General features: G+C 39.7%; 2 protein-coding genes across 3 annotated transcripts; one reads left to right on the plus strand and one right to left on the minus strand.

Moving 5' to 3' along the window:
* Positions 1-3878: 3878 nt before the first annotated feature.
* Positions 3879-69310, plus strand: NUP153 (nucleoporin 153). 2 transcript variants are annotated; one of them, XM_055405841.2, is made up of 22 exons: positions 3879-4440; positions 19342-19561; positions 25258-25506; positions 25658-25797; positions 25877-26005; positions 28221-28337; positions 28428-28472; positions 28574-28630; positions 31260-31406; positions 34193-34245; positions 34537-34663; positions 39985-40122; positions 40741-40839; positions 42010-42097; positions 46642-46767; positions 49925-50545; positions 53315-53512; positions 55896-56783; positions 59069-59425; positions 60072-60344; positions 67701-67872; positions 68187-69310. In XM_055405841.2, exons 1-22 carry the CDS (start codon positions 4327-4329, stop codon positions 68269-68271), a joined length of 4443 nt encoding a protein of 1480 aa, XP_055261816.2. In that variant the 5' UTR covers positions 3879-4326; the 3' UTR covers positions 68272-69310. The 2 variants fall into 2 exon arrangements, with proteins under 2 accessions (XP_055261816.2, XP_088687442.1); XM_088831316.1 differs by having other exon boundaries at positions 34561-34663.
* Positions 69311-71766: 2456 nt separating this feature from the next.
* On the minus strand, positions 71767-81228 carry FAM8A1 (family with sequence similarity 8 member A1). Its single transcript, XM_055405842.2, has 5 exons — positions 80444-81228; positions 79303-79423; positions 77184-77307; positions 76582-76721; positions 71767-75118 (listed from the first exon to the last, which is right to left on the minus strand). The coding sequence occupies exons 1-5, from the start codon at positions 81135-81137 to the stop codon at positions 74974-74976; spliced, it is 1224 nt and encodes a 407-aa protein (XP_055261817.2). The 5' UTR covers positions 81138-81228; the 3' UTR covers positions 71767-74973.
* Positions 81229-108759: the final 27531 nt, after the last annotated feature.

The raw sequence follows: 108759 nt of genomic DNA on the forward strand, positions 1-108759 counted from the left end.
GCAAAGGTTCAGAGGATAATAATTCCTGCATAACTTTTTCATAGGGATCTGTTCATAATGTTCATGAATGCTTTACCATGAGTAAATGAATGGATTTGAGAAATATTAATGTGTTATGGTGTACTGAAAAAGAATGTATGCAAGCTAGGGAAGGTTAGAGAAAGTAGTTTAACTGTATTCATCGTTGTATTTATTACAAGACGATGGAGACAGTTGGCATTGGTCATAATCGGATTTTGGGCAAATGAGCCATAGTATACGTAGAGTTGCTGGTATGTGTCAACACTGTTCTGTGTGTTCAGATTATAGCAGTGAGGGGAAAAACCTGAAGTCTAAAACCTAGTAGGGGAGAAATTAGTTTCCATTAAAATACACCCAGTGAAACAACCCAAAACATAAGATCGCTTCTCAGAGCCATTTCAGTTTTGTCTAGCCCCCAAAGACTGATGAGAACAGAACTGATGAATAAAGGATGATTAAAGAAGATAGCTACTTTAAAACAGAAAATCTACAAGTGATAGCTTCCAATTCTGTGAACTATGGAATATCATAGGTTTTATAGAGATTAAATTTTATCATTTCTAGAAATTGCTTAATTGAAAGTATGAAATAATAATTATTCCCTTCCCCCTAAACTTAACTCCTAATACAGTTAGAAGGAATTCAGGAATCCCTATTATTATTCCATGACATTTGATATTTTCCCCACAGAGTACCTCTTAGAGAAGTGTTCAATGATTATTTGTATATTTGAAGGTGGACAGTTTTTTGTTTCATAATCAGAATAGTTTGTTATAACTCATTCTACTTCTAGTAATTCCTAACTGAACAATGAGTTCTGTACCAAAAATATGTGAAGAATTCTAGATTTGTTGATTTGTGACTCCAAACTGAATTTCAGCACAGAAACAATGTTAGTTTAGAATCTCAAATTACATATAAGAAATTATTTCATCCCATAGTTGAGGCTGATACTATTTCAGGGTAAAATCAGGCAGTGGGAAGTTTAAAATGCAGGTTTCTTTTTCTTATCCCTTCTCAAGCTTGGAAAAGTTGCCAATAACTCAGTTACCTGAATCTGGGACTAATGCATTATCGTTCCCTCACATTTGCTTAACTTCAAAAAATTATGATAAAATGAGGTAAACAATTAAGATCAAGGCTAAAGAGGAATGTGGATTTATGTCCCTAAATCCTGCTAATCTTAAATTCTGAAGTTTTACCTGAATTTATCCCCATTCTTTGCATGTCCTTTTCTTTCAGAGCTGGGATAGGAATGCTGTGTGCACATGTGTGTCTGTTCGCTCAGTCAAGTCTGACTCTTTGGGATCCGGTGAAGTGTAGCCTGCCCGGTTCCTCTGCCCAGGAATTTTCCAGGTAAGAATACTGGAGCGAGTTGCCATTTCCTACTCCAGGGGATCTTCCCAACTCAGGGATCAAACCCATGTCACTCGTGTCTCCTGCATTAGCAGGCAGATTCTTTACCACTTCACCATTTGGGAAAACCCAGGAATGCTGTCCCATACACCAAACAACAAGCCTCGAACAAAGGAATGATTGTTGAGTCCCAGCCAATCTCCTGTGCTAGAAATCTTGAGTTTGGTAGGGTGAAAAGGGTAAATGGGATGTGGCTACGTTCAATATCTTATATGTGTAGTGCCATTAAAGGTTCAGGTACGTATCTTTCATTGGAAGGACTGATGTAGAAGCTGAAACTCCAATACTTTGGCCACCTGATGCGAAGAACTGACTCATTTGAAAAGACCCTGATGCTGGGAAAGATTGAGGGCAGGAGGAGAAGGGGACGACAGAGGATGATATGGTTGGATGGCAACACCGACTCAATGGATAAGAATTTGAATAAACTCCGGGGGTTGGTGATGGACAGGGAGGCCTGGTGTGCTGCAGTCCATGGGGTCGCAAAGAGTCGGACACGACTGAACAACTGAACTGAACACATCTTTCCATGAAGTTAGCTTATTATGAATTACTTTATTCTGCTTGTCACATTCCTAGCTAAGAATCTTGAAGACAATTGTATTGAAGAAAGATGAAGTGCTTTAGGAGGAAGAAATTTAGGGGGAAGAGTGCTTTAGGGGGAAGATGCTGAAGCACAAAAAGGAGGTAGATTAATTTTGTCCATCATATTTGGGAAATTTTTATAGTCTTGGTGGTTTTAGTCAGAGATGCCATTTGTTCTGTAAACCTATGCTTGATATGGCATGGTTCCTGAGGTTCTGGAGGGTACTACAAATTTCAAGGTACTGTAGGTTCAGCTTCACATTTTGACTTACATGATTTATATAGTGATTGGACTCATGCAGTTTGGTGGCAGAGATGGTTTAACAGTCTTACAGTTAATTATTTGTATCTGATAACTGGATGCTATTAGATGCTTTCTAAGCAGTTATTATGAACTATATATATAAACCCTTTCATCAGAACCACCAACCTGTTGAGGTTAATACTCATTCTATTTGCAGATGAGGAAAGGGAAACTTAGGAGACTGATAACTTCCCCAAGGCTACATAGCTACTAAGGGATAGATTTAAAATTAAGTGTGTGTCTGTCTGCATAGTCATGTATGGCTCTTGGAGACCCCTTGGACTGTAGCCCTCCCAGTCCTGTCCGTGAAATTCTTCAGGCAAGAATACTGAAGTGGGTAGCCATTTCCTTCTCCAGGGGATCTTCCCCACCCATGGATTGAACCCTGAGCCACCAGGGAAGCCAAATGGACCATTAAGCCTATGTTTTCACAGTGGTAGATTTTCTTCCTAATCTTTTGCTTACTTTGTTTGAACTCTTACAGAAAAGCTGAGTTATAGTCTTGGCTTTGTCTGACCAGCTAAGGGTCCTCCAGTATGCCACCTGAATTCTCTGGACCCCTGTCTTGTCCGTTGAATGAGGTCTAGACCACCTGATCACCAAGATCTTTTTAACGGTCAACTCTTAAAATATCTATACTTCGTGGATTCAGTGTTTGAGCCTAGCTCACTTACTCACTTTCCTAAATACGTCTTCTATTTGGGGCAAATATATGTACAGTTTTGTTACTGCTAATATACTCTTTACCTCTCATGTGGGCTGACGGTCATTGTACCCATTTACTGCATTTCCCATACACCAGGAAATATACTAAGTGCTCCACTCGGATGATCACAACAGCTCTATAAGGTGGTTATTAAAGTTCCCGTTTTATAGGGAGGAGGAAGGTTTTGACTTCTCCAAGGTCAAGCTTGAGTGGTGGAACCAGAATTCGCGTTCTTTGACAACCGCTCTTATGTAACAATGGAACATTAACGACACTGTATGTTTTTCTAATTCTGCTTTGGGCTTAAAGATCATGAACACTGTTTTTTTCAACCAGTTTTTTTCTTTTTATAAGATAATCTTCGCTCCTGTGTAATTTAACTACTTGCTCACTTTCTGTTCTCTTTACCACGAGGAAGGAGGAGAGTAAGAAGGAGGTTACTGCTTCTGTGTTAAATGCGTCTTTCAAAGTCTACGTTTATAGCCGAGCTCAGGAAAAGGAACGGAACCTCCTGGCTTTGTGCCTCTGCGGCAAACCGTGCGTCTCTCCTTCCGCGCGTCCTTTCCGAGAATTCGCCTTTTCTCCCCCGCCCCCCGAACTACATTTCCCAGCGGCCCGCGCGTCCGAGAGCGCGGGCTCGACCAGCCCTTCCTTCCTGGCCTATCAGCCGGTCGCAGCGCGATGACGCAGGCTCGCCGGGCGCTGACGAATGACGGCGTTCTGGCTCGCGACCGCAGCGGCGGCCTTAGCAGCGGCAATAGACGCAACAGCGGCGACTGCAGGGACGACGGCGACGACGACGACGGCGGCGGCGGCGGCGGGGCGGGCGCTGTGCGCAGAGGGGAGGGGTAGGCGGGCGGCGCCGGCGGCTTCAACTGCGGCAGCTCCACGGCTGGGGCGTGCGGAAGAAGAATCCCCATCGGCCGGCGGCCGCGTTAGGCCCGAGCAGCGCCGCGGGCCGCTCGCGTCGTCTCCTGCGGGGGGAATCTCCATAGAGACGGTGACACACACAGCGGCGGGGGTCCGCGGGAGCCGGCGGGGCCGGAGAGCCAGCTCCTCGGCCTGTGCGGCCGCCCCGCCCCGGCCGCCCCACCTCGCTGCCGCCGGCGCGCGTGCTCCGCTCCGCTCCTGCTCGCCGCCCCGCGGTGCCCGGTGGGCCCGGGCCCCCGCAGTGAGGGCAGCGCGGGCGGACTCTCGGGGGCCGGGGCCGGGCGCGGCGAGGCGGGGGGCGGGGGTCCTCTGAGGCCGCCTCTGCCTCTCCCGCCGCGGAGGGGGAAGCCGCGGAGGCTCCGCCATGGCCTCGGGAGCCGGAGGCAGAGGCGGCGGCGGCGGCGGCGGCAAGATCCGGACGCGGCGTTGCCACCAGGGCCCGCTGAAGCCGTACCAGCAGGGGCGACCGCAGCACCAGGTGAGGGAGCCCGGCGCCGCGTGTGAGGCGGGGGGCCCTTTGCGGCGGCGGGGGCGGCCCTGGCGCCCCACGTGGAGCGGCCGGGAGGCCCCGGGCGCGGCGGCGGGAGCCGAGGCCGCCGGGGCGGCGACGGGAAGTGGGCTTGAGGCCGGCCAGCCCTGCGGCGCACACGTGTGGCTCGGCCGCCTCTCCCCGCCCCCGGCCCGCTCCGCCCCGGGGCTTTTCCCGGGCCGGGGCGCAGGGCGGGAACACGAGTCCGAGGCCCACGGATTCTGCCCTTTTTTTTTTTTTTTGGCGGGGATTAGGAGCTTGGAGGAGGGGGGAGTAATTACTCATGTCCCTCAAGGGAAAAGGGAAAATGCTGTGGCTGGAAGGCCCCCCCCAACGCCTGCAGATTTCTAGTCTCCTGCGTTTCCGCGCGTGCGGGGAGGGGGGCTGCCCCAAGGACTCTGATCCTCACCCCGCCAGCGTACCTACCTGGGGTTGGCGGGGGTGCTGTTACAGGGAAAGTGGAATAACTTATTCTCCATCCTTTAAATTCTCTATCTCCTCGTGGCCCTCCCCGATCTAAGAGCCCTGGCTTATTTTTTATTTTTTTCTTCGGCCGGGATATGGTTAGTGGCACTGGGGCATTTTGAAAGTCCCTCTCCGTACTTACGTCTTTTTTTCCGTCGCGAGACTCTTCCCTCCCCACTTTTGTCCAACCTTTCTTCCCCCGCCTCCCCAAACACACCCGCGCGTTTTATTTTGGAGACTAGAATTGGCCATTATGCACAGTTGACCGGGACTCCAGTTCTGATCTCATGCACAAAATATTTTAATATTGTAATGGGTATTCTAGAAGTTTTAGGTACTTTAGACCCTACAGGAATGTTGGTGGTCTTGAAATTTAACCACCTTATGCACTCGTGGGTGTTTGAAATTATAAAATTGTGAGTTTTTCCTCAGACATTTGATTCTGAGAAAGTTCAGTATTTTAAGTTTTGCTTGTTTGTAATGGGGGATTGAATGGGAAAATGTTGAAAACCTTCTAATAAAAGTCAGTTGTAAAACTTTTCACTGATACTAAGGTAGGAAGTAAGTGTGGGCCTTAAACCTAAAGAGTATAGCAAAAGGGTCTGATAACTTGTTGCATACTGTTAAAGGTAGACTTCTAGGTTGCTTTATCCCGGATGATGATAAATATTTAACGTTAAACATGTTTGGTGCTGTTGTTAAATTGTATCATTAAAAACAGAATTTTAAAAGTAAACTCTTGGGAGAACTTTCTTAGTAGTGAAGTTTGTAGTTTATAATATTAGGTAGCTCTCTATTAATGGTTCCAAGTCTTGGCATTGCTATTACCTCCCACCAGTGTTCCCCTAGATAGGCTTGGTTTTCAGATTTTCTTTGTGAGGAGCAAGATTAGAATTCAGGTCACAAGCCTGGCCCTTTCTAATCCTTCTGTTGCGAGGAAGTTTGACACATGTGCTTTCTGGTTTTTCTGAAAAGTGTCTGAGGGCTTTCCTTAGGAGAAAGTTACTACATAAAGATCATTGGATGGTATGGACAGAATTTAGAAAGGAGCTTGTATATTCCAGGTGGCAAAAGCCAAAGTCACACCTTATATTTAAATATACTTGGATAAAAATCTAATTTGAGGGAGAAGATGCCTTAATAGCATAACACTTGTGATCCAAATTGTCTTAGAGCTGATATGATTTCAGACTGCAGTTTTATTTTAAAGTTTGGTAGTTTATCATTTCCCCCTGTCTAAAGCATTCAGCTTTTTGCCACAGCCATTTAATTGAAAAAGTACATTTGTAGCTTTTGAATTGGGATTAAAGGTGTTTGGGAGTTTCTTAATCAACTCTGTGGTATTATTAGCATTGGCTAATACGGTTGGATAGCATGATTCACTGACTCAATGGACTTGAGTTTGTGCAAACTCTGGGAGGTAGTGAAGGACAGGGGAGCCTGGCGTGCTGCAGTCCATGGGGTTGCAGAGTTGGACACGACTTGCCACTGAACAACACAATTAGTGTTGGCAATTACTACCAAAGAAAAGTATCCAGGCATATACAAAAGAATATTTAATTTGAGGATATTTTTAAATCTTAAAATAAGGATGTTCTTTAGTCCTTACCAAAACTTCTGTGAACTTGTAGACTACCTGCTTACTGTCAGCTATCCTAGGCTGTCACCTCTGTGTTTAGCAGCAGCTGCTGAGTCATCATGAATAGCATGGAGCTTCATGACATGGCATGTTTTATACTAATGTATTTTGATTAAACATCCACTGGTTTCTGGGCATAAACAAAGTTTTTTGGTTGTGCAGTTGAAGACTGAAAGAAGAATGAGAGATCTGGCTCAGTTAGTGGGTCTTTGCCATTGCTTGTCAGGATAACTGACTTGTGTATCACGCAGTACCTGTGACTTTTGCATGTGTTCCACTGACTTGCAATTTCCTATTTTGACTTCTGGTTTAGCTCTGCTGAGGTATATCTAAAGTTTACATTTTTTCCTTTTAATTTCTAATCTTTAAAATGGCATCTTGCTTGAAGTTGTGGAGAGAAAAATTCATTGTCAGTCACCTAACTGAAGGGTGGTAATTTAAGCGAATGTGAAGACCAGCACTGAATGGTCAAGTTGATTATTTTCACCTGCTTTCTTCCCTACTCTTTAACTCTTAGCCCAGATGCATTTAGGAAATGGTGTCATTTTTCTAGTGGGAGTGAACAGGTCCCTAAAGAGTGTGTGGTTAGTTCTTGTTGCCTGTTCAGTCTCCTTTCCCATTTCCTTTTTGTGCAGATTGTCAGGTCCAGAAAGTGAGCTTTGGAGAGGTCAAGCTGCTTTTCTTAATAACCGCCACAAAAAGCTTGAGCCGGTGGGCAAATCAGAACCTTGCCTCTTGAAGAATCTACTGCCACCTCCTGGTGAGAGGGGAACTACTTATTTTTGCCCTTTTTGGGGGGTGTGCTTCAGAGGTTTTGCCTTCTGGTTTGGAGCTAAGGGAACCCACTCGTTTTATCTGTCTAGAGGCAGTTTCTCCTTCAAGTCAGTTTCTGCATTTAGGTATTTTTTGGAGGGAGGGGGCAGCGAAAGCTCCTTTAATCTATTCAGTAGCTTAGATCAGGAGTCTATAAACTTCTGTAAAGGGCCAGATAGTAAATATTTTAGGTTTTGTTCCTGCACGTGCTTTGTTTTTATAACTCTAAAAAATGTAAAAATCATTCTTAGCTTGAGGCCTGTATGAAAACAGACTGAGGGCTGAATTTGGGCCACAGACTATGGTTTGCGTAATATTGGTTTATAAGATTGTATGGTTTTTTGCTGTTTTTGGTAGCTTCTGTATGATATTCTGTCCCAGAGAATTATGTCTTGCTTGGTATTGGATGGCTGAAGAGCATTCTCAGTTTTGAAAAGGAGGGATGTTTAAAGATTGAATACATAACTCATCCCAGAAATCTGAGTTGTTTTGACTTTTATCTTTATTTGCTTTATTCTAGATGTTTAATTAATACTGTTAGCAAAACAAATGGACATAGATGTTAGAAAAAAGTGCTATAATCCACTCAGAGCATCTGGGTTTGAATCCTTGTTCTGCCCGGACTTGGAAAGTTCTCTGCTTAATTTACTCATCTGTGAAGTGAAACTGTTGTGGGGTGTTGAGTGAGATAATGTAGGTAAAGCTCTTAGAGAACTGGGCCTGGAATATATAGTAAGGACTCATTGGAAACTGTTATGGTTAAATAGAACCTTTTGATTTAAATGTTTTAATCTCTGGTTAGTAGAGAGATATCTTTCTTTTATATACCCAAATTCAATCTTTTATAGGCTTGTATTGGATTTTACGACTTGTTTTCTGAGTGATGAGGCCAAACCTTTAAACAGCCTTAAACTATTCAAAAATATGTTATTTTTAACATTTTCCTCATAGATGCCAGTCATTTAAGTGTATAGGAAAATAAATCCACATACCGTTTAATGAATAGTAGAAAATTTTGTTAGCGATGAGAAGCCCTTGTGTAATAGTTATCAATTTACTCACCAATTTTTCTCATGACAAAAAAAGCCCAGATGTCTCCATTTCCTGGAAAGCCCTTGGAGGCAATTACCTATTAGTTTGAAATAAAATGGTCTGATGTTACTAATTAAAACTATTTCATTAGGCACAGAATATTATTGGAAAGATGTAATGTTAATGACCTTGTATTTTCAAAAACGTCTTACTTGTAGCTGCTTAGCTTATGATCATGGTTGTAATATATTTTTGAATGATTCTTCTGTGTCAGGAAGCCCAGTTGAAAAGTCTTGGCCCGAGATACAATTAACTGTATGTACTGCTTCCCTGGTGGCTCAGAGGTTAATGCGTCTGCCTCCAATGCGGGAGACCCGGGTTCGATCCCTGGGTCGGGAAGATCCCCTGGAGAAGGAAATGGTAACCCACTCCAGTATTCTTGCCTGGAGAATCCCATGGATGGAGAAGCCTGGTAGGCTACAGTCCACGGGGTCGCAAAGAGTCGGACACGACTGAGTGACAGAACAGAACAGAACTGTCTGAAACAGAGTGATAGAATGCCTCATCTGTCTGTAAAGATATTGCAGTTTCCCTGCCCATTTGCTTGTGACTTAATCCTCTTTTATATCCAGTTTCCAAATAGGTTGTGAAAGGAAAGTGACAATATTTTTTTGGATAACTTTCAGTGGGTTAAATTGCCTTAGGCTTTTATTGGGTCTCCTGTTGCTAGTTTGGAAGGTCTTGTAGGGAATCCTTTTCTTGCCCTTGTTGTTAGATTACTGTTAATTATCTATTAATTCTACTTCTGTAATATGAATCTCTAAAAATAAGAAATTAAGCCAGGTCATGTTTCTTCTACCTGAATTAGTGTTAAAGAGCCTTAAAGGAGGTTGAAAATTTTGGCCAGTTATAGTTTTAAATTTTTTTTAGCTAGAATAACTTGTATGCTCATGATTTTTGACTTAATCTCTTGACACCTGATGCGAAGAGCTGACTCATTGGAAAAGACCCTGCTTGAGGGCAGGAGGAGAAGGGGACGACAGAGGATAAGGTGGTTGGGTGGCATCATCGACTTGATGGACATGGGTTTGGGTGGACTCCGGGAGTTGGTGATGGATAGGGAGGTCTGGCGTGCTGGGGTTCATGGGGTCGTAAAGAGTCGACACGACTGAGCAACTGAACTGAACTTGACATTGAAAAGAGAAACGAAACGTATAAAGAACGGATGGAAGTCTGTTTACGTGGCTGGAAAGATTTAGACTTGTTGGATAGGGAAAGCTTAACTATAGGTTGTAAAATGTGGCAAATAACAGCTTGGGTTAAATTCAGATTATTGAAATCAGATTCAATATTACTGCATTAGAATTTGAGTACTTTCTAATAGATACATTTTTAAAGTAAGTAATGTAAGAATGGATGTATTAAAAACTGGAAATAACTGAAAGATTTAGAGTAGCATCTAGGTTTTTACTATTTAGTGTTAAAGATATTTTATAATTAGATATTCAAGTCTCACATGAAGTCTTTGGTTCTTAGCCCTTTTTCTTCACTTGGGGTTGGATGGAGCAAGGGGAAAACTGATTAGGGAGTCTATTTGAAATGAGACTTCCAAAAAGAGTGGAAAGGGAAGACTAGTGACATGGGAGCTGAGGGAGTGAGGATAGAGTTCACAGACCCCTGGAAGAAAACTAAGGGTCATTGACAAACTTCAGCAAAATCTAGCCCACAGAGCAGATAAAAATCAAAATAACAGTGTTTTCTGGGAGAAAAGGGCCGCAGAACCTTCAAACTGAAGATTATGTTTGATGTTTATAGTGAGAGATCCAGTAAAGTTATGTGAGAAAAGAGATTTTATAATCTGAGTACTAGTTTAATAGAGGATAATGTGAAGAAAAGAGTTGAGTAGAACTGAAATCAAGAAAACTAATAGGAACAGAGCGAGATGTAAGAAAAAGGAAGGCTATGTAGCGCTGATGTGGAGAGTGTCTCTGCTTATTCTGGGATTGATGAGAAGGTGGATGAGAAGATGTATAGGCAAAGAATTTCATTACAAATGAGTTCTGCGTTTGGATTGTAAAAGAGCCTTCCCCTACCTCAGCCTTCTTTCATTAACCCTTGAACTCAGGTTCAATGTAATTGCAAAAGCTAATGTCACAGTACCTTACAAATTGAATGTACTTAATGTAAGTGCATAGTATTGAATTTAATTTACTTCTGGCCCCCAAATTGAGTAGTTGTTCTAAATCTCAGTGGCATCTTGATAAGGTTTTTGTTGTGGTTTGTTTTGCCAAATGAAGAATCTTTAGTTCTTGGGGAGAAATCCAGTCGTTTTAACCCATCTAAGTTTAAAGTTTTGCTCCTGTAATCCTTGAATTCAGCTTCATTACTTAGGATCATCTAGCGTAGACTTTGCTTTGGGGCTACGAGAAGTATTTTTAAGATTTTAATACTCTGCCTTGTTGCTTTTTCTAAGCCATTCAGTAATTTTTTTCTTTGACTTTTCCGCTTCTCCTCATTTAGTTGGCTTTGTGTTATTGATCATTCCAAAGGATGGTTTGATTTATCCCATGCTTTCGGATAGTTTCACAAATTGTTTTTTGGAGGAAGGGCTATTTATTAGTGTGTCAACGAAAATGTTTACACTTAAATTGTTATACCAAGCAAATGTATTATTTATTTTTTTAATTCTAGGATTACTGGTGCCCCATTTTTTTTTTTTTTTTTTGGAAACTTGCCAGAGTGTATCACATGTGGGAATAAGAAGTTGGTTGAGTATTGCATCTGCAGATAAACTAAAATCATGCAGCAGCTAATCTGCACTATACAGACCTGTTGCTGCCTTCACAGAGCTGATCCTCTAGCGGAGGTGAGAGATTGTCATTACGATCCCACGTGACAGATCACCTCCCGTAGGAAGTACAAGGCACTGCTGCTGCATGTAAGTGAGTGACGGTCCTAGATTTGGAGGATCAGAGAAGCTTTTCTTTAGGAAAGCTACATCAAGTTATAATGAAGCCTCTGAAAGTGGAGAGAAAGCTGCTCTGGTAAAGTTGGGCTTGAGTATTTGCTGCTTATCAGACGTTTACTCCATGTACGTCTGTTTCCCCCTCAAGGTTAGGTTGTTTGTATTTAATATCACAAGACAGGGATTTCCATGGCTGTCCAGTGGTTAGGATTCTGAGCTTTCACTTGAGAGGTCATGGATTTGGTCCCTGGTCAGGCAGCTAAGAACCCAGGCTGCATGGCCAAAAAAAAAAAGAGAGAATGTATCACAAAACGTTCTTTCTCCTGGGTCCATACAGGAAGCTGACTTGCCCCATTCCTGAAAGACCAGAAACGTCTTATCTAAAGAACTCTTGAAAAGGTTATTGAAATAATAGTCTTTATCTCAATGAAAAGGCCCTTATTTGGTAATAAGTCAAAGGAATCTTTGGTAAGAAAACGATTTTTCCCCTTTTCTAGCTCTTTTTCTTCCTGCTTTCCATTAGTGGCTGAAATTCATAAAAATTGCCAGCCAAGGAAGTGCTTCTCCACATCTGTATGGTAGATAGGGTTTCTTACTCTCTGTCTGCCTTGTTCTCTGCGCGATCAGGAGGTTTCTTTTCCCCTAGCTGTTCTTTAGGGCTTCTTTGGTGGCTCAGATGGTGAAGAATCTACCAGCAATGCAGGAGCTGTTCTTTAAACTTCTAGTATCTGGTAGTTGATTATTTACTATAAATAAATGTGTTAAGTCTTTCAGTTCAGTTGCTCAGTCGTGTCCGACTCTTTGCAGCCCCATGGACTGCAGCACGCCAGGCTTCCCTGTCCATCACTAACTCCCGGAGCTTGCTCAAACTCATGTCCATTGAGTCGGTGATGCCATCCAACCATTTCATCCTCTGTCATCCCCTTCTTCTGCCTTCAGTCTTTCCCAGCATCAGGGACTTTTCCAGTGAGTCAGTTCTTCTCATCAGTTGGCCAAAGTGTTGAAGCTTCAGCATCAGTCCTTCCAATGAATATTCAGGACTGATTTCCTTTAGGATTGACTGGTTTGCTCTCCTTGCATTCCAAGGGACTCTTAAGAGTCTTTTCTAGCACCACAGTTCAAAAGCATCAATTCTTCAGCGCTTAGCCTTCTTTATGGTCCAGCTCTTACATCTGTATGTGACTACTGGAAAAATCATAGTTTTGACTAGATGGACCTTTGTTGGCAAAGTAATGTCTCTGCTTTTTAATATGATGTCTGGATTGATGATAGCTTTTCTTTCAAGGAACAGGCATCTTTTGATTTCATGGCTGCAGTCACCACCTGCATTGATTTTGGAGCCCCCAAAAATAAAGTCTCTCACTGTTTCCACATCTATTTGCCATGAAGTGATGGGACCGGATGCCATAATCTTCGTTTTTTGCATGTTGAGTTTTAAGCCAGCTTTTTCACTCTCTTCTTTCATTTTCATCAAGAGGCTCTTCAGTTCCTCCTTGCTTTCTGCTATAAGGGTGGTATCATCTGCATATCTGAGGTTATTGATATTTCTCCTGGTAATCTTGATTCCAGCTTGTGCTTCATCCAGCCTGTCATTTCTCATGATGAACTCTGCATATAAGTTAAATAAGTAGGATAGGATGACAATATACAGCTTTGACATAGTCCTTTACCGATTTGGAACCAGTCCGTTGTTCCATCTCTGGTTCTAACTGTTGCGTCTTGACCTGCTTACAGATTTCTCAGGAGGCAACTCAGGTGGTCTGGTATTCCCATCTCTTTAAGAATTTTCTGCAGTTTGTCATGATCCACACAGTCAAAGGCTTTGGCATAGTCAATAAAGCAGAAGTTATCTTTAACTGGGAATAAAATAGATTCACAAGTATGCTTTTTTATGTTTTACTTGTCCTCTGTGTTTGATTTTCAGAATTCATACTATAAAGTAGATTCAGTTCAGTTCAGTTCAGTCGCTCAGTCGTGTCCGACTCTCTGCGACCCCATGAATCACAGCACGCCAGGCCTCCCTATCCATCACCAACTCCCTGAGTTCACTCAAACTCATGTCCACAGAGTCGGTGATACCATCCAGCCATCTCATTCTCAGTCGTCCCCTTCTCCTCCCGCCCCCAACCTTTCCCAGCATCAGAGTCTTTTCCAGTGAGTCAACTCGTCGCATGAGGTGGCCAAAGTATAAAGTAGATAGTTTTGAAAATTGGTATAAGTGGCATGGCATTTGAGATAATGTCAGAAATAGTTAATTTTGTTGTTAAGCTTATTCTCACGGTTATGTTTATCATGGCCTTAGCTGGGAAACCTGTAATTGACTCCCCCCCCCCACTGTTGTGGTGGTTTATTTTATTTTATTTTTTTACTAAAACATACTTACAGGAAGTTCCACATAACGTAAGTGTATGAATAAGTTCACAAACTGAACATAACAGTGTATCGAAGTCAGGTGGAGGAAAACAAAAAAAAATCCAGAACATTGCCAGCCCTTTAGAAGCCCTTTCTCTTTTCTAGTGGTTACAACTTCTTTCTGTTAACTCTTTTGCATACTTTGGGGGTCGGGGGTTGCCGTGAATTCTAGGAGGTTCACTGGGGCCCATACATTAAGATGGAAAAGTGGAGACTGCATTTTAAAAATACAGCATCAGGGAAAATGTCTGGGAGCATAAGGTCAGCTCTGCTGCTGCTGCTAAGTCACTTCAGTCGTGTCCGACTCTGTGTGACCCCATAGACAGCAGCCCACCAGGCTCCCCCGTCCCTGGGATTCTCCAGGCAAGAACACTGGAGTGGGTTGCCATTTCCTTCTCCAATATGTGAAAGTGAAAAGTGAAAGTGAAGTCGCTCAGTCATGTCCGACCCTTAGCGACCCCACGGACTGTAGCCTACCAAGCTCCTCCATCCATGGGATTTTCTAGGCAAGAGTACTGGAGTGGCTTGCCATTGCCTTCTCTGTGTAATTGAGTTTTTAGATGATTTTAGTACAGTGTTCTTCAAACTTTAATTTGCATAAGAATCACCTCGAGAGCTTGTTAAAATAGATTTCCATTTCTAACATGATCTTAGATGACACCAAGGCTGCTGGTCTGAAGCCTTCCAGTTTGAGGACCACTGTTTTAGGTTTTGGAACAAAAGCTTTGCACATGGATTCTCTCTCACACTCACACACCCGAATGATCAAAGGGGAATTTTGAAGGATTTAAGTAGTTATTTCAAGTCTATTAGATTAAGCATTTATTAACAAGGTTACTGGAAGCTTGGACAGCATGTGCCAAGGACACGTCTACATTTGAGTCTTTGCACTTTTTGTTTCCTCAGTCTATAATACTTACTAGGAATGTGCAAGGCGCCTTCCTCACTTTTTAGCAAGTCTTTGCCTGTGTAAAACAGCTGCCCCGTTTTGCTTTTCTGCTTTATTGTTGTCCATAGCACCAAATCACCGTATCGTGTGCATTACATGTTACATTTGTTTGTCTCCCTAACTTAGAATCTAAGTTCCAGGAGGGCAGAGACTTGTTCCCTGCTTTATCTCCAGTGTTATTGCTTGACATGTGGTGTATGATCAATAAGTATTGATTAAATTAATTGAATGAAGTAAAACAATGTTTGCTTTTACCTGTGTGAGTTAGATAAGATTTTAAAATACTCATCAGGATAAGCCTCCTTCCTGGTCCATTTATGTACTGTTTTACAGAGATAAAAAATTGGATGTAACTTTTGGGTAATAAGTGCTTCCAGGGGAATTCCCTGGTGGCCTACTGGCTAGGACTTGGCGCTTTCACTGCTGGTGCTCCAGGTTTGATCCCTGATCTGGGATCTAAGGGCTTCCCTTGTGGCTTAGTTGGTAAAGCATCTGCCTGCAATGTGGGAGACCTGGGTTCAATCCCTGGGTTGGGAAGATTCCCCTGGAGAAGGGAAAGGCCACCCGTTCCAGTATTCTGGCCTGGAGAATTCCATGGACTGTATAGTCCATGTGGTCACAAAGAGTTGGATAGGACTGAGCGACTTTCACTGGGAACTAAGATACCAACATATGGCCAAAAATATGTATTTCCCTGAAGGTGGTACATGTGTTCCATTGTTGCTAAAGATGAATCCAGTGAAGGGGCTGACTTTAATTTTCATGTTAATTAGAAAACAAATTTAACAAAAGTACACTGCTGTATCAGTTAGGGACCCAGCAAGAAACAGTTAACTCCAGCTGAAATTTAAGAGTCTGCTCAGAGATAAATGCTAGTGGTTAAAGGAGTACTCAGAGACTAGCAGTAGTGGGAAGCTGCCGCCACCGCTAGGACTGGACAGATAAAGGGAAGAAACCGTGTAACCGACGTGGAGCAAGGGCTGGCTGGCTGGAGCTGTAGTTTTAAAGATGGGGTGTTTGAGCAGGGAGAGCCTAGGAAGAGAGACTTCACTTTCCTTCCATCCTCTGATAGCTAATGACCTCCAGAATCTCTCATGAGCCGCTTTGTTGAGACAGTCATCGGAGATGGTGTCAGGGAAGTGCAAGTGAGGACTGGTACAGAATCAAATCTGTGATTTGGTAGATTTTATTGTGTAGAAAGAGCTGTTTATTAAGAGAAATAAGCTTCCTTGTGGCTTTCCTGGTGGCTCAGAGAGTTAAATAATTTGCCTGCAATGCTGGAGACCCGGGTTCGATCCCTGGGTTGGGAAGATCCCTTGGAGGAGGAAATGGCAACCCACTCCGGGAGAATTCCATGGACAGAGGAGCTTGGCAGGCTGCAGTCCATGGGGTTGCAAAGAGTTGGATGTGACTGAGTGACTAACACACACAGATACACACAAACAACCCCCACATCCCCCCGGTTAAGTAACAGTACAGGTAAAAATCATGGCTAAAGTTGGGAAATGCTCAGGAAATAGTTATGTAAGCCACACTGTATTCAGCACTGTCTAAGCTTTGTTTTTCTGATTGTTTACATAGTATTTTGATATATTTTAATTAGTGTCTGACTAGTGCTCCACATATACATTTTCCAGGTAACTGAATATTAAGATTTAAGTATATATAATTTTCAGAGAAGGCAATGGCAACCCACTCCAGTACTCTTGCCTGGAAAATCCCATGGGCGGAGGAGCCTGGTGGGCTGCAGTCCATTGGGTCTCTAGGAGTCGGACACGATTGAGCGACTTCACTTTCACGCATTGGAGAAGGAAATGGCAACCCCCTCCAGGGTTCTCGTCTGGAGAATCCCAGGGATGGGGGAGACTGGTGGGCTGCCGTCTATGGGGTCACACAGAGTCGGACGCGACTGAAGCGACTTAGCAGCAGCATACATAATTTTATTCACCTCTTGTAGACATAATTGTATTGTGATTTCCTGAAATGTGTTTTTCCTAATCTCTTTAACTAGATTGGTGGTTCTCAGAAATACAGCGTACATTAGAATCACTTTTGAGGGTTTGTTAAAACAGGTGAGTCCTACTGCCTGGATTTCGTCGGGCTGGAATGCGGCCTGAGCAGATGCTGATATAAATGGTGAAGGGACCACATCTTGGTTGCCATGAGAATTGGGGTTTCCTGAGCTTCCTGACGACTTGGGGTCGTTGACCCTGTCGAGGGTGTTGAGGTGTGGGGAGTCTCTCTCTAAAGGTGGTTCCAGTCAGGTTTTGCAGCTTTGTTTCTTTATCTCTGTCGGGCGCATCCTGCTTTCTTCATTGTGCTGCTGGTATTTCCTCCCGCTGCAGTCTCTTATGCAGCTGCTCTGCGCTGTGGTTAAATGAATTGGGTACGTTTTAGTTTAGAAAAGAGAGGGTCTGCAAGCAAAATTCATGAGTTTCTGTGAATGAGCTTTTCATATCTATTTTGACTGTTGAATTTTTACTGATTTATTCTCAACAATACCTACGCATGTGTGCATGTTAAGTCTCTTCATTTGTGTCCCACTCTTTGTGACCCTATGGACTGTATAGGCCTCTGTGAGATCTCCACGAAAAATTCTGGAGTGGATTGCCATGCCCTCTTCCGGGGGATCTTCCCCGCCTCTCTTAGGTCTCTTGCATTGGCAGGCGGGTTCCCTAGTGCTGCCACATAAGTGACCTTTGGTTAAAGATGGTTTTAATTTAATTTGTGATGTACTTGCCTCCTTAGGTGAGTAGAGATCACAGGAATGTCTTAATAGTTTTACTAGCTAAACACCTTAGAGGAAGTCTACGCAAGACTTATTTTACATATGATACAAATTTTTCCTATAGTACTTCATATCAGGTATGCCTCTTGGGTACTTCCCTGGTGGTCCAGTGGCTAAAGACTCTACCAGTGCAGGGGGCACAGGTTCAATCCCTGGTTAGGTTACTAGATCCTGCATGCCACAGCTAAGACCCAGTGCAGCCAAATAAATAAATAGATATATATAAATATGCCTTTTTGAAAATTTATGTCTTGAAAGCACTTTCAAGTATTTTGGAATATGGGGGAGTAAATAAATATTTAAATATAAATAGCAAAATAATAAATGTGTGTTTTTATAAATACTAAATCTTGGACTAGGTATAGTACTTTGTAATACAAGCATAGAAAAGGGGAACAGTGAATTTGTGTTTTTCAGTAGTATTTCATGGCTGTTGGTTTCAGGTGTTGCTAGAGAGTTTACACTACAAATCTGTTCAAAATGTCTGTTTGGAGCAAAAATAATTGCTTATTTCCTAGTTGTTACCTGCACCTTTTCAGATAATCAGAAGATACTGTCCAAGCGCCTGTATCAGAAGTGTCTTCCATCTTTCCTATTGACAGGATTTTTCAGGTCCTCTTTCTCTTGGGTTTTCTTTCAGGCTCTATGTATACTACCTTAACTTTATTGTTTTTTTGTACCTGCTGACTCATTTTTTTTCCCTTTTGTGACTTTCTGATCCTTTTCTGTGAAAGAAATTGTTGCCTGAAACTGGTTACCTCACCCCAGGTCGTTTCTGCTAACCTTTTTTCTCATTATCACCCCAGGTCGTTTCTGCTAACCTTTTTTCTCATTACTGATGAAATTATCAGTGTATGTTTCTGTTAATGTTTAGTAAATCATGAAGTGCTTTCACATTAGTTCATTTGATCTTCATTATAATTCCTATCAAGTAATAGTAGGAAAGGGTGTTATTCTTACTTTACCTAGAGTAAATCAGAGTACAGCCTACTAACCCCAAAGTCCATGCTAGATACTCTGTAGCAGCTGTGTTTGTACCTTAGGCACATTACTTCATTATTCCTCTTCATTCGTCAAGTGGCATGGTTAAAAGCAGTTTTATAAAATTGTTGTGAGGAGTAAGTTGAATAATGTGTATAAACTGAGAACAGTGTCTGACGTGTGGCAAAGCTATAACGAACGTTAATAATGCTGATGGTTGTTGTACCACATCTTTTTCTGCCTTTAAAAGTTACTGTAATAAAATTCGTGGTTTTTAGGCAGCATTTAATATAACAAAATTTTACCATCAGTGAAAGTCTTAGATTTTTTAATGTTGCATTTGTTGTCTTACTGCCTTTTTGTCTAAATTTTTGTTGTTAAAGAATGTACAGTAAAATATTTACTTGAGGAAGCTGTTGAACGTATTTATATTGCTTTAATATGCTGTGATCAAGATGGCTCCCTTTTGTCTGGGATTATAGCATTTTAGTGCATATCTTACTACTAAATCTAAAATTTATATTGTTGAAAACCTGTTGGGGTTTTTTAAGGATCAGAGTCATGTGACCATTTGGGGCAGTTATTGACTCATGGGACACGTGCATGTAGAAGAAAGAAAAAAGCAGGAATTTCATAAAGTCTATAGAATTTGTAAAGTGCATTGTGTCAGCGTTAACTCAAGTAACTAAATTTAGGAAACTTTGTTGGAAATAGTTAATGTTTTGCTCGGTATGGCTTTCTGTACATAGGTACTTATTTAAAAAGATAAATTTCTAAACTGCCTTCCATGTTTTCCTCTTCAACAGGGCATTCTTAGCAGGGTTACAGAATCTGTTAAGAATATTGTCCCTGGATGGCTACAGAGATATTTCAGCAAGAACGAAGATGTATGTAGTTGCTCAGCAGACACAAGAGAGGTGCCGCAGTGGTCAGAAAACAGGGAAGATGACCATATGTACTCTGAGGAGAGCACGAGCATTCATGATGGGAGAATCACTCCTGAGCCAACAGGCAGTAACACAGAAGGTAAGTAGAATGTGGATATTTTGTTTTGAATGATAGGTTTTCATGCCTTAATCTAAAGTATTTTATATTGCCTAGCTATGGTAAATCTAATTGTGTAGTACAAAAACTGTGTTGGAGGAGGGTGATGATCACCGTCACATTGGTATCTTTTTAACTTAGCAGCTTTTTGTTTATTAAAGGAGGTTGAAATACTGTATCAGTTGAGCGCCAGCTCTGCTGTTAGACATTGGGTTTGAATTTTCACACCACCAATTGTTAGTCGTGTGATTCTGATCAAGATAATCTGTTCTCTGTACTCTCATAAGTGGTTTTGAAGAGAGAGAATGTGAATGGGTCCTGGATCTAAGGGAGCAGTGTGGTAAGCCCACCACAGCACGTGGATTTGGGTGTGGTGTCACTGCAGTTGGCTTCCGTCCTTTGCAGCCCACTCAGCTGGGCTGTTTCCTTAATCTTAGACTGAGCGGCCCTGTTATAAATGCGTTTTGGATTTACTTAAGGCGTTTTTGTGGGGTTTGCAAATATTTAATAGCTTCAGGTAACCCACGAATGTGACATATTCGGAAATATTACTCTGTCATCGCACTTCATGTATTTTTTATAGCTTTAGTGAGATGTACTTCACGTAACAAACAGTTCACCCATTTAAAGTGTATAGTTCAGTGATATTTTTTTTTAGTTCAGTGATTTTTAGTATATAGTGTTTCACAGTCGATTTTAGAACATTTCAATTACCACCCTTCCCCACCCCATTCCCCTAAAATCCTATACCCATTAGTAGTCACTACCCATCCCTACCCCTCCAGCCCCAGGCGACCACCAGTCCAATCTGTATCTATAAATTTGTCTAGACTGAAATTTGATATAGATGGAATCATAAAATATGTGATCTATTGTAACTGGCTTCTTGGACTTAACATGATGGTTTCAAGGTTCATCCATGTCAGCATGTATCAGAACTTGTTATTGCCAGATAATATTTCATGGCTTGGATAAACTACATTTTATTTATCCATTTACCAGCTGATGAACATTTGTGTGGTTTCTACTTTTGCAGTATTGAGAGCACTGCTTTTTTGAGTATTTCTGTGCAAGTTGTTTTGTGGATGTGTTTTCTCCTGGGTAGGTACCTAGGAAGAGAATTGCTGGATCAGGTTATCTGATAATTTAACATTTTGAGGAAAAAACTGTTTTTCTAAAATGACTACACCATCTTACCTTCCCACCGGTGGTGTGTGAGGAATGCAATTTCTTTACCCTGGCAGTGTGTGAAGAGTGCAATATCTTTTTTACTTCTTTCTTTTTTTTAAATATAAAAAAAATATATATAGCTCTTCTGGTAGATGTGAAGTGGTATCTCATCATGATTTTGATTTGCATCTCCCTGATCACTAATAATGAGCATCTTTTCATGTGCTTACTGACCATTTATATATCCTTGGAGAAATGGGCTATTCAAATCCCCATTTTTCACCGGGTTATTTTTCTTTTTATAATTGAATTGAAAGAGGTCTTGACATATTCTAGATATAAGTTTCTTATCTCTATATGATTTGCGAACGTTTTTCTCCCATTTTAGCTTCTTGATGGTGTCCTTTGAAGCACAAAAGTTTTAAATTTTGAGCTCCACTTTATAAAGTATATGTTTCTTTTCAGTCTATATGTTTTTTTCTTTCACTGCATGTTTTGACTTCCAGTTACAGCAATTTTTTTGATAACTTAAGTCTTGTCTTGCCTCAATAATTGATGTGAACATGTGCCTATTAATTGCCTGGAGAATCCCAGGGACGGGGAGCCTAGTGGGCTGCCCTCTATGGGGTCGCACAGAGTCGGACATGACTGAAGTGACTTAGCAGCAGCAGTAACTTATTTTCCTGCCTGATTTGCTTTCAGTGAGAACTAGTGAGAGTGAAATGGGCTGAAAGAGGGATTCTTATTTTGAAGAAATGGCAAATCTAAGTTTTCTTAGTGATACTCAATTTGGTTTAGTCTTTTTTATTAGAGTAACTTAGCGAGTTTTACTATCTGTACTTTTCAAGATCTCTTTCTAGTATATTAGCAGGAACCATCTGGAGGTTTTACTTGGTAGGTCTCTAGGGTGACTGCTTCTGTGTCATTCTCTTTTCTGACATCAAATGGGACCCCAACTTTTCTCTTTTGACCAGAGACTTGTAGTGTGCACCAGCATATATCTACCGTGACTGAAGCTTTTTCCATCCTAATGCTTGTGGGAAATTCAGTATAGGTATGAGATAAATGGAGTGTCTCATTGTACAGCTGTGAGGTTCCTTTTTTGCGTGTTTGTACTTTTGTTGAAATGATGGCAGTGGTCTGCCAAGGTTCATTCCCACTTGGATTTTATTCATTATATTATTAAGTTTACACAGCAGCTTTCTATTACATGTATACATAGTACACACACTTTTGTGAATAATTTCTAAGTTTAAATTATTATGGAAATTTTCAAACTGCAAAAGGAAGGAGGAGGACAGCACAGTAAACCCCTCGGACCTGTTGGCCAGTTTCAGGGACAGCCCGCTCACAGCGGACTTTGTTTTCCCTGTTCCCACTTCTGTTCACCCACCTTCTCACTTGAACTCCTCTGATTTAGAAGCAAATTGTGAGCAGCTTTTGATACTACCTTCAACAACTTGGTGCCATTTTCCCTCTGTCTTGTCTTAGAGCTGACTCGCTCCTGTCTTAAAATCTGTAAGTTCTAGGCAGTTCTCTTCTGACAATCTGCCTCCATCTTTCTCAGAATATTTGGTACTTACAGTCACATAATGTGTGGCTACAGTATCAATTGATAACTCTCCTATGTGATGAATGTAGATCTTATTAGATAATGATATAAATCACTTTGTTTACTCTTTGAAGCATTATTCTTAAATTTGACAGTGTGTTCTCAAAACAACTTACATACTTGCTCTTAAAGTAGTGTAAAATTATTGAAAGCTTAAAATAATTTAGATGTAACAGTCTTGCATGTTGCTTACTAATTGCCAGTGTAACTCATGTATTAATAGTAACTGGAGCAGAATATTGTGCATCCTTCAAATAGCACAGTGCAGTATGAACAGTTATAGAATCTGCAGCCTCTTTCATATCTGTTGTCTGCAGCTTTCTGCTTTTATGTACCTCCTTGTATTGCGTGTTTTAATGATGGTGAGCCATTAGGTATCTAGATTGCTTTTACTTGGTTAATGGCATTAATCAGTGAGGAGAACCTCAAATAATGTACACGATAGATTTTTATTGATTCAGTAAGAGCTCAAACCTCTGAGAGGGATGCCCACAATGGTGCATCTAACAAGCTGGTCAGCCGTGCATTGAAGTTGTAGACTATACTGGCTGATTAATACTGTGATATCATAGGTATACTCTTAGAAACTGAGCATTTGTGGCTGATGTGAATCTATAGATGACATGACTTAATTTAATTTAGTCTTACTGTCCCCAAATGTGTCTTTTATTGGGCCTGGTTTAGGGGGTAAGGAAGCTATATAAACCTAAAAAGCTGGCATTGCTCTTAGCAGCATACCTTCCAGTAGAAGTGTATCATACTAGTTTGCTTTTTCTCTGTGGCTTCTGTATATACTAGATTGAGTAGATGTCTGCCAACATCTACAAAATATCCTATGGGATAAACTGCTGTGGGGGTGAGAGAATGGGTCAGTAAAAAGCACTGTTAGGATCTACTACACAGTTAGAATATTTTATGCTATAAGAAACATTTCAGCCTATGTGTATATGAATCCTGACTGTGGAGAAATCGAAATATGATCATCTTTAGATACTAATAGGTGTAAGTGCCAATACCAGTAGATTTTGAAGCTCCTGCCAGTTTCTTCCTTAACTTGAGCAAACTTGGTAAGAAATTATTACATTAAACACTAATTTCTCATTCCCTTCCCCTCAGCCCCTGGCAAACACCGTACTTTTGCTCTGACTTTGACTACATACTTCAAATGAGTAGAATCATAAATATTTCTTCTTCAGTGACTGACTCACTTCACTTAGCAGAATGTCTTCAGAGTTCATTCACATCATTGTATGTATCAGAATTTATTTCCTTTTTACGACAATAATATTCATTGTATGTATTTACCACATTATTCATTCATCTGTTGTTGAACACTTAGGTTTCTTCCAACTTTGGCTCTTGTGAATAATGCTGTTAGGAACATGGATATACAGATCTCTTTTGAGACTCTGCTTTCAGTTCTTTTGGATATATACCCGGAAGTGGAGTTGTTGGGTCATGTGGTAATTCTGTTTTTAATTTTTTCTGATAGTAGCTGTCCTTAGGAGTGTGAGGTGGTATCTCACTGGTTTTGATACACATTTCTCTGTTTAGAAATGTTGAGAATCTTTCCATATGTTTGTTGACTGTGTATCATCTTTGGACAAGAGTCTGTTCAAGTCCTTTGCCCAATTTTTAATCAGATAATTTGATTTATTGTTGTAGGAGTCCTTTATATGTTCTGGATATTAACACCTTATCATATATATGATTTTCAAACATTTTCTATTTTTATTTCATTTCTATTTTTATTTCTATTTCTATTTTCTATTATTCCTTAAGTTGCCTTTTCACTCTTGATTATCATGTCTTAGTACACAAAAGTTTTTTAGTTTGATACAGTCCCACATGTCTTTTTTCTCTTGTTGCCTGTCATATCTGAGAAATCATTGCCAAGATCAGCATCTTAAAGCTTTTCTGTTTTTTCTATAAACTTTTTATTTTGGAGTCTTATGTTTAGATCTTTAATCCATTTAGTGTTTATTTTTGTGTATGGTATAGGAAAGGGTCCAGTTTCCTCCTTTTGCCTGTGGATATCCAGTTTTCCCAAAATTATTTATTGAAGAAACGATTCTTTCCATTGATTGGTGTTAGCGCTCTGTCAGGGATCATTTGACCATGTGTGCAAGGGTTTATTTCTTGGCTCTCTGTTCTGTCCTGTTGGTCTACATGTCTGTCTTTATGCCAGCACCATGCCTTTGATTGCTGTTTTGTAATAATTTTTTGAAATCAGGAAGTGTGACATCTCCATTCTTGTTCTTTTTCAGGATTATTTTGGTTATTAGGGGTCCATTGAGATTCGATAGGAATTTTAGGACAAATTTTTCTATTTCATCCAAAAAGGGTCATTGGGTTTTTTAAAGGAATTGCATTGACTCTGCAGATCACTTTGGGTAATACTGACATTTTAACAATTTTAGGTCTTTAGTCTAACAACATGGGATTTTTTTCCATTTATTTACATCTTAAATTTCTTTCAGCCATGTTTTGTTGTTTTCATCATGCAAGTTCTTTCAGTTCCTTAGTCAATTCCTAAGTGTTTTATTCTTTTTGATGCTACTGTTAATGGAATAATTTTCTTATTTTTCATTGTTAGTGTAAAGAATGAAACTGATTTTTGCATGTTGATTTTGTATTTTGCTACTTTGCCAAATTTGTTTACAAGTATATTTGCTCACTAATATATTTTGGCAGTAGGTTAGGCAAGTTAATTTCAGTTAGTTGAAAACCTTGTTTGGCCTAAGAGTATCTTAAATTGGACTTATCACAAGAGGCTTCAGTGTTTTGAATGGAAGTTATTTTTATCCTATAGTATATTTTCTTGAAACACACTTTTATTTTGATAGTATATTGCTTTTTCTAAACTGAGTGTTAATGTTATTGCTGTTCTCTTTAGAACCCTCAACAACTAGTACTGCTTCAAATTATCCAGATGTATTAACAAGGCCTTCTCTTCATCGGAGCCATCTGAATTTCTCCATGTTGGACTCTCCTGCGTTACACTGTCAGCCCTCCACATCTTCGGCTTTCCCCATTGGCAGTTCTGGATTTTCCCTCGTAAAAGAAATTAAAGATTCTACCTCTCAGCATGATGATGATAACATCTCAACTACCAGTGGTTTTTCTTCAAGAGCTTCTGATAAAGGTATTCTTGGCATTTGGTAGTAAATAATTTTGGTAGTTGAAAATAAATTTCATGGGATAATGTTTTTCTAACTTGGCTGTCATTTTCTACTTATAAAAACATAGGCCTTGTTATTAGTCTTATGACTGTGCATTGCATATTTTTATTTCAGATATAGCTGTTTCAAAGAACACTTCGGTGCCACCTCTGTGGTCCCCAGAGGCTGAACGTTCTCATTCATTCTCACAGCACACTGCCACCAGCTCAAAAAAACCAGCATTCAACTTGTCTGCCTTTGGAGCACTTTCTCCTGTGAGTCCTAATTTGATTTGATTTAACCAAATTAGTTTTGAGTGCTTGTCTTATAATTTATCGTTACGTTTCTGTGCAGTCACTTGGGAACTCTTCAATTTTTAAAACAAGTCAGCTTGGAGATTCTCCTTTTTACCCTGGAAAAACAACATATGGTGGGGCAGCAGCTGCTGTAAGACAGTCTAAACTACGAAACACACCTTATCAGGTTGGTTTGAATAGAAAGGCTTATACCTTTTTTTCTTTTAAATAATAAGCAACTACTGTTACTCAAAAAAAGTTTTGGTCCATTTATTCTTTGGCGAAATGATAAAACTGTGGATTACATTCTTTTCATTTAGGAACTATATTAATATTATTTTGGACCAAAGTGAACATTTTATCCATTATTTGTGTGTGTGTGTTTTAGAAAGTATGATAGTTAATTCCTTTTTTAAAAAATTGAGGTGTGTGTAGCATGTAGTAGAATTTACCCTTATCACAGTGTTTGTATTTTAACTAAACACATACAGTTGAATAACTACTTCTGCACTCAAAATACTAAATAAACATTTCCATCATACAAAAACATTACCTTGTGTAACTCTGTAGTCAACCCTTCATTGTACTTCCACCTCTTGGCAACCAGTATCTGTTTTCTTTTCTTGTAGTTTTGTTTTTTCCCCCAAGGATATCATAAATTTAATCATATACTGTCTATTTTTTTGAATGTGGCTTATTCTACATAATTATTGCACTTAATACTGAAGTGCATTATGCAGATCAGTCTGTATTTGCATATATCAGTAGTTAATTCCTTTTTATTGCAGTTACAATACAGTTTGCTTATCTACTCATGAGTAAAAGGATGCTTGCTGCTGCTGTTGCTAAGTTGCTTCAGTCGTGTCTGACTCTGTGCACCCCCATAGATTAGATTATTTCTAGTTTTTGTCCATTGTAAATAAAACTGATATGAACATTAATTTTCATTTATCTTGGGTATATTCCTAGAAGTTGGACTGCTGAGTCACATGGTATATACGTTAATTTTATAATAAACCACAGAACTGTTTTCCAAAGTGGGTGCTACCTCTTTGCGTTCTCACCATACGGTCAGCACTTGTTGTCAGTTTTTTATAGGCATGTAGTGATGATTCCACCTTACTGTGGTTTTGCATTTCCCTAATGACCATAATGGTTCTTCTTGACCATCAGTATATCTGGGGTGAAGTACGTGTACAAATGTTATTGCCCATTGCTGCTGCTGCTAAGTCGCTTCAGTCGTGTCCGACTCTGTGCGACCCCATAGACGGCAGCCCACCAGGCTCTTCCGTCCCTGGGATTCTCCAGGCAGGAATACTGGAGTGGGTTGCCATTTCCTTCTCCTATTGCCCTTTAAGAAAAACTAAATTTTTTTTTTGAGTTACAATATGAAATATTAGTTTTAGGTATGCAACATAGTGGCTTGATATTTTTATGCATTGTGAAATAACCACAAGACCAGTTACTATCCATTGCCATACAAAGTTGTTAAAATATTGTTGACTATATTCCCTATGTGTACATTACATCCTTGTGACTTATTTTGTATCTGGAAGTGTACACCTGTTAATCCCCTTTGGCAATTTAGTCTGTCCCTTTTGCTCATTTTTAAATAAGATTTTTTTTCTTAGTCATGAGTTTTGAGAATTCATGATTCAGGGTGTGTGTTTTGCAGATATTTTCTCCCATTCTCTGGCTTGTCTTAATACCTTGTCAAGAGAAGTTTTTACTTTTGATGACATTCAGCATATCAGGTTCTTTTTTTTTTCCCTTTCATGGTTCATGCCTTTGGTGTCATGTTTAGAAGTTTTTACCCAATCCAAGGTCACAGAGATTTTCTTCTGTTTTCTTTTAAAAGCTTTATAATTTTAGGTTTTAATTTAGACCTTTGATCATTTTGAGTTAAAATTACATGTAGTATGAAGTGTAGATCAAGATTCGTTTTTTTAAACAAATGAATGCCCATTTTTTCTAGTATGTACTATTTGTTGATAAGATTGTACTTTATCCATTGAATTGTCTTTGCACCCTTTTTGATAATGAATTGACCACATATGTGGCTCTATTTCCGGACTTTCTGTTCTTTTGATGTGTGTGTGTGTGTATCCTTTTGTCAACACTGTGCTTTTGTCTTGCTTACTATATCTTTATAGTAAGTCCTGAAATCAGGTACTCTGAGTCCTCCAAACCTCCCTCACCCCTCACAGGATTCAGAGAATTGAAATTTTCAATTAAGGCATAAAGAAAAAAAGTTCAACATGAGCTTAATGACACCACCCAAAGACAGGTTGCTGTTAACAGTTAATTCTTTTTCACTTTGCACATAAAATTCTGTTTCACTCTCTGAAATTTGTGCTTTAGAGTATAAAGTTCCAGCAAATAACTCAAGGTTTACATTATAGGCACCAGTCAGAAGACAAATGAAAGCTAAACAACCTAACGCACAGTCCTATGGTGTGACTAGTTCAACAGCTCGGAGGATATTGCAGTCCTTAGAGAAGATGTCAAGTCCACTAGCAGTAAGTTTTTTAAATCACAATTAAATTCAGGAGTATAGCAAAATTTAAGCTTAGTGAGAAATCTTAATTTCGCTATTTCAACATTAACAGGATGCAAAAAGAATTCCATCCGTTTTTTCTTCTCCTCTGAATTCTGTAAGTTGACTTTTAAATCTTTAAAGAGGTACATTTTCACATGTTGGTGATGTCATATTTTTCAGTTTCCTGTCCATTCTAATGGTATTTTATTTCTTTAGCCTCTTGATAGGAGTGGGATGGATACCACCACAGACTTTCAGGCCAAAAGGGAAAAGGTAAGCCTTCTTTAGCATTTATCTAAAGTACTAGCAGTTTTGTATTTATTTTTAAGTTGGCAAATACACAAATTGGCTTTTGTTAATGGTCATTAGGGAACATGTTCGAAAAAATGGATTATTTTTTTTAAACTTGGATTTTGCAGTTTCTTGTGAGGGCCTTAGCACATGCTATATATATAGTAGATGGTATATATTGGTTATGTCTTGACGTTTCCATTTTCAGTATCCTGGCAGTCTTTTTTTTTTTATAGTTGATTTACAATATTGTGTTAGTTTCAGGTATACAGCAAAGTGAATCATTTACGCGTATGCATGTATCCACTCTTTTTTTAGGTTCTTTTCCCATGTAGGTTGTTAGAGAGTCTTGAGTTCCCTGTGCTGTAAAGTAGGTTCTTAATAGTTACCTGTTTTGTATATTTCTGGCAGTCTTTATATGAGTAACTCTTCCCTTTTGATAAATGAAGATAGGTGTGAGCAGAGCTTGACAAGTTTAGTTAGCAGTTCAGGGAGCTAAAGTTCTCATTGAACACAGTTACTTTGTAAATTTTCCTCATAAACATTATGTCAAATCAGTTATGTGTGATAGGATTTCCAGTTTGCATATCTTCTTCCATCAGTCAGCCAAGACAGCAGAGCTAATGAAGAATATAATACAGTTATATCTTGATAACCCTTTTTATCACATTCTATTTGGTTAAAATTAGTTTGGGTTTTTACTTTGGGAAATAAAAATGCTTGATAGTTAAGGTTGCTGCTGTTGCTAAGTCACTTCAGTCGTGTCCGACTCTGTGCGACCCCATAGACAGCAGTCCTCCCTGGGATTCTCCAGGCAGGAACACTGGAGTGGGTTGCCATTTCCTTCTCCAATGCATGAAAGTGAAAAGTGAAAGTGAAGTCGGTCAGTCGTGTCCGACTCGTAGAGACCCCATGGACTGCAGCCTACCAGGTTCCTCCGTCCATGGGATTTTCCAGGCAAGAGTACTGGAGTGGGGTGCCATTGCCTTCTCTGGATAGTTAAGGTTAAAGAGGTATAATTTTTGTCAGTTATATTTATGGCTAAGTGCCCTTAAGGGAAAGCAGATTCCCACATCATTCCTTGTAAACAATTTATTACACCACCAGGTTCCCTCAGAAGTAATTGATTAAAATTATCATAAATCTCTGAATTAACTGTAGAAACTGTGTTCGAGATATTGGTAAATGACAATTATTTTACTGCAATTCTGATGCAGAAAAGAAAAGATCAATTGAGTTTTTTCTTGGGATAGCATTGTTTCTCAATTTTTAGTATTACCTTATGGCTCAGCTGGTAAAGAATTATCTTGCAATGTGGGAGATCTGGGTTCGATCCCTAGGTTGGGAAGATCCCCTGGAGAAGGGAAAGGCTACCCATTCCAGTGTTCTGCCCTGGAGAATTCCATAGACTGTATAGTCCATCGGGTCACAAAGAGTTGGACATGACTGAGACTTTCCCTTTCAGACATTTGTAATAAGGCAAGAGGGAATTCATTATTGGCTGCTGTGATGGGATTAAGTTAAGCCATTATCTGCTTTTCTGTGACTCGTTTATATCAGATTGTTTAAAAAGAAGTAAAATTTTAAAATTGTGTCATAAGAGAAGTTCTCATCAACAAAAATTTTGTTAGTGATGGAGTATAGTATTAGTTGGTAGGGTTGCAAGAGTCTGACACAAGTGAACAACAACAATAGTTTCAGTAAAATTTTGGTAGTGAATGCTAGGATATATCAAGGCCAGGATACAGTATTGTTGTTCAGGTTTCACAGTTGCAATCAAAATAGACTTTCTCATTGAATTATAGGATCACATTTGTGATGAAGATTTAGGGAAGAGCTAGTGACTAGTTGGAGGCTTTGCCCTAGAAACCAACGTTGTTAACAGCTGCTGCTGGGTGAAAGGACTGTATTCATAGTATTATAATCTTTGGACAAAGTAGAAGCTCTTGGCTTTATAGTCATCTCACACCAACTGGAGTTTTGCTGTGTTTCAGTGTACCAAAAGACGTTGACCTAACACTTGTGTTCTTTGATAACAAAGCCAGTTCATCTTAAGATTTGGAATTCTTCACTGTGCTTTACTAATTAGACTTAAATTGTAAAGACTTGGTTTTTAAATAACAATGGAGAAAAGTTTACTTGGAGAGATTTGCTCACATTTTAAGCAGTTAAAGTTTTCATAGCTAGTTAAATATTTATAGCTGAAGAAAATATAGATAGTAATTTGGGGAAAATGTGCCTAAATCAATTTTGGTTCATATATTTGAAATTCATCCTGTAAAAGCTTAGATTATTCAAAATGTTCTGCAGAAGTTTCCTTGTGTGTGTCACATGTGTGTGAAAAGTTATTAAGTTTAGAATGGTCTGTGAAACCATTTTGAAAGTACATGTATATAATTCGTACTTACATAAATTAATAATGTAAATGTTAACACACATTCGTTTACTTTTAGTTTTTCCTCTTAGTGTTTGTTTGCACCCACTGTATATTTCTCTCGAACTGGGTACTCATAGTCTCCTGGTTATATTAGTTATTGTCAAATAATTTTTAGATGTGCATGGCTGGTATATGAAGATAAAAGTTTGTCTTTGATTTCTGCCTTTCTGTAAGGTGGACTCTCAGTACCCCCCTGTTCAGAGACTCATGATCCCAAAGCCAGTTTCCATAGCAGCAAATCGAACTGTTTATTTTAAACCATCTTTGACTCCATCTGGTGAATTAAGGAAGACTAATCAAAGAATAGATAAAAAGTACAGTGTGAGTATGTGTTTATTTTCACTAGTCTTTGAGTATTGATTAAAATGAATGAGAATACATAATGTAAAGTACAAATAATTTACTGTTGCAGTCTAGCAACTAGATAATACGTAAAGTTTGTGAATTAGTGATTATGAATTGGTATGGCTTTTAATGGTTGGCACCTTGGTCATATCCTGAATTAGTGTTTACTAGCAAGCATTATTTATATTAAATAATTTTGCCACACTACCTTTGTGTGTTTTATCTGTGTTTTTGAGCTGTTTGAAAATTTCAAATATCATGACTGTTCACCCAGAGTACTTTGGTATACTATATGATACCAATACTAATATCTCCTATGTTACCATGTTTAAGAAAGTTAATGTCCGTTCCTTCCTAATATTACCTATAATCTAGTTCATATGTTGTTTATAGCTGCTGCTTTTTTGCCACTGCTCAGCTTGTGTAATCTTAATTCCCTAACCAGGGATTGAACCCTGGGGCTCTGGCAGTAAAAGTACCGAGTCCTAACCACTGGACAGCCAGGGAATTCCCTAGAGCTGCCTTTTTGAGCCGGTATCCAGACAAGTGTATTACTTTTGGTTTTGTCTTTCTAGACCTCAAATCTTTACCCTCACCACACTGTTTTTATTTTTATATAACTGCTTTATTGAGATACAATTCTCATACCTTGCCATTCACCTTGAAGTTTATAGCTCAGGGGATTCAGTGTATTAACAGTTGCTCATCCGTGTCACTAGTCAGTCTTAGAGCATCCTCATTGTCCCCTCCCTCACACCTCATAGCCTTCGGTAGTCACTTCCCACCCCTCCACCTCCAGCCCAAGGCAGCACTTTCTCTTTAGATTTACCTATCTGGACTTCTTCATATACATGAAATCTTAAAATAAGTAGTTCTTAGTGTTTGGCTTATTTCATATTTTCTTCATTAGCATAATTTTTTTAGGTTCACCTCATACCAGAACACCAGTCCTTTTTATTGCTGAATAATATTTCATTGTTTAGATGTAGCAGTTTTGTTTATCCATTCATCAGTTGAGGGGCATTTGGGTTCTTTTCACTTTTTCACTGTAATGAATAATACTGCAGTGAACTTTTATACAAGTGCCAGTTTTTTTGTGGACATTGATATTCATTTCTCTTGGGTCTTATACCTTGGAGTAGAATCGCTAGGCACATTGGTATTTGAAAAGGCCAGATCATTTGTCTTCTATTTTGTCTCATATCCTGGGTCTGTCTGTTTTCCTGTGTCATTTAACTAAAGTGTGTTCTTTTTCCATTTATAAAACATCTTCCTATTTGTGCCTTTATTGGTTTAAGTTCATTGAATCTTCATGACAACTCAATTTCTTGAAAAATTTCAAACTGAAATTGAGAGACTAGTACAGTATTTACCCATTTCCTTTAGCTTGACTCACCAGTCTTTAACATTTTGTCATATTTGGTTTATCAGACTTTAAAAAAATAATTTGAACATAATTTTGGACTTGGAGGAAAAATCTTAAGAATTCCACATTTTACTACATTTCCTTTATCTTTTTCTGTGTTTCTACAAACAAGAAATTCCCTCACATACCTGAAGAAAGTTAACCCAAACCAGAAAGAAACTTATAATCAGTACAGTACTGTTAATTGCAAATTTTGTTAAGATACCAGTTGTTCCAAAAGAACAAAAATGGATGATCATGTCTTACGTTTGTCAAATCTCTTTATCTCCTTTAGTCTAGAACAGGTTTTTTGGTTTTGGGGGGTTTGTTTTTTGGTATTTCATAACACTGATATTTCTGAAGGAGTACAAAGATGTTTGTTTGCTCACGATTAGTTCTGGTTAGGCACTTTGGGTAGTAATACCGCAGAACAAATTCTGAACTCTTCTCGTATCATATTACAGGGACTTTGTGCCAGTTTGTCCCTCACTGATGCTGTGATCAGCATTTTAGGTGGTGTCAATGGGATTGCTTCACTGTGAAGTTGCTAGTATTGTATCTTTTATAACTAATAAGATTACTTTGAGAGTATAAATATCCTTTATACCCACCACTGTTAGCAGTTTTGATGATACTTGCCTGAATCTTTTATTTGTAGATGCCAAATGCTGGTTTTCTAATTCTACTATTCTACCTTTATGAAGTTGGTTTTCTACTGTAGGAAGTTTTCTCTATGTATGTATTTCTCTATGTATTTGTTTGTTTAAGTCAGTGTGAATTCTTAAATTTGATAAGATTGTAATCTTTTACTAGCATTATTTATTTTGATGCTCACTGTCCCGTATTTGGCCTTTGAACTGGCTCATGTCCTTTTAATATTTTTACATCATTTTTCAAGTACTTAGTTGCTTTTTGATATTATAAAACAACCTAGGCTCATCTTGTGAGTTTTCAGCCCCAGCCCTGAAATCAGCCATTTCTCCAAGGAACCCTGATTCCTTTAGATGGAAGAACTCTTTAAGTTGCAGAGAATCATTTCAGAAGGACCATCAGTGTAAATTTGATTGCACATTTAATAGGCTATAAGTAAAAGTATTTGTGTGGTTGATAACGTGTATTAAATGTGTATGCTGTAGTTTTGTTTAAAAGACAGTTGGTGCTTATTATCAGTTTGTATATAATCACACTGTAACTCTTGGTCATCATTCAGGTGACAGGGTATAAGTTGCAGATTTTAAAACTCATTAACTAAACAACTGTCAGATTCCTGAATCCAAATATTAAAGTTCACAGATAGAAGGGTGGTGTTAAAATTAAATAAGCAGCTATGTAAATATGTTATGTTCTTTTTTTTTAGACTGATTACGAAAAAAATACAACACCAGGACAAAATAGAGGGCAACAAGAAAGGTAATGTCATCTTTATAGTGAAGCTTCTTTATATTTTTTGTGAGGCCTATGTTTGATTTGTATCAGCCTTCTTGAAGATTAAGAAGTTTAAAGAAATAGAAACTACACATAGAAATCTACACACGTAGAAAACTACACATAGAATAGAAATGTGTGAGCTTTTAAAATCACATTCAGCTGAACATTTATTTTCTTAATTATTGGCAGATCTTTTTTTTTTTTTGTATTAATTAACAAGTTATGGACCAGAGTAATGTGTCATTTGTTTTAATTTTCTTTTTCTTTGCCTAGTGGCTTTTCTTATCCAAATTTCAGTATGTCTGCAGCCAATGGTTTATCTCCTGGAGTAGGTGGTGGAGGTGGCAAGATGAGGCGAGAGAGAACACGTGTTGTGGCATCTAAACCTCAAGAGAAGGAGGTAAGGTTATACTCTTTAACATGTATTTTGAAGTATCTTAGTACCTTGAAGTTTATTATTAAAAGTTTCGATGTGGTGATGAGGGGACACCTGGAGGTCCCTTGGAAGGATGAGGTTAGGGGAGACCCAGTATAGGAATTATCTGACATTGAAACAGTTCCTTAAAAGTGTGTGTGTGTTTTAAACTATCAGGCTTTTTAAGCCATCTTCACTGTGACCTAATCTAATACCTTAAATTTCATGGGTATCACTAGTCTAAAGCTGTAATTTTTCAAATAGAACTATTGCAATTGAAATTTTTTGACCCTTGAAATACTATTATGTAGTTAGGTTTTGCCCATTCCTGAAACATGATGTGTTTGTCTCATGAGCCTTTTCCTTATTATTTGTGAAATTTATCAGTCTTGAGAAAATTAGCAGGTTTTCCCTGTTACATATTTATCTAGTATGAAGACTCAGCACAGCCCATCCTGCAGGGTGCATTTGGGTTGATTGCTATACCCGCCAGTGTGAGCATATATGCACATCTCCCCCAGCACAGACGCAGTGCTTTCTCCAGGCTACTTGTCTAGGAATGGAGTTGTTGGATTGTAGGGGATGATACACATCTTGCCTTATTGCTCTTCAGGGTAGTTTTATAGTTTAATGCTTCCACATAACAGTAGGTAGATCTGGTTTTCCTTTATTTTTACTAGTACTTGATTTTTTTCTTCTTTTTAATATTAATGTTACGAATGTGAAGTGGTATGCCGTTGGATTTTTAATTTGCATTTCCTTCTTTACTAGGGTGACGAGACACCTTTTTGTGAGTTTCTTGGCCATTTTGTGTTTTCTCTTGATCCATTTTTTTCCCCCTTTGGGTTATTTCATTTACTGAGAATTCTTTATGTATTCTGAACATGAAAGTTTGAAAACGATAAGGACTAACTGAAGATTGGTTAAATTACCTTTTCTGTCTAGGTTGCAGTGTATATTTTCTAACTACATTGAGTTGCATCTGGGCCCATTTCAGTCTTCTGTAAATCAGTGTCAGCTTAGCTGAGTCTTGGAAGTTATTTACATCGTACTTTCATTTATACTTTTTTTCTAATTGAAATTGTATTTGTGACTTTCTCATTGACCCATGAGGAATTAGGAGTATGTTTTTAAGTAGGAGGTCTTCTGTAACAGATTCTGTTGACTGTGAAATTAATGTTTTGATTGAAATTGCTCTGTGTGTGTGTGTGTGTGTGTGTTTTCCTTCGTATTTATTGGTATTTTGTTTTGCAGCCTTGCTTAGAGTGAGAGGTCTGTGTTTTTTATGATTTTTTTTTTAATCTCCCCTTTTCCAGTATAAGAGTCCTACGCTTGTGCCTCTCTGACTTATCAGAAGCTTGACTTTGGCAGTTTGGGCTTTCTGCCATATGCCTGTTGGGTTCTGATATTTGAGACCATGCTGGGGACCTTGGCTCAGTTACCGGTCTTGAGACTCTTTGCCCTTAGGTTCTACTTGTTGCTCCACTAGAGTGTGGGGAAGGGAGGGAATGTATTACTGCATTACAACATCTTAAAAATAAAGTTGATCATGCGGCATATAAAATTTTGTACTTAGCAAATTTTTTTCTGCTTAAAACTCTTTATATAGATTTGATTCATTCCATTTAGAAAATGAGTTATTTGCCTTGCCATGTATACATAACAAAGTGAGTATCTGATTAATAAAGGATTAGGTAGTTCTTTAGAAAAGCTTTTATATTTCTTAGTAAAATGTGTGGCCCCACCTAAAAGTTTACCCTGATAAGAGGAAAGCATTAGCTTGGTTTAGTGTTTACCAGGTGACAGATTGTGAGTTTTATTTCCCTTTAGTTTCTGTTTTTAAAGATATGGTCTCTAAGATCTGCAGCTGTAGCTTAGACTGATCTGTATAGCTCAGTTTTAGCTGTCTTGCAAACTTTGCTGTTTTGAGACATTTGGAGGGGGGTTAAAAATTTGTTGACTTTTACTATCTGGTTTACTAACTGTGAGGAGCTTTATGAAAATCAAACCCCCTTTATCACCTTCTCCCTTCTCTGGTCCCCTCTCTCCATCCCTGCCAACTGCTAGTTTTGCACCCCAGGATGCCTCCCCTAACCTGTCTGTCCCTGCTTTGTTCCACTCTCAAGTTAGAGTCTCCACATTTTTCAGGAAAGAGATACTAATAATGAGTGGCTGCCCAAATTGGTTGCCTAGCCTGTGGGTTTTTTTTCCCCCAAAACTTTTCATTTTATATTGGAATACTGCTGATTTACATAATGTTGGGATAGTCTCATGTAGACAGCAAAGGTAGACATGAAGTTCTGAGGTTATAAATGTGTTAAACTTTTAAAGTAACTGACAAACTGTTTTCCCCAAAGTAATTGTAACAGCAGTGGATGGGGCTTTTGTTACTTTACATTTTTATCAATAGTTGATTGTCATCTTTTAAATTTTAGCCATTCTGCTTTGTGTATGACGATGTCTCATTGTAATTTTAATTTGCCTTTCCCTCTTGCTTAATATTTTGTTATTGTTTAATATTTTGTTCTTGTTTATGTGTTTTTTGGCCATATTATCATCCTTTGAGAAGTGTTAGTTTAGATCTTTTGCTCTTTTAAAAATTGGGTTGTCTTACTATTGTTGAGTTGTAGGAACTCTATGAATTCTAGATCCAAGTACTTTGTCAAGATACGTGTCTTACAAATATTTTCTCTCAGTCTGACTTGCCTATTCCTTTTCCTAACAGTATCTTCTGATTAGCAGATGTTCTAACTTGTATGAAGTCTGAACTTAAACATTTTTCCCATTGTATTTACTGTTTGTATCCTAAGAAACCTGTCCCTGTCTACAAAAAAAGTCTTCCGGTGTTTTCTTCTAGAAGATTTATAGTGGTGCTTCTATTGAGAAGATTTTCCTAGTTTTCTTTTTGATTTCGTATATGATCCATAGATTATTTAGAAGTGGATTTAGTCATGATTTTAATGTTTTGAAATGTATTAAGACTTGTTCTGTAGCGCAGCACGTGGTCTGCTTGTTGAGTCTTGACCATTGTGTATTCTATGGTTGTTGAGTGTCAGATAAGATGACTGATAATAATTCTAACATCATCTTTGTTCTTACTGAATTTTGCAGGGAGTGGGGAAGGGAGGTATGTGTTTAGAGAATTGCTGAGATATGAGTTAAAAGTTGTCAGCTTTTACTTGGTGAATTTGTCTTAATTATATCAGTTTTTGCTTGTGTATCTTGAGGCCCTCATTGGTGTGTACACCTTATCTATGGTGGCCTCTCAATAATTTGCCCCTTTTAATATTACTCAATGTCCTTTTAAAAAGTCTTCAGAAATATTCTTTGTCTTGAAATCTACTTTATCTGGTATTTAATATAACCTGCCACTCTGATACTAAAATATGCCTTCTTAGGATTATTATTTGCAAGTTAAATTTTTGTCCATCCATTAACTTCCAATCTATTTATCTGTTTATATGTTTAAGTAAATCTCTTATAGACAGTATGTAATTGAGTCTTGCTTGCCCTTTTTTAAATTTTCTAATTGGCATATTTACTTATAAATAACATAATTACTGGTATGGTTGGATTAAGGTCTACCTTTTTTTATTTTCTGTTTTCCCCATTTTTATTTCTCTCTTGTTCTTTTTGAAAGCTTCCTTCTTTTGTGTTAATTGGATATTTCTTAGCATTCCATTTTAATTATTTGTTGGTTTTATATCTCTGACCTTTCTCATAATTTACACAGTCCTCTTGGGATTATAGTGCCTTTAACATTTTAAATTCTACTTTGTGTTAATATTGTATCGTTTCCTGTAAGATTTAAGAATCTTGTAACTTTATAGTTTGATTTACCACCACCTTTTCCTTGGTATTTTATGCTGCATATCATTTATATTACATTTAGATATACTGTAAATGCACAATACATTTTTGCTTTACATACCTAATATATGTATTTTAAAGAAACTAAGAGGAAGAGATGTTTACTCACATATTCTCCACTTCTTCCAGAAATCTGAATTTCCATTTGGTGTCATTTCCCTTCACCTTGAAGAACCTGTCGAGCAGGTTTTGGTTTTATTTTAGTCAAGTGCCTTTATTATACACCTGTAGTTTACACAGATTTGCTCTGCCAGAGATTTGGAGAGTTTATATGCAGACTTAGGACTCCCCTTCTGTGGCACTTCATCTCCCCTTATTTTCTAGCTACTGTGGTCACCCTTGTCTGTCCTTTGAATGCCTTGATCAACAGATTTGCAGTTTTCTCTGAATTTCAACTGTCTAACTGGCGCCAACTCAGAGAGGACAAGAAGCTCCTCCCTTCTTCTTAGTATCTTCTTCCCTCCAATATCTACTTGCTTTTGGTTGGTTTCTAATGTTTTCAGATGGTTTTTTTAAATATATTGTCCAGCATCTATAATGTCAGAGCGTTGGTTAAATACAAGGTCTTCCACCATTAGCAGAAGTGGAACTCAATTTTTGTCTGTTCTAATATGGGTCATTTGAGACTAGTGGAGATCATTGCTTACATTGAATTAAAAACCGAAGCAGTTCACCAAACTCGTCAGTACTGATGTTTATCGAATGCTTATTTTACATGCTAAGACCAAAAGTGACTTTGATTCGTATTTAAACCACAACCCACTCCAGTATCTTGCCTGGAAAATCCCATGGATGGAAGATCCTGGTAGGCTACAGTCCGAGGGGGTCACAAAGAGTCGGACACGACTGAGTGACTTCATCTTACCTTACCTTACCTGATATGTTAATTTTTTTTTTTTTTCATTTTCACCAGCTAGGAAATTGGAGAAGGCAGTGGCAAGCCACTCCAGTATTCTTGCTTAGAAAATCGCTTGGACAGAGGAGCCTGGTAGGCTGCAGTCCATGGGGTCGCTACTAGTCAGACACGACTGAGCAACTTCACTTTCACTTTTCACTTTCACACATTGGAGAAGGAAAAGGCAACCCACTCCAGTGTTCTTGCCTGGAGAATCCCATGGACGACGGAGCCTGGTCAACTGCCGTCTATAGGGTCGCACAGAGTCGGACACGACTGAAGCGACTTAGCAGCAGCAGCAGGAAATTGGTACTGAGAACAGATAGGTTCACAAAGTCACATTTCTGGCTGGTGGCGCAGCTAGGATTCAAATCTTGTTTTTTCTTATTCAGGAGCCTACATTGTTAACTGCATAGTGCTACCTCATCCCTGTTTATTCTGAATTTACATGTAACTATATCCGTTCTACCTGAAAATATGTTGATACAACAGAATGACACAAAAGATGAAATTTGTCATTAAAAAATATGTTGTGTTTTAGGAAGTGGAAGTACGAATATTACCGAAAATCTCTCTTCCCATCACCAGTTCTTCACTGCCTACCTTCAATTTTAGTTCTTCCGTGATCACAACTTCCTCTGCATCACCCATTAGTCCTTCACAATCATTAACAAATAAGGTAAAAAAACCCATTGTACCATAGAGGTGCTTTTTGTTTTTTCTTTATTTTAAAAAAGCTAATCTGATTAAATCAGTGATTAATTTTCACTATGGGAATTAACAACTCAGAAATTTGAGAAAAACGGAAATAGTGTTTGGTTTTTAAAAAATGTACATCATAATGGGAACATTCTTCAATTCTTATGAATGTATTAGAGGAAGAGTGTATTGTAAGTGTTTTCAAAAAATATTTCCATTTAAAATACTTTATTTTTGATAATGAATTTATGCTTTTTTTTAAAAAAAATTTCTCAAGTAGGATTAACATCTTTAATCTGCTCCTAAAATTTGTATGCTTTTTTTTTCCTGACTTTTACTTTTTCTGAACATTTTCTTATAGATGTTATTTTTCTCCCTTAAGTAATTGTCTGCCTCCGAGATCATGTATATTCCTCTTCAAAGAGGAAGGCAAATCTTATAACAGTTACATGTTGAGTAGTTTTCAGAAGTTAAAAGTGATTTTTTTAATTTAAAAGGAAAAAAAATGCTTTTGGCTTCTTTGTAAGGTCTATTTCATTGCCGGTTTCTTTTTCTAAAAAGTTTTTTGTGTTGTTTCTTTAATAATTTGAAAAACCAGGTACAAGTGACCTCTCCAAACAGCACTGGGAGCCCCTTGTTTAGATTTTCATCTCCAATTGTAAAATCTACTGAGTCAGATGTACTACCTCCGTCATCTGTAAGTAGCAAGCAAAGAGTATTTCATATTGATTGATTCCAAAGGCATACTGTATTTTTAAGCTCTAAGATAGCACTGGTGGTAAGAAATGCCGTTTTTCTTAACCAAAAAAATTCCAAAGTATAGAAAACTTTGAACACCTATACACAAAATACATGTGTGTGTATGTATGTATGCGTCTTCTCATGTACCATTTGAAAGTTAGGATGGAGATATTTTGGTACCCTTAATTTTCTTTGTATCCCCTAAGAAAAAAGATACTTCTTTGCATACCCATAATACAGTTGTCATACCCCAAAAATGTAACATGATGTTAATAGTGACAGAGTGTGCATGTTCAGATTTACCCATCAGCCTCAGACTCTCATTTAATTGCTGTTTTGTTTCTCTTGGTACCGGATCCAGTTACAATTAAGACTTAGCAACTAAGTCACGTTGCATTTAGTTAGCATGTCTCTTGGATTGGCTTTAATCTAGAAAAGTTGGAACGTTTTATGTGCCACTATATATTTGTTTCTTCATAATAAATATTTTGAGTAAGAATGGTATGTAAGTTGGAGACTTCCCTGGTGGTCAGTGGCTGGGACTCTGCCTGCCAGCCTGCGGCCCCTCCACCCAGTGCAGAGGGCCCGGGTTCGGTCCCTGGTTGGAGAACTGGATCCCACGTAGCACAACTGACATAAATATTAAAAAAAAATAGTACATAAGTTTAATGTTCTAGTTACCCTGTCTCTATTTGGCATGTGTATCATTTTAACATGTTACCTTCTGTTTTTTACTGTGTCCTTGTTTTCTGTTACAACTAGATGTTCCAGATCATTTTGTAATTTCCCTGCCTAATGCCTGAAATCTACTGGATGTCCGTGAAGTCTCATACTTTTTATTAGGAAATGACATTTAGAAACCCAAAAGTGGGCATCAGGAACACATTATTATTTTATGTAATGCTTTGAATGAAAAAATGCTTTAGAAATTTAAAATGTTCTTGTTAAAAACTAGGACACATCATTCATTATAAGAAGCACAATGATTTTAGAAATTTAAAATAGGAAAATCTTAGAATATGTGAAATCCAGTATACTTTTTTGACTTGAAATAAAATAGAGCTTTATATTTGATGGATTGTTTAAAGCTAAATGGACAGTTAAAGGACACCTTCTCTCTCTGCAGATTGGATTTACATTTAGTGTGCCTGTGGCAAAAACAACAGAACTTTCTGGCTCTAGTAGTGTTTCAGAACCAATTACAAGTAGTTCAGGTAAGAAACTTTTTCTCATAATATTTTACATAAAAATAGGTTAATATTTCAAATTACTTCTTTTACCTTTGGCCATTCTTGTAAATGCTTTTATGTGAATATAATTAGCTCCCTAAATGTGAATAAGTTGCAGCTTGTGAAGGGGATAGTCACAATAGCAAATTTATCCAGTCTTTGTTTAATCCAAAAAAAGTGATGGTTTATTATAAATGAAATCTCAATATAGGAAATTCAAGGGTGTTCCACATTGTAATTACAGTGGATTCCATCTTTGGGTTTCTCTTGAGATCATGAGCATTTTTATGCATAAGGATTATACCAGCCTCTGCAGACAGTAGTAGTACATAATTTCTCAAAAAATGGGCAGTTTCTCAAAAAATTATCAGAATTTGCTCTGGTGGTCATGATGTGTGCTCTCAAGTATTGGGTACTTGGGGAATGAAGAATCATCTGGGCTAAACTACTCAGGTCAAGAATTGAGAGGAAGGGCTTTTCCCCCAACAAACAGCAAATACAAGAGAACAAGAGGAAAAGCCTGATGCACTTTGACAATAGCAGATAATTTGTCATGAGATTGAGAGGTAGCTTTAAGTTCTAAAGATTCTTGAGTGCTCCGCTAAATAATTGACTTTTAATTTGAATGATAGGAATACACTGCATGCTTTTTTTTACTGTGGGGGGTGTGTGTGAGATGGTTCCTGGGAGTAACAGCAGTATGCTGAAGGGGGTGTGGGGGGGAGAGGTATTATGGACGGAGAGGTCAGTCATGGGGCTGTTAGCTTACTCAGAAGTGTTTCTGTGACTATCTGCTGAGTTTGGGAGTCTTAAAAAACTCGGTCTTCCCTCATAGATAGATTTTTTTTTTTTTTTTTAAATCAGACTAGCAAAGAACCAGGACCCATAAGCTGAGAAGGTCTTTGGTTTTGTATGGTCTGGAAGACAAGAGTATAGGTTTTGCAAGTAGCACAGAATAAGAATTTGACTGATATGTTTGCAGCCCTAACTTCTGTTGAATAAAACAGCCCTGTGTAAGAGAAAGTAACAAGTATATTTCAGGTGTACTTAACATACGACTTTTTTTCTTTAATGTTACTGTAAATTCAGGAAAGAATAAACCTATTCAAATTTCATTTTCATGCCTGGTTGTGAGGGAAAGGCATTAAAATGCTTCCAGTTTTACTAATGCTTTACTAATGGTCCCTGAATGAGTAACAATTTGTTAAAACAACTTTTGTGTTTCATTACATGTGGGGAAATTACTCAAGAGTTTTTAAGATGTGTATTCAGTTCAGTTCAGTCCAGTCGCTCAGTCATGTCCGACTCTCCGCGACCCCATGAATCACAGCACGCCAGGCCTCCCTGTCCATCACCAACTCCCGGAGTTCACTCAAACTCATGTCCACAGAGTCGGTGATGCCATCCAGCCATCTCATTCTCCGTCGTCCCCTTCTCCTCCCGCCCCCAGCCTTTCCCAGCATCAGAGTCTTTTCCAGTGAGTCAACTCGTCGCATGAGGTGGCCAAAGTATTGCAGTTTCAGCTTTAGCATCAGTCCCTCCAATGAACATCCAGGATTGATCTCCTTTAGAATGGACTGGTTGGATCTCCTTGCAGTATAAGGGACTCTCAAGAGAAGTATATATATAGAATTGTTCTTACATTGACACCTCTCTTTCTTACCACTTTGGTAATCGAAAAGCTGATTGAAAATGTGGAAGTCATGGTTAATTACTGTATGATAGGAGCTAATTTTCACATTATCATCTTTTTCCATCTCTGAGTACACTTGAAGGAATCCTTAAAATTTACCTTAAATTCTAAAAGCAATTCAATTTTGACTGTAAAGAAATACAGAATGTGATAATAAAAGCCGATTTTTCTTTGTTTTGACAGAGTTGTAAGAGGTAGGTATGGTGTTTTGGTTTTTGCACATTTTTATTATTGAGGTGAAAATTGAGATAAGATGTAATCATAGGTTTCTCTAGTGGCTCAGTGGTAAAGAACCCGCCTGCCAATGGAGCAGACACAGATTCGATCCTTGAGTTGAGAAGATTGCCTGGAGGAGGAAATGGCAACCCGCTCCAGTATGCTTGCCTGGGAAACCCCATGGACACAGGAGCCTGGTGGGCTAGAGTCCATGGGGTTGCAGAGTCAGATGTGACTTAGTGACTAAATAATGACAGAAACAAAGTTGATCATTTAAAGGGAAAAATTCAGTGGTGTTTGCTACATGCACAGCATTGTGCAGTCACCGCCTTTAACTGGTACAAAACATGTTTATCACTCCTGAAAGGAAGTCTGTGCCCACTAACCAGTTTTTCTCCATTTCCCGTTCCCCCTAACTGCTGGCAGCTAGTAATCCTTGTTCTATTTCTGTGTATTCGCCTATTCTGGAATCATACAGTGTGACTTTTTGCATTGGCTTCTCTCACATTTTCAAGGTTTGTCTGTGTCATAATGTATACTGTTAACATCATTCCTTTTGTGGTTGAACGATGCTCCGCTCTTTTGATAGGCCATAACTTATCTGTTTATTTGTTGGTGGACATCTGGGTCATTCTATCTTTTGACTATTGTGAATAGTGTAGCTAATAAATGTACATGTATTTGTTTCAGTACTGGCTCAAGTACTTCAGAGGATATACCTAGGAATGGAGTTGATAGGTCAGATGGTAGTCCTACATTTAACTTTTTGAGGAGTTAATAAAACTTCTCAGCAGCCAGCCTATTTCACATTCCCACTAGCAGGATTCTCCATGTTCTCACCATGCTTATTCTTTTCCATTTTTTGATGATAGCCGTCCTAGTGGGTATGAAGCGATGCTTCACTGTGGTTTTGATTTGCATTTATTTCCCTGAGGACTATGTTTAGCTTTGTTTTTTCTTTTTAATGGAGAAATTTGAACTCATGTTTAGCATCTTCTCATGTGCTTTTGGCCTTTTACATGTCTTCTTGGGAGAAATGTTTAAGTCCTTTGTTCATTTTTTAAATTGGTTTCGCTTTGTGTTGCTGAGTTACTTGCCTTTGTGTATAGTCTGGGTACTAGATCTTTTTCAGATATGTGATTTACAAGTATTTTTTCCTGTTCAGTTGATTGTCTTGTCACTTTCTTGATTATGTCCTTGGATGCACAGAGATTTCTAATTTTAGTGAAGTTTAGTTTTTCTTCTTGTGCTTTTGGTGTTCTAAGAATTCATTGTCATGGTCATGAAGATGTACCTCCTAGGTTTTCTTTTGAAGAGTTTCATGGTTTTCATTTTCTTGTTCAGATCATCAATCCATTTTGAATTAATTTTTGCTCATGATGTGAAGTAAGGGTAGATAGGTTTTCTTGAACTGCTTTACCCACTACTACTAAATTGGTGAAAATTTAAAAAACCTGGTTATGTATACTTTTGAAAATTTCAAGCATTCTCAGAAATAGAATAGTGGACTGAACCCCCAGATACGCTTTACTGAGCTCCAGTCTTTGCATTTTGTGACCAGTCTTGTTTCTCCCACCTTCACTCCTCTCTCACACAGATGCAACTGTCAGGTAATTTTCAAACAGCACTTCATCTGTAAACAGAAACACTCCCCCTTAAAAATGTGTTGACAAAATGCTTATCGTACTAAAAATGTAGAGTATTTTAAGTTCATTTTAGCAAGTTTGGGAAACATAAAAAGTAACAGCATTACTCTTGATATAAACAGGCACAATCTTCTGGACTTTCTAACCTACTCTTTCCTGTAACTGTTCTTCTGAGAATGATTTTTGTGGCTGCATAGCATTCCATCATGTCAGTGTTCTGTAATTTATGTAGCTAGACCCTTTTATTGAGTATTTGTCATCCAGGTTTTCAGCATAATAAATGACAAGTATTTTCAATCATAGGGCGAATTTTTAGAAGAAATATCTGACTTAAACAATCATTTTAAAAACTTCTGAAAACTTCATTTGTGACTGCGCTGGGTCTTCTTTGCTGCACATGGACTTTCTGTAGTTCCGGCAAGCCGGGGCTGCTCTCTGCTTCTCGTCTTGATGGCTTCTCTCTTGGGGGAGCACAGGCTCAAGGGGGCGCAGGCTTCAGTAATTGTGGTTCGTGGGCTTGCTTACCCCAGGGCATGTGGAATCTTCCTGGACCAAGGAATCGAACCCATGTTCCCTGCAATAGGCTGTTTCCTAACCACTAGACCACCAAGAAAGTCTGAATGTTGTTTTTAAATCAGTTGTTAAAAGCTTCTGTATAAGCAAGGCATATTTCATACAGTGTTTGAGCTTGTCCCAGTTGCTATATTCTCTGTAAGATTTGTTTTGATTTTCTTGATTACTGGTGAACTCATTGACTCTTATCATTATAGTGATGTATAACTGACTCATTTATAGGTTATATATAGTTTATATATTATTTTTTTTACTCTTTTGGAGGAGAGATGTACAGTCCTTTGTTGTTCATTATCTTTGGGTTATAGTAATTTTTTTTTTTAGAAGTTGATTGAAAGATCTTTCTAAAGCATGTAACTTGCTTTTTCTTGTCGTAATATCTTTTACAATTAAAATTACAGCTCAAGATACCACTGCAGTGAACAGTACAAGCTGTAAGAAGAAACAAGATGAAGATTGCGAGAGCCCTTTCAGAACGGCGAAAACCCTGAAAGAAGGAAGTGTCTTAGATGTTCTGAAGAGCCCTGGTGAGATGCCCTTGAAATAGTCGGAAATCCTAATTATAAAATCATGATCTCATCTCAGTATCATTTGTCACAATTTGTTGTACTTTAGGCTTTTAAAAAGTGGTGTCTAGTTTGATTGGAGATTGTCTTTTGAATGTAGCGATAGTTCAGGTGTAAATTTTTTAGGCGAAAGACCTTAGAAACTATTCCTTTAGAATTCAAGGACTGCACTAAAATGGAATCTCTAAGAGGCAGGTATAGAAGAAAAAAATGTGAATTGCATGTTAGTAGAGATGGGCCAATAATTAGAAAAGTAGATAAACTTGATGATATCCCTGGACACGTCTCTCTGAGAGCACTGAACTGCCTTGTCCTCAGATTACTCCCCAGTTATGGTGTATATATAACAAAGCTAAGTGGAAACAAAACATTCGCTAATTGTCACACACACAGGGTGTGTGGGGGCGGGGGGAGGGTAGTACTGGAAAGGAAATAAGATATGAATGCTGGTGGGTAATATTTGAAGGTGAGGAATAGAAGTAAGTGCTCAAATAGCAATGGGTTTTCAGTTTGAAAAGCAGAGAATAGCATAATTCCAACTGGGATGTATACGATAAGAATATAAAAGGATTTATAAGATAATGTAGTAGCTCCGAAAGAGTTTAGCTGTATCCAGAACGTGTGTTCATGTATAGGTGAATAGGAGTTTCAGTAATAAGGTTGGCTGCTACAAGATACAGAGAGATTGGGGAGAGGGGTTGGTGTAGCTCCCATTTTATAGATTAGCATACTGCTTACTGGAGTCTCGGTATAGACGATTTTATGCAGTTATGGGCAGAGCTCCAGAATCCTGTGCTCAGATGAACCAAGTGGTTCAGTTCAGTTCAGTTCAGTCGCTCAGTCGTGTCCGACTCTCCGCGACCCCATGAATCACAGCACGCCAGGCCTCCCTGTCCATCACCAACTCCCGGAGTACACTCAAACTCATGTCCACAGAGTCGGTGATGCCATCCAGCCATCTCATTCTCCGTCGTCCCCTTCTCCTCCCGCCCCCAACCTTTCCCAGCATCAGAGTCTTCTCCAGTGAGTCAACTGGTCGCATGAGGTGGCCAAAGTATTGCAGTTTCAGCTTTAGCATCAGTCCCTCCATTGAACCATCCAGGATTGATCTCCTTAGAATGGACTGGTTGGATCTCCTTGCAGTATAAGGGACTCTCAAGAGTCTTCTCCAACACCACAGTTCAAAAGCATCGATTCTTCGGCGATCAGCCTTCTTCACAGTCCAACTCTCACATCCATACATGACCACGGGAAAAACCATTGCCTTGACTAGACGGACCTTGGTTGGCAAAGTAATGTCTCTGCTTTTTAATATACTATCAAGGTTGGTCATAACTTTCCTTCCAAGGAGCAAGCGTCTTTTAATTTCATGGCTGCAATCAGCATCTGCAGTGATTTTGGAGCCCCAAAAAACAAAGTCTGACACTGTTTCCACTGTTTCCCCATCTATTTGCCATGAAGTGATGGGACCAGATGCCATGATCTTTGTTTTCTGAATGTTGAGCTTCAAGCCAACCTTTTCACTCTCCTCTTTCACTTTCATCAAGAGGCTTTTGAGTTCCTCTTCACTTTCTGCCATAAGGGTGGTGTCATCTGCATATCTGAGGTTATTGATATTTCTTCCGGCAATCTTGATTCCAGCTTGTGCTTCTTCCAGCCCAGTGTTCCTCATGATGTACTCTGCATATAAGTTAAATAAGCAGGGTGACAATATACAACCTTGATGTACTCCTTTTCCTATTTGGAACCAGTCTGTTGTTCCATGCCCAGTTCTAACTATTGCTTCCTGACCTGCATACAGGTTTCTCAAGAGGCAGGTCAGGTGGTGTGGGATTCCCATCTCTTTCAGAATGTTCCACAGTTTATTGTGATCCACACAGTCAAAGGCTTGGGCTTAGTCAATGAAGCAGAAATACATGTAGTCGGCATCAAATGCATATATTATAGTCTGTCATAGAAGTTTCACTTTGTCTGGATCCGTAATGCCCACTCCCTCTTTTGAACTGTTTCAGAAAGCAAAAATTTGGAGTAGTTATATGTTCTCGTGAGGGAAATTTTAAAAATCCAAAAAAGAAAAAACTGTAACACCTTGAAGTGGTTGCTGTTAAAATTTTGCCAACTTTCGTGACTCAGGTTAATCATTAACAAAACATTACATTGTTGTGTGTCGGGAGTAACTGAAGTATGTGGCATTGCTCTGTCTCTTGGGGAAACAGAGCTCTAGGCTGCATTATCTCTCGGTGCCACTAAAACCTCTAACGCCTTCTGTGTCATCTCTCCGTCTGTTTTTCCTTCCTTTGATGCTACAGTCTAGAGATGAGTGTTTTTTGGTGTATGTAGAGTAAAAGTTAATGGTCCAAAGTGAAAGGATTGAAAGGTGGTTTCTCCCAATAAAGTACAGCTTGAGTGACTCAGTTAAATGACTCCACAGAACCTTTCCTCATTATTTCATGATTCTGTGTGTATACCTTCAATTCAGTTCAGTCGCTCAGTCACGTCTGACTCTTTGCGACCCCATGGACTGTAGCCTGCCAAGCTCCTCTCTCCATGGGATTCTCCAGGCAAGAATACTGGAGTGGGTAGCCATTCCCTTTCTGGATCTTCCTGACCCAGGGATCGAACCTGGGTCTCCTGCATTGGCAGGTGGATTCTTTACCATCAGAGCCTCCTGGGAAGCTCCAAGTCATACATTAGGTATTGACTGAACTATAGTAAACTAAAATTCCTAGAGGATGATGATACACTTGAAACAAAGCACCTCCTGTAGACTTTTAACTGGGTTGTCACTTATTAACTATGTAATTAGTACTAGAAATACAGCTTATGTGAAAACTCATAAGTAGTTCTTCTTGGATTATAATAACTCTGTAATTAAGGTAAAAAATGTTTTCTCCCAGGAATAATATTGCTAACAGCTATAAATGTATCACTGGGTTGGCTGAAAAGTTTGTTTTGGGTTTTTCTATAAGATCTTACAGAAAAAACCCAAATGAACTTTTTGGCCAGCCCAATATTAATTAATGTTATTAATATTTATTAACAGTAAACAGGGAGACATTCTAATCAGAACATTAACTAATTTTTTTCCCTCCCACTCCCCTTTTCCCCCCGGTTGTAGGTTTCACATCACCGAAGGCAGATTCTCTTGCTGCTCAACCTACTACCACAAGTCCGGTAGTTTACACAAGACCAGCAATAAGTAGCTTTTCTTCTAGTGGAACTGGGTTTGGGGAAGGTTTAAAAGCTGGGTTGACGTGGCAGTGTGATACTTGTCTACTCCAGAACAAAGTCACAGACAACAAATGCGTAGCCTGCCAAGCAACAAAATTGCTACCAAAAGATTCTACTAAACACACTGGAACCGGGACACCAAGTAAAAGCGGCAAATTGACTCTTTCCACACCAGGGACGACAGCCTTCGGAGACAAATTTAAACCAGCAGTAGGAACTTGGGATTGTGATACCTGTTTAGTGCAGAATAAACCTGAAGCGATAAAATGTGTAGCTTGTGAAACACCGAAACCGGGAACTGGTGTTAAGCGAGTCCTTACGTTGCCAGTGGCTTCAGAAAGTGCTGTAACTGTGGCTGCTTCCTCCTCCAGCTGCACTGTGACCACTGGTGCCTTAGGATTTGCAGATAAATTCAAAAGGCCCGTGGGATCTTGGGAGTGTCCAGTGTGCTGTGTTTCTAATAATGCAGAAGACAATAAGTGTGTGTCCTGTATGTCTGAGAAACCAGGTACGTTTATGGCTGTTTGGAATAATTTTGTTCATTACTTTAATAGAACATTTTAATTTATCTGTTCTCTGTAAAACAGCTAAGAACAACCTCAATATTTTAGATGTTTCAGGACAAGCATTTCCTCACATGTCGTAATTTTCCAGACTGTCTTGAGATGAAAATGACTTGCTTGGAACTGGCGCTGCATGTTCTCTTAGGCTGGGTTGTGTGTTAATCAGTCTAGCATTTGCTTTGACCTCTTCTTTATGTGCTCTTTTATTTAGAAACTTCTGGCTCTTCGTGATCATTTTCAAAGTTGGCTGATACAGATGCAAAGATCTTAGATCGGAGCACTTTTTCTCAAACCTTTACACAGAATAAAATACTACTCTGTCTCTTTTTCTCAAAGAGGAAGTGAGGATGGCTAGTGGTCATTTCCACAGCTGGTTTCATTAAGGAGTAGACAGTATTGGGTTATCAGAAGAGTGTGGCTGAGTACTAATGATGATACCTCTACCTGTATGTGCTGTCTGCCAGAGATCCTGCAATGATCATAAATTATTAAATCGTTAATGAAAAAATACTATTGGGCAGACAGAAAAATGGAGTTAGAGTTGAATTTTTCCTGTTTCTCTGTTCAGTTTTGAAAGAGTTACTGAAGATTTACACTGATCTTTAATTCATTTGGAATTAATTCATTTGACTCTTTGATGTTTTTGTAATGCTATTATATAATTATTTGGTACAGATACATGGTAACATAGATACTAAATAAAACATGAGTGTCCTGGGAATTATACTTCCTATTTTTATTGCATTATTGATGGATGCGTGGTTTTGTGTCTACAATGAAAAGCTCTTGATAGCCTGGAACCCTGTCCTAACACAAGGGGTGTGCTATTTTTCTGATTCCTGCTAGACATCTCTACAGGAATAAGATTTCAGAGTGTTTATTCTGAAACATCTTTCTCCTGCCATCTGGCATTCCTCATTGTCCCCTTAACAAAAAAAGAAAGCTGTTGATGCATGTGTGAGAGCAAAATTAATTGAGTTGATGGGTCAAACTTGTACTTTAGTTCAATCACCTGGTGGCTTTTTGGAGGATGGATTTGAAGGCAACAAAATTTGGAGACCAGAGCACAGATTAGGAAGTTGATCAATAATATAGGTAGAGATAGCGGTGATATGTACTAAGGAAGTCAAATGGAGGGGGATAGAATAATGTATTTAGTTGAAGATACATTAAGTTGAAGCTGCTGAAGTTGACAGATACGTGTGAGACTTTTTTAAGATATAAAACTGATTATAGACCGTCTGGACTGGAGACACAGATCTGGGAATCATTCGCTCATAATTTTCAAATAAATGATGAGCGTAGAGGTGATGTAAGGTGAGTGAATGGAACAGAGAGGGTAGCCTAAAACTGAACTCTGCTTAGCTTAAGAGAGTAGCAGGAATAGAACTTTGAAACAGTTAATCTTTTAAAGGAGTAACCAGAGAGGAAAGACAAGAACCAAACAAGAACCGTGTGATACTGGTTGCTGCTTAGGAGGATGGGTTTCAAGGGAACCAAACCAGAAGTCTCAATAAGGCTGTCCACTAGAAGAGCAGTAGAAGGGTCAGAGGAAGAGAATGAGATTGCAGAGATACATCAGGGAAGAGTTGTCATCTCACCAGGCCAGCCAGGTGCGTGGTGGAACTACCATCAAAGGGGGAGTACAGAACTGACGCCCGGAAGTATGGGTCTTGGGTGCTAATGGGAAAGGTTTTGTTGGTGATTAAAGTCATCAGGGTAGATGAGAGCTCGTGAGAGGGCAGTGGACAAAGACAGCAGGAATTTATTGGCAAAGTGGAAGAGAACATACCGGTAAACCACAGAGCAGGTAACTGGGAGAATTGGGGTTACCAGAGTGAATGGCTGTACTTGCAACCCTGCATTTCTTCACGCAACTGTGCCTTACTGAGCCATCCCTCCTATGCCACTGCCTCTCCCCACGAAATTGCTAAGTCTGCTTAAAAGTGTAAATATGACCTCTGTGAATCCTCCTATCTCGTAGTAATGTCTTCTCTGTGCACTTGTCTAGATCATTTGTCACTCCATCTTGGCGATGGTGGTACTGTGCATTTATGTTTGTTTTACTTTCCCCTTTTTAGACCAGAAGTACCTTTAGAATCGACAGTTTATTCGTCTTGATATTCCCAGAACCTAAGAACATTACAGTGCTTAATCATTGTCTGTTAAATGGCTACGTTTTAACAGAAATGCCTTGAACATAGTAGGTCATGTCGACTTGAATTGCAAAGTGGATAATACAACACTTCTGTGCAGAAATGGTCATTTCAGTCAGAGATCTGTGCTTTGGAATCTTGAAATTAATATGGCCATGACTGTGTATTTTATGTGTTAGGCTATTGCCTACAATTTATAACTTAGGTTATATAATCTGTGATGCTTACCAAAATTTGACAAACATTATTAAGGAAAATTTAGTCTTTTATGCTCTGATCTGTGAGCATCATTTAAAAAACAAAAAACCATGGCTATTCAACCTTGGGGTTAAGAGGACACTCATCAGTGAGCAAGGTGAGTGTGAGTTGCTCATTTATAAGACTAAAAGAAATCTGAGATGTCTGGACCGTTTTTAACAACGTGTTGTTTGTATTTCTGGCATTTTCTTTATCTTAATAGGAAACACTGATAAAAATTGTTCATTTGGACTTACGTGGTGTCATGGAGATTGTGACATAATGTAAATTAGAATTTTGTATTTTTGCTTTGTTTTTTAGGAAGCTCAGTACCTGTTTCAAGCAGCAGCATGGCCCCCCCGGTCTCCCTGTCATCTGGAGGCTGCCTGGGATTGGACAAGTTCAAGAAACCTGAGGGAAGCTGGAACTGTGAAGTGTGCCTAGTGGAGAATAAAGCTGATTCTACCAAATGTATAGCATGTGAAAGTGTAAAGCCACACACAAAGCCCGAGTTTACAGGTGAGGTGTTGGTAAAGTACCTCCTTGTAAAGTGAAATGTTTGCACACAGCTTTGTTTTTAAAATCATTCTTTCTTGAAAATTCTTGTAAAATGAGGTGTTGTCCTGGGCTCATAATCTATCTCTGAATTACCGTGTAGTTGAATTACTTGGTGGTCAGGAGTGAGGATATACATTTGCTATTTTACTAGTTTTCCTTTGAGAAGGAAAATGCTTGTTGCAGCCCACTGAAGTAATGACATGACTAAGGGTTACAGCTGGTCTAAAGAACACTGCACTTGGGTTTTCAGTTCAGTTGCTCAGTCGTGTCTGACTCTCCGCGACCCCATGAATCACGGCACTCCAGGCCTCCCTGTCCATCACCAACTCCTGGAGTTCACTCAAACCCATGTCCACAGAGTCGGTGATGCCATCCAGCCATCTCATTCTCTGTCGTCCCCTTCTCCTCCCGCCCCCAACCTTTCTCAGCATCAGACTCTTTTCCAGTGAGTCAGCTCGTCGCATGAGGTGGCCAAAGTGTTGCAGTTTCAGCTTTAGCATCAGTCCTTCCAATCTTCCAATGAACACCCAGGACTGATCTCCTTTAGGATGGACTGGTTGGATCTCCTTGCAGTCCAAGGGACTCTCAAGAGTCTTCTCCAGCACCACAGTTCAAAAGCATCAATTCTTCTGCGCTCAGCTTTCTTCACAGTCCAACTCTCACATCCATACATGACCATGGGAAAAACCATAGCCTTGACTAGACGGACCTTGGTTGGCAAAGTAATGTCTCTGCTTTTTAATGTGCTGTCTAGGTTGGTCGTAACTTTCCTTCCAAGCACTTGGGTTTTAGGAGATCACTAAAACTCATTCTGTAACTGTTGCCTCATGGTCTCGTGCCCATTTTCCCCACCGGTAGTAATCACCACACCTGAAACCTTCTTTTTGAGGCAGAGGTGATAATTAGTTAATTATTGTCTTTGACCTCTTTATTTTTTCGCTTTCTGTCTGATATCACATAAGGCATTGTCAAGCTCATGTGGATTGTAGCCATTTGCTCTTGAGATGCTGATGTAATTTTTCAAGTAAGTTTCTTAGGGAAAGAAAGTTGGTGGATAACCAGTAAAGGGAAGGAAATCTGAAGATAAGTGCTTTTTACAAGTGCTTGTCTGTCACTTGTTAATTTACATGTGGGTAAGTGCTAAAGCTGAAACTCCAATACTTTGGCCACCTCATGCGACGAGTTGACTCACTGGAAAAGACTCTGATGCTGGGAGGGATTGGGGGTGGGAGGAGACGGGGACGACAGAGAATGAGATGGCTGGATGGCATCACCGACTCGATGGACATGAGTTTGAGTGAACTCCGGGAGTTGGTGATGGACAGGGAGGCCTGGTGTGCTGTGATTCATGGGATCGCAAAGAGTCAGACACGACTGAGCAACTGAACTGAACTGAAGTGGGAACAGTGCATAAATACCTTGGTATGCATTGATCTCTGTGGAGCCAATCAGTCAGGTGCTTAATTTCTAGTTTATTCTGCTACAGAAAAGCGTTCTGAAACCAAGACTTTGCTCTTGTCATTATAGTATTTTTATCTTTTAAATATTGCTTCCACTCATACAATTCTGGTTCTTTCATGCTAAATACTTGAATTCTTAAGTAACACATTTACTCATGAGATTTAAGAAGCAAGTTATGACAGGACTCACAGTGAAAGGTCTATCTCTTGTCTTCATTGACTCGTTTTCCATCCTTCCTGCCCCACCAACGGCAGTAGTCACCTGTGGTTAGTTTCCTGCATCTCTTTCACAAGCAAATGTACTTCTCTTCTCTGTATTCTTACTTCTCTCTACCTTGTTAGGAGTGGCTGTAGGCACCATCACCTTTCTGCACCCTTGCCGTTACCACAGATGGGTTCAGAAGTGTCTTAGTTCTTCATTTACAGCTGCCTGGGTGGCGTATGGCATTTTCCATACTATGAGTTTACCGTTCACATAGACTCAGCTGTAGACTTGCTGGGTCAGAGATATCTGTGTTTGTAATTTAGGGTAAATGTTGACAAGTTGCCTCCCACCAACTTTGTGCGGATTTACACATCCACCTGCCATATCAAGACTGTCTGTTACTCCTAGTCTCATCACCAGCCCTGATTTATCAAGCTTGTTTGATCTCTGTCAGTCTGATGGATGAGATGTGGCTATGAGGATCGCGATGCACTTCTTACGCTGAAGGAGGGGCAGCTTGGTTCGCGCTTGCTGTTGTTGTTAAACTAATGCTCTTCCAAGTAGGCCTGGTCTGAGCTGTTCTGTCTCCTCCTACTTTTCAAGGTGGACACTTTGTTTGACTGAATGGTATTTCGTAATATTAATCCAGTGTCTGTGTGGTGTCTTTATGTTTTTGAAGGCTTCGGCACATCTTCCTCCTCTGCGAACGCAGCAACCTCATCCTTCAAGTTTGGCATCCCATCCCCCTCTTCTGGGCCCTCTCAGACGTTGGCCAACACTGGGAACTTTAAATTTGGAGATCAAGGAGGCTTCAAAATTGGTGTGTCATCAGATTCGGGGTCTGCAAACCCCTTGAGTGAAGGCTTCAAATTTTCTAAACCCACAGGAGATTTTAAATTTGGAGTTTCATCTGATTCTAAACCTGAAGAAGTCAAAAAAGACAGTAAAAATGACAGTGATTTTAAGTTTGGACTTTCTTCTGGTTTAAGCAATCCAGCTCCTTTAGCTCCATTTCAGTTTGGGGTGTCTAGTCTCGGGCAGCAGGAAAAGAAAGAAGAACCGCCTCAGTCTTCATCCACAGGCTTTAACTTTGGTTCAGGTGTCGTGAACCCTGCCCCCGCTGCTGCTGCCGACACCGCGGTGACCTCTGAGAGCAAGAGTGGCTTTGGTTTCGGTGCCACAGACACCAAGAGTGTCCCTGTGGCTCCTTTCGCGGGTCAGACTTCAGAAGCGAAAAAGGAAGAAACACCTGCTGCCAAAGGAGGGTTCACTTTTGGCAGCGTGGACCCTGCCCCTCTGCCATCAGCCTCATTATTTGTTTTGGGAAGGACAGAAGAGAAGCAGCAAGAGCCTGTCACTTCTACGTCTCTCGTGTTTGGGAAGAAAGCTGACAGTGAAGAGCCAAAGTGCCCACCGGTGTTTTCCTTTGGGAATTCAGACCAAACCAAAGACGAGGGCTCTTCCAAGTCAACCTTTAGTTTCAGCGTGGTGAAACCATCTGAAAAGGAGTCCGAGCAGCCAGCAAAGCCCACTTTCGCTTTTGGCGCTCAAACCAGTGCTGCAACTGGTAAGCATTAAACCTGTTTTTTTTTTTTTTTTCCACAAGGTGTCGACAAATGCAGCAAGTCAAGGGATGGTTTACACTGGACATAGTTGAGAGAGTACCAATCACAGAATTCTGGGAAGGAGCAGAGGACTTTCAGTTTTAACTGCTCCATACCACCCCCACCATCCCCTCCTCCATCCTCCATAATTCTGATGAACCTATCTGCAGGTCTCATTTTGAGAAATGTAGCTCTAATGGAAACCCCACAATATTTGCACATTTGTCTGTGACTTTTTCCCTTCTGTTTGAGCTTTTAAAATCAGAATTGAGACACACTGTTCAGGAAGATAAGCATTTTTTTCCTTAAGCTCAGGAAATACTTTCTAATAAAATCTTTATGTACAGGCCTTCATATACAAATAGCAAAAGCCAGTCTTCAGCTGACATTCGAGGAAATACAGTAAATCCCTGAGAAATAGAGGTGGATATGAAAACTAAAATCATGAAGAAAAAAAATAGCATTTTTAAAAGTAAAAAAAAAAACAACAAAAACATAATTGGTGGAATAAAATCACTGCGTGGACTGAGTAGCAGGAAGGAAAAAAAAAAAAACAGCCGATAATCGGATTAGTGAACTAGAATTTCCCAGAACACAATGTAAAAGAACAGAGAGATTGATCTAAGCCATATCCACAAGTTCCGTTGGAATAGGAGTGCTTAGAAGATGAGGACAGTATGAAGGAAATATCAAGCAAAAGGAGAAAATTTCCCACATGTAAAGAAAGACACTGGTCTTAAAAACAAAAATGACGTGTTCACTGCGAAGGACCAGTGAAATTTTAGGACACCAGGGCCAAAATCCTGAATGCTTTCAGAGAAAACAGTTTGCCACAAATAGATTATCAGATTAGCATCAGACTTCTCATTTGTAACATGGAATGCTGAAAACAGTAAGAGCCCTGACCTCAAAGTGAAAAAATGGTCTTGAGTTGAGAATTCTGTTAACCAGTCAAATGCTATCAGACTGTAAGAGCAACATACAGATGTTTTTCAGACAAGCAAAGAATCAAAAGTTGAATACGTGTGAACACTTTTGAATAATAAATTGGAAACAAAAGAAAATGAAAAATTAACCTGAAAATATTTGTATGGAATTCAGCACCTAGGTACGAGCAGTTTTTATCTATAAAATTTTACTTAAATTGAAAAACACCCTTTAAAGAAAGCAAAAACTAAATTATCCATTATATTTAGAAGGAATAAAAATGAGATAGAGTCTAATCAAATTTAATCCTAGTATCACTATCCTATTTCCATTGAAATATACATTTTAAACATCCTATTAAGCAACTTGAAAGTGATCTATTACTACATTTACTGTCAATTATACTGGTGCCCATACCGCAGTGTGACCAGCCCTGTCTAGTAGATAGTGTTGGAATTGAGATGTTATTGGAACAAGTTTTTTTTTTTTTAAAAAAGCCTTATACTAAAGGTAGCTGGATTCAGTGTCACCATATAAAAAATCAATAGCTTTCCTCCAAATCAAAAGTGAATAGTTTGGCAGCATATCCCATTTATATTTTCTAACAGTTCCAATTTGTGTTTTATAATATCAGCAGAACCTGTAACATTGATAAATAAGAGAACATAAAAGAGATATTTTATACTTGTTCCTGAGTGAATATCCTTTCCTCTCCACCTCACCCCCAATAGAATTTCAGTTCTTAGAGGAATTTCTATGAGCTTAACAAGTGAAAATAATTCTAAAAATTCATATGGAAGGGAAAACTTATAAGAAATTGTGGAGAGTAAGGCTGACATACCGTCAGATATGCCCTACTAATATCCAGCGATATTATAAGGCTTTAATATTTGAAACAGGAAGTTTAGTATGTTGTAGAGAGCAGAGGGTGCGCTAGTCAGCAAAGGTTACAAGAGAATTGGCATTTGTTCAAATAGACTGAAGTTACAGTCCTGCTAACATAAATCTGCAAAATCAAATTTAGGAAAGTATAACTATCTCCCATTATCTGAATTTGCTGTCCAGACATGGTGTCCAGTGAGATTTGGATTTCAGGAGTATTTAAAAATATATGTATATTTTGCAAATACACATATATATATATGAATAGTTTTATGTGTTTGCATCAAAATTTAACAAATTTCCATTTGATGAACTGATTTATATTAAAATCTTAATGATTCTGTTTTCTAATGGACTCTTAGATTTTGGGGTAGGAAAAAAATGCCTTCTGGTATCACTTGTTCTTAAAGAATTTTGTTGCTTAATTTCCATCTTACAGATCAAGGTGCGGCCAAGCCAGTTTTTAGTTTCTTGAACAGCAGTTCCTCTAATTCAAGTGCGCCGGCCACTTCAGCTGGTGGTGGCATATTTGGTAGTTCCACCTCGTCCTCCAGCGCGCCTGTGGCTCCCTTTGTGTTTGGGCAGGCCAGCAGTCCCGTGAGCAGCTCTGCCTTTGGAAGCGCTGCCGAATCTAGTACATCTCAGTCTCTGCTCTTTCCTCAAGAGAGCACACCAGCAACTGCGCCCAGCACGGGCACAGCTCTCGCCCCGTTTGTCTTTGGTCCAGGAGCCAGCAGCACCAATACTGCAGCCTCTGGCTTCAGCTTTGGAGCTACAGCCACATCTAGCTCTGCAGGTACGTGTTAAAAAGACAGAAACATGTTGTAGTTTGATTGGCTTTCATTATAAGTAGATGAACTCTTAGCATACCATATCACAAGAAAGCATGGCTGCATTTAGGTCGTCTCTAGCTGGGATGCTGCAATTATTCAGTGTGGAGTAATAATGTACATTTTGAGTTTAATGTAATTAACTCTTGGAAGCAATTTTCTAATCTCATTAGGAGTGTAATCTTTAGTTTGTTCAAGTGTCTATTTTCAATGTTGTGAATAACCAGACGCTGAAGATTATTTTCTTAGACGTCCTCTTTATTCAGTGGATACATGATCACATAATAGTCAGTATCTGCAGTATGTTGCTTTTCTCATAGGAGATCAGTTGTTTTCTTAGATATTTAAAGACCTAAACATTTTTGGCTGCAAGATAGGAGTCTTGTTAATTGAAGTTTTTGTTTATGGATTCTGTGTAGTTTTACTAAATAATGGTAGCAAGCGTTGTATTTTCTTCATCAGTAATTCAAAACTTGTCCTGATAAGGTCTGTTCAGCAAGGTAAGAGTCTGCAAAGAATCTTGATACGTGCATTTCGGTTTACAGACATTTCTTGAGGATTATCTCCTGTTTAGCCATCTGTGGTGATATAAGTGTTTCTCTGGGTCTGTAGGATCCTCCTTTGTGTTTGGCACTGGACCTTCAGCACCATCTGCCAGTCCAGCGTTTGGTGCTAACCAGACCCCAACATTTGGACAAAGTCAAGGTGCCAGCCAGCCTAACCCCCCAGGCTTTGGATCTATATCATCTTCAGGGGCATTATTTTCTGCTGGTTCTCAGCCTGCACCACCTACTTTTGGGACAGTGTCAAGCAGTGGACAGCCTCCTGTGTTTGGACAGCAACCTAGTCAGTCTGCATTTGGCTCTGGAACAGCCCCTAATTCCAGTAAGTATGTAGTAATGGTGTAGTTTGTATTCCTACTTGAGTTTTGTATGTCTTCAGTATAATTTTTTTTTCTTTGAATTTTGAAACTATGCATGTCTCTTTTCTTTGGTCTCTCATACTTGGCAAAATAGAGACATGTATGTTTAGATTTACCTATAAACAGCATTCCCAACTCTTTTCCCAACACAGTTAAGCACTCTTGTTTGTTTGTTTGTTTTTAACAAAGTAGGTGCAGTTTTTAAATAAGTTATTTATTATGTATTTATGTTTGGCTGTGCTGCATCTTCGTTGCTGTGCTGGGGCTTTCTCTAGTTGCCGTGAATAGAGGCTACTGTGCAGTGCACGGCCTTCTCACTGCAGTAGCTTCTTGTGATGTGGAGCACAGGCTCTAGAGTGCAGGCTTAGTTGCTCCACAGCACATGGCATCTTCCCGGACCAGGGATTGTGTCCCCTGCATTGGCAGGTGGATTCTTAGCCACTGGACCGCCAGGAAAGTCCCTAGTTAAGCATTTTTAAGGCAGTAATTTGTTCATTTTCATCCCTGGAGAGTAAATCACTGTATGAATGTACCAATTTATCCGTATCCTGTCGATGAAAGTTTGAGTTGTTCTTAGCTGTCAGGACATGCAGCTCTGCACAGTCCTGTTGATGTGCCCTGGGACACACATGCATGTTTTCCTAAGGTTTATACCTGGAAAAGGGGTTGCAAATGGAAAGGTATGCATCTTAGTACATCAAAAGATTATACACACACTTTCTGATGGATTGTGCCAGTTCACATCCTTCCAGCATTAAATGAGGATCTTCATATTTGGATCCTACTTGATTTCATTTTTTGTGAATTCTTTTTGTAATTTTTTTGGGCCCTTACACTAATTGGTTGTTTTGCTTTGCTTTCATTTGTAGAAATTCTTTATGTATTTTGAATGTTAGTATTTTGTTTTGCTTCGCTTTGATTTGTAGAAATTTTTTATGTATTTTGAATGTTAGTATTTTGTTAGCTAGTACATGTAGCAAAATTTCTCCTGTTCTGTGACACATGATAATCATTTTAACCAGGATTTAATGATTCCCAACCCCCCAGTACAAAATTGAAGAGTTTAGCTTTCTTTCACACAGCTAACAGTGCCTTCAGTCCTAATAGAGTGATACTGTGTGGTAGATCACTGTGCTAAATATGCAAACGTTGTATGATGTACTGTGATTTTCTTTGCTAGCATCAGTGATTCCTTCTCATGGTTAATATTTTCTTCTCCCATTTGTATATTACTGTTTTCAGTTTTTCAAATACTTTGGTGATTTCTCAGTATCTGAAATTTTGCCAGGTAATTTTTTTAAGTTTTTGTATAGGCTTTTATATTTGCTTTTTTATTGATCTCGTTGATGAGCAGTATTATGTAAGTGTACAACATAGTGATCCACAGTTTTTGAAGGTTATGCTCCATTTGTAGATGTAAAATATTGGCCACGCTCCCCATGTTGTACAATGTATCCTTGTAGCTTACTTTATACAGTAGTTTGTGCTCCTCAACCTCTCCCCTGTCTTGCCTCTTACCCCTTGCTTCTCACCAATAACGACCAGAAGTCCTTTCTGTGCATCTGTGAGCGTGTCGCCTTTTTGTTATATTCACTGGTTTGTTAAATTGTTTGGATTCCTCAGATAAATGATATCATACAGTATTTGTCTTTCTCTGACTTACTTCACTTTGCATACTCCTTTCAAGCCCGTACGTGTTGTTGTAAATGGCAGAATTTCACTCTCTGTGTGTGTACGGCGGGATACTCCTCGGCCACGAAAAAGCGCACACACGTACACACTGCATCTTTGTTCACTCGCTTGTTGATGAACACGAGTTGTTTCCATATCTTGCCATAAACATTGATTGGGCTGTGTGTATTGTTTGGAATTAATGTTTTGTTTTTTTTTTTTTTTTCAGAAATGTACCCGGGAGTGAAATTGCTGGGTCATATGCTAGCTCTATTTTTAGTTTTTTGAGAAACTACCTTACTGTTTTGCAGTAATTAGTGGCTGCACCAATTTACATTCCCACTGACAGTATATGAGGGTTCTCTTTTCGCTACATCCATGCCAGCTTTTGTTATCTGTGTTCTTTTTGATGATAGCTATTCTTACAGGTGTAAGGTGATATCTCATTGTGGTTTTAATTTGCATTCCTCTGATGTTCAGCATCTTTTCATGTTCCTGTTGACCATATGGATATCTTCTTCAGAAAAAATGTTTATTCAAGTCTTCTGTTCCGTTTTTATTGGGTGGTTTGTTTTATTGATGTTGAGTTATGTGAGCTGTTGATATGTATTGGATATTAACCCCTTATTTATCATATCACTAGCAACTATTTTCTCCCATTTGGACAGTCTCCTTTGCTGTGCAAAAGCTTTGAAGTCTAATTAGGTTCCATTTGTTTGTTTCTGCTTTAGGAGATTGATCCAAAAAAATACTTATACAATTTATGTGAGAGTTTTCTGCCTTTGTTTTCTTCAAGGAGTTTTATGGTTTCTGGTCTTACATTTAGGTCTTTATGTTTTTGTATATGGTGTGAGAAAACATTCTGATTTCACTTTTTTACATGTAGCTATCTAGTTTTCCCAGCCGCACTTATTGGAGTGACTGTCTTTTCTCCATTATATATTCTTGCCTCATTTGTCATATACTAATGGCCATTAACAGTCACTGGAAAAGACTCTGATGCTGGGAGGGACTGGGAGCGGGAGGAGATGGGGACAACAGAGAATGAGATGGCTGGATGGCATCACTGACTTGATGGACATGAGTTTGAGTGAACTCTGGGAGTTGGTGATGGACAGGGAGGCCTGGTGTGCTGTGATTCATGGGGTCGCGGAGAGTTGGACACGACTGAGCGACTGAACTGAACTGAATGGCCATTAATGTGTGGGTTTATTTCTGGGCTTTCCATTGTGTTCCTTTGATCTCCCCGTCTGTTTTTTTGTGCCTGTACTGTATTGTTTTGATTACTGTAGCTTTGTAGTATAATCTGAGGGCAGAAAGTGTGACTCCTTCAGCTCTGTTCTTTTCTCAAGGTGGTTTTGGCTCTGTGGGTCTTTTGTGTTTCCATACAAATTTAAAAATTATTATGGACTTCCCTGGCAATCCAGTGGTTAAGACTTCACTTTCCAATGCAGCAGGTGTGGGTTTGATCCCTGGTTGGGAAGCTTAAATCCCATATGCCTTGCAGCCAAAAAACAAAGCATTAAAAAAAAAAGAAGCCGCAATATTGTAACAAATTTGATAGAAACTTTAAAAATGGTCCATATTAAAAAAAAATCTTAAAAATATTAGTTCTGTGAATAATGTTACGGGTATGCCATTCTAGAGGAGATCAATCTTGGGTGTTCATTGGAAGGACTGATGCTAAAGCTGAAACTCCAATACTTTGGCCACCTCATGCGACGAGTTGACTCACTGGAAAAGACTCTGATGCTGGGAGCGATTGGGGGTAGGAGGAGATGGGGACGACAGAATGAGATGGCTGGATGGCATCACCGACTCTGTGGACATGAGTTTGAGTGTACTCCGGGAGTTGGTGATGGAAAGGGAGGCCTGGCGTGCTGTGGTTCATGGGGTCGCTAAGAGTCGGACACGACTGAGCGACTGAACTGAACTGAACTGATGGGTATTTTGATAGGGATTGCATTGAATCTATAGATTGCTGTATGGCCCTTTTAACAGCATTAGTTCTTCCAGTCCACAGACTTGATAAATCTTTCCCTCTGTGTTGTCTGCAGTTTCTTTCATCAGTATCTTATGGTTTTGTGAGTACAGATGTTTTACCTCCTTAGCTAGGTTTTTTCTTAGGTATTTCTCTTTTTGATGTGTTGATGAATGGGATTGTTTTCTTAATTTCTCTTTCTGATAGTTTGTTATTAGTGTATAGAAATGCAGCAGATTTCGGTATGTTAATTTTGATTCTGCAACTTTACTTAATTCATTGATGAGCTCTAATAGTTTTCTGGTGGTGTCTTTAGGGTTTTCTCTGTATAGTGTGTCATCTGCAAAAGTGACAGTTTCACTTCTTCCTTTATAATTTGGATTCCTTTTATTTCCTTTTCTTCTCTGATTGACTTCCAAAACCGTGTTGAATAAAAGTGGTGAGAGGGGGCATCCTTATCTTGTTCCTGAGCTTAGAGGAAACACTTTCTGTTGAATATGTTCACAGTGGGCTTGTCAGAATGGCCTTTATTATGTCAAGGTATGTTCCATCTATGCCCACTTTCTGGAGAGTTTTAAACATAAATGGATGTTGAATTTTGTCAAAAATATTTTCTGTTGAGATGATCGTATTATAATTCTTCAGTCTATTGATGTGTATCACATTCATTTGTAGATATTGAACAATTATTGGGTATCATGGAATATACTTCTTTTAATGTATTGTTGGATTCAATTCGCTAGTATTTTGTTGAGGTTTTTTGCATTGATGTTCATCATTGATACTGGCTTGTAACTCTCTTTTCCTGTGATACCTTTGTCTGTTTTGTGGTCAAAGCAATGCCAGTCTTCATATGTCTTTTAACCTGCTCCTTCCAGCGGACGTTCTGTCTCTGCCTGACTGTGGTCTTGAGGGCCTCGCTCTGTTTTAAACTGTGTCTGTTTACTTGGCTGCATCAGCATCTTCACTGTGGCCCAAGCGGTCTCCTCTTCTGCGCCTGGGCTTCTTTCTAACTGTGGTGTGTGGGCTTAGTGGCCCATGGCACAGTGGGGTCTTCGTTCCCACACCTGCCTCCCCTGCATTGGCAAGTGGATTCCTAACCACTGGACCACCAGGGAAGTCCCCTTGGGGGTCTGTTTTTAACCATTCTAATGAAGATTCCCTTTAGCTTCCTCTTAAAGGAATCTGTTTCCTGAGGGTCATATCTTTTTCCTCCTTATGCCCTTATTTTGGGAGAATACATCTTCCATGATTTCTTAAGGACACAGGGAAGAAAAGTTTGAGACCTTATATTTCTGGGAAGATCTTTATTCTGCCCCCATATTGGGTAAGATTCTGGTTGAATATATATTTAGAATGGAAATTACAATTTTTTAAATGATTCTGAGGGCATTTTCCCATTGTGAATGTTCTAGCTCCCAGTTAGTTGCTTTTGAAGTCTCTTTATTTTCGCTTTTGATCTGTTTTTCTTTCTGGAGTATCATTATTTTTTTCCTCCAGTGTTCTGCTTATGAGGATGTTCCTTGGTCTGGATCCATTTTTATCCTTGGATGATGTTAGAAAGGCAGTGTGTCCTATTTATTATAAGCTGCTTTCATGGGAATTTTCTTGACATTTCTTTGGAGATTTTGTGCCTCATTCTTTTTTATCTTCCTTTTTTTCCCTTTTTCTCCCACTTTTTGTTGTATTTCCTGGGAAGAGTTCCTCAACTTTATCTTGAAACACACCTGTTGAGATTTTACTTCTGCATGTATTGCTTATTTTCTTAGTGGAAATTGTTCCGCGGATGTTCTTTCTTATATCCTTCTGCTTTTGTTTTATGAGTGTTGTCTACTGGTATCTTGAGGATATTAGCGGTGAGTTTTTGTTCTGTTTTGCGTCTGTAGCTTTTGCTGTGACGTCTCCAAATTGCTTTTCTTTATTATTGCTCCAGTCTTCGTGTTTCTTATGAAATACTTTTCCTCAGATGTCTGGTGCTTCTTGCCTCTTGCTCATAGTGTTTGTTTTGTTTTTTTTTAATTGTAGTAAGAATGTTTAACGGGAGTTGCATCTACTCATCAACAAAGGCAGAGGTATTGTTAACTGTAGGCACAGTGTTGTGCGACAGAGTTCTAGAATCTGCGCATCTTGCGTAACTGGCACTTTACACCTGCTCTGAACAGCACCTCCTCGTTTCTCCCCACCCCCACCTCTCCCTGCGCCCCCCATTCTTTCAGCTTGTGTGAATTTGGTTATTTCAGATTCCTCATGGAAGTGAACTCATGCATTGTTTCACTGACACACGTGTCCGTGTTTTTTTCAAATTGCAAGATTAATGTTCCATTTTATGCAGACACGTCATTTCCTTTATCTGTGCGTCTGTCTGTGGATATTTGGGGTGTTTCTACTTAGGTTATTGTGAATAATGCTGCAGTGAATAAGAGAGCCCAGATATCTTTTTGAGATCCTGGTTTCAAGTCTTTTGGGTAAATACCTAGAATGGGATTGCTAGATCATATGGTAGTTCTCTTTAACTTTTTAAGAAGCTTCCATACTGTTTTCCTTAGTGGCTGTGGCAATTTACATTTCCAGCAACGGTTCACGGGGTTCACTTTTCTCCACATCCTTGCCAGCACTTGCTGTTTTCTTATCAGTAGCCGTTCTGAGAGACGGAATCTCCCAGTGGTTTTGAGTTGCATCCCCCCTGAGGAGTAGTGAGGTTGAGCATCTTTTTTATATATACCCGTATACTGTCTGTGGAGCAATGTCTGTTCAGGTTCTTTGCCCACTGGGCAAAGGGTTTAATTTTAATATCATTACGTAGGTTTATCTAACTGGCTTGTCCTCTTGCCAAGAGCTGAATGTTACTATCTTTAGGTTTCTCCTTTCAGATTGTCACATTCCCAGGGAAGATTCTTCAAGTCTCCTGTCTGAAGGGCATGAATACTCCTGATTGCCAGTGTTTGGGAGCTGAGTCAGAGCAGGAGGCTGCAGTTCTCAGTATTCATTGTACTCAGCCTACTCCTAGTCCTTCTATTTTCAGTAGGTATCCTTGCCTCTATGTATAATGTGCCCTGGTCCAGAGGCCTCTCCAGAGACTGGAAGTCTGCACTTCTGCTAGGTAGAGGAGGAGAGTCCGCGTCCTGTTTGTTGGGAGGCATTGATCTGGGTGTCTGCTTCTTAAGCAGATGCTCTGCCGTCCTGCCTTGTTTTTTTTTCCGGTCAGTCTTCATTCTCACTTCCAGAAGTACCTGAACCTACACCTTGTGGGCATGGTTAGTGTAAACGGAATGACTTCTGTGCTTTTTCTTGCTACCAATTTTGTATTTGGCTCCAGTCATGCTTCCAGGTTCTAAATTTTGTTCTGTCGTCTCTTTCTCTCCCTATCTTTGTAAAATCCCCCTTACTGTGATTTTAACATAATTTTTGAAAAAGGTAGAGCTCAATATGTTGCTTCCACAGTCTCAGTCAGAAGTCCACTCGGCCCTTTTTCCCCTTGGTCATGGGTGAGTTGGGTCACTTGTTGGAGGGTGTCAGGTATATATTTTATCTATAGAGAAACTACTTAATTTAAGTGACCATACGAGAACCTAACCCTTCACATGTTTTTCTATGTAAAAGTCAGAGTCATTACTAGAAAAACGGTCATTTTTACTGTAATGAAGTTTTTCTGCTTCAACTATTGCAGGTTCCGTTTTCCAATTTGGCAGCAGCACTACTACAAATTTCAACTTCACCAACAACAATCCGTCAGGAGTGTTCACGTTTGGTGCAAGTCCCAGCACGCCTGCGGCCTCAGCCCAGCCCTCTGGCTCAGGGGGCTTTCAGTTTAGCCAGTCTTCAGCAGCGTTTACCGTGGGGTAAGAGAACTTTTTGTTGAGATGTGTGCACGTGTGTGTGTTCAGAATCACCAAGGTGCAGTATAGTTAAGGTAGAATCAAGTGTGTTCTCCACCAGTTTACCATATTACACTTTTGGAGGATCCTAACCCGAGGAAAAGAGCATGGGGTGTGTGTGTGTGTGTGCGCGCGCGTGTATGTGTGTGGGTATGGGCTGTAACAGTGTGCTCCCTTTAACACTGTCTCCCCACCCCCCATCACCAGTCACACAGTGTTATGATTGTGAGATTTTATGTGAGCATCATGTCACGTTACAGAGTTTTTATTTTTCACAGGTCAAATGGGAAAAACATGTTCTCTTCTTCTGGAACTTCAGTTCCTGGTCGAAAGATAAAGACTGCTGTTAGACGCAAGAAATAAAGGTCATGATGTGTTATACACAGTTTTAACAACCGGTGCACTGCTTTCAGATACTGGATTGTACTATAATACTGGGTTATCTGAAGTCAGATCTGCCTAAGGACTTCTTTAATTTGGGAATTTTCCTCCTTTTTTCTTCACAGAAGCCCAACTTCACCTCTCCCACCCCCCCTTTTTAAAAAACATAATAGCTAGACTGGTGACTGATTCTTCAGCAAAATTATTTTATGATCCAGCAAATTATTCACTGATTTGGCATTGGCTGGCAGAACCCAGGAATCGAGCCTGCTCGGAGAATGGCTTTGTATAGAACCTCTTCGTCTGCACCACCGTGCGCGTTGATATGCGTTTATGGAACGCATTGCAATTGTAATTATATCTGAGGAATTCTGTATAGATTAGAGGATGTTGAGATGAATGATTTCTATGCTGAGTTTGTGCTGGTGTATGTGTGAAGTGAGTGAGTTGGGTGTATCGTGCACTAAAATTTTCTGATAGAGGAAGCCTGATTAAAGAATGGTCCATGCTAAGGACTTGTTAGATCTAGTTCATTCTCCATTTAATAATTATATGCTATTTCTATATTGTCATTCTTCTGACTATCACCTGTCTTGCCTTTTTCATTATTTTATTATGAAACTTGTGTAAATACAATCTTGTTTCTGTACTTTTTTGGCATAACATAAATCTGTGAACTTGAAATTTTAATTTTGTGTTAGAAATTTTTTTTTGTTTAGTCTCGTCTCAGATTTTATTATGTAAATCCCATTATTCAAAGTTGCCTAAATCCATTTGGAAATCTTTAAAAAAAAAATTGGGGATTCTTAAAGTGAGTTTATTGGCTTTTCTGATCCAGTTTTTGTTTGGACCAAAAACCAGTATTGTACAAAGTATTAAGCATATATTTTTATATTTACTGAAATGGACTGTGGTGACTTTGGATAATAAGGAAATGTTTAATATTAAAGCCATGTTTATTACAGTATAATTAACATGTTAAACCATGGGATAAATGCCATCAATAAAAAATTATGAAATACTTTTTGCTCTAGTGTTAAATTATAGTGAAGGTAAAAGTGTTAGTGGAAGGGAATCTTTTTATAGAAGTTTAACAGTGGTCAGTTAGAAGAGAAATCCCAAAGAATACATTTAAGTGATTTGGACAGCTCCTAAGTGAAAGGGAAATGTCTGAAGGTACGCTCGCTGCATTTTTGTCTGGTGCTAGGAATCATGCCTACTTTGCATATAAATTGACATACCTTTTTAAAGTAGAAAATAAATGCAAACAACCATTTCTGTTTGTACTTGTATCTTCCTTCATCGGTGACTAGACAATGTTTATTGATTGAAATTTTGGAGATGCATACCCAAAGTAGCCCACAAAAACTTCAGTGGTCCTTTTGTGCGATTTCTTTTGGATTGTTTTATGGATTTTTAAAATTTTTTTAGAAGTAGATTTCTTTGTTATGGCCCATAAAAGAGCTCTTGGGGGAGAGCATTTGATAATTTTATTCTTCAGTTTGAACATATAATTTTGTGGTGACTTTTTATTTTACTGAACTTGTGGTTAGAATCTAAAATCAGTACTTTAAAATGTTTGAGCTTTTGTGTGTTTCCAGTGAAATGATTTCTGGTTTTGAAATGTCTTAGGCCATCATCAAGTGTAGCTTCGGAGTAGGAATTTTTATTTATAATTCTCGACTTATTAAGTAGTAAATGTTTGACATGAACCTGTTTGGAGGGCAGAAGATGATGGTGACTACTAACGGAGTAAACCGGAAACGCATGGGGTGGTAACGCTTAACTAAGCTCGTGTTTGCTCAGTCTTAGTCATTGGTTTAGACCCGTGTGGGTGGGGATATTAAGCTTTCTCTTCTGGGAAAGATTTTTCATTAAAAATGTACTAGAAATATTTCATTAATTTCTTTTTAGAGCTAGTAACCAAAAACCAAACAGGGTGAGTTATCTTATAAAAATGAAGTCTCCTATCCCCCCAGAACTGAGATCTCTAGGGCTAGAGTTATGGGACTTGGCACTTGTTTTTTCATCTCGATTGCTTTAACTCTCAGGCTGCACATGGCAGCTATAGAATACACTCCTGGTAGCAGTTCCAACCACAGATCTTTCCCTGCTGAAGCCCAGCAGACGTATCTCTTCATCAGATTGGTGCAGGCTGCACACCCACTCCCTGTGGCTGTAATAGCAGCCTTGGCTTCCATACCCCATACACAGATGAAAGTCAAGTGCTGTTTGTGGAAGACAGGGAAAGATTATGGAAAGAAAATAAACTTTTCATGCTGGATTAATGAGGAACTGTTTTTAACTGAAAATAATCTGACGGTAAGAAAGTCATATGCAGAAAGATTGAATAATCAGGAATGTTTATATAATTCAGTTGATTTGCAAGTCAGTTGTTCTCACTGAATGTGTATCAGTATGTTTGGTGGGGTGTGGCAAATGTGTATTCTCAGACCTCTGCACCAGAGATTCATGCCCTCACTGGGTTCAGATAGTGTCCAAAAATCATTAAATAAGTGCCTGGAAGACTTGGGATGCCTGAGGTCCAGGCGTGCCACTTCTAAGGGGTTGGGTTTTGTTTTTTGAGTAATTTACATTTTGAGGCGTTAAGAAAAAGTACAGTTCAGAGAACTGAAGTTTAAGTCTTTAGCTAATATGTTGTGAATTTCTCTTAGAATTACTCATGTAATTAGGATTTTATTACTTGAGATAAAAGTGTTGGACTAATGTTAGCAATTTATAACCAGTCCATGAACTTCCTGGTTTAACCTGGGGAAGAACTTATGGTTTCTTTAATGTCAGGTGCTGGCCATGTCTAATGGAAACTGACAAACTTGTTATAGTAAAATCGAGAAAAATGCAGTGTGTTGGGTCCAGCTACACACAACAGCCTTATGTCAAGAGCTTCGCTTTCCTATTCACATGGGGCGACTTTTAGAAACTTATCTCTGACATCCACTATAGTTCAGAGTGGAGTGGCCGGGTGCCTAATAGCACATTGTCTACAGGACTCGGACCACACTGTGGTTTAACTCCACTTAGGTTTACCTTTTATTATCTTTTTATTTCTTGAGGAACCTGTTTTGTGTCTTGTTGGTCTAGTTTTGTTGTAAATGTTTGAATAGGGAATGCTCATAAGACCGGAATAAGATTAAATTGCCTAGCTCTTTGACTAGCTGTGACTGAATTCTTATTGCTCGTGTGTCATATGGGTCTTTAGTATCTTGCACAGTGGCTGGAATGGTTAACAGCTTTTACTGAATGGACAGGATTAGTTTAACATCAAAAGCTTAGTCATCTACAGCTAACTTGAGTGACTTGCTAGAAGAAGGTACCTCAAAGTGGATGATCTTTTCTTTGGATAGACTTCTATTTCTGAAAGCACTCATCTCTTGAAGGAAGAGAATGCTAGAGAAGCTGTATGTGGAAGCAAGAGATTCTACTGCAAACCTCAAAGAAACAGGCAAAACACAGAAGCATTGGTGACCAGGTATTTATTGAGACAATACAAAGTGGTGGCATATAAATTATTAAAAATAGAATGCTGAATTTTTATTTAGCAGGCAGGCCATCAGATTACTGTTTGTGGGTCACAACTTAATATAAATGAAACTGCAAGGAAATAACGCATTCAATTTGAGATGAATTTTACCCAGGCAAGTACATATTGATAAATTTTGGCTTTTGGCATAGAGGGGTGAGAAGTGTTTCATGCCAGATTTTAGGAATACTGCCATTGTTTAGGAATATTCTTTAGAAGGAAGAACAGCCTATTGGAGGAAAATATTTAATACCCATGCTCCCATCAAAAAGCCCTTTATCCCCAAGTAGCAACAAGCAGTTTTTTCAACTCCTGTCTTTGTTTCGTTGGAACTATTTATGCCTCCATGAAACACTCAAGCAAGTTACTGAAGGGTAAAAATCCTTTTTTAAGAGTTGAAACAATTTTTATTGTCATTTGAAACAAACATTGAAGACTTTATAAATTTAAACAAAACTCTCAAATATAATGCATTTTTTTTTTCAATCCTAAACATTTGGGAGAAATTAGGTGATTATTTAGGTAGAAAGCAGTAGCTTCTGAACCAGTGCCACATGAGTATCACAGAAAGTACTGGCTTTCTCTCTAGTCACATTTAAAAGCACAGCTTGCTTGCCACCACTCACTCTCAGCCCAGCATGCCCTAAGTGTGTCAGACTTTTCTCAAGGTCCCGGAGCCACTCAGGCTGCTCTAGTAATGGGTAGATTTTCTAGATGCCTAAATTATTTGCCTGTTTTGTGGTTTTATGTATGGTATGTTCATTGAAATAGTATTCTCAGCATGACTTCTAATTTTTGTTCCTTTATTATCTTGTAAAAGTGATGAATAACATTTATACTATGAAGATAGCTTTCTTTTCGCCTTTTTAGGCTGTAGAGCTTCAGTATGAGGCTCTACACAGAAAAGTCAGCATTTCTATAAATGAAATATAATAAAGTATACTGAAAATAGAGAGGGCTCCACCCCAAAAAACTTTCCCCATTTTGTCGTTTATTTCCCCTCAGATTTGGGAATCTTAAGATCTCCCCAAGTGCTGCATTCATAATCAGACTTGGGTTTTCGTGCAAAGGCAGACAGAATAATGTTTATTTTATAGGGCTATGTAGTTCAACTTGAATCCTGAGATAGCTCTAAATGCATCTATATAGATATTAATCTGAATGACTTGTGTATAGCAGATGTGTAATATTTTAATGTATAAATCAAACTGGACTATGTATTTACTTTTGTTTTACTGTATAAGTAAAAATAGCCCAGGTAGTTAACCATCCAATCATCTGAGAGGAAAGTATACATTAAAGATGAATTCCACAGCTATGTGTAAGAGTACATTTCAACTCGAATTCCCGATCCAGGGCAAAGAGGTGTGTATATGTCAAAACTAGTAACTGGTTAAGTATGTAACCATTTATATAACATTTCCTAGTAATTACTCTAAAAAAAGTTAGTGGATGGTTTTGGTTTGTTTACTGTGAAGGGCCATAACACTTTATCTTCCCAGAAATGACAAGTGAATGATCTGTTTAGTATTTTAACACATTTAACTAACAGGCTTTCTGTGGTGTTTTTCAAAATAATTTTATATTAAATCCATGGTTTATGAAATTTTACAATCAAAAGTATTAAGGACATTGTTAAGGTTTCTATAAACAAACTGAAAATACACTTTAAATGTCAAAAAGACCCACTTTAAAAACTGATACAGTAATATAAGCAATGTATTTATTATGACCAAAATAAAGCCTAGATTGATCCTGTAAGCACCTGAGATATGAACTGTTCAGTACAGCTTAGTGTTTTGGGGGGAAAAATAGAGAAAATGCAGAAAATGCCTAAGAAAGAAAACTTTTAGTTCAGATATATCCCAGCACAGCTAACTGGGCCATCTAACAAAAGCGCGCACACACACACAACAATTCAGCGACAGAAGAATAAAATAGCAACACACACAGTATTACACATTTCCCTCAAAACATCATCCCTGACCGACTCCAAATGGGCTGGTGGCCCCCAGAACCAAAGAACCTAGAACAACGTCTGGACATGCTACTCTTCCTCGTTAGAGAACAGTCCCTAATGGGAAAACTGCTAAGTATTTCATAGGCTACTACTATTTATTTAATCATGAAATGCTAGGATTATTGAACTCCTTGACGTTTCAAAAGTTATGGAGTATTATTAATACTAAAACTACTATGTGAATATCCTGTATATAAAGAGAAGTTATACTCAGAACACTGAAAAGCACTAATACTTCATGCTGCGCACATACTGGGAATATTGTTTTACAGTGAATATGCCACAGTTTGATGGGACTTTTCCCCACATATTTATAGTTTGATTTAGGGCATAGAAAACATCTGCACGTGAATTTCAAGTTAAACTTACAGTGAAAATTTACCCACCACACCCCACCCCATTAAAAGTAATCACTAACTTACCTTTTTCTTAAAAAAAGAAATAAGATAGCAATATGACTTAATACTTTTTCATCATGCAGTACTCATCCTGAAATACATGTATAGGCATTAATAGCTGTGAAGTCATCACTCCTGCGGTAAACTGCAGTACAGGTGTTAACATTTCAGATCAGGAACTGCTTGCCTGGCCTCAACCTTCCCCATGTAGCTAACTCACCACCTCCTGGGATGGGAGCTAAGTGAATTATAAAGTGTGCGTCCCCACTCCCTCCCCGCAAAAAGCAAAGACAAAAATTTCCTCTAACGTGTTAACTAAAAGATGAATGTGTTTACAAAACACAACTGGACATTTTCCATCATTTTGGGATAAACCAAAATAACTTTTTAAAGTTTCATTTGGGGATTTCAAAGCTGAAAGTGCATTCAGCAAATTCTAATACCTTAGATCTTAAGTATATACTGTCTGTTGTTGATGACGACACCACTTGCCTTCTGTTCGATATAAAAATTTTAACACTTGGACGTAACAGGTTTTTCTTCTGGAAAAGTTCTTTGGCATTCAGGTAACATCAATACTTTCAGCATAGTCACCTGCATCACACTGGATCAACTGCTTTAATTTCTAAATCAATTAATGTAACCCAGGGACACTGATGGCCTTGACACATAATTTAGTCTTGTCATTATTCCAGAGAATACAGAATTCACTGCTTTTTGGGGCATCATCTGACCCCATTTCTTTTTACTACGATGGTTCCTGCTACAATGTCATAGGCTGTTCGATTATGCTGAAAAAACAGCAGTGTGATGAAAGCGGGGAAAAAAGAAGCAATAGAAAAATTCTTGATCAAAGCTCGTATAGTGGACCTAAAGAAATGAAAGCAAAAAAAAAAAATCAGGTAAGTTATATACCAACTACATATAGATTAGTAGACTATCAAGTTCAAAATGAATTTAAAACGTTCAGAGTATAATTGAGTTTTAACCTTTTATATCTAAATTACTTTCAAGTAGCATTGTATTATGATCAAGCCACCTGGGCCAGTTCTAAAGACTTCATAACATAAAATTAGACTTTAGAACTTTCACATGAAAAGCAATAATGTCTTATTAGAATGTGAACTAAAAGTTTACAGTATTTTCTAGTATTTTGCCAAAACAAAGAGTAACTTCCTTTTACTTACCTTTTCTATGGCCACTCCATACTTTTAATATCTTTATTTTCTGTATGTTTTCACTATCTTCTAAACTGAGTAGGTTTAGTACAGTCCAATTTTCTACCTTATGTGAAGAGCACCGGCATTTCAAATTACTGTATTGGTTTATCAGCTCTCTTTCTTGGAGGGGTCCTGTGGTTTATTTTTGGCTGTGCTGTGGGATCTTCGTTCCCTGACCAGGAATTCTACCTGCACCGACCCCCTGCAGTGGAAGTGAGAAGTTTCAACCACTGGACCACCACAGAAGTCCCTGTCGTCCTGTGATTAAGGAAAGCTTTAAAAAGCTTTCAACAGGAGCTCAGAATGGGGAATTATTCTATCATTAGATTTTTGCCTGTAGTGCACTGAACCGTTACAGAATAGCACAGCGGCGAATGTGGGCTCTGAATCCAGACTGACTTCAACTATTAGTTGTGTCCAAACAGTGCCTGGTTTACCAGGTGTTCAACAAATATTAACCGATATTGATTCTCAGTAAAGGTTGTAGCCCGAGATTATTAGAATCACAAAAATCAGGAAATTTTGAAGATGTTAGCAAACCCCAGGCTGCTTCTAAAATCTCTTGTTTATATTTCTTTATAGAACCATGTAAGTCAGCTGATTACCATCTGCTCACCTCCACAGCTTCTATTATCAGTGTCTGTACCCCTTACCCCAGAGCCAGATGCCAACAGCTAGCCATGAGTACTGTGAGGATTGCCACCTTTAACTGAAGAGCAGGAGCATGGCAAAACTATTGCCTATTTAAGATGGGGTACTGACGAGTGTTAGCAAAAGGAAGCTTCAAGGCAGAATAGTAACTGAACTCCACAACTACAGATCTGGAAAACAGAAACAAAGCTAGGCCTGGAGCACGGGTAGCGGACCACACCCCAAACCTCATTACTGTGGCCTCCAGTTCATAAGATGCTTACCCTGAAGATGTATATGCTGAAAAGGAGTCAATAAATTATTGAAAAACATTCAAACTTTGTTTTAAACTTACTAAATGTAAGCCTATTATATGCCAAGAAGAACCAATATCCTAAAAACACTTTTTCGTAAGTAACATCATTTGATAACATTTAAGTACAGTAATTCATAAGTACATAGCAGATTAAGAAAAGAACTTACGTTGTAATGCTAACATTTGAGGACGGAATCACTAAAACCCGACTTGGTGCAATAAGCACTGATGTATCACATGTCACAACTCGAAGTCCTAGCAAGAACTTCCCTGGGGTAGCTCCACCTGCTCCCCAAATGCAAATTATCTAAGGAAAGAAGGATAATCGTAAAATAATTTACTGGCTCAACTATAACAATATTTTCCTGCCATATGATTCATGTTTTAACATTTTCAAGTTGGAAGAATTCCATAGAAATACTTAAAGTTTAATCTTTTAATGCATTTCTGTAGGTCTCTAACATGCTCAAATACCACAAGATGTCTATTGCCATTATTTCTCTATGAGCCATTATATTTTTAGCAAGTTGGTTCTATGGAAAAACACATTACACGTTCCACAATGAACTTAAAATATTTTTGGACAAACTGAAATGTAAATTATAAAATTTCTCCACTCAGAAAATTTTAACTTGAAAAGGTACTATGTTAAAATTTAGAAAAAAGACATTGACAAATACAAGATTAAAAATCTCCATTACAATATTTCTGTCTTGGGCTGATAATCTAAAATTATATTGTTAAATATTTGCTGAAGTCAGGAGCTTACCTCATAGAAACAAACTAATAATCTGTATATAAGTGCCACAACCATCATTTTCTGCAAGTCTTCCATTGATGTGTCCTCATCTATTTCTTCTATTATATAATGCATAGCAAACTTAGAAATATCCCTACAAAAAACAGTTTTGGGTTATGGAGAATATGTTACTAGAGCAGCTGCATTGGTATTTTTTTCATCAGTGTAAGCCGTAAACTCTAACTGAAATCACAAATTAGGTTTCTAATTATCTAGTTTCACAAAACATCTTATTCAACAACTAAGTAGCACTACCATGAGTAAGTGCTGTGCTAGCTCTGGGGATAGAATGGCAAGTGAATGAAGTGGGAAAAGCGGGTAACAGAAGCACTGGGTACTTGGAAACACATACCAGGAACACATCCTAGTGGAGGCTTTGAAAAAATGATATTTAAGTTGAGATCTGAAGGATGAAAAGAAGTTGGCCCGCCTAAGGGAAACATTTGAGAGAGCAGGACTAACGAGAGAAGGACTTGAAGAGTATGATGGAAGCCATAGGCAGGCAGTTCAGTCAGTCAGTTCAGTCGCTCAGTCGTGTCTGACTCTGCGACCCCATGAATCAGCATGCCAGGCCTCCCTGTCCATCAGCAACTCCCGGAGTTCAGTGTGGCTCAAATATTGTGTGAGGAGTGAGTGGGTAGGAAATAAAGCATACATGCTCAGTCATGTGCGACTCTGTGACCCTTCAGACTGTAGCCCGTCAGGCTCCTCTGTCCATGGGATTTTTCAGGCAAGAATACTGGAGTGGGCTGCCATGTCCTCCTCCACGGGATCTTCCCGACTCAGGGACTGAACCCACATGTCCTGCATTACAGGCAGATTCTTTACTGCTGAGCCATCAGGGAAGGGAGTTTAAGAAACAAGGGTATCTGTTAAAACATATGAAGGCATTAAGACTTATGGCAGTGAGAAACTATGAAGGATTTTAAGGCAGCAGAGTGGCAGAATCAGAATTTATGAGATATAAGAGAGGAGATGGTAAACTGAAATATCGGTCAGAAGACTTGTGTTATTACAATCCAGGTAAGTGATGATGTGACTGGGACTAGGGAGAAGCAATAATGATGAAAACTGAAATTCTGACAGAAAGGAGTTGGTATTTGACTGGACGTGTGGGGTAATTGGAGAAGGAAATGGCAACCCACTCCAGTGTTCCTGCATGGAGAATCCCAGGGACGGGGGAGCCTGGTGGGCTGCCGTCTACGGGGTCGCACAGAGTCAGACACGACTGAAGTGACTTAGCAGCAGTAGGGGCTAAGGGAGGGAGGGAGATAATCATGGTAACCATTCAGGTTCCTGACAAAGGCCCTAAAATTGAACCACTAGGGTCTGAACTTAACACTCTTTATTTTTGTAAATTTACCTTTGTAAATTTTGGGCTTAACCTTTTGTATGTCCAAATTTCAATCTCTATAAAATGGAGGTATTAATCTCTACTTAATAGTGGTACCAAGATTATGAATCCATACAGGGACCCCTCCTTGTGTCCAGTGGAGTCCATTCTTTCCCTGGAGTCCACGCTTTCACTGCAGGTAGTGTGGGGTACCCCACATGCTGCGTGGTGTGGCCAAAAAAAAATCCATACAAAGCCCAGCAGTTGAAAGTGCTTACCAAGTGATAACTGCTATTATGACTATTATTCTGAAAGGAAGACTATTCAAATAAATGGCTCACTCTGCAGTTCATTTAGAACTTGCCTGATGTATATAGGCAGCCCCATTTGGAAATGGCATCTAGCTGATTATTAACAGTTTATGCCTTTGTCTTTAGGTACTCCACTCTGAAAACAATTATGAGAAAAATTTGTACCTAGCCTAAGAAAATAGTGAATAAAATCAAACCAGGGTTGGAGATAGCTTTTGCCTACTTTTATAGATGAAATTCTCCCACATCTTGCAGAATTTATTGGTTTTCTCTTTTGTATTTATTTCTTAAAACCAACAAGAAAGTAAATCTGACAGAGTTCCTATAAAGAAATTGTTGACCCTGGCAAACAAGCTGTCCATACAATCACTGGCAAGCATGGAAAAAAAAACAAGACCACTGGACAGTAGACATTAAAACCTTTCTGCAAGTGGCCTTAACTTACTTTATTCCACTCAGGTGCATAATGCTTAAGACAATGGTCGCTTTTATAAAGAAGAGAATAAAGAAATCCACCATCTCTGCCATAAATCTGTGGGCCAAGGATGGAATAACATACTCTCTGCCTGTAAATTAAAAAAAAAAAAAGTTAGGAACACTAATCCTTCGCTTGGAACCCAAGCTAGGCAATGAATGGGGAATATAAAGTCAGGGTACAACTTACTGATAAAAAATTTTTATAACCTTGAAACAATTACTGGTATTGACTTCAATAGGGCATGTTACTAAAACAGAGCAATGCTACTTCTTGGCAATTTAAAGCTGTTCTCACCCCCTTAATGTTTAAAAATTATTTCACAGGTAAATTTCATTATTTAAAGTACTCAGTACATTTCACCAGGGATTCAAATGAGAACCCGGGTAATTACAAGCCTATGACAGAAAATTAAACCCTGTGCAGCTCATCTTACCCCTATTCATTTGTCTCGCTATGTATTTAACAAATTCAGTGATTTAAATAAGCTGAAATCCTAAATTCTGGATCAAATTCAGGCAACTAGGTCTTGTCCCATATTACCTGAATAAAATAAACTAAAAGGTGTCAATAATTCAAAACATTCTAATAAAGCGAAAACATTCTCTTTACTTCTGATATCAGAAGTAAAGAAGACAACGCAGACAATATACAGGATTAAGCTACGGTTCATAATTCCATTTGAATTCATGAAAATCTCTAATATCCGTCAGTTCCACTGTCGCTAATTCATAAAAGTTATCATATAAACTATAAATCCATGTCTGGATTATTACCAGGATTACCGGCCAACACTTCCCCTCCCCCCAAACCAGCTTTGCCATCTGAGAATTAAGCTCTGGGTCTCTCACTCCAGAACGTGGAGAGCAGGGTAACAGCAAGTGGTTTAGCTAACATTTCTTTACATTTGGAAGCGACTCGTCCGGGGAGTGAGGGAATGGATCCGGAGCGCCAGGTCTAAAGGAAGAGGAAAGTGGGCCTCGCTGGACACCCTGGGAACTCAGAGACGCGCAGGAGCAACGGCGAACGGCAGCAGCAGCAGCGACGAGCGCCGGGCAGAGCCTGCGGCCCCCCGCCCCCGCCCCAGCACGTGCCCCGACGAGCCTCTCACCTGCCTGCCGCCCGGTCTCGCTCGGGGCTCGCGAAGCGGCGGCCGGGCCCACCCTCGCGGCCGCGGCTGCGCGGACCGCCGGCTGCAGGTGAGGGGCGCGGGCTGCCGGGCCGGCGACCGGAGCCGGGGTGGTGATGCCGGCGGGCGCCCCCGGCTCGGGCCCGGCTGCCGCGGCGCTCAGGAAGTAGAAGGGGTTGTAGTAGCCCAGCTGGAGGGGCGGCACGGCGGCGGCGGCGGCCGGGGGCTGGCTGGGCGCGGGCGGCTGGGGGCTGCAGTAGGCGGGGACGGCGGCGAGGCCGCTGTGCCAGGTGAGGTAGCCGCAGTAGGACTGCCACAGCCACTCGTGCACCTGCCGGGAGTACTCGCGGGCGCTCAGCCGCGCCGGCTTCTCCGGCGGGGCCGCGGCCGCCTCGCAGCTCGCCGGCTCCTGCAGCCCCGCGCCGGGGCCAGCGTCGGCGCCGCAGGCCGCCTCCCCGCGACTCTGGAGCTCGCGCGGCGGCTCCGGTTCGTCAGCCGCGGCCGCGAGGCCCGAGGCTGCGGGCCGGCCCGGGGCCTGGAGTTCGGCCTGCGGGCCGTCCCGGGACAGTGCGGCGGCGGCAGAGAGGCCTCTTGGGGAAGGAACGGACTCGTGGTTCCTTCCGCCGTCGTCCTGCCCGGGAGGGCGGCCTCTGGCTTCCTCTGGCCCCTCCGCCATCGTCGCCTCAGCAGCACCCTCGGCGCTCCTGTCACTGCGCCGTCTCCCTTCCCTACTGGCCCCTCCCCAACGGCCCGGCGGCCACCGCAGCAGCCGCAGGCGTCAACAATCCGCCACCGGAAGCGGAAACCCCGCCCCCGTGGGCGCTGCCGGGGCGGGGCGGAGCCAGGAGGCGGGGCGGAGCCAGGAGGCGGGGCGTGGAGTGGCGCTGGGAGCTGCTGAGCCGGTTACGGTTGTCCGGGCGCTGCTCAGCTGGGCGTCCTAGGCTTATCGCTAGTTCCGCCCAGTTATCACCCCTCCGCGCTCCCCACTCCCCCCGCCCCACCCCCCACACACACCTCTTGCGGTTTTTAACGGAGTTGAAGGCCCAAGGCTTCTCGAGATAGTCTCACGGGTTGTAGACTCCGGCTGCACATGGAGGAACAGCTGATGGAGGAGGAGGAGGATTTCAGAGAGAGGTCCCGGGGGTCAACGCTGCCTTTTCTGTTTGCAGCCGCGACAGTTTTGGTCTCTTAATCTGAGGACCTGTTACTTATTTCCGCCTGCATTCATTCCAGTTAACTGGTCCCTTCACCCATTTGTACTCAACGTGATACAAGCCATATCCTCAGAGGTTAAGAAGTTAATAACCAAACTGGGACCTATCAAGGTAGTATGGCTCAGCTGCTGCGATCTTGATTGTAAGGAGCATCACTACGAACAAAGCTAGTGGAGGTGATGGAATGCCAATTGAGCTATTTCAAATCCTGAAAGATGATGCTGTGAAAGTGCTGCACTCAATATGCCAGCAAATTTGGAAAACTCAGCAGTGGCCACAGGACTGGAAAAGGTCAGTCTTCATTCCAATCCCGAAGAAAGGGAATGCCAAAGAATGCTCAAACTACCGCACAATTGCACTCATCTCACACGCTAGTAAAGTCATGCTCAAAATTCTCCAAGCCAGGCTTCAGCAATATGTGAACTGTGAACTTCCAGATGTTCAAGCAGGTTTTAGAAAAGGCAGAGGAACCAGAGATCAAATAACCAACATCATGGAGAAAGCAAGAGAGTTCCAGAAAAACATCTATTTCTGCTTCATTGACTATGCCAAAGCCTTTGACTGTGTGGATCACAATAAACTGTGGAACATTCTGAAAGAGATGGGAATCCCAGACCACCTGACCTGCCTCTTGAGAAACTGGTATGCAGGTCAGGAAGCAACAGTTAGAACTGATCATGGAACAACAGACTGGTTCCAAATAGGAAAAGGAGTACGTCAAGGTTGTATATTGTCACCCTGCTTATTTAACTTATATGCAGAGTACATTATGAGGAACGCTGGGCTGGAAGAAGCACCAGCTGGAATCAAGATTGCCGGGAGAAATATCAATAACCTCAGATATGCAGATGACACCACCCTTATGGCAGAAAGTGAAGAGGAACTCAAAAGCCTCTTGAGGAAAGTGAAAGAGGAGAGTGAAAAGGTTGGCTTGAAGCTCAACATTCAGAAAACAAAGATCATGGCATCTGGTCCTATCACTTCATGGGAAATAGATGGAAAAACAGTGGAAACAGTGTCAGACTTTATTTTTTTGGGCTCCAAAATCACTGCAGATGCTGATTGCAGCCATGAAATTAAAAGACTCTTACTCCTTGGAAGGAAAGTTATGACCAACCTAGATAGCATGTGAAAAAGCAGAGACATTACTTTGCCAACCAAGGTCCGTCTAGTCAAGGCAATGGTTTTTCCCGTGGTCATGTATGGATGGGAGAGTTGGACTGTGAAGAAAGCTGATCGCCGAAGAATTGATGCTTTTGAACTGTGGTGTTGGAGAAGACTCTTGGGAGTCCCTTGTACTTCAAGGAGATCCAACCAGTCCATTCTAGAGGAGATCAATCCTGGGTGTTCATTGGAAGGACTGATGCTAAAACTGAAACTCCAATACTTTGGCCACCTCATGGGACGAGTTGACTTACTGGAAAAGAGTCTGATGCTGGGAGGGATTGGGGGTGGGAGGAGGCGGGGACGACAGAGAATGAGATTGGCTGGATGGCATCACTGACTTGATGGACATGAGTTTGAGTGAACTCCGGGAGTTGGTGATAGACAGGGAGGCCTGGCGTGCTGTGATTCATGGGGTCGCAAAGAGTCGGACAAGACTGAGCGACTGAACTGAACTGAAAAGCTAGATTCTGTCCTTGTCCTGGAGCTAACCTGAGTCTGCAATATCTTACTTTCCACTGCTGCAGACACAAGCCTGCCTCAGCAAAACTGTGCCTTTCCTCAGACTCGTCTCAAACCTTTGGCGCCTGCCTTTTATTTTCTGTTCAGGAAAGGCCTTGCTCATATCTCAGGGCTTTGGAACCTCCTCTTAGGACCGTAGCCCAGGTATGATTTCCCCTTCCTTTGAACTATATATGGCACTTTCACTTATTTATATTTTAGTATGCCTTCCGAAGTCCTTAAGTTGGTTAAGTGATAGGCATATATCTTTGTATCCCTGTCCCACACAGGAAGGAGATCCACAGGGGCCAGGTACTGTGGGTATAGTTGTCAACATGATGAATCCCAGAATCATTCTTGACTCTGCTCTGGGAAATGAAAGTAAAAGGCTTAACTTTTGCCCTTAAGAAGCTAATGGATAGGTTAAAGGGAAAGACGTTCATGAGCACTGGAAGACCTGTTTAAGATAATACCAATATAGTATGTATCCAAAACAAGGGAAAGATCGTGATGGCCTATAACTAAGTTTATTTTTACAAATGTGGTTTTAAAAATCAACTTTCCTGGTGGTCCAGTGGTTAAGAATCCACCTGCCAATGGAGAGGACACAGGTTTGATCCCTGCTCTGGGAAGATCTGCCATGCCTTGGGGCAACTATGCCTGTAAACCCCAAATGCTGAAGCCTACGCCTGGAGCTGCTGCTCCACAACAAGTGAAGCCACCGCGATGAGAAGGCCATGCACCGCAAGGAGGAGTAGCCCCGGCTCCCCCCGTGCTGGCCGCAGCTAGAGAAAGCCCAAGTGTAGCAATGAAGACACAGTGCAGCCAAAAATTAAACAGTAAGTAAGTAATTTTTAAAAAGTCAACTGTGAAGAAATTGTAACGTTTAAACATGCATTCCAAGTTTGGGTAGGGGAGGAAAGGGAAGAAAGAACAAATAAATGAAGCGAAAATGGAATGAGTGTAAATATTGTGATTATTGGAGACACAAAACTTTGTTTTGAATACCACTGATTAAGTAGCACCTGGCACAGTGCTGCTCACATAGACATTTATATTAATCAGGACTCTGCTGCAGTTGTCAGAAATCCAACTGTGATTGATTTAAGGGAGAAAAAGTAAATGAATTTATTGACTTGTATAGAAGGTTCAGAAATAGTTTAGGTTTCAAGGATACCTAGTTACAGTTAATCAAATAGTTTCAAGCACCACCTTTTTCTCTCTTTCTTTGCTTTTGAGAAAGTAAGAGTGTTCCTGTTGCAGTAATAAACCTAATTCTAATTGGCTTAAGCCAAGAATGAAATTATTGCCGTTTGTAACCAACAAATTCAGAGGTTCTATATATTATAAGAAGGTTCAACAGTACATTTAATAGGCATTCCAAAAGAGAGAAAAAGCAATAATGGCCAGTAATTTTCTAGAATTGAAGAAAGATGACTCTTTACATTGAAGCAGCACATCAAGTCTTGGGAAAATAACATGTACATATAACACATACATGATGAATTTAAACAGAAAAATAATGATCTTAAATAGGAGCAGTTAAAACATAACCTAACTAGAAAGAAATGGCATTTACAATGGAAGCCATATTGTCAAAAGTAAAAATATCCTGAAGATAGTGGAACATTTATAGTACAGAGGGGAAACTGTGGACAACCTAGAATGTTATAACCAAGTAAGTCATCACTCAAGAATGAGGATGTGATGTAATGCACCATTGCCAATCCAGACAACACCCTGAACAACCTTAGTACCTTCCTGTCATACTCAGCTAAGGACTGATGTCTCAGGGACATAAAAAAGAAAGTATTCATGAGTCTGTAAAATATAAACAGATTCTGGGAAGAAGGCAGTACATGAATCTCGAATCTCCATGAATCACCACATCAAAACAGACTGTATAGTGAAACCAAAACATGCGGATGGGGCTATGTTTACAAAACTAGATAATAGATAACGCCACAGACCCCCAAATACAAGAGTATGAGATCAAACCACAAATGCAAAATTGCATAATGTCAATGCCAGAAAAAATCAGATCTAAACTGTGAAGATACTAAGAAAATTATATAAAACGCAAAATAGAAATTGGAATTTAAAAACCTCAGAAAGTAACAATTGGGGAAAGAATTACAAATAAGAGGAAAAAGTGGTTTCAGATAAATACTGAACTAGAAGGAACACAGAAGTAAATACACATGGTGCTCAAGAAAACTAGACTTTGAAGATGAGATTTTAAATAAAACAAATGATTTTAGAGAAAAGATAAATATTGAGGACAAGTAAAGAAAATCCAACACATGGATTAAAAACTCTTGATAAAACCACAGCTAGCTAACAGATCATAACACATTATAATTCAAGAGAACCTTCCCTGATATAGAACATATGTACATATATTCTATTTATATGTATATTCATATGTGTATTTGAAGTCTCATGCTGAAAGAGTATACTGTATACCTGAAAACACTGAGAATAAACAAAATATATTCTAGGTAGTAAAATTACTATACATTTCTTAAAATGGTCATTTAGGTAAAAAAATATTTCTGAAAGAAAATTATTACCGTAAGACTTCAAAATTACTACTTCATGTGAGGAGAAAATGGTGAAATATTTAAAATACTCAAAGAAAGAAAATGAGGACTAAGAGCTCTGTGTCCAGCAAAACTGACTTTCAAATATTAAAGTGTATTTGTTATAAAAATGAAAGAACTCAGACTATCATTTATTTGAGTTTTTTTCCTGAGGAGTGAAGCTCAGTAACCAAAATTACTCACAGTGACTTGAAATATTACATTTAGAACCAAGACTGAAAGAAGGTTTGTCTCAGTCAGGGTCTAGTCAAGAGATAGAAACTACATAGTAATTTTAACAGAGGACTATGTTCGATACTGTGAAGAATTATTAATAGAACTGGAATAAAAGGAGGCTGACTACTCACAGGCAAAGAGAACACTTAGCATATAGGAGTGGCCAAGAAACACCCTGGCCCTGGCCCCCGACCCCACACCCCAGCTACCTCCTACTTGAAGATGGCATGATTGTGGCTCACTGCTGTGGCCCCCATCAGTCAGTCAGTTCAGTCGCTCAGTCGTGTCCGACTCTTTGCGACCACATGAATCACAGCACACCAGGCCTCCCTGTCTATCAGCAACTCCCGGAGTTCACCCAAACTCATTCCCATTGAGTCAGTGATGCCATCCAACCATCTCATCCTCTGTCGTCCCCTTCTCCTCCTGCCTTCAATCTTTCCCAGCATCAGGGTCTTTTCAAATGAGTCAATTCTCATCAGGTGGCCAAAGTATTGGAGTTTCAGCTTCAACATCAGTCCTTCCAATGAATACTCAGGACTGATCTCTTTTAGGCTGGACTGGTTGGATTTCCTTGCAGTCCGAGGGACTCTCAAGGGTCTTCTCCAACACCATAATTCAAAAGCATCAATTCTTCGGTGGCCTCCATGGAACCCACTAAATCCTCCCTGGAGTTCTTGGAGAAGCTATCTACAGAGAAGTGACTTTATCAGAGTTCAATGCAAGGTGCCCAGAGCAGCCACTTACAGGAAGGTGATATGCCTGCAGCATACCACTCCATGAAGCCATCTCAAAAATGGTATTTTGGGGGAAACTGCCCTGGGAAGCTGCTGCTTGCTGTGCGCACTCTTGGAAGGAACCACAGGCTCTGCAGGGGAACCCAAAGAGATAAGCACACAAGAATCAGAAAGAGAAGCCTCTTCCTTCTCCAGTACCTCCGCACTTCCACTCCCAAGAGTATGCTCCATTAACAAAGCCTAACATTAAACCAGCTGATACTGGAGAAGTATTTGCAGAGTTCAGCTCCATTATTGCACAGCAAACAAAGATTTGGAGCTGAGAGCCACAAAGAATATAATCGAGATGGATTTATAATCTGAAATATTGGTACAAAATTACTGTAAACCCGGGGAGGAGTTTGGGAAGAGCATTAGCAAAAATTTAACTTTTCAGTGTATTGATGATGGCAATATTAGAGGAAATAGCAACCCACTCCAGTATTCTTGCCTGGGAAATCGATTCCATGGAGAGAGGAGCCTGGCAGGCTATAGTCCATGGGGTTGCAAAGAGTCAGACACAACTGATCACACACACACACATATATACATATGTATGTAATATGGGGTGAAATGAGTAATTACCATGAGCATCATATATCTAGTTTCTTGCATTGTTTTCACTAGCAGTGTTCACTCTTACCAGTTGGACTGCAGTTTTGAAATACCAACTCCCACTTAAAGAAGCAAAGATTACTTGGAGAATCAGATGATTCTAGATCTGGGGCAGGAAATGTATAGAATCAACATAATATATCTTGTCATACCAGAGAGCAGAGGAACTACTAAAGACTTCCAGGGTCACGTCCAGAGGACCCAGGAAGGCTAACTTGAAGAAGTTCTCCATTGGTCAAAGATGGAACAATTTGAGTTTCAATAAGGGTAATAATTAGAATGGATTGAAACCATATAAATAAGTTTGCATACATAAATTCATAATAATGTGTAGTCTTACCAAAGAGGTTAAACCTGAATCTGATCAAGCCTCTGGATTCAACTGCCAATTTACAGGAAATAGAGAACAAAGACATACTGAAATACACCATTAGTGTGGAAGTTGCTCAGTCATGTCCAACTGTTTGCAACCCCTTGGACTGTAGTCCATGTAATTCTCCAGGTCAGAATACTGGGATGGGTAGCCTTTCCGTTCTCCAGGCGATCTTCCCAACCCAGGGATCGAACCCAGGTCTCTTGCATTGCAGGCGGATTCTTCACCAGCTGAGCCACAAGGGAAGTACCATTAGAGTACAATCTACAAAATCCAGACTGTGGGGAACACAAGTCAGACAGCTGAGTTCAGTAGAAAATTGTATGAAAAAGAGTGAGGAGAACCATTAGAGTAAAGGAAATAAAAGACATTAGATTAAAAGGCATCAAATTATCCTAAATGATACATTAGAACAGTTAGACTAATTGATTCAGGACATTACATTAACAAAACCTAGAGTACACATGCTTTTCAAGTGCACATGGAATATCCTCATGTTATTGCTCAGTTGTCAGGTTGTGTCCAACTCTTCACAACCCCATGGATGCAGCACACCAGGCCTCCCTGTCCCTCACCATCTCCCAGAGTTTGCCCAAGTTCGTGTGCATTGCATCTGTGGAATATCCTCCCTCATACCACATACTAAGACACAAAGCAAGCTTCAACAAATTTGAGAGTATATAAATTATTTCAGTCATCTTTTCTGACCACAAAAGCATTAAACAGCATGAAACTAGAAATCAACCACAGAAAAAGAAATGAGAAGAAACAGATTACATTGGGACTAAACAACATACTACTAAGAACCTAATGGGTCAACAATGAAATCAAAGAGGAAATTTTAAAATACCTTGAGACAAATGACAATGAAAACACAACCATACAAAATCTATGGGCTGTAGCAAAAGCAGTTCTTGGAAGGAAAGTCATAGCAATACAGGCCTTCCTCATAAAATAAGAAAGATCTCAAATAAACAACCTTACCTACTACCTAAAAGAATTACAAAAAGAACAAACACAGGCTAAAGTCAACAGAAGAGAGGAAATAATAAAGATCAAAGATGAAATAAATAAAACAGAGATTAAAAAACAATAGAAAAAAAGCAATAAAACCAATAACTGGTTCTTTAAAAGGGTAAACAAGATTGACAAACAGAGGTGTCAAAACTGACAGAGGCCAGGTTCACAGTGAAGAGAAGACCCAACTAAACAAAATAAATGAGAAAGGAGAAATAACAACCAATACTGCAGAAATACAAAAAACCCTAATCAAATATTACAAACAATTGCATGTCAACAAATCTGACAAGAGAGAAATGTACCAGTTTCTAGAAACATACAGCTCACCAAAACGGAACCAAGAAGAAATAGATAATTTTAACAGACTGAAAGTGAAATTGAATTTGTAATTACAAAAAAAACCAAACAAACCAAAACCTCTCCACAAACAAAAGTCCAAGACCAGATGGCTTCACAGGCAAATTCTACCAAAAATACCTTCTCAAACTCTTCTAAAAGACTGAAGAGGAGCGAATACGCCCAAAGACATTCTATGAAGCCACCACCACCCTGATACCAAAACTCGACAAAGACACTACCAAAAAAGAAAGTTACAAACCAATATCCTCGATGAATAAAGATGCAAAAATTTTCAACAAAATATTAGCAAACCAAATCCAACAACACATAGAAAAGATCATACCCCATGACCAAGTTGGATTCATCCCAGTGTCACAGGATGGTTCAACACACACAAATCAATCAGTGTGATACACCACATCAACAAAGGAAAAGATAAAAACCAACGATCATCGGAAAAGAATTTGGCAAAATTCAACATCCATTCATGATAAAAACTTTTTGCCAAAGTGGGTATAGAGGGAACACATCTCATCATAAAAGCTATTTACGACAAACACACAGCCAGTGTACTACCCAATGGTGAAGAGCTGAAAGCCTTCCTGCTAAAATCCAGACCAAAATATGAATGCCCACTGTCACCACTTCATTCAACGTAGGATTGGAAATCGTAGTCATAGCAATGAGACAAGAAATAAAAGGTATCCAAATTGGAAGGGAAGAGGTAAAACTGTCATTATATGCAGATGGCACAATACTATATGTAGAAAACCCTGAAAACTCCACAGAAAAAGTACCAGAACTGATAAATTCAGCAAGGTAGCCGAATACAAGATTAACATATGGAAGTTGGTTGCATTTCCTTACACTAACAATGAAATATCAGAAAGGGAATGTTAAAAAACAAAACCTTTTAAAATCATGTCAGAACAATAAAATATTTAGGAGTAAACCTGACCAAGGAGGTGAAAGACCTATACGCTGAGAATCATAAAACATTAATAAAGGAAACCGAAGATGATTCAAAGAAATGGAAAGATGTCCTATGCTCTGGGACTGGAAGAATTAATACTGTTGAAGTGGCCATACTATCCAAAGCAATCGACAGGTTTAATGTGCTCCCCATCAAATTACTCACAACATTTTTCACAGAACTAGAACAAATAATCCTAAAACTTACGTGGAACTGTAAAAGACTCAAGTTTGCCAAAGCAATCCTGAGGAAAAAGCAAAAGCAGGAAGCATAACCCTCCCAGAATTCAGCCAATACTACAAAGCTACGGTAACCAAAACTGTTTTTGTATTGGCACAAAAACAGACATATGGGTAAGTGGGACAGAATAGAGAGCCCAGAAATTAACCCACACACCTATGGTCAATTAATCTTCAACAAACGAGGCAAAATACACAATGAAGAAAAGACAGTCTCCTCAGCAAGCGGTGTTGGAAAAGTTGGACGGCTGCATGTAAATCAATGAAGACCACACCCTCCCATCGAAACAGAGCAGGACACTAGGGCCTTGCCCCCTCCCCCACAGTGTCCTCTGCCTGCCTTTTGTCTGTGGGAAACTTTAGTCAAAGAATAAGTTTCATCAGAGAAGAGAGAAATGTGGAAACAAAGGAAAAAAGTCAAAGGAAACTAAATAACAATAATGTAGTCATTAAGCATAGTCAAAGACCTTTAGTTCTTTCTCAAGGGCTGTAGATAAAATTCTGAACCATATCTTGTGACCTATCTTCTAGATGCTAAAACAGCAGGCGCAGACATTAACTACATGATGACCAGATTGCATCCAGACATAAGTTGCCACAATTCCAAGAACTGACCACAAAGAAACGGGAACAAATGATCCCTGGAACTGAAGATTAACTGCACCTAAAACCACCAAGATGATGTTGGTCAGACCACTAATGGTCAATGTGAAGATGAGTGTTAGAGATGACTGTGCTGTTTCTGCATGGAGCCACCCCGACTTCTATCCATAAAATCTTTGCCCCCCTCTTGTCGGGGGGTAGGGGGAGTTGGCCTCTGGAAAGATGTCTGCCATCCTCCTCCCGTCCCTCCAGTGACTGGCATCTGAAATAAAGCAAACTTTTCTCTCCGCCAACCTACCCTCTTTATTGGCCTTTGAGCAGTGATCAGTCGGACCCCCCACACACTCTTTCGGTAACAGATTTGGTGGCCCAACGTGGGGCTGGCTACTGCCGGCTCCTGCTTTAATGGCACCTGACCATCCTGGGTTTTTCAGGGAAGAACTGTGACCATGACAGTGGTTTAGCCTGTTGTTTATGGCTAGCCAGCCCCAAGTAGGGAATTTGGGGGACGTTCCTGGCTGCTGCCAGAACCATTTGTTTTGAGGATCCTCCCTGTTTCTCCCCTGCTTGGCACTGGTTGCCAACTTATGCTTTTCTTTGGTGGAATGGAAACTTGCATTTGGGACAAGCTGACGAGTTCCAAAACCAGGCAAATCCACTGGTGTACACACCGGCAACCTTCCCATTTGTGAGTACGAGTGCTATTTGGGCACTCTTGCCAATTGGTTCTGACTGCCATTGAGGACTGTTTGTGAGCACTGACTGCTATTTGGACATTTTTGCCAACTGGTTCTGATGTCTGTCTGCCTTTGAGGGCCATTTTGAAGCATGAAGTGCTATTTGGGCATTCTTGCCAGTTGATTCTGACATCTGACTACTGCTGAGGACTGTTTACGCTGGGGAAGTGTTTGGGATTTCCTACCAGTCACCTTCAAAGAGCGTATGTAACAGCTGTGTGAGTGTGTATTCCATTTGCATGATTGGTACTCATGTTGACTTATATAAAGTGGTCCATTCAGGTTCAATTCATTAAGAAAAATTTTACCCATGAAATTATAACTAAAAAATGATATTTTTGGGACAATGTATGTTTGGCAACAGTATTCTTTAGAGTCTGGAGAAGATAGGTTAAGATGAAACTCTTGAAATTAAAAACAACAACAAAAAAAACAGTTCATTTAGCATGTGCCGTTAGGGAAAGCCAGCTTGATAAAACACTTTTTTCAGACCCTGAGGAAACAAAAATGTGCCTAGCAGAAAATCTGAAGTTAACACTTATCATGTCCTTGAAATACAAACACAGTCCACTTTGCCTGGATCTTCAGCTTTGGGTTAATAGTAAAAATTCAAATCAAAAAGAAAAAAGAAAACTAGGGAAGCCTTTTAAAATTGAGTGTGTAAATTTGGCTATTCTGACCTATAAGTTTAATTGCAATGCCTAATTCATGAAGAATCGATGCTTTTGAACTGTGGTGTTGGAGAAGACTCTTGAGAGTCCCTTATACTGCAAGGAGATCCAACCAGTCCATTCTAAAGGAGATCAATCCTGGATGTTCATTGGAGGGACTGATGCTAAAGCTGAAACTGCAATACTTTGGCCACCTCATGCGACGAGTTGACTCACTGGAAAAGACTCTGATGCTGGGAAAGGTTGGGGGTGGGAGGAGAAGGGGATGACGGAGAATGAGATGGCTGGATGGCATCACCGACTCTGTGGACATGAGTTTGAGTGTACTCCAGGAGTTGGTGATGGAGAGGGAGGCCTGGCGTGCTGTGATTCATGGGGTCATGGAGAGTCGGACACGACTGAGCGACTGAACTGAACTGAATTCATGAAATGTAAAAAAACGAAACAATGAGATCTCTGTTTATCTGGATGTTCGTGTATCTCAATATGTGTTTTTGTCTTTGGATAATATTGCTGAGGTTTATTTGTAAAAAAGCTGTATTTAATTGGCCTTAAACAGAAATAAGCACTTATAAATCAAACAAATCTAAATTTACCTGCTTTTGTCTTCTTGTAAGACCAAGAGGGAAACTAAAGATGTTTTGGTTTATTAAACATGCATGTTGTAACACTGAGGAAAAATTATGCTATACATAATGTGGTGTATTACATATGTAATACACCACATTAACAAACTGAAAAATAAAAATCATATGATTATCTCAATAGATGCAGAGAAAGCCTTCGACAAAATTCAACATCCATTTATGATAAAAACCCTCCAGAAAGTGGGAATAGAAGGGACATACCTCAACATAATAAAAGCTATATATGACAAACCCACAGCAAACATTATCCTCAATGGTGAAAAACTGAAAGCATTTCCCCTAAAGTCAGGAACAAGACAAGGGTGCCCACTCTCACCACTACTATTCAACATAGTTCTGGAAGTTTTGGCTATAGCAATCAGAGCAGAAAAAGACATAAAAGGAATACAAATTGGAAAAGAAGAAGTAAAACTTTCACTGTTCGCTGATGACATGATCCTCTACACAGAAAACCCTAGAGACTCTACCAGAAAACTACTAGAGCTAATCAATGATTACAGTAACGTTGCAGGATATAAAATCAACACACAGAAATCCCTTGCATTCCTATACACTAATAATGAGAAAATAGAGAAATTAAGGAAACTATTCCATTCACTGTTGCAACGAAAAGAATTAAATACTTAGGAATATATCTACCTAAGGAAACAAAAGACTTGTACATAGAAAACTATAAAACACTACTGAAAGCAATCAAAGAGGACACTAATAGATGGAGAAATATACCATGTTCATGGATTGGAAGAATAAATATTGTAAAAATGAGTATACTACCCAAAGTAATTTATACATTCAATGCAATCCCTATCAAGCTGCCAACAATATTTTTCACAGAACTAGAACAAATAATCTCACAATTTGTATGGAAATACAAAAAACCTCGAATAGCCAAAGCAATCTTGAGGAAGAAAAATGGAACTGGGGGAATTAACCTGCCGGACTTCAGGCTCTACTACAAAGCCACAGTCATCAAGACAGTATGGTACTGGCATAAAGACAGAAATATAGATCAATGGAACAAAATAGAAAGCCCAGAGATAAATCCACGCATCTATGGACACCTCATATTTGACAAAGGAGGCAAGAATATAAAATGGAGAAAAGACAGTCTCTTTAACAAGTGGTGCTGGGAAAACTGGTCAGCCACTTGTAAAAGAATGAAACTAGAACACTTCCTAACACCATCAGTTCAGTTCAGTCGCTCAGTCGTGTCTGACTCTCCGCGACCCCATGAATCACAGCACACCAGGCCCCCCTGTCCACCACCAACTCCCGGAGTACACTCAAACTCATGTCCACAGAGTCGGTGATGCCATCCAGCCATCTCATTCTCCGTCGTCCCCTTCTCCTCCCGCCCCCAACCTTTCCCAGCATCAGAGTCTTTTCCAGTGAGTCAACTCGTCGCATGAGGTGGCCAAAGTATTGCAGTTTCAGCTTTAGCATCAGTCCCTCCAATGAACACCCAGGATTGATCTCCTTTAGAATGGACTGGTTGGATCTCCTTGCAGTATAAGGGACTCTCAAGAGTCTTCTCCAACACCACAGTTCAAAAGCATCGATTCTTCGGTGATCAGCTTTCTTCACAGTCCAACTCTCACATCCATACATGACCACGGGAAAAACCATTGCCTTGACTAGACGGACCTTGGTTGGCAAAGTAATGTCTCTGCTTTTTAATATACTATCAAGGTTGGTCATAACTTTCCTTCCAAGGAGCAAGCGTCTTTTAATTTCCTGGCTGCAATCAGCATCTGCAGTGATTTTGGAGCCCAAAAAAATAAAGTCTGACATTGTTTCCACTGTTTTTCCATCTATTTTCCATGAAGTGATGGGACCAGATGCCATGATCTTTGTTTTCTGAATGTTGAGCTTCAAGCCAACCTTTTCACTCTCCTCTTTCACTTTCATCAAGAGGCTTTTGAGTTCCTCTTCACTTTCTGCCATAAGGGTAGTGTCATCTGCATATCTGAGGTTATTGATATTTCTCCCAGCAATCTTGATTCCAGCTTGTGCTTCTTCCAGCCCAGCGTTCCTCATGATGTACTCTGCATATAAGTTAAATAAGCAAGGTGACAATATACAACCTTGACGTACACCTTTTCCTATTTGGAACCAGTCTGTTGTTCCATGTCCAGTTCTAACTGTTGCTTCCTGACCTGCATACAGGTTTCTCAAGAGGCAGGTCAGGTGGTCTGGGATTCCCATCTCTTTCAGAATGTTCCACAGTTTATTGTGATCCACACAGTCAAAGGCTTTGGCATAGTCAATGAAGCAGAAATAGATGTTTTTCTGAAACTCTCTTGCTTTCTCCATGATCCAGCAGATATTGGCAATTTGATCTCTGGTGCCTCTGCCTTTTCTAAAACCTGCTTGAACATCTGGGAGTTCACGGTTTACATACTGCTGAAGCCTGGCTTGGAGAATTTTGAGCATGACTTTGCTAGCGTGTGAAATGAGTGCAATTGTGCAGTAGTTTGAGCATTCTTTGGCATTCCCTTTCTTTGGGATTGGAATGAAGACTGACCTCTTCCAGTCCTGTGGCCACTGCTGGAAAGTGTGTCATGCCCCCTTGAAAGTATGTCATGAAAGTCAGACATACTCTTTCTCCCTCTTTGGTATCCTCAAAACTAACTTGACGGCTAGGTATCACATCTTTCATGTGTTTGAGTTGAATAGGCATATTGTTTACCTATTTCTTACTCCTAGATATTAATATTTAAAACATTGAAGCATAAATGATTTACAATTTTATGTTGGTTTCTGGCACATAGCAAAGTGATTCAGTTATACATACATATATGTGTAGATATACAATGTATATATTGACTTCCCTGGTGGTTCCATCAGTAAAAAGTCTGACCGAAATGTGGGAGACATAGGTTTGATCTCTGGGTTGGGAAGATCCCTTGGAGAAGGAAATGGCAATCCACTCCATTATTCTTGCCTGGAGAATCCCATGGATGAGCCTGGTGGGCTACAGTCCATGGGATCACAAAAAGCCTGACACAATAAGTGATTTTCTGTCTTTCTTTTTCCTTCTATACATATATATATATATATATGTGTGTGTGTGTGTGTGTGTGTGTGTTTGTGTGTGTATTGGAGCACGGAATGAAGCAGGGCAAAGGCTAATAGAGTTTTGTCAAGAGAATGCACTGGTCATAGCATACACCCTCTTCCAACAACACAAGAGAAGACTCTACACATGGACATCACCAGATGGTCAACACCGAAATCAGATTGATTATATTCTTTGCAACCAAAGATGGAGAAGCTGTATACAGTTAGCGAAAACAAGACCAGGAGCTGACTGTGGCTCAGATCATGAACTCCTTATTGCCAAATTCAGACTTAAATTGAAGAAAGTAGGGAAAACCACTAGACCATTCAGATATGACCTAAATCAAATCCTTTATGATTATACAGTGGAAGTGAGAAATAGATTTAAGGGACTAGATCTGATTGATAGAGTGCCTGATGAACTCTGGACGGAGGTTCGTGACATTGTACAGGAGACAGGGACCAAGACCATCCCCATGGAAAAGAAATGCAAAAGAGCGAAATGGCTGTCTGAGGAGGCCTTACAAATAGCTGTGAAAAAAAGAGAGGCGAAAAGCAAAGGAGAAAAGGAAAGATATAAACATCTGAATGCAGAGTTCCAAAGAATAGCAAGGAGAGATAAGAAAGCCTTCCTCAGTGATCAATGCAAAGAAATAGAGGAAAACAACAGAATAGGAAAAACAAGAGAGCTCTTCAAGAAAATTAGAGATTCCAAGGGAACATTTCATGCAAAGATGGGCTCAATAAAGGACAGAAATGGTATGGACCTAACAGAAGCAGAAGATATTAAGAAGAGGTGGCAGGAATACACAGAAGAACTGTACAAAAAAGATCTTCACGACCAAGATAGTCACGATAACGTGATCACTGACCTAGAGCCAGACATCTTGGAATGTGAAGTCAAGTGGGCCTTAGAAAGCATCACTACTAACAAAGCTAGTGGTGGTGATGGAATTCCAGTTGAGCTGTTTCAAGTCTTGAAAGATGATGCTGTGAAAGTGCTGCACTCAATATGCCAGCAGATTTGGAAAACTCAGCAGTGGCCACAGGACTGGAAGAGGTCAGTCTTCATTCCAATCCTAACACCATACACCAAGATAAACTCAAAATGGATTAGAGAGCTAAATGTAAGACCAGAAACTATAAAACTCCTAGAGGAGAACGTAGGCAAAACACTCTCTGACATAAATCACAGCAGGATCCTCCATGACCCACCTCCCAGAATATTGGAAATAAAAGCAAAAATAAACAAATGGGACCTAATTAAAATCAAAAGCTTCTGCACAGCAAAGGAAACTATAAGTAAGGTGAAAAGACAGCCTTCAGAATGGGAGAAAATAATAGCAAATGAAGCAACTGATAAAGGATTAATCTCCAAATTATACAAGCAGCTCCTGCAGCTCAATTCCAGAAAAATAAATGACCCAATCAAAAAATGGGCCAAAGAACTAAACAGACATTTCTCCAAAGAAGACATAAAGATGGCTAACAAACACATGAAAAAATGCTCAACATCCCTCATAATCAGAGAGATGCAAATCAAAACCACAATGAGATACCATTTCACACCAGTCAGAATGGCTGCTATCCAAAAGTCTACATGCAATAAATGCTGGAGAGGATGTGGAGAGAAAGGAACCCTCTTACACTGTTGGTGGGAATGCAAACTAGTACAGCCACTATGGAGAACAGTGTGGAGATTCCTCAAAAAATTGGAAATAGAACTGCCATATGATCCAGCAATCGCACTCCTGGGCATACACACCGAGGAAACCAGAATTGAAAGAGACACGTGTACTCCAATGTTCATTGCAGCACTGTTTATAATAGCCAGGACATGGAAGCAACCTAGATGTCCATCTGCAGACGAATGGATAAGAAAGCTTTGGTACATATACACAATGGAGTATTATTCAGCCATTAAAAAGAATACATTTGAATCAGTTCTAATGAGGTGGATGAAACTGGAGCCTATTATACAGAGTGAAGTAAGCCAGAAAGAAAAACACCAATACAGTATACTAACACATATATATGGAATTTAGAAAGATGCAAATGATAACCCTGTATACGAGACAGCAAAAGAGACACAGATGTATAGAACAGTCTTTGGGACTCTATGGGAGAGGGTGAGGGTGGGATGATTTGGGAGAATGGCATTGAAACACGTATGTTGTCATATGTGAAACGAATCACTAGTTCAGGGTCAATGCATGTTATAGGATGCTCGGGGCTGGCATGCGGGGATGACCCAGAGGGAGGATAAAGGGAGGAGGGAGGTGGGAGGGCGGTTCAGGAGGGGGAACTTATGTAGACCCGGGGCAAATTCATATCAATGTATGGCAAAACCAACCAATATAATATTGTAAAATAATTTGCCTCCAATAAAAAATAAATTAATTACCTAAAAAAAAAAAAAGAAAAATTATGCTATGAAGAAAAGTTTTGTTTTTTTTTAAGGTTATAGATTATATTCTTAAGTTTGCAAAAAGAAAATGCTGGTGTAACATTTTAATCACTTAGTTCTTGGTTTTGTTAATGTATTCAAGGATTAAAATTTGTGATATATCAAAATGATAAGGGAACCATTTTAGTATGTAAAGCAAGTCGGAAATGTGCTGAGTGTGAAGAAAAGGTATAAAAAATGGAGATATTTTTGGTTAGAAAAAAATGATAATAATTTTGTCCTACAGTTGTTTGTTTCTGGATGAGGAAATATAGGACAAATTTCTTTGGATCTAGAAGATGATAAAAGGTTTATTAAAAAGGAACTCTGAGAAAAATATTTTGTATGTTGTCAGGATTAAGATTAGACTGAATTTAATTAGGTAAATAAATTTTGTTATTAACAGTAAACTGATGCAAGACTGAATTTGGTTTTGTCTCTCTGTTAAGAAAGCAAAGTTCTCCTGGAATATTTATATGATTTTGGTTAACAGAGACTTCTAATGGAAAATAATTGCTTAGTTTCTAACCATACTTTTGACCTTAATGTTCGAGATGGAAAAATTGTCCAGTAAAGATGTTACAGAGCATAACTGCGCACGATCTGTAGCACTGCTGCCTTTAATTTACCACTTAAAGCTCATGCGCAATGTTTGTGTGACAATTGGGTATAGATGATAAACTGTGTGGCCTACAAAGCATTTCCCTATTAACCTCTGAACCTGTTCATGGTATCTGATTAGTTTCCCCCCAACATGGACAACTAGGCAAACATATATATGAAAAGAAGGCCTAGCAATGAGGGACGTGGATGGACCAGAGCAAGCAAAAGAGCCACTCTGGTGGAAAATATATTGATTATCAATGCTTCCTATGGAAGGAGTTACAGTTAAAAGGGGAAAATGATGGAAGAAATTTTCACATACTGAGGTGTGGGGAAGTCATTCTGACCTTTACTTTGAACTTTAGGCTAGCCAAAGCAGCCTGTTAGTGGCCTATGAAATATATATGTACATCTGCTTTAACCATTAAGAGAAAAATATATTCAGAGAAAAATACAAAGATGCATTTTTATCATTATCCTCATTGTAATGTGTCTAGTGATTTTCAAAAGTTTGTCCAGGCACTATGAAAGTTTATTCCCTGTCTTGTTCTGTACCTGTCCCTCCTCAATGAGGAGGGTCAAAGAAAAGTGGGGATGGAAATGGAGCAGGACCATATGGTCCTTGCCCGCCGCCCCCCAGCCCCGACCATGTCTTCTGCCTGCCTTGTGTCTGTGGAAAACCTTAGGCAAAGAAGCTTAATCAGAGAAGAGACAAATGTGGAAACAAAGGATAACAGTCAAAGGAGACTAGATAACAATAATGTAGTCATTAAGCATAGTCAAGGACCTTTAGTTCTTTTCTCAAGGGCTGTAGATGATATTCTGAGCCATATCCTGTGAGCTGTCTTACAGATACTAAAACACCAGGTGGAAAAGCTAACTACATGATGACCAGGCTGTACCCAGGACATGAGCTGCTACAATTCTGAGCACTGGCCGCAAAGAAATGGAAACAAATGAAGCCTGGAACTGAAGATGAACTGAACCTGAAACCACCAAGATGACGCTGGTCAGACCATTGATGGCCAATGTGGAGATGACTGTGAGAGATGACTGTGGTATTTCTGCATGTGGTCACCCCCCACTTCTGTTTATAAAATTTCTTGCCCCACTGCTTGTTGAGGAGGGAGGAGTTGGCTTTTGGACAAATGTCCACTACCCTCCCCCACCCTCAGTTGCTGGCATCTGAAAGGAAGCAAATTTTCCTTTCCACCAACTTGGCCTGTTTACTGGTTTTTGAGCGACAAGCAGCTGGATCCACAACACTCTTTCTGTAACACCACCATACACAAAAATAAACTCCAAATAGCTAAAGACTTAAATATAAGACACGACACCATAAAACTCCTAGAAGAGAACATAGGTAAATTATTCTCTGACACAGACCTGAGAAAACATTGATATGATCTAACTCCCAAGGCAATAGAAATAGAGACAAAATTTAAAAACGGGACCTAATCAAACATGAGCAAAGGAAACCATAAACAAAATGAAAAGAAAACCTACAGACTGGGAGAACATACTTGCAAATGAAGTGACTGACAGACACTTAATTTCCAAAATATTAAAACAGCTTATACAACTCAATATTAAAAAGCAAATAACCCAATCAAAAAGTGGGCAGAAGACGCAGACATTTTTCCAAAGAAGACACACAGATACCCGAAGACACGTGAAAAGATGCTCAGCGTAACTACTTGAGAAACACAAATCAAAACTACAAGGAGGTACCGCCTCACACCAGTCAGAATAGCCATCTTTAAAAAGCCTACATAGAAGAAATTCTAGAGAGGGTGTAGAGAAAAGGAAACGCTCTTACACTGTTGGGAGGAAAGTAAATTTGTGCAGTCATTATGGAAAACTGTATGAAGCTTTCTCGAAAAGCTAGAAATAGAGCTACCTGATGACCCAGCAATTCCACCCCTGGGTATGTATCTGGACAAAATTATAATTCAAAAAGAAGCATGCATCCCCAGTGTTCATAGCAGCACTATTCACAACAGCCAAGACATGGAAACAACCTAAATGTCCATCGAGACGTGAACGGATAAAGAAGATGTGATATATATACATCTTCGTTATCATACATACATATATAGATACTATGGAATACTACTTTGTACACTCCCAAGGGGTGAAGGGGTGGGAGAGGTAAGGATTGGGAGCTTGGGATTAGCAGATACAAATTATTATAATAGGATAAACAATAATGTCTGGCTGTATAGCACAGGGATTCAATACACTGTGATAAACTATAATGGAAAAGAATATGAAAAATAATAAGATATGTCTAACTGAATCACTTTGTGGTATAGTAGAAATTAAGACAACACTGTAAATCAACTATACTTCAATAAAATATTTTTTTAAAGGCATCAAATTAAAAAATAAGAGTAAGATGATAGAGTCTAAATATATAAAGACTTTTAAAAATTGTGACTATCATAGTTAGTATAGTGACTACTTTTGGGTCAGTGAGGGGTTTGTGATTGGAATGGAGAACACAGGCTTATGGTGTGACTGACAAAACTCTGATTTGGGAAGCGAATACAAATATGTCCACCTAGTAAAAACCCATCAAGCTGTTAATGAAAGTGATAAAAGATGGAGAAATTTTCACTCCCATGCCTAAAATCTAAAGGACATATTTTAGTAAGAGGGAAATGGAACTCAAAAGCAAGGGATGAGAGGCAAAAAAGAAATGACGCTGAGAAAATCAGATCCTAAGGATCTAATTCCTGAGTTAAATAAATCTGGGAGTCTGGAAAAGCATGGTGAATTGACCACGTTCACTCATTTTCTTTCCAAAACACCCACTGAAATGAAACAGAGGGATAAAGTTATAGAATTAACAAGGCGACTGAAGTTTTGCAAGACAGAAGGTCACTGATTTGAGGACAGGCTCAGAACTTGGAGGTGCATATGGGTTCTTTGGGAACTGGAAGTGGGGTACAGTGCTCACAGGGAAATAATAAGTGAGTCTGTATGCTGAATGTGTGTATTTGTGTTCATTCGCTCAGTTGTATCCAACACTGTGCGACCCCATGGACTAAATGGATTTTAGCCCGCCAGGCTCCTCTGTCCATGGAATTTTCCAGGCAAGAATACTGGAGTAGGTTGCCATTTCCTACTCCAGGGAATCTTCCCGACTCAGGGATCAAAGCCCCGTCTCTTGCATCTCCTGCATTGGCAGGTGGATTCTTTACCACTGCACCACCTGGAAAGCTGAATATGTGACTCCTCACACCCCAATTTTTTCCTGTTCCTTTTTTTGAAATCCCATCAGTCAAACCCATGCCTCCCAAACTGAATATTGGAGTGTTCTTTGGAGAAACCAAACGGTCACAGAGAAAGCCTTCTTTATGTTGCCATTTGGAGTTCCAAGAGCAAAATTTTGGTTTACCAGCTTATCACCCCACCCTGAAACCTATTAGTGTATAAAAATAAGAGTAGAAAAGCTTATGGAAAGAAGTCCCCTAAACAAAAGTGAAATCTATAGATCTCAACCTATGAGTTGTGGAGCATAATAGTTGATGAATATTTGACAATTAAAAAGATAATTGGATAGATATACGGAAAACCTGGGGGGCTCCCCAGGTGGCACTGGGGGTAAAGAACGCACCTGCCAATGAAGGAGACATGGGAACCTGGGTCTCCTGCATCACAGGCGGGTTTATTACTGTCTGTACCACCAGGGAAGACTGAACTCTACTTCTAAAAAGATCCTGAGGAGGCTGAAAAGGAAGAACAGGCTGCTGCTGAGAAAGGCTGTGACCTGGGGAGAATTTCCGGGTGAATGGATTGCTCCAGCTCCTGGGCTGACGGCTACTCAGCCTGAGGGCACAGACTGGTTTCAAGGCGCACAGGTGCCCCCTGTAGACACAGACCAGCAGTTTCCTGCTGAGGACTGGAGCGCTCATGCAGCCACTGGAGTCCCATCTGCAGCTTCCACCACTCAGGACCCTGAATGAGGAATAGCCACCTCTGAGTAGGGCTTAAGCTGTTCTCCTACAGACTCTTCAACAGAGAAAGGAAATAAGGATGACAGAAAAGAAAGTGAAAAAAATACCAAGAAAAAAAAAAAAAGACACAGGACAGGAAACATCAATCACAATTACTACTCAGCTCATCACTGAATAATATTTACAGAGTCATAATAATATCAATAGTTATTTTAACCAAAATTTGTGATGTGTTTACTATGAGAGAACGGGAAATAGAGGAAGTGGGAGAAGGGATGTCAGCTCAGTGCTGATCTCATTAAGTAAGTCAGTCGCTGACATCTCAAACTGGGACTTCTGTTCTGTCTGTCATTCTGAGTCATGGGATGAGCATGCGACCCGAGCTCAGCAAGTTGGACGGGCTCACCTGGGACTTGGAAACTTGAACCAAGTGATCCAGGGATGGCACAAATGTAATGCCAGCAGAGATCCCTGATAAGACTTTTGATTAGCTCTTGCTACCTGCATGTCTTCTTTTAAGTTCAGCGACTGATGTTCTTCTAGTAAATTCCTCTTACATGTTAAGTTAGCAAGGGCTGGTTTATGATCCTTCTAACTAAAGAAACTTAATTGGATTCAGCCATGAAAAAGTCATCGATGGCTTTACCTGAGTAGTTCCTTGGGGTGAAGGGCAAAAGGCTGATTGAAGGTGAGGAAGTAGACATTGTACTTGCATTCTAATCTTCCAGGAGTTTATTTTGGAAGAGGAGGCATTAGGAAAGTAGCTAATAATTGTAAGCCATGTTTGAATCCATGAAGGAAATGCCAACCCACTCCAGGATTCTTGCCTGGAGAATTCCATGGACAGAGGAGCCTGGCAGGCTACAGTCCATGGGGTCGTAAAGAGTTGGACATGACTGAGCGACAAACATTTTCAGTTTTTCTGTATTAGGGTAACTGAAGAGTTCCTAAAAATTGGGCAGCTGTGGAGCTGTTGTTTCAGAATTGATTTCTCTAATCTTTAGTGATATTTAGTTTATCAACATATTTCAACTATTCTTCTTAGTAACATTGACAAACCCACTGCCTGATGGCAAATTGCTTTTGTCTGATCTGATATGCTGGTGCAAAATAATTTGAAAAAAGTATATAACCACTATCGGAAGTTTCATCTGAAAAGATGTTCCATGCACCAAATACAAGATAAATATTAAGATAATTTGATTTCTTTTAGAAATACACATAAAAGAAAGTATCTTTTCCTTCTCTAGCCAAACTTGGAGCAAGTCACTATATGATGGTTTTCTGCCCTCCAGTGGTTGTCAAACAGCATTAAGAAATTTATCATCTGCTTTGTAATACTGTTTAAGAATACATTCTCTTCATAACAGAATTTTAGGAATTCAAAGTGATTTATAAATGTGTCAGCATCCACAGAGGCACATGATATTCTTGAAAATGGGCAGACTTCATAAAGCAACATTGATCTCAGTGCAAACTGACTTCAGACAGCCAGTAGGTGGAGGAATTTTCAAAGCTAAGAACCACCACACTCTCCAAACCCAATTTCAGAACCTGAGATCTTAAAAATCATCCATCCAATTTTGTCCATTTTATACTGACATAAACCAAGAACTGTTGACTAGCTCTGAGTCATGTATACATATACATTGTTGTTGTTGAGTTGGTAAGTTGTGTGCAACTCTTTTGCGGCCCCATGGACTGCAGCCTGCCCGGCTCTTCTGTCCATGGGATTCTACAGGCAAGAAAACTGGAGTGGGTTGCCATTTCCTTCTCCAGGTTACCTTCCCAACCCAAGGATTGAACCCATGTCTCCTGCTTGACAAGCATATTCTCTACCATTGTGCCACCTGGGAAGCGCATACATATATATGCTGCCGCTGCTGCTGCTGCTAAGCCACTTCAGTCGTGTCCAACTCTGTGCAAACCTATAGACGGCAGCCCACCAGGCTCCCCCATCCCTGGGATTCTCCAGGCAAGAACACTGGAGTGGGTTGCCATTTCCTTCTCCAATGCATGAAAGTGAAAAGTGAAAGTGAAGTCGCTCAGTCGTGTCCGACTCTTCGTGGCCCTATGGACTGCAGGCTACCAGGCTCCTCCGTCCATGAGGTTTCCCAGGCAAGAGTACTGGAGTGGGTTGCCATTTCCTTCTCCAATGCATGAAAGTGAAAGTGAAATCACTCAGTTGTGTCCAACTCTTCGCAACCCCATGGACTGCAGGCTACCAGGCTCCTCCGTCCATGGGATTTTCCAGGCAAGAGTACTGAAGTGGGGTGCCATTGCCTATAGTGCCCAGGAAATTCCAGTAAAAGGAAAGACTATTTTAGGTTAGGATTAGATTTTACTTGTGAAATATGAGAATTGGGGGTGAGGTGAAAGCTTTTTAGGTATGAATGGTTCGATCCTTGGGTTGGGAAGATTCCCCTTGAGAAGGGAATGGTTACCCACTCCAGTGATCATGCCTTGAGAATTCCATGGATAGAGGTTACAGTCTATGGGGTTGCAAAGAGTAGGACATGACTGAATGACTTTCACTTTCAAGCTTGAGATAAAAAGCTGAAGATAAGTAGGGTGACTATGATGTGAGGGAGGAAAGAAGCCAGAAAGAGAGAGCCCTGGTGAGAAGTTGGAAAGTGTTAGGATAATCAGAAGGGTCAAGAAAGGGGGCTGAGTTTGGCTTTGGGCCAGTCAGCGATGGAACACTGTTATGAAGCACAAAGAAAAATATTTATTAACTATCGAGTGTTGCTACATCATGAAGTACATGAAAACCATTGATTTGCCTCTGTCTGCTGCTCCTTTATTTATTAACACTGGAAGCAACCAACCCAAGGGGAAAAACCATGGAAGCTTTTGACCACCAGATCCATTTAGCCCTCGTCTCGCTAACTCAGATTCTTCCCTTGAAATTTCCCCCTTGACCTTCGGCACCTCCTGCCAAACTCCTTCCTGAGTTCCCTCCACAGCCCCATTATTACTTCTTTTACATGGTTTTTCTTATCATCATGATAAAGTGGGATCCCCCTGAAGGCCAATTTGGAGTCAAAACATGTAGGACATTAACTGAAACATCATATCAACTTCATCTAATGCAAACTCTGTTCTTGGCCCCCATTATACTTTTTAAAGAATGAAAAATTCCATAATTCTGCTGGTTTCTTCTCCATTTTCTCCCTTACCAGAGAGTTTTGTTGATCTGTACACTCTTCTAAATTTAATATCCTGGCTCATTTGCCTCTCATTTGTTAACCATGATAACGCACATGCTTTTTACACAGTAGGCTGCCCCACCTCCACTGTCAGTTTTGTGCATAAATAGGCCATATCATATTTTTACCTATCCGACTGGGAACATCACTAAGATTGATGGTACCCAGTGTTGATGAGATATGGAGAAACAGGTTCACTCATAGTTTGTGGAAGTGTAAGATTGCACAACTTTTTAAAAGAACAATTTGGCACTACTCATTAACATTAAAAAAAAACTAGACTTGTGACTCATTAATCCCCCTTTTAGAAATCTACCTTATAGAAATATAAGCACTAGGGTACAAAGATGCAAGTCAAGCATATTTCCTGTAGGATTATTTATAATATTAAAACAATAAAAAAATGACCTAGTTATCAAAATTAAAAGATTAGAAAGCAGAATGATAGTATAACTTGTCAACAAATCCAACAACTAGTTTTCGGAAGGGAAAAAACAATACATAAAATTCTGGCAATGCTAATTAGGAAAAAAGAAGAAATTACAACTAAAACTTTATTAAAAGGTATATGTTTTGAATATGTCTTTAAAATTATTGGATGTTTAGTAATCACTAAGAACTATGAGAAATTTAATAATCAAGTGCTCATGTTTAGTCTGATAAATTCAAACAATAATAAGAATAGAAAGAGTGAAGATTTTTTCCTCTAACCCCATACTCCAAAGATAGCCTTTCTATATTTTTCTCTGTTATAATGATGATGAAAATAATATTGACTAAAACGTCTATAATTTTTACTATGTGGTATACATATATTTAACTTATATGCAGAGTACATCATGAGAAATGCTGGGCTGGAGGAAGCACAAGCTGGAATCAAGATTGCCGGGAGAAATATCAATAACCACAGATATGCAGATGACACCACCCTTATGGCAGAAAGTGAAGAAGAACTAAAGAGCCTCTTGATGAAAGCGAAAGAGGAGAGTGGAAAAGTTGGCTTAAAGCTCAACATTCAGAGAACTAAGATCATGGCATCCGGTCCCATCACTTCATGGCAAATAGATGGGGAAACAGTGGAAATGGTGGCTGACTTTATTTTTCTGGGCTCCAAAATCACTGCAGATGGTGATTGCCGCCATGAAATGAAAAGACTCTTACTCCTTGGAAGGAAAGTTATGACCAACCTAGACAGCATATTAAAAAGTAGAGACAATACTTTGTCAACAAAATTCTGTCTGGTCAAAGCTACGGTTTTTCCAGTGGTCATGTATGGATGTGAGAGTTGGACTATAGAAGAAAGCTGAGTGCAGAAGAATTGATGCTTTTGAACTGTGGTGTTGAAGACTCTTGAGAGTCCCTTGGACTGCAAGGAGATCCAACCAGTCCATCCTAAAGGAGATCAGTCCTGGGTGTTCATTGGAAGGACTGATGTTGAAGCTGAAACTCCAATACTTTAGCCACCTGATGCGGAGAGCTGACTCATTGGAAAAGACCCTGATGCTGGGAAAGATTGAGGGCAGGAGGAGAAGGGGATGACAGAGGATGAGATGGTTGGATGGCATCACCGATACAATGGACATGGGTTTGGGTGGACTCCAGGAGTTGGTGATGGACAGGGAGGCCTGGCATGCTGCAGTTCATGGGGTCGCAAAGAGTTGGACACGACTGAGTGACTGAACTGAACTGATACATCTATTAATTCATTTACTCCCAAAAACAACACAAAGGGAAGGTAAATACTATTATCATCATTGCTACATTAAAGATAAACAAACCAAAGTGTAGAGAAGTTAAGAGATTTTTTTCCTCAAAATCATACAGCCAGTAAATGTTAAAACTAGGATCCATACTCTCAACCACTAAACCATACTAAATTGACTCACTGGAAAAGACCCTGATGCTGGGAAAGATTGAGGGCAGGAGGAGAAGGGGGGTGACAGAGGATGAGATGGTTGCATGGCATCACCGACTCAATGGATATAAGTTTGAGCAAACTGTGGGAGATGGTGAAGGACAAGGAAGCCTGGCGGGCTGCAGTCTATGTGGTTGCAAAGAGTTGGACACAACTTAGAGACTGAACAGTAACAACAATACTAAATTGTCTCTCATCCAATATATATTTACATACCTTTATGTACCAATATAGGGTTTCCCGGGTGGCACAGTGGTAAAGAATCCACCTGCCAATGCAGGAGACACAAGAGACTCAAGTTCAAACCTGGGGGCGGGAGGATCCCCCGGAGAAGGAAATGACAACTCACTCCAGTATTCTTGCCTGGGAAATCCCAAGGACAGAGGAGCCTGGTGGGCTTCAGTCCATGGCA

This window comes from Moschus berezovskii, chromosome 23, assembly GCF_049115385.1.
Source record: "Moschus berezovskii isolate FMDL1 chromosome 23, NW_MosBer_1.0, whole genome shotgun sequence".
Classification (NCBI taxonomy): Eukaryota; Metazoa; Chordata; class Mammalia; order Artiodactyla; family Moschidae; genus Moschus; species Moschus berezovskii.

Bases quoted from the DNA above. Each gene is read 5' to 3' on its own strand.
- NUP153 (XM_055405841.2), top strand. From the start codon at position 4,327: ATGGCCTCGGGAGCCGGAGGCAGAGGCGGCGGCGGCGGCGGCGGCAAG. The intron at 40,123-40,740 runs GTAAAAAAACCC...TTGAAAAACCAG, and splicing joins CACAATCATTAACAAATAAG to GTACAAGTGACCTCTCCAAA. The intron at 59,426-60,071 runs GTACGTGTTAAA...CTGGGTCTGTAG, and splicing joins AGCCACATCTAGCTCTGCAG to GATCCTCCTTTGTGTTTGGC.
- FAM8A1 (XM_055405842.2), bottom strand. From the start codon at position 81,137: ATGGCGGAGGGGCCAGAGGAAGCCAGAGGCCGCCCTCCCGGGCAGGAC. The intron at 79,424-80,443 runs GTGAGAGGCTCG...TTTAATTTACAG, and splicing joins CGAGACCGGGCGGCAGGCAG to GCAGAGAGTATGTTATTCCA. The intron at 76,722-77,183 runs GTAAGCTCCTGA...TTCTTTCCTTAG, and splicing joins TATTAGTTTGTTTCTATGAG to ATAATTTGCATTTGGGGAGC.